This window comes from Leucopleurus acutus, assembly GCF_964270905.1.
Source record: "Leucopleurus acutus genome assembly, chromosome: 19".
In the NCBI taxonomy this organism is placed as follows: domain Eukaryota; kingdom Metazoa; phylum Chordata; class Mammalia; order Artiodactyla; family Delphinidae; genus Leucopleurus; species Leucopleurus acutus.
The window spans coordinates 56,527,821-56,671,999 of record NC_139161.1 but is presented as its reverse complement, the minus strand read 5'-3'; the positions used below and the strand labels follow the sequence as shown (position 1 = coordinate 56,671,999).

Below are 144,179 nucleotides of genomic sequence, written 5' to 3'. Positions count from 1 at the left end.
AAACTGGTGCTCAAACAAATGCATGTACATGAGTGTTCATAGCGACACAATTCACAATAGCCAAAAGATGGAAACAACACAAATGTCAGTCAAATGAAATAGAGTATATCCATACAATTACATAGTATTCATCCATTAAAAAGGAATAAATTATTGATAACCTGCTACAATGTAGGTGAACCTCTAACACCCTGTGCTGAGTGAACAAGGCAAGACACAAAGTATCACATGTATGATTCCATTTATAGGAAACATCCAGAGAAGGTTGCTTTGTAGAGACAGAATGAAGATTGGGGCTTGCAAGGGACTAGGGGAGGGGGAATGGGGAGTGACTGCCTCTGAGGTGTCCGGTTTCCTTCTGGGGAGAGAAGAATGTCTTGGAACTAGACAGAGGTGATGGCCGCACAACCTCAAACATGTATTAAATGCCGCTGAATCTGTACTCTTTAAAATGGTCAGTGGTTACATTTATGTTATGGAGATTGTACCTCAATTAAAACAGAAACAAAAAATGCTAGTCAGATGTCTCTAGGCAGAGTGGGCCTGAGACATTCCTGTGAGACCAAGGAGGACAGTAAACATTTTTGTGTCCTAAATGTGGCTCAGAACTGGCTGAGGGCAGGCCTTTGTGGTCAGGAAGAGAGAGACCTTCCTGGACTGGATTTCAGGATGAAGCGAGGAATGTGCTAGTTCAGCCATGGATGTGCAGGAGTAAGTAGCAGTAATCAAAGAGGAACGAGGGTTGGACGTCTCAGCAGAGGCCGGCTGATGAATGCTGATGACCGCGAGCTTGTCTCCCTTCTCACGCTCTGGAAGCCCTCAGAACTTAGATCATCGCCCCCGGGAAGAGTGGAGGCAGAGAGATCTCAATCGAGCATGTTAAATACAGAATTGACCACAGTTAATTCATAAAGTGACCTCACGTGGGGCTTCCCTGGTGGCACAGTGGTTAAGAATCCACCTGCCATTGCAGGGCACACGGATTCGAGCCCTGGTCCAGGAATACCCCACATGCCACAGAGCGACTGAGCCCTTGTGCCACAACTACTGAGCCTGTGCTCTGGAGCCTGCGAGCCACAACTACTGAGCCCGCAAGCCACAACTACTGAAGCCTGTGCTTGTAGAGCCCATGCTCCACAACAAGAGAAGCCACTGCAGTGAGAAGCCCGTGCACCGCAACCAAGAGTAGCCCCCGCTCGCCGCAACCAGAGAAGGCCCACGTGCAGCAACGAAGACCCAACACAGCCAAAAGAAAAAAAAAGTGACCTCACGTAGTTCCAGAAATGCCTTAGTTTCCTTGAAAATGGCTACCATAAATTGGCAGACTGGGCCGGGAATCACATGTCCAGTTGAATTATAGAAAACGAGTCACATTTTCGTGAACACTGAAGTCAGCCACGATGGCATGTGAATTTGCTGTAAATCTTCCAAGTGTGTTCACCTTTTAAGTATTTCCAACGGCATCTCAGAAGTCCAGGCCTCATCTGGCTGATGATAAACAATGCAGTGGGGCGCTCCTTTGTCCACAAAACAGGGTTTTATCAGAAATCTGTGCTTTGGGAGGTTAAAAGGAGAGGTTCTTGGGTCCCCAGGAGGATAGCTGAGGTTTTGAGTTTGGGAGGTGGTGGGAAATGAAGCCCACGATGACGCAGGACTTTGGCAGGCTTGCAGCCGGGGAGGTGGACTAGTACATGGAGAGCACCTGCTGCAGGAGGGCTGTCCCAGCCTGGAGGGCACACTCCACCCAAATCTACAGACCCCTCCTCGAGGTCAGCTGTTTTGCTGCCTTTGGTGCTCCCCCATTGATTGCTACCAGTCTGTGAGTAGGGGTTAAGCCCTCCAAGAACAGGCTGGACTTAGGGTAGAAAGAACCTGGACCTGGGAAGGGGGACAACCCCTGTTTACACCTGGGTAACCAGCCTTATCTCTTCCGACTCACTTTCCGTCTAAGTTTCTGCAACACAACTTCTTTCCATTCCTACACCATGGTGTTCCTTCTGCTTTGAATGTTCAGTCGTCACTCCAGTATCTTTATCTAATTTCTACCCATTCTGTAGATCCCAGGGGAGTTGCCACTTTCTCCGAGAAGTCTCCACTGATTTCTCAAACCTGTGTTACACACCTCTCTGTTGGACCTGGCAAACTACACATTTGCCCCACCCTAGCCCTTGTCATTTTGATTGTAATTCAATGATCTGACTTTCCCCATGGAAACTTTCTCTGTAAAAGACCAGATAGTAAACATTTTAGAGTTTGTGGGCCACTGGTGGTTTGGCATGCTCTTTTTCATTTTAACTCTTGTATTTTATTTTTCTTAGTTGTTTTTAACCTTTTAAAATAGGAAAACCCATTTTTAGTCCACTGGCAGTACAAAAACAGACCATTTGGCCCCGCTGGCTGTAGTCTGCTGACACTTGCTCTAGAGGGAAACTTCTTAAGGCTGGAGGTCATATCTTGTTTTGCTTTGCATCCCAGTGTAGGCACCTTCCCTGCAAGGATGCTCGAAATGTAGAACGCTGTTGGTTAAGGCTGACTTTTCCTAAATTATTCTGCTTCCTTGAATCTTTCTCACCTCCTATAACTTTTTGCCACTTTATATGTTTCACTTTGTTAAACTAATTCCTTCAAGTTCAGCTGCTCCTCTGTCAACATGATACCTTCAGTTCAAGGCTCTGCAGCAAAGTCAGTGAGGCTTTTCTCTTTTCTTTTTTTTTTTTTTTCCGAGAAAGATTATAGAAGCATGCACATGGCTGCCTGTTTTCAACATGGAAAATGTTATTTTGGCATGGCCCGTGCTCGTGAGCTAATGAGTGCTGAGAGGGATTTCTTTGTGAAGGCTCCCCCAACCCCAAGTTGTAAAACTTGGTTTCAGCCAGGAATCTGGTTCTTAAATGGATTAGACATTTCACTTCCTTCTCAGTTTTAAAAACATATTTGAATAGAGTTTTTAAAATGGAGATATACTGGATTTACCTCAGACATACAGTCCCTCTAGGACTCAAACACAACTACAGCTTTTGGGCTTAAAGACAACCATGCTCTCTCCTATTATCATTGCATCACCTCACATTTTTGGACACTTCCACATCACCTGAGAAGTAGCCACCTGTCACTTTGATGTGGTGAGAAGGGATAAACAGGAACACAGTCTCAGAACTATGGTCTCATTAAAACAGTATATGACTCCTAGCACAATATGGCCATACAAGGCCATGAAAATCCCTCATACCATTTTTACAAATACTCCACATCAGGCATAGAAACAAAGTAAGAAGCAACAACAAAATACACACCTATAAAAGCAGGCTGGGGCTTCCCTGGTGGCGCAGTGGTTGAGAGTCTGCCTGCCGATGCAGGGGACATGGGTTCGTGCCCCGGTCCGGGAAGATCCCACATGTCGCAGAGCGGCTGGGCCCGTGAGCCATGGCCGCTGAGCCTGCGCGTCCGGAGCCTGTGCTCCACAACGGGAGAGGCCACAGCAGTGAGAGGCCTCCGTACCGCCAAAAAAAAAAAAAAAAGCAGGCTGTGGGTGATGAGAGATGAGTCAGTAGGTAAGCCCACAGTGCAGCCAAAAACAAAAACACTTGCTGCCCTTCTTTGTAGCTGGTTGGAGACTCTTTCTTTCCGGCCCATCTGTACTGTTTTTCCAGCAGTCTTGCATACTTGGAGAGTGACAGCATGCTGCTTGTTGCTACAAACAGCTCCCATAAACGTTGGAGCCAAGTGTGTCTAAACACCACAGCATATTAAACACCTTTAAGCGTGATCCATAACCTTGTAATTGGTACCAACATAACAAGACTCGTGTTTTAAATGGGAATTTGACTCTGTGATGGCTGTTGTCAATCTGTTTGTTCCACGAGCATGCAGCTGGGAAGGTGGGTCAGGAGAAAAGAATGGATGTGACTGAGGCAAGGCACCTTGCATTCTTAGACTCTAAAGATCATCTGAGCTGATGCCCTTCTCTGATTGATGACGAAACCGAGGCCAAGAGGGCTCTCTGACTCTCTCAAGGATTCCCGACTCCCTCTGCCATGCTCTTTCCATTTAACAAAATACTTCTCTAAAAAGAGGAAAACTTTTCTTGGTATAAATAGTAATTGCACTCATTTGGAAATGACACAGGTTCATGGCAGTGTACCTCTGCTGGTACAGGAATAGGATCAATGAGATTTGGCTTTTGTCTTTGATGGGCAGCCCCCGAAACTTTTGTCTTTGCAAATACATCGTTCTGACTCTGCTCCAGGTCTCCACATCTTCACTATCAGAATCGTTTCTTTAATTGTGATCTCCACGAGCCTTGACTAGGATGAACTATGTTATTAAGAGGAATCGTGAGGTGTTAGAAAGAACACAGGCCCTAGAACTAGACATGGATGGTTTACCTTCCAGCCCCGGTGCCTGCTGGATGCGTGATTGTGAGTAAGTCACTAAGCCCACTCACACACGTTCATTCAAGCACTTATGTAGAGTCCACTCGGTACCAGTTTCCTTATTTGGAAATGAGAACAAACCCTAGCTATCGGAGCTGTGAGGGTTACATGAAATAACAGAGATATCACCTTAGTGTTGTCCACATAGCAGTTAACTCTTATGAGAAATATCAAGGGATGTAAACAGAGATGTGTTACAGTGTATCTAATTATCATGCATATAATTGAACTCTGCTGCTAATGGGGATGGCAACGCTGGCTCTGAATTCACCACCAAGGTTAAGCCCGAGACCCTTGGCTTAGACCTCTTCCTGACTGATGGAAATCAGGACACACGATGTTCCAATGCTGATATTTATTTGGGGGAGTCAGGTTCTGAATTACCAGTGTCTTGTGAAGGAGAATTGGTCATTGAAAGCCTTAATGTTTTTGTTTTGTTTTGCCTTTTAATCTCCATCCGGGCTTGTGATTGAAAAATGCTTTCAGGACCCTTGTTTTTCTGCAGCAAAAATTTAAGAAAATGATTTTCATGTGGGGAACATACAAGAAAAAAAATCAATGTGTTTTCTTCAACACCCGTTTTCATTAAATAAGGGGAAGGAAACGAAAGAATTCTTTAACGCTTATCAAGTAGGTGCAGAAGCATTACCTATTTATCCCATTGTACCTTTAAACTCAAAGAGGTAGATACTGTAGTCCCTGTTTGGGACATCTTCTCTACGATTTTAACTTTGACGAAATAAGATCTTCTCTTAGAATTAAACTTTTAATGAATAAATACAGGACTCAAGTAGAATTATGGAAAGTCACAAGAAAAAGGTAGACTAGTGTTTAGACCAGTGCAATATGAGTCGTGTTAGTGTTATTGACGTTCTTACTAAAGAACAGTGTCCTTGGATAGAGGTACAGATCAGCCATGGAAATCCAGAAAAAAGAGGGACACAGAGATAAACAAGAGCTGTCAGAGAAAGAGAAGAAACTCCATCAATGAATTTGGAGGAGGCTTGGTCCATCGCCAGGTTTTCCATTTTGTGGGGAGGTACACCTGAGGCTATATTAGCTTGATTCCATCAAACACCCAACCTGCTTCTCTTTTTCTGATTTCATGCTCAACAAACAAACCCCTAGTTGTAATTTGACTTCCATGTGGGTTTGCCTACAGGAAAGGAAAGTTGCTGGTCATGCAGCTATGAGGATTCTGGTCCAAGTCTTATTTATCTTCGGAAATTAATAAAATGGCTTTCTGATTTTACATGTTAGTCTTGTGATTGGTTAATACAAACAGATCATCCTGACATAATCAGGTTTCTGAATCTACCAGGAAGAGACCCACAACTTAGATGGGGGCATATTTATCAGGTAGTTCGTGCCAACCTATATGATCTCACTGGAATAAATACCCTACCTGCTCTGTTTAAGAACTATTTTATGGGACTGACCTCCCGCCAATAACAATGATAAATGTTGTACAAAATATAAGCATAAACTGTGTGAAAGGGTTCCAAAGATGGCAGAAACTGGAAGGGAAATGAAATGTTAAAGTGGAGAAGAAAACTAAGTGAGCTTATATCAAGATGCTCTTTCTCCTGAGGGCACTCTCCACTTTTCATCTGCACACAGAAATAGAATACAAGGAGAAAATGGTAATGTAACTGAACTGGAAAACAAACAAACATCAACAACAAAAAACAGAATCCAGAGCTCAGGGCTGGCACAGCTCTTGTAAACGGAAGGGAAAGTCTCTAAAGATGAGAGATCGAGAGCCAGGAGCCCTAACATTTGCATGAAAATTCCCCTCACCGAACAGGTATACAATGGAATAGTACTCAGCCATAAAAAGCAATGAAACGGGGTCATTTGTAGAGATGTGGATGGACCTAGAGTCTGTCATACAGAGTGAAGTAAGCCAGAAAGAGAAAGACAAATATCGTATATTAACGCATATGTGTGGAATCTAGAAAAATGGCACAGATGAACCGGCTTGCAAGGCAGAAATAGAGACACAGATGTAGAGAACAAACGTATGGACACCAAGGGAGGGGAGGTGGTGGGATGAATTGGGAGACTGGGGTTGACATATATACACTAGTATGTATAAAGTAGATAACTAATGAGAACCTGTTGTATAGCACAGGGAGCTCCACTTCACTGTACAGTAGAAACTCACACAACACTGTAAAACAACTATACCCCAATTAAAAAAAAAATTCCCCTCACCAACTTCTAAACTATTCCTATTCAGGACAGTAACCCCAAGGAACCCATCAGAGACTAGCAGTTAGAAAGCTAAATAAATAACTTGGTAGATATTTTAGCAACTGTCTGGTGTTGGAACTAGAGTTCGGAGTTGAATTCCTGCCAAGTAGAAGGAACTGGTAAATATGAGCTTTTTAGTGAAACTTGAAAAGGGCCACACGTTAGAAATAAGGATCATGAATTGGGAGATTGGGATTGACATATATACACTAATATGTATAAAATGGATAACTAATAAGAACCTGCTGTATAAAAAAATAAATAAAATAAGATTCAAAAAAAAAAGAAGGATCGTATCCCAAGATTAATGACTTTTGATATGAGTGAAATCTGTAAGACTAACGGCAAAATGAATTGTATGTTAGAACTGTACTCTAGTTGATAAAGTTACTCCTACAGCAGTATGAGTTAATGATTCTGAAAAGAATCGTGCATGAATCCTGGAATTGAACAAAGTAAATTGGTGGCTGATGGTGGCAGCCAAGTTTTCACTGCTGAAGTGGGAGATTACGTATGAACAAGGAGAGGAGATTGGAGTGATTAATGCGGTAATGGATTAGAGCTGGGGACGTCAGTTTTAACTCATGCTTAGCCTAACATTTTTCTCTCGGTAATAGAAGAGTAGCAGTAAAGGATATAGAAGAGTTGAACAGTACAGTTAACCAACATGGCCTCAATGATATCTACAGGCTGCTACTCCCTGTATTTTCATTATTTAGAGTATTTGTGTACTTGCAAACAACTACTTGATATAGATGGTTTTGTGGTTTGAAGAAACAGAAAATAAGCACTCTTTTGTTCACATCCATCTCTTCTGGGCATGATTGCCAGAAAGACAATGAAGAACTGCTATTGGAATAATGTCCAGCACCACCTCTATGGTGGGCCGAGGAATCTGTGCAGATTATGCTGCATTTAGGAAAAAAAAGGGCTTCATATTTTCTATACACTATATGTTCTATTAAAAAAATAGTGTTTGTGGGCTTCCCTGGTGGCGCAGTGGTTGCGAGTCCGCCTGCCGATGCAGGGGACACGGGTTCGTGCCCCGGTCTGGGAAGATCCCACATGCCGCGGAGCGGCTGGGCCCGTGAGCCATGGCCACTGAGCCTGCGCGTCCGGAGCCTGTGCTCCGCAACGGGAGAGGCCACAACAGTGAGAGGCCCGCATACCGCATAAAAAAAAAAAAAAAAAAAAAAATAGTGTTTGTTTATGTTGGAAGGTGTGTGTAAATCTTCGGTCTGATAGTTAAGAAAACTGTAGGAAGAATGGGGAAGGCTTGGGACTTCCCCGGAGGTCCAGTGGTTAAGACTCCACGCCTCCACTGCAGGGGACATGGGCTCAATCCCTGGTCGGGGGACTAAGATCCCACATGCTGCACGGCATGGCCAAAACAAAAAAAGAATGGGGAAGCTTACCTAGACCTCACGTGAGAGGAGAGGTTTGAATAAGAAGGGACTTAAAGGGTCAAAACTCACCCTGAACTTGTCTAATGTGTTTTGGAGACTCATAACTGAACTGCTCGGATGAAACAACCTGTGATGTGATTCTCTGCTTAGTGACTCAGACTTTTGGGAAATACACTGCTGTGGTTGGTATGACCTATGGTTTGCCCTGGAGGAGGAAGGTGATGAAATCTAAGCTACGATCAACCCTTGTGGGCTGCAGGTGTGGGTTCTGAAAGACAAGTAGAGGTTTGAAATAAGAATAAAAGAATGTACCTCTCTCAGAGGGAAGGCAGGCAGGCTCTGGAGGCAGAGAACAAGACTATGAACTGAGAGCTACTTCCTAAAGGATATGGCAAAGAGCTTCCTGTCATCATCCACCCACCCGTCCATCCACCCATCCATCTGTCTTCATTCACTGTCTTATTTGGGGCTCTGGACACAATCATAATTTCACATCCCGCTATGCATTATTGTTTCCTCTGTTGGATAGGAGTAGTTATCTTTAACTCTATAATATAATAACATCTGTTATAAACACAAAGAATCGGGAATTCCCTGGTGATCCGGTGGTTAGGACTCGGCGCTTTCACTACCGGGGCCTGGGTTCAATCCCTGGTCAGGGAACTAAGACCCTGCAAGCCTCGTGGCCAAAAAACAAAACAAAACAAAAACACAAACCCCACAAAGACATGTATGGTTGGGATGGAGGAATTAAGAGTTACAAGAGGGAAGGGAAGTACACTCCACATTTCCCAGTCCCCTGATGCCAGCACAGCAGCAGCAGAATCACCTGAAAGGATCACAGCGTCAGGGTTTCAGGCAGCGGCTCGCAGCGCAGGCAGCGCTGTCCAAGAGGCAACCCAGAGCAGCAGCAGGGAGGGTGCGGCCCAGAGGAGCAGCTGCCAGTGGGAGCAAGAAACAGTTTTAAGACAAATTCCCCGTTCCCAAAATACGGAGGAAGGTAAGCCTCGTATTTGGGTTACACATGGATTATGTCAGATAATATATATTCTGCACATAGCAAGCACTGGATATATGGTAGCTATTAAAATAATAATAATAAATCCAAACGAATTCCACCTGGAACTATTTATCTGTGGAGGAATCTGGAGAGAGGTATGGCAGATCCAGGGGCCTCTGGGAATGAAGTAACATTATTTAAAACATCAATAAATACTGAAAACATAGAGGCATTGAACGCTGGAGCTGGGAAACCTCAAGTGTTATTTTAGGTCAACACTCTCATTTTACAAATGTATAAACTGAGTCCCCAAAGAAGTCAAGTCACTGGCTCAAAATCCCCCCACATCTGTAGCAACAGAGCTGGACACACTGACTTCCAATTGACTGGGCTTTTTAAAAAAACATTTTTCAAGAAATCCTCCAAATCTAGTGTCCATAAATAAATTCAAGAAGATTCCAAATATTGGCTATTCTAGATCTAGCTTAGTGGGGAAATTACTGGCAGACGTCTTCCCAGAAAAACGGAACCATTCAGTGGGAAGAAAAGTGCGTTAGGGTTTCAGCAATAGACATTAATTCTTAAGGGAATGAAAATTCTTCCCCAGAAAACACTGTAAAGGATGCCCAGTTTTGTGGGTGTCCTGAAAACCTGGTTTTCTGTTCTCCATGTTCATACACTCAGGAAATCTTACTGAGATGATAACAAGGGTCTCTAAACTTCTCCACCCTACAGAGGTGGAGCCCTTTGGAAGTAGGAGCAAGGAAAAAGGACAGAAGCCGGTGTCATGAGGCTTGTGGCCGTGGGATAAGGAGGGAGCTCCAGCGCAGCAGGCCCTGAGGTCAGCTCCACGCAGAGAAGCTGGACTTGTGTGTTCGTCAAAATCCCTATCTCTAGTTGGAACCTTTCAACTAGGACTATCTTTTGTCAATAAACGTTCATCCCGGGAAACAACTTTACAAGTAAAGAAACACCGTCACTGTGGGGAAGTGATTGACCTCAAGTTTCAGAACCAGGACTAGAATCTAATAATATTTTATTCCTAGACCTTCCTGGAAGATCAAGATGTTATATCATCATTGTCAATTCCAAGTTCATGAAGATGTGTGATGCCCAAGGTAGTTGTTACGTCTGTGGTCCATCGGGATATTTGCCTTTTAGGTCTGGTTCACTAAGTCAACTCTTTCTATAGTAGCAGAGCTGGTTTAACATGTTCTCTCATTATTCCAAATGCTGGTCAACCTCCTAAGGAAGGAGTGACCCAAACTAGCCCATCTCCTAGAGCTTATTATCCTGATCTACACGGTACCCTTAGAAATGGTGTAGGTCTGAGCTCGTGCAGCCTCCATATGCAAGCCTTGTCTCCCGTGATCCCCTAGGTTTTCTTTCTATCACTGTCTTACCAGGTCCCGGCCCCTTGGCAGGGATCCTTGCTTTAAGTGCTGCCTGGAAACCACCAATTCATGCCAAAGGTTTTTGTTGGTGGTGGTTTTGCTTTGTTTTGTTTTGTTTTTTAAGGAAACTGCTTCTACAACATGAATGCGGGGTCGACACTTGGAATGCCTGGCCTTTTTTTTTTTTTTAATTTTATTGAAGTATAGTTGATTTACAAGCTTTTGTTAATTTCTGCTGTACAGAAAAGTGATTCAGATACATACATTCTTTTTCGTATTCTCTTTTCCACTGTGGTTTATCACAGGACGTTGAATATAGCTCCCTGTGCTCTACAGTAGGACCTTGTTGTTTATCCATCCTCTATTCACTAGTGTGCATCTGCTAATCCCAAACTCCTGATCTGTCCCTCTCCCTCCCCCCTCCCCCCTCCCCCCTTGGATGCCAAAGGTTTTATCTTCAGGATTTGAACAGCCCAAATTCCAGCAATAGGTGAAGGAACTAACAACAGAAACTAAGTCTGAAATGGCATGAGTGTTCAGGTCGAGATGGCAAGTGAGGACTAGAGAAAAGAAGAAGAACTGGAGAGAATTCCACTTTTTTTTTTTTTTTTTTTACCTCACAGAATAATTTAACTCTAAACAACTTCAAAATACATAAAAAATTTAAAATACAGCTCAAATTGCTTTCAAAGTCAAAGCCCTAATTCAGAAGTTTACATGTCCTGGGACTTCCCTGGTGGTCCAGTGGTTAAGACTCCACACTTCCAAAGCAGGGGGTATGGGTTCGATCCCTGGTCAGGGAACTAAGAGCCCACATGCCTTGCGGTGTAGCCAAAAAAAAAAAAGAAAAGTTTACATGTCCTGCAATTCCTATAGGAGGGCTCACTGTGACCTGTTCTCATTTGTGAGGAGGAAAGAGTAAGGTCCTCTGAGAACTGTACCACTTTTCCCGGGATCGGTAACTGCATTGTGCCTGGGCCCTACATCCTTATGTGTTCATCCAGACAAAAGTCTCCAGGGTTTTCTCCTTGCCGTGTCATTATCGCTATGAGACTAAGGAAAGGCTGTGCTTGCTTCCTTCTTAGGTGGCCACTGCCTCCTTCACACCCAGGATTGTCCAGAATTCAGAGAAATCCCCCCATACTTTGCCTGTGTCCCTTTACCTTCTTAAATCACACTTCAAGAAACTGCTCGCTCCACTATCAAAGGGACAGTCCCATCACGCGTCCAGGCCGAAGGTCTTCTCCTCCCTCAACTTCCCCCAGCCAGCTGCTCTCTGCAGGATCAGATTTGCATTATATGAGTTGTTTTGACATTGCCTCTTTTGGATCCTTTTTTTCCCCAAGAGGGAAGTTGAGTGTGGATGTTAGTATTGTATCGTCAGCAGCCAGATGGTCCAGAGACGGGGCGACGGTGACCCCCATGGTCTCTGACCTTCAGAAGGAAGTAAGTGCTCATTCTCATGGTGCCTGAAATGCCACAGGTATTGGCAGCATTAACAACAGCCTCAGTGCAAAGTGAAAGTGACACATTATAGAGCGTACTGTGTCCTGAGATGTGTGTATATTCATAAGCTAGCCAGCAGAGCTGTGGACAGAGAGTCCTGGAGCTGCAGTGGGGCCTCTGGTTTGAGCTCACACCCCCTCAGCTTACAGAGGAGAAGGAGCTAAGAAGCCCTCCCCGGGGACGTAAAGTAAGCTGCTGGCGGACGCAGGACTCGAGGACAGATCACTGATCTGCTGTAGTGCTCAGTTTTACCCACGCTCTGGACCTCTATAATCAAAACATAATGCATAATTATCTGGTGTGTATCTGGTATATCTTATAGTACAAATGAATATAAAATCGATGTAAAAAGGACATGAGAATACAAATAAGCAAGCATGAAAATGCAAAAATGGCTATATCACTGCAGTAATACATGGAAGAATGTCACTTTTATAAGAGAATCCAGGCTCTAAAAAATTATATGACCTCGGGAGGCATGTGTGTGGCATCCTCAGGCATTTTTAACGACTATAACAGCCATCCGTGTTATCCTCTGATTGACATCTAAGTTTGGTATGAGATCTGGTGCTAGGAAGGAATTCCCGACGTGGCAGATTTTATTGCTGCTTTAAGTGGCCAAGGATTCTGAGGTTACTGAGTGTGGAGGGGAGGCTAGGTGATGCCTTTCTTCCCATCCTCTCTCATTTGTTTATTCAGCAAATATGTGTTGAGCTCATAGCATGTGTGCGAGGACTTGAAAATGCAACATGGGGTCAGATAGTCTGGAATCCCCCCATAATGACACTCAGGAGAGTCTACAAGAGCATTTGAGGCAGGCCACAGAGCTTTAGAAAAAATAAAGTGATTCCTCATCAAAAAACATGTGGAAATCCAAGTGCAACTCATTCACCCATTAGGCATGCTGACATATTTGCTGAGGAGTCTAAAATTTTAGTTGTAAATAAAGAGGCTTTCACAATCTTGGAAAGTCTTGTGAAACCTGTCAACTGAAGTTTGCCGAGTACCTGGATCAAGGGAAACCATCCTAGGATATAAGAAGACATGGCTCGGTGGACCCAGATGGGAAAGAGGCCGTGCATGCGAAGGCCAGATTCAGAGAAGCGCCCCTTGGGAACTGCAGGGTCAAGGAAGCAGTCTGGGATGGCCTTGGGAGTCAGGTGAGATTTTAGGTGGGAATGAGCTAGTGGTAAGAACATTTTGAGCAGAGAAATCAGTGAGAATCAGCAGAGACCAGTTTTGGTCACGGGGTGAAGAAACCCTGAGTATATTTGCTTTGAACAGAAGGAGACTGCAGGGTCTAACCATGCCTCAAACACCGTGCTGGTTTTTTCTATATACGATCTCAGTTTTGGCTACAGTATTGCAAGATAGGGGCCCATGTGATAGACCTGAGGCTCAGAAAACTTAAGTCACTTGCAAAGGGTCACATAATTAGCAGCTTTCAGACCTCAAATACAAAGGTAGCTCCTTTCCAGGACACCCCACTGCTAATTAAGATTGGAATATTCCAGTAGTGGGCCAGGAGGGCTCCAGAGAGGGAAGGGTTGGATGGAGTCGCAGTGAGGCTCTACAGCTCAGATGCTCTGTAGAGCAAACCCTTTTATCCCCACTATTTCCGATAGTTCATTTGGGATGGCAGATTGGGTTGGTCCTCTGTAAGCAGTGAATGCTAAGAACTTTTTAAGCATCTGAACACAAATGAAAGCCTTCCCAAAACATATTAACCTACAGATTCAAAAAGTCTAGCAAACCACGTTCAGGATAAATACACACGTAGGCACATCATGGCCAAACTGCTAAGAAACAGAGAGGCAGACAGGCGCGCGCGCGCACGCGCGCGCACACACACACACACACACACACACACACACACACACACACACACACACACACACGGTGGGGGAAGCTTAAAAGCATCCAGAGAAAAATGGCACATTAGAAACAGGGTAAAACAATAAAATGTAATAGCTAACATTTCATCTGAGGAAGCAAAAAGCAAGTAAGTATCTTAGAATTTTTTGCCCAGAAAAAATATTCATCAAACATGGAGATGAAATACTCTTTCAGAAAATCTGAACCTGAGAAAATTTATCCCCAGCAGATCTGTACCACAAGAAACGCTAAAGGAAGAAAGAAAGGGAGAAAGAAAACACCATGAGATGGAAGCCTGAGTTGCTGGAAAAGAGACTTGAAAAGGGACCAGAGAGGGTAAGTATGTATGCAAATATGAAACGGCATTTAATAGTCATAGTTATGTAGTCCACATAAATAGTATATGTATATACTTTATTTAAAGTTATAGGGCTTCCCTGGTGGCGCAGTGGTTGAGAGTCCGCCTGCCGATGCAGGGGACACGGGTTCGTGCCCCGGTCTGGGGACGTCCCACATGCCGCAGAGCGGCTAGGCCCGTGAGCCATGGCCGCTGAGCCTGCGCGTCCGGAGCCTGTGCTCCGCAACGGGAGAGGCCACAACAGTGAGAGGCCCACGTACCACACACACACAAAAAAATGTTTAAAGTTATATATAAAGAGATATATGGGGCTTCCCTGGTGGTACAGTGGTTAAGAATCCGCCTGTCAATGCAGAGGACACGGGTTCAAGCCCTGCTCTGGGAAGATCCCACATGCCACGGAGCAACTAAGCCCGTGCGCCACAACTACTGAGCCTGCGCTCTAGAGCCCGCGAGCCACAACTACTGAAGCCCACGTCCCACAACTACTGAAGCCCGCGCACCTAGAGCCCGTGGTCCACGGCAGGAGAAGCCACTGCAATGAGAAGCCCGTGCACTGCGGCGAAGAGTAGCCGCCACTCGCTGCAGCTAGAGAAAGCCCGCGCGCAGCAGCAGAGACCCAACGCAGCCAATAAATTAAAAAATGAAAAAATTTAATAAAAGAGATATATGACTATCTAATGGCTAATGACTGTTTAAAGAAAAAATAATAAGAATAATAAAAGTGTATTATGAGATTTTACTCTGGCATCATTAGGAGGAATGCAAAATGGTGCAGCTGCTGTGGAAAACAGTACAGTGATTCCTCAAAAAATTAAACTTTAAATGACCATGTGATGCAGCAGTTCCACTTGAGGGTGTACTCAAAAGTAGTGAAGGCAGAGACACAGGTGCACCCATGTTCACAGCAGCACTGTTCACAACACCCAAAGGGTGGAAGCATCCCAAGTGTCCATCAACAATGGATGGATAAGCAAAATATGGTCCACACATACCACAGAATGTAATTCAGCCTTAAAAAGGAAAAAAATTCTGATACATGCTACGGCATGGATGAACCTCGAAAACCTTATGCTAAGTGAAATCAGCTAGTCACAAAAAGGTAAATACTGTATAATTGCATTTATATGAGATACCAAAGTAGCCAAATTAATAGAAATAGCAGAATAGAGATGACCAGGGGCTGGGGGATGGGAGAGTGGGGATTATGGTTTCATGGCTACTGTTTGGGCTGTTTCTGTTTGGGATGATGAAAAAGTTCCGGAGATGGAGGGTGGTGATGGTAAAACAATTCATGCCGCTGAATTAATTATACACTAAAAATGGTTAAAATGGTAAATTTTATGTTGTATATATTTTAATGCATGCACACAAAAATTAACTGCTTGAATTTAGCACCGGGTTCCTAGACATTTCATCCCTTTGCCTTCCTCCAGTCATGAGGTAAAATCCGAATGTCCTAAAGAGACAGGGTGATCCTCATTCCCCAGAAAGCCTCCGAAGCCTGCAGCGCAGGCCCTGTTATCTGTCCTCACTTGTCTGCTTTCTCTTCCAATTTACTGAAAGAAACTTCGTCTTCTCTTTTCTGAGGCTTTCAGAAATTGCCTTTGTTTAAAAAAAAATTCAGTTTTATTGTATTTCTCTAGGGACCAGCAGAAGCATTGATTACACAAATTTCTGTCTTGTGCTGTGTTTTGAACAAAGTATAACTTACAAATTCTTAGAAGTTTATTCACCATCAGTTTGGAACAACATCCTGAATAGTCAGTTCCTCAGTATGTGAGAGTTTACACGTGAAAACACATTTTAAATAACTCTGAATGCATTCCTTTCCATATACCTCAGTGTATTTTTTTTTACATCATGTTCAGTTTGGGCTTAAAATTGACATTATTAATTTGATGGGAGTAGTGTGGGCATTACTTCATTCATGCGATACAGGTTTAAGGGAAAAAAAACCTCATTGTTTATATTTTTGACAAGAGAATCATGCAAACAACCACCATGGAGAAGAGGTTTCCATAGAAAGCCTGCATGTTAGTATTTTAAAAGCTTTTCCTACCCAGATCATTTGTTAGTAGAAGGTGCTATGGACTGAATTGTGTCCTCCCACCAAATTCATATGTTAAAGTCTTAACCCCCCAGCATTATGGTGTTTTGAGCTAGGGCCTTTTTGAATTAATTAAGGTTAAAGAAGATCATAAGTGTAGGACCCTGATCTGATAGGGTTATTGTCTTTGTAAGAAGAGGAAGCAAGATTGGAGCTCTCCTTCTTTCTCCACACACTTGAACAGGTGAAGGGAAGGCCATTTGAGGACACAGCACGAAGGCAACCGTCTTCAAGCCAAGAAGAGAAGTTTCATCAGAAACTGAATCATGGTGGCACCTTGATCCCGGACTTCCAGCCTCCAGAACTGTAAGAAATTAACTTCTATTACTTAAGCCACCCGGTCGAAGGTATTTTTTTCATGGTAGCATAAGCTAAGACAGAAAGAATTTCAATAAATAAGAATTTCCAGTTTAAGGATAGTCAGTAACTGATAATAGTGATTCAGAAACCTATGCCTGCTTCATAAGGGCTGTAAGTCCAAATATACCATGCAGTACTGCTAACATGTTTATTTTTAACACATAATATTAATATATATTTCTATTTACATTTTTAAATGAACTGAGCATAAGGAAATAGCCTTTTCACATGCAGAATATATGAAACATTTTTTAAAAAGAAGGAATCATTTGTGTAACTAAATGATCGAGTTCTGTTGGTTAATTTTGGAATCATGGTTCTTTGGGGGGAAATTCTTTCATTTTGTGTTTTCTGCTTCACTTATCTAGACAAGATGTCTTGAGTGTCATCTTACGAGCTCTCCATAACAGAAATCATGCCAAATGGGTAGTAAAAACTGGTAGAAGGTAATAGGCTGGTTTGAACCATTCTTCTTTCTGACAGTTCACTGTGATACCTGCTCTGTGATGGTTATAAGTCACAGAGCTCTGGTCTGCTCATCAAAGCCCTCTGCATATACCTCTGGATGTGCTAATGGGCGCATCAATACCCACAAAGAGCAGCAGAACTGTAGCTGAAATTCGGCCTCTGTACACGGGTACCGAACTGAATCTTGGAGACAGAGTTTTGAGTGAAGTAGAAAAGAATAGCTTTATTGCTTTGCCAGGCAAGGGGGGGTCATGGTGCACTATTGCCCTCAAAACTGTGTGTCCCGACCTGGAGGGGGTAGTGAGGAGTTTTATAGTAACTGTTCAAAGAGGAGGGCGTGGTCAGCTCGTGGACATTCTTCTGATTGGTTGGTGGGGAGGTAAGTGGGAGTGAGCATCGTCAACCTTCTGGTTCCAGCCAGTCTGGGGTCTACTGCTTGTGGGCAGCACACAGTTAACTTCTCTCACCTGGTGGGGATTTCAGTATCTGCAAAACAGCTCAAATATACTGTTCTGTGTATCCCTTGAGGGGGAACCAGGACGCTGCCCCAAGGCTGCACCATCGTGTCTTGACCGCTCCTCCCTTGTCTGGGCATACCTTCCCTTCCCTGATTAGCAGCTGTTTGAACCTGCCCTTTGCAACTCAGGGAAGATCATGGAGGCTGAATGAAGCCTATTTCCTATAAACAAGAAAGGGGGGACACAGAAAGGCTTTTGTGCCCAGGAGCCCCACAGGGTCTTGCTTGGTTTCAGAAGCACAGGACAGAGGAGTAGGTGGCTGGGGTGCAATGGATGAAGGAGCCTCAGCTCCTATCCACATGGGCCCCTCCACGGGGCGGCTTGAGCATCTTCAGGGCGTGGCAACTAGTTACAAAAGAGTGAAGGCGGAAGTTGTCATGTCTGTGATGACTAGTCTCGGAAATGACTCCCTGTCCCTGCCACCTATCCTGTTGGCCACGTGGGGCATCTCTGAATCACACAACAGTATGGATGCCAGGAAGCATGTGTCATTAGGGGCCGCCTTGGAGCCTGGCTCCTGCGCGGGGCACAGCCTCGCGCCACTTCCTATCTGGGGTCCTGCGTGAGCTGCCCTACTATTCTCTCCTCGTCCTGCCCTGAGGCATCTCTTTTCAGGCTACTGCAGGACTTGTAGGAAGGGCTCCCATTTCCTGCTGCTTCTAACCAACATGATTGTCTATTGTGCCAGAATTCTTCCTCTTACTTACAATTACTCGAAATTCCCCTTAGGCATTGGTTTTCAGCGCTGGCTGTTAACGATAATTACCTGAAGACTGTGTGTGCACGCGCGTGTGTGTAATATTCCAGCAGCCATTTCTGCTCCATCAGAATTGATGCTTCACCCCATCCCCTTCCCGTAGGTTCTGGTTTGATCTGGAGAAGATCCAGCCAACAGTAATTTTTAAAAGTGTCCTTGAATGTGGGGCTTTAAAGCCACTTCTTATGTTTTTCAAACTCAAAAGCCAGAGAGACTTCTAGGTAAAGTGCATAAATCTTAACTGTATAGCTCAATAAACTTCTACACCTGTGTATTCACTGTCCAGATCAAAACAGTGCATTTACAACACAGAAGGCTCCCGTGTGTCCCTCCCAATCAATGACCCCTCTCAAAGGCAGTCCCTACTCTGACTTCTATCACTAAAGGTCAGTCTTGCTTGTTCTTTTTTTTCCAGTTTTATTGAGATATAATTGACGTATACTGTTTTTCCCCTACCTCTATGTTTCCCCTTCCCCTTTCCCTCTCCCCACTGGTAACCACTAGTTTGTTTTCTATATCTGTGAGTCTGCTTCTTTTTCGCTATATTCACTAGTTTATTGTATTCTTTAGATTCCACATGTATGTGATATCATACAGTATTTGTCTTCCTCTGTCTGACTTATTTCACTTAGCATAATGTCCTCCAAGTCCATCTATGTTGCTGCAAATGGCAAAATTTCCTTCTTTTTTTATGACTGAGTGGTATTCCATTGTATATATACACCACATCTTCTTTATCCATTCATCTGTTAATGGACACTTAGGTTGCTATGGACATTGGGATGCATGTAACTTTTCGAACTAGTGTTTTGTGTGGGGTTTTTTTCGGATATATACCCAGGAGTGGAATTGCTGGGTCATATGGTAGGTAGTTCTATTTTTAGTTTTTTGAGGAACCTCCATACTGTTTTCCACAGTAGCTGCACCAATTTATATCCCCACCAACAGTGCACTAGGATGCCCTTTTCTCCACACCCTCTCCAACGTTTGTTATTTGTGTTCTTTTTGATGATAGCTACCTGACAGGTGTGAGGTTGTGGTTTTGTTCTGTTCGAGTTCTGTTGGTTAAAGCCACTCATTGTGGTTTTGATTTGCATTTCCCTGGTGATTAGTGATGATAAGCATCTTTTCTTCTTTGGGAAAATGGCTATTCAGTTCTCTTGCCCATTTTTTAATCAGGTTGTTTGTTTTTTTGACATTCAGTTGTGTGAGCTGTTTATATATGTTGGATATGAAGCCCTTATTAATCATATCATATGCAAAAATCTTCTCCCATTCAGTAGGTTGTCTTTTCACTTTGTCAGTGGTTTCCTTTGCTGTTAGTTAAATGGAATGATACTGTATGAACTCTTTTGTGTGTTTTCTCTTTTTTTACACTCAAAAGTCTGTGAGATTCATCCATGTTGCTGCTTGCATCAGCAGTTCTTTCTTAATGCTATGTACTAGCCCATTGTTTGAATCAGCTATACTTTATTTATCCATCAGACTGTTTCCAATTTGGGGCTAACAGTAAAGTCACTATGGTAAGTTCTGTGTATGTCTTTGGGGACACAGGCACCCGTCTGTAATGGAGTAGAACTGCTTTTGGACCACCGTCGCAGGAGTAGAATTTCTGGAACATAGTTCAGGTGTGTGCTCAGCCTGAGAAGATCTTGCCAAACATCTTTCCACGGTGGTAGTACCGATTTACACACACACCCACAATGCATTAGAGTTCTGATTGTTAGGCATCCTCATCAGCACTTGATATTTTCAGTCTTCTCAGTTTTATTCATTCAGGTGGGCATATAGTAAGATCCCACTGTGGTTTCAGTTTGCATTCCCCTGATGGACGTGATGTAGAGCACATATTAATGTATTTATTGCCATTTGGGTAGTTCCGTTTGTGCAGTGCACATTTAAGTACCCTGCTCACTTTTCAAGTGGATTTTCTTTCTTTTTAAAACTACCTATCTATAGGAGTTGCTCACATATTTTGGATACAGGTCCTTAACTGGTTATGTGCATTGCAAATATTTTGTCCCAATGAAAGTACTTAAATTTAATGAAGTCCAATTTATCCATTTATAAATAATTTTAATTTATTTTTAGAAAATCTTCTTTTACCGTTATTTTTAATATCCTGTTTAAGAAACCTCTGCCTTCTCCAAGAATATGAAGACATTATCATTTTTTTTCTAGACTATTCTATTGAATCCTTTGCTAGTAGCAATAAAGGCAGAACCAGCTACTTACTTAACTTGGAGGAAGGGGAAAAAAGAAAATAAAGGAGAAAGTGTGCAAACATGGAATAATACCTCAAGATAGTATCTCACTGTAATTTTAGTTACGGGATTTTAGGCTTTTACTCATTCAACTGTGTGTTCTCCTCTTTGCACCCAGTCCAATACCAAGCTCAGCTGAATTCATTTTGTGCTCAAGTTCAGCCTCTGCCCTCCATCCAAAGAAAGAAAAGACAAGAAGAGCAAATATCGTAGATGATCATGCAGAACTGGGAGAAGCCTTGGACATCATAGCCCAACCAGAGTCTCCCCATGCCCGCTGAGGAAGCACATGAGGCTCACCTGGGGCACACACCTAGTTAGTGGCAGGGCCAGGATTTGATCCCAGGACTCCTGCCCTCCTGTTCACAGACCCTTCCCACATCTCACAGCTTCCTGGAAAACCCAAGGCCTATTTTTTTTTCTTCGTTTTCTTGTTTCATTGGAGTATAATTGCTTTACAATGTTGTGTTAGTTTCTGCTGTACCATGAAGTGAATCAGCCGTATGTATACCTATATCCCCTCCCTCTTGGACCTCCCTCCCACCTCGCCCCCATCCCACCCATCTAGGTCATCACGGAGCACCAAGCTGAGCTCCTTGTGCTATACAGCAGGTTCCCACTAGCTATCCATTTGACACATGGTAGTGTATATGTGTCAATCCTAATCTAAAGAACCCACAGGGGTTTCAGCCGTGAGACTGCTTTACTGTTGACTCGACAAGTAAGCAGAAGACTTATGTGTTTCTTATTCATTTCCTCTATTGAATTATGAACAGCCAACCAGCCAGACATTAAAACAACATAAGCTTGGTGGCAGGAGGGGAAGGGCAGGTGTGGAGAACAGAGGGGAAGAGAAAAAATATTGACATTAGGCGACACTTCAGGGCTTGCGGGTTTAGGACCAATTCTGAAAAGGGATTTAATTCCTTCCAAGCAGCCCGTGTTAGCTCCCCCTTGCTCCCCCTGTTTCCACTGGCTTCAGGCACCAGTAATGAGACTGTGAATATCAGCGAAGCCCTTGCTTCATCTTTTCTTCAGGCAAAAGCATTGATTTAGATCAGAGGTTTCAAACAGGAAGCCTGTGGGCTGGATGAGGCCCATAGATGGGATCGTAGGTATATGTGTTTAACAATTAAGCCAATTTAAAAGAAAAGTTTCACACTGAAAAAACCAGAGCTTCCAGGGTCTCCTGAAAAGTGAATATATATGGCAATACTGGGTGTGCATTGTGACTTGGCAACGACAGGCTTGAGTTGGATTAACTTGCTTTCTGTCCTCCACTGCTTCACTTGTTCACATCACTTGTCTCCTCCGTGGACAGTTGATTTGGGGGCCCTGATTTAAACAATGACACGAATTAGATAGTATTATTTTCTGTTTACAAATACAACATGCCCTGAAATATAAAACAACTTGCAAATTATATTTCTTCACTATCAGCTGATGCTGGTACTTGTTCCACTGGACCTGGCCACAGCAGAACTCATATAACACACACACACACGCACTACTGGTTAGATCCTTTCGGCCCCTCTTGATCTGCAGCTGGGGCGTCACAGATCCTGGGGTATTTCAGCTTCTAGTCCAGTGCTGGTTGGAATATAGGCATTAAATTCCTCATTGACATCTTCCTGCTACTTCTGAACGCTAAGTGCCTTCAAAAGGATTTAAAGTGATATGGGCATCACCCTTTCTCTAACGGAGCCAGTGGCTTCATCAGCGTCACTCTCAGTCTCTACTGGATCTGGCTTTCAGCTTTGACGTCAGCACCAATTTCCCAAAATGACTGAAAAGACTCTTGAAGGGGAACCATGCATGTCACAGCACCATCTCGACCTCAGTCGTGTCCACTTCCCTCTCTCTGGGCAGTGAGATTCACCAGGAAGGAGATGCACCTTGGGTAAAACAAACCACCCCAGCAATAAAGATCAGACACTATCACTACAATTTAAAACAAAAACAGTCCTCTACCGTAAAATCCGAAAGGTTCCAAAATTTCATTATTTGAAAACAAACAAATATGCTTTTCTTTTAAGAGAAAGGAATGGTGACCTGTTCACTCTCACCCTGAGGGAAAATATATTATTGGAAAGTTTTTACTTTTTTGAACTCGCTCCAGGGATGCGATGAACAAGACTCGATTCTGCGGCTGTTTTTCCTGAAGTGTCATTATCCTTCTGCCAGAACAACTAATGGATGGCTGGGAGGAAAGATACAATTTGGAGGCCATTAATTCTGCTTCAAGTCCCAATTCACCAATGCTAAATAGCACTTGAATCCCGGTTCAAGATTTAGAGGCCAGTGGAAGTCAGGCTGGGCTGCTCTTCTTTGGGGCTCACTCTGCAAGGCGGCTGCCTTTTGTTCCACCTCCTCTTGGTCCTGTGCTTGGGGGCAATTAGGTGGGTGCTGGGGCCTCCTTTGTTCAGCTGACTGGGGCCCTGGGCTGCTTTTTGCCCCGATCTCTGGTGCAGAGGGAGCCCCTGGTGATCTGCTGGTGGTCCTTGCTCCACTGAACTGGGCCACAGCAGGACTCATGCTGCCATCTGCTTGCAACACTGCAGCAAAAACACAACAAGAGCCTGGTTTTGTCTCCCTCACCGATGCTGCTTGGTCCACTCTGCACTGGAGATGGACCCAGCGAGCCAAAGAGGCTTCACATGAGCTCACCAGCATCATCCCAAACCCAAGGCAGAGCCAGGGACAAGCCCGCAGATAACCCTGCTGGGTTACAAACACATCAGCTTCCGCTTATGATTTATAAACAAGTGGAAATTGTTAATGAAACAACAGCTGCTGAGAGGTCAGCCTTCAGCCCACCCCTTGCCTTTCTCTTCTTCCAGGACAGAGGCGCTGCAAGCAGCCCTGGGGAGCAGGGACTCTGCTGGAAAACCAGCTCAAGGTCAAGTGGCCTCCCCTTCCATCACCACCTTCTAGAAAGTTTGCTCGGCAAAACCCCTGCTTGCCCTACCTCCAGGGTCTCACATCAGACTTGGCCACTTACTCACCACCACGGGCAACTTACTCAGCATCCTTGTGCCTCTGTTTCCTCATCCTCGCACTGCAGCTGTTGTATGCGCTATGAAGGATGTATTAAAGGGTACGCACACAGCAAAAGCAGGAAATGTTAGCTGTCATCAGCAGGCGGGGCGTCCACTCTGACCACAATGGGTGAGTCAGGCTGGAGGCAGGGGATCAAGCAGATAACAGGGGACAGAGCCCCAGAGTTGGGCTTAAAGCCAGTCCTTGTTTTCCAGGCCCCCACTGAAATCACTGCGAGGTGGATCTACTCCACGACAAGGGGACCTCGGCTAACACGTGGTGGCCCTCAGTGCTTGGTGTAGCTCCTGCGGCTCACATATATTGACTCCTTGCAGATGTCACCAGAAACCTAGGACGTTGTAACTGTTTGTATCGTTATCTCCATTTCTCTGAGGAGGCTAAGGCCTGTGGACATGCCTCCCCAAGGTCACATGGGATCCTAAGGCTGCCCGACTAGCTCGCAGCGTGTGGTCTTACCCCCAGCAGCCTCCACAAGTCAGAGCTAAGGAGGTGGAGAGTCCTAGGACTAGATGGTCTGTCCTGGGCTCACCCTTCTAGAGCTCCTTGCATCGAACGCCTTCATTTTGCAGAGGAGGAAACTGGGGGTGAAGAGGCGGGTTTGGAGGAGGCCGTGTAGTAGGGCAGCCCGAATCAGAGAGGCTTCCCAGAGTCCTGAGTGGGCTGCCAACCAGCCGGTGACGTCAGGCAGCTTAGTGATCTCCAGGTCGCAGCTGGGTATGATCCCACACCTGGGCCTTGCCTCCTGCTTGCCTCACGAGGTGCAGGGAAGACCACCCGGGAGGGCTGGGCCTGGTGAGTGCCCCCTGGATGGTGATGGGGCCACAGTTCTTGCCCAGGTGTATGCAGCCTGGAGGTCTGACCCAAAGGCCGACTGCAACTCCAGGATTCTTTTGCGGGCTGCTCACTGCCTGGAGAGCAGAAGCACAGAAACAAAACCCAACCAGAGGTCTGGTGAAGTCCAACCTGGACTCCACCTGACATGGTTCCCAGATCCTCAGAGCCCAGGAGGGCCACAGCAGTCGGGGCAGCAAGAAGCAGGCCTGCCTACGTAAGTCGGTGCAGCCACTGTGGGAAACGGCATGGAGGTGCCTGAAGAAGCTAAAGATGGAGCTACCATGTGATCCAGCAGTCCCACCCCTGGGCATAGATCCAGACAAAACTGTAGTTCGAAAGATCCACGCAGCCCTATGTTCAGAGCAGCCCTATTCACGACAGCGCAGACCTGGAAACACAGATGAAAGGGTAAAGGAGATGTGGTGCAGAGACACAATGGAATATTACTCGGCCATGAAAGAATGAAGTCATGCCATTTGCAGCCATGTGGATGGAACTAGAGATTATCATACTAAGTGAAGTAAGTCAGGGGCTTCCCTGGTGGCACAGTGGTTAAGAATCCACCTGCCAATGCAGGGGCACGGGTTCGAGCCCTGGTCCGGGAAGATCCCACATGCTTTGGAGCAACTAAGCCCGTGCGCCACAACTGCTGAGCCTGTGCTCTAGAGCCCCAGAGCCACAACTGCTGAGCCCGCGTGCCACAACTACTGAAGCCTGTGCACCTAGAACCTGTGCTCTGCAACAAGAGAAGCCACCGCAATGAGAAGACCGCGCACCGCAATGAAGAGAAGCCCCCGCTCGCCTCAACTAGAGGAAGTCAGCGCGCAGCAACGAAGACCCGACGCAGCCAAAAATAAATAAATTTAATTAATTAATTAAAAAAAAAAAGTAAGTCAGAAAGAGAAAGACAAATACCATATGATATTCCACTTATATGTGGAATCTAAAATATGACACAAAAACTTATCTATGAAACAGAAGTGGACTCACAGGCAGAGAGAACAGACTTGTGGTTGCCAAGGGGGAGGGGTGGGGGAGGGATGGATTGGGAGTATGGGGTTAGGAGATGAAAACTATTATATATAGAATGGATAAACAACAAGGTCGTACTGTATTCAATATACAGTATTGAACTATAGTCAGTACCCTGTGATAAACCATAATGGAAAAGAATATGAAAAAGAATGTATATATATGTATAACTGAATCACTTTGCTGTACAGCAGGAATTCATACAACATAGTAAATCAACTGTACTTCAATTAAAAAAAAAAAAAAAGAGGGCCTGCCTGTAGGAGGAGCATTCACAGGGGGCGAAGTCCTGAGTCCAAGCCCTGCCCCTCACCCCTTGGTGCCCAGGCTCTGCCCCAGAGAAATCAGTGAACCTATAGGCATTCTCCCACCTGCTTTTCCCAGATCCAGGGATTGGGGTTAAACTGGTCCTCATAGTTACCAGATGTCCATTCTCTAAGGCTCAGTTCATCTCAGTGTTCATTGCCAGGTGTTAGAGACACACAGATGCACACAGAGAACTTAGAGAGGAGAAGCCTGGAAGGTACCCAATGACCATGCATGGGGGGCGGGAGAAGTTTAAGAGAGCTATGTGGGAATTCCGAGAAGGGTTTGGTTAACACGATTTGGGGAAGGGGGGGTGACACCCAGCCAAGTGCTGAGCGCTTTGTGTATGAAAGCGCATTTCATCCTTAAAGCATTCTCAGAGACAGACACAGTTAGTCTCACACATAGAGCTTAAATGACTAAAGACACATACTCAAAAGGGTCAGAGTTAGAAGTTGGAAACTAAGTCTCTATTGAAGCAAAAATCCAAACCCTTGCTACTATATCACATTGCTCCTCGGCATTTAGGGAGCACCTGCTGTGTACCAGGTACCCTGCAAAGGATTTTATCACTTTATTTAATCCTCAAAGAACCCTTTGGAGACAGATGTTATTTGTCCAGATTTCTAGTAAAAGGAGGCTTAAGTAACTTGCCCAAGGTCCCATAATAAGTAAGTAAAAGGGCAAGGTTTGAACTCGACGTTGTTGAGCTCCAAAACCTATGCCCCTTTTACTGCACTTTAGTTTTTCCCTTTCTCGTTTTTTCTATAATTTTTAAATGAAACATTCCCAAATTTGATCAGGAGTTTAATAATGCGTTGCCATCTTTGCAAATGAGCATATTCCTCACCGTCACTACCAGACCTTTTCTTCTTATCTTAGGGACCAAATACTACCTCTCTGGCCCTGCACAGCTGCCGGATCACATCACTTCCTGTGGTGTAAGACTTCTACGTCAAGTAGCATGGCGGTGCTGTGACCTTTGCATACCTATCGCATAAGTACCCCCTCCAGTCCAGAGTGACCACGTGTAATCCTTCCTTCCGCCTGTGTCTGGCATCGCATCAGTTTACAGATCCCTGACTTTCAAAGGCAGCTCTTCCCTTTCCATATACGCTCTCAAGTGCAGGGAACTCTCTCAAATTCTATCTCTGGTTTAAATCTCACCTTTAACCTCGGGGCCCAGATACATGACTTCCTAAAGAGCAGCAGAGGAGATAAATCAGGATGAAATAGGACAGCATCCTAACTGAAATATATAGAATGTATAATGGGGAGTATAAAGAATTAACTGGTTTAATGATTTTTCTGCTAAGATTATGGAAGGGTGACCAAGAATATATACCCTGTCATCCTGAGTGCAGGAAGAAGCTTCCGAGCCTTCTCTCCAAAGGCGGCACTTCCTTGTCAAAGGAGACATTTTTCATACAAAACCCACGGCCTCTGCGTAGTCGCTGCCTTCCTCTCGTTGTTTTTCAGCCCTCTGTTGTTCTTGCATTATGAGAACTCTCTAATTGGCTGACGGCTCTCTCGCTAATCTCTTTTTCTTTGTCCCCTCCAACCCAGAAGGTGATGGAAAAGCAGGGCAGCAACAGACAGGTGGAAAGGAATGCAGGTCAGTCCAGGAATAATCAAACTGGCCCTGCTCCTCAGATAGGGTGACCAACTTGTCCCGGTTTTCCCGGGGACTTTCTCAGTTTTAGAATTGGAAGTCCCACTTCCTGGGAAACCCCACAGTCTCAGACAAATCAGGATGGTTGGTCACCCTATCTAAGATGAGAATAAAAACGGGTACGGGGGCTTCCCTGGTGGCGCAGTGGTTGAGAGTCCGCCTGCCGATGCAGGGGACACGGGTTCGTGCCCCGGTCCGGGAGGATCCCACATGCCGCGGAGCGGCTGGGCCCGTGAGCCATGGCCGCTGAGCCTGCGCATCCGGAGCCTGTGCTCCGCAACGGGAGAGGCCACGACAGTAAGAGGCCTGCGTACCGCAAAACAGACAAACAAACAAACAAAAAAACATGTACAGGTGTAAAATTACTGTAAAAAACGAAAAATTTTCCTAGAGTTTCTTTTCTTTGGAACTAAGGAGACTTTCTAGAGATGACAGTCCCCTGGCAGATGTCTTAAAAACACATTACTGAGCCCACCCCAGAGTTTCTGCTCAGGATGTCAGGGTGGAGCGGAGAATCTGCATTTCTGGCAAGTTCCCAGGTGATACTGATGATGCTGGTCCGGGGACCACACTTTGAGAACCACCGCTTTCCAGTTTATGGGCCTTCCCTCCAGGAAGTGCAGGATTCCTCTGACTGTGGTCACACTGGAACCATCTTGCCACTAGGCCTGACCCTGTACATGCCCCTTGAGCCATTTTATTCTTGCTAAAGTCTTTATTGTGCAGACAGAGAGAGTGAGTGCCAGACCAGCGACGTTGCCACCGTTGATTAATGAGTCCCCTGCAGCCCTTGAGCCTTCGGGGGACCCTGGCATGCAGCTTTTGCCCTCAGAGCCCTGCATTTGGGGGAGAGAAATAAGAGGTCTCTTTAGAAAGCCCCCGGGGTGAAGGCTTGGAGGGGCTGGGCGCAGCTACAGATCACTGGAGAAAGACCAACCTGACCCTCTCCAAACCCACAACAAAACCTTTTCTTGAGTGATTAGACCCAGAGAAAGGTGATTTGTTAAAGCCCTGGGTTCACTGCTTTTGTGTCCTGGGCCTAGGACATCTGGCAGGAGCCAGAGAGCCCTCTGATAGCGGGCTTGAGCCCCCATTCTCATCCACTGGACTGTGCATCATTGAAACACTGGCCACTCATTCTCATGCTAATCCGTGAACTCGGAGAGCAGATGTGAAACATTTGGTTCTGTTCTTGTTCACTTGTAAAGAACTAATGCAACTTTTTTAAAAGGGAAGGGCAGAGCTGGGCTGAGAGAGGGGTGAAGGCGAAGGGGGAGAGAGAAAAGGAGGGGACTGGGGTGAATTCCAGAAAGAAAGAAAAGTTTACTTGAATGACTTTCTCTCTTGGTGGGCAAAGCGCCGCAGCTTATGCAAACTCCAGCCAAATCGATATAAGACAGGAAATGCAAATTAATATTAAAGTGGTGGGACACCTCCAACTTGCAAAGTAGACAATATTTGTAGGATGCAAAGGCAGAAAGGCATAGAAGGTTCTTCCCAGTGAGCTCCCATGAGTCTTTTTCTCTCTGTCTTGTGCAAAAGCTTTATCTTCTGGGGCATGGAAACTTTATTCCAGCTCCTAAAGATGTGCTTGACAAACTTGTGGCGCACTTTATTTTATAGTTAGCATGCCGTTTGAAAATTGAGGTAAGTTTAAGGGGAAGCTGGTAGTTGTTCAAAGGAATATATCTGCATTTCTATATGCATTTCCTTTTATCTCTATTGATAGAAAAATACATATAGATTTATAGAGCGAGGGACAGATATATAACTTCTAAAGCTGTCAGGCATTTAATACTGTTATTCCTATGTGGTTCATTTGATTAAAGTGCCTATATTATTGATTACATTGTAAATCTGTTAATGACAGCATTGATTCAGTGGAATATCTAGATTTGTTTCCTACACTGTCATCAGGAAAATTCTTACGGAGGAAGACTTATGATACATTTGCTGATGGCGGACTGTCCCTCTTGCCCAGGATTTGTGGCCTATTTAATGCATGCCACAGGCACAGGCTGACATCGGCAAAGCGTGCCAACTCGAAGTTGTTCACAGCTGTCACCCAAATATCCTCTCCGTGCCACCAGCTAGCATCACTCACTTTAACAGTTCTGCCGTGTCAGTAGCCTCTATGTGCTAAGTGACCAGACTGCCACCTTCCACGTTTGCACCTTTCAAGAAGTCTCTGAAATTAGAGTTGTCCAGACTTCCTCAGTGGTGAGAATAACCCCTTCCCTCGGGGTAAATGCTTGTTATTCAAAGGACTTTCTGGGCCCTCCACTAGAGATCCTTACTTAGTAGTGAGGGCAGGCAGGGCTTCTCGCACGCCTAACAAGGGTCCCAGGGGAGTCTGGCCAGCAGAAAACTCTGGGTCACATTGCCCAAAAGAGTGTGTCTGTGACAGTTTTGGTGTGAGCTGGGGTCTCACATATAACCTGAGCTGCATGCCTTCTGCCCCTTCTCTGGTGATGCGGCCCACCTTTGCCGTTCAGGTGTTTCGGGGACCACTTTTGACCTTTAACACCTTGACATGCTTGTTTCACTTTACTGCCATTACCTGGAGTCCTTGGCTACTTGCCTCCTGGTACCTGGTACTAGGTTCTCTCTCCTGTAGGTGGCTCCCTGTGTAGGAGGACGGGCACAGGGACACTGGGTGATTAAGTCCCTTCAGATTCTGCTCACCTCCCGGAGAGCAGCTTGGGATCCTGGTGAAACAGCTCTTTTCAGTTTTGCCACCCAGAGAGACCCTGAGAAGGGTCTGATTTGATCACAACGTGACACTGATGTCAGGGCCACCACCTCGTGACTGCCCTGTCCCTGAGTTGTCATTCCTTCTGTCACTAACCGCCCTCTTTTCCATACCTGTAAACTAGATAACACACACACATGCACACGCACACCCTTTCCAAAATTCTCAAACATATTTGTAGTAGCCCTACCTATAGGTGAGGTCCAGTTATTTCTCGTAGGGCTGCTGGGCTCATCCAAATTAGAGGCTGTGAGGAGGCACCTGTTTAGGTGACCGGAAGCATCCACATAATAGATAAAGAGGCTCCTCTTTCCTGAGCGCGAGGAAGATCTCAAAGAACGTGTCGCAAACTGCCCCGGCTACTGCAGGCAACGCGGCCACGGCACCACGCGCCACACCTTTAAAAAGAGTCGTCATTTCTTCCCGGTTCGTTTCATCATCTCTGCCCATGTTTATTGCCACCTTGATGCTGTTACTTGTGCCGTTCCCCTTGCCTGGAAGTTTTCTGTCCTTCCACCTACCCAAACTGTAAGCATTAAAAAAAGGAATCCTCTCCTCAGGCTTCTGATTCTTCCAGCCTTCAGTGAGCAACTTCTTTTCTGAATTTCTAATCCTGCGTGATCTTTTTTTTTTTTTTTTTTTACAACATTTAAAGTGGGATTTATTTGATGAATTGCATGAAGCTTTCAGAACATTTGCTGCAACTCAAGTAGAAGGAGGCAAGTGTTCACATAATATGTTAACCTGTAGTCAAGAAAGACATTTCAGCTAAAGTATGTCAGTCCCCCAATCTGAAATCACTTAAACATTACTGATGTAGTATTTGGAAGAATTTCTGTATACAAGATTTTTCAGACTGACATATAGTACTCAGTGCTTCAAGGGCTAGGTAAAATTAATTCTCTTTTGTTCAACAGTGCCTCCTTTCCACTAGATAAAGTTTGGTCTCCAGTCCCACTATCCAGTGCCTGCCTTACATTGAGTCGTACTTCACTGGACCACATAAAGTGTTTACATTATAAAAGGCTTCTAGATCACTTGGTTCAAGTGTAATAGCTGCTTTCATTAATGTCGCAGGAGCAAGGGAACTCTCTCCAATAATTCTCAGGTTGATACGTTTGATTTTCCACAAAAGGGCAGTGGATGAGTCCAAAAATCTGTTCAAAAATGCCCCAACAGGTGTTCCCTCGGTGGACGGTCCCAGCAAACTCTAACCATAATGAGACCATGGGGAGAAGTGCATTTCAGTCCATGGGAATTTAGGTTGGGACTGAGAAAAAGTTATTCGTCATTCACTAGTGACAGCAGACGAAGTCTCACAATTTCTGCTCCATGGTAGTCTATCGCATTTTGTTTCAGATGTGTGGTAATAGAACGTAAGCTTGACATCATGCCAGAAGTGCTGTGGCCCCCATTCTTCTTGACGTGGTCCCAGAATAGCATTCTGAGAATTAAGAAGTTCAAAGCACCAGTGACAGAATTCTGCGCCTAATCGACGAAAATCACACTTTTCAGCTTTTTCGTCTTCTTTCTCCTGCTGTTCAGAGAGTCTCATGTCCTGTGTCTTAACTGGCCCTGCCACTTCCTTCAGTTTCAGTTGTGACTGCTCTTTCTAGTAATCCTTCGCATGCTGAATAAGGTTGTGTTTTTCAGTAGCTGGAGGTAGAATAACCCACTGTGTCGCCAAGTACTTAAATATGATTTCTCGGTGGACTGTTTTACGCCTCAAAAGTTCTTCTGCACCTTGACTGTACACTAATATTTCACGAATGGCATCTTGGTGGTCCTCAGGCTGCACCAGGCGGTTGGTGATGGTATCGCATAGGGCCACGATCTCGTCGTTGTCCAATAGGCCGAGCAGGTTACGACAGCCCTCCATCTCTGGGTAGCTGAGCCCCGACTTCTCAACCCCCAGAAAGGGGGGGAGAGGATGCCAATAACGTCGCCCCCTTAGGCCCACCAGGCTGGCACCTTGGCAACAGATCCCCTAATCCTGCGTGATCTTTATTGCACAGTTTGCATTTGACTGCATGTTGTTTGTATCTTTAAATATCATTTCCATTATACATTTTCATTAGATCCATGAACATTATAAATTCCATTTTGGCATTCCTTTGGCCAAATTCTCTTTCTTTGATGGGTACTTATTTTCTTCCTTTTATTGTTAATGAGCTTTTCTAGTGCCTGCCTTCTGTTCTAACTAGATGGTCAGTTAAGTATATCAGTCGGAAAAGACCTACCGCACACCCACCATGTGCTGGCGAAATGTGTTCAAGGCAGATTTATTTTCACTGTCATGGAGCTCACAATCTTGCAGTTTTCTCCAGCAAGAAACCCCTATTTCCTCAAAGAGAATTACATGTTTTAAAGTCCTTTATTCCTGCTGTGGAGATACCCTCGCAAACAAGATATAAAGCACCCATCCCATAAGTTTGGCTACAAGAGGTTCCCATTGTCATGTCTAAAAGTAAGTAAAAGGGAATAATAGCAATTACATATTTACCATTTTTTGAGCAATTTCTGTGAGTCAGGCACTCTATAAAGCCTTTCATATGCATTAACTCATTTATTGCTCACATCAACTCAGTCATGATAGACAATCACATTACTGTTATCTTCATGGCACAGAAAAGGAAACTGAAGCCAGGAGAGATTAGGTAACTTGTCCAAGATCAGGCAGCTGACAGATGGTGGAGTCAGGGTTAAACTCAGATATTTCAACTCCAGAACTCAGCACAATATAAATGTTAGTTACTCTTTCATATAATCCCTCAGTCCCTCGTCTGTGAAATGGGGATGTTAGGTTTGATCTGATGTATCCCAGTGTATTTCTGTAACGGGTGTATGATCAGAAATTCATCTGTGTATAAATTCCAAGGATCTTTTAATGATAAATTTTACTGAATTAAGAGTGTCTACACTTAGTGGTTGAGTATTAGATATGACTCCACCATGATTCAAATGTACATGAAGGTATGATTTATACCTATTTTCCTTCTGTCAGCAGTCCTTCATTATGTCAGTTTGGTGATGTGAATTTAATGGAGTTAAACTGCAGCTGCTCAAAATTGTGTGACTAATGACACTGCACTTCAGTTTTAATTGGTACTTGATCCAAGGATGCTAGAGGTACACCTGGCAAGGTTAGTTCTACAAAAGGACCAGCGGGGCTGGTGGCAAATGCTTGCTCTCCTGTGAAGTCATGTGTGTTGGCCAAATTGATAGAGAGCATGTGCTAACAAGCCTTCTGGGGCACACCGTTGGCCCCCAGATCACTGCAAGTGCAGTGGAGTGGAAAGATCGCAGCCAGGCAGATCTGCAATGCATCCCTACTGACACCTGTTCAGCTTTCTGAGCCTGGCCCAGCACCTAAGATCCTGTAGGAGAGCTGTAAGGTTTAGACTTGATACAGATAAAACATCTAGCATAAAGCTAGTATTTTGGACTTGCCAGCCTCTATGATCATATGAGCCAATTCCAATAAATAAATAAATAAGATACATGGAGAGAGATGCGTGTAGAGATGCATGTATGTGTATGTGTATTGGGTTGTGATAAAAAATGTATTTTTTACTCTAGGTCAAGGTCAAAAACTGTTTTAAAAGTACTGCCTTAGGTCTTATCATGACCAATAACTGCACTATCTCGAAAAGCCTTGTAACATCACATCTTATTTCTCCAGTCCCTCACCTCAGATCCACTGCTTTTACCATTTCTCACTGTTTGATACACACTCACACCTTCCCTTTTCTCCCACTCAGCTTAGGTTCTATGGTTTTCATACAGTCCCTCCCTTAACTCCCTTTTCTTCTTTGACTTCAGAGTATTTGTTTGACACACTCCACCTTGGTTCGTCCCTAATCTTGATGTATTTCAGCCCGGACACAGGCAACAAACTGCACATGACTCAAGAAAATACAACTGTGCTGATTTGTTGTACTTCAAGTTCATGGCCACAAGTGCCAGGTGGGCTGCTGTGCTACATTTCTGGATAAAGTCACTCTCCTGCTCTTAGGCAGTACAGTTTCACACCCTTGTGTTTGTTTTCAATCTCAGGCAAACTCTATCCACAAGGAGGCAAAGACACCTGTTTTCATTTTGTTATGTGGCTAAAGATTCCATGATAAAGAGTGTATTTTTCTTCTAAGACTTAGTAAAAGTCTCATGAAAGGTTTTAATTAACTGGGTTTGGGTCATTGGCCTGGTTGTGAACAAATCACTATGGCCAAGTTCTGGCTTTTGTGTCCACGCCTGTAAATCAGGCTGGATCCAGGCTTCCCAGGCCACATGGGCTAAGAATGAGGGAGTGCTCACTCCCCCAAAGAGCTGTTTTGGCTCGCCCGTGCAAAATGAGGCAGGAGTCTTGTGTATGAGGTTGTATGTGAGGTTCATAACACAATGCCCAACCCATAGCAAGTAAGCATTAGCTCGATACAGGCGGCACATAGAAAAGCTTGGGATGTGGACAAAGTTCTACTTAGATAAAATCTATAACCCTAAAAACTTCCATCACTGAACAACAAAGAAATGAAAATAAATAAAATATGATCTCTCTTCTTGCTCAAGATCCTAGAACAGAGCCACAAAATGCATCTAAGGAAAGAAGAAAAAAGGAAATAAACTTACAAGCAAAAATAAATGAATCAGAAAATAGAAAATGGTGGTTTTACTTCTCAGTTTTTTGTTTTTGAACAAAATAAATAAACGTACATAACTCTGGCAAGCTTAATTAAAAAAATAAAGGAGAGGCTAAAACACAAGTGTACTAAATAAGAATTAGAATCATGAAGTAAACAGATCCAGTATTTTAAAAATTATAATTGAGTACTATACACAATTTGAACACTGATGAATAGAATGATTTTAGCATGTTTTATGTTTATTAAGCAAATATTATACAAGTGAAACACGACCGTATTGTCATAGAAAGAAATCAAACAATTAAGTACAGCAAAACCAAGAAATCCCCTTTTCCGTATCTCTTGAACTCGTCTTCTTAAAGATAACCACCGTCAAGAGTTGAGTGTTCATTGTTTTCCCCCACTGAGGCCTATACATATGTGTGTATTTATGTCTTCGGTGTCATATGGGAAAATCTACATGTGAGATAATGTTATCCATGCTGCTCTGGAACTTCCTTTTTCACTTAAGCAAATGAGTTGATGGTAAATCTAGTGTTGACATGTGGATCTGCCTCATCCAATTTTACAGCTTCAGCGTGTTCCTTGGGAGGGTAGCCTTTTAAATTACTTAACCACGTCTCTGTTGATGGACATTTAGGATGTTAGAAACTTTGCTTTTATCAACAACATGGAAATTGAGCATCTCTGCATCTTTGGGCACAAGTACAAGCATTTCTTTAGCATAAATTCCTGGAAGAATTTATCATTTCTAGTTTGATAGAGGGTGGCAACTCACCTTCCTGAAAGTCAACACCAATATACTTTTCGCATTACTCTCTTAGATTTTTTTTTTTTTTGCTCATTCTTGAAAATCTTTTCTATCATCAGTGTTTTTACTCTGCCAATTGGATGAGGCCACCCAGCAATATATCTCATGCTTTCACTGCTCCCCAGCAGTAATTTCTATTACTTATTGATCAGAAGAGTCAAAAGATAAAGCTCCCTCCTCAGTTTTCATCTCTCCAGACTTGGGAATATTAGTAAGATTTCTCAGGTTTATGTCTCTTCACCAGAATGGTTTCTAGGGATTGAAACAGACGTAGGAGCAGAATCAAGTTTATCCCCAGCTCTGCTCAAATTGAATTAGGTCTCCTCTCTTTCTTTCCTTCCTCCCTCCCTCCCTCCCTCCCTTCTTTCCTGATACATTTTGTAATGGGAGAGAGGTAGCTTGTTTCTTAATTTTTACTCATTTCTTTAGGGATTGGCAAAGAGGTTTTCTGTGAAGAAATTTCAATCTTAAGGCAGAAGTCGAGCTGATTCTTTTCTATGAATGCAGTGGTCTCTTGCTCATCACTGACAATAGTAATTTTACTTATTGAAAAGCGTTTTTGCTGCTTCTCTTTGCAGTTTTACCTGTGGATATTGTTCCTTCTTTTAATGCAGTTAAGTATCGATCTTTCCTGGTGGTTCAAAGCAGGTTGACCAAATGTTATTACTGATGTTTGACTATTTTGTAACCTACAAAAACAGTGAATTCACATTTTGCAAGTCTCGTAAGACCCTCTGTTTCTCTGCCTATGCTTTTCTATGTTGTTTGGTCACCGATAGGGTTACCAGGTGGGGTGGGCTTGCCCCTTGTGAACCAGAACCTCTGAGGGCTTCCCACTGCCGAGCCACACTGCAAGCGGGAGGGGCAGAGGGCGGAGGTTGAGCACTGCTTCCCATTTCATCACCCTGAGGAACTGCTCCTCCACTTTTCATACCCACCTGCTGACTGTGGCATTGAGACTACACGGGACCACGCTCATCTCTGCGACAGCGTCTCCTACAGCAGGGGTCCCCAACCCCTGCCCTGGGCCGTGCAAATGAAGCTTCATCTGCCGCTCCCCATCGCTCCCATTACCGCCTGAACCCATCTCCTCCCAACCACCGCCCCCCCAGCCGCTCCCCTCCGCCCGACACCGCCCCCCACCCCCACCCCGGACGGTGGAAAAATTGTCTTCCACAAAACGGGTTCCTGGTGCCAAAAAGGTTGGGGACCGCTGCCCTACAGCATGTTGGGTAGCACTTGGTTCCCTGTATCTACTCTATTCTTCTGTCTTGCTTTCATGCATTCGGCAACATTTCTGGTCTACTTGTTACACTTTTTCCTTTATTTTCCTCCCCGTAAGGTAATGAGCATGCTCACTTTACTATATTGATCTAAATTCTCATGAATGATTTTAAGGAATAATTACTGACTCAAGAAATGTTAGAAAATCTGAATATAAAAACCGTGATTTTTTGAAATTGTTGATGAATATCCTTCCCCATTAGGGCTCCAGATCTGAATTGCTTTATGGATAATTTTTATATTACTCTCATATAAATTATTTATACTCTTGCAGAGCACGGAAAAAATGTAGAATTTCTCATGTCCTTTTAGAAAGCCAGATTAATCATAATAAAAACACCTGACCAAAATTGAATACAATAAAAGTTTAGCCTTTTGAATGAATACAGATACAAGCATCCCAAATAAAATCTTAGCAAAACACATACAATGGCAAAATAAAATAATAATAACAGTACAACATTACCAAGGAGGTGAATATGAGTACACTTCAACATTAACACAAATTGACGTAACATAAAATATTACATCACAGAAAACAAACCAAAAAGAACAGGTATCTCAGTATCTGTAAAAGGCCTTATACAGAATCTCATTTATAATTAAAGTGTATTTTTATATTAGAAATGAAGTTAGCTAATTCTTTAATAAGATGAAGACTCCATAGTGGAAAAAAGAACAAACGTCATACTTAAAGGTAAAATACAGAATTATTCCACAAACAGCATAAACAGAAGAAGGACATCTGATATTTTATCATCACTTTTGCATTATTTTTACAGTTCTAGCCAATGCAATGTGGCAAGAAAAATGAATGAGTTAGACTTTTTGGAAAGAGAATTTAAAATTTTTGTCAGCTAGAGATTAAATAATTGTCTAACTGAAAAACATTGAAACTAGTAAGAGTATCCATTATGGGTGCCAGTTATTGAATATATGTGGGAAAGGTAATAACTTGCTTATATGTCAAGGAAAAATCATGAAAAATATCTTGCGGAAAGATTCATTTACAAAACAATCATACATTTAACTCATACAGGAATAACCATAACAAAAGATGCAGGAATTTTATGAAGACAATGAAAAATTCTTCCTGTGGTCATGCAATATAATTCAATAGAACAGGCTAATGGTGATGATGTAGCATAAGGCATACCATGTTCTTGGAAGGGACTATATTGTATTATATTATATATACCTGAATTTCCCCTCAAGAAATCAGTAAATGAAATTAAAGTCCAGTAAAAATAGAAACAGCATATTTTGGGGGGTAATTGATCTAATAAACTTAAATTTCTAGGAAAATAAAGGTGTGAGAATAGTCAAGACACTTTGGAATGGTAGTTTAGGGTTTGGAGTCTCAAAGTGATAGTACGTAGTAAGTACTATCATGATAGTGTGGTCCTGAAAGTAACAGATGAATAGAACAAAATGAAATGTCCCAGGACAGATTCAAGTACGTATCAAGCTAAATATAAGAGAAACATGTCATTTCAAGTCAGCAAGGAAAGAATAGGTATTAGGAAAACTAGTTCATCATTTGGGGTGGGGGGGAAACATTGAATGGTTACCTTACAGCACATAGAGAAATTGTTTACGTAAGAAACGTACTCAGAATAACCCTTTCTTGGTAACTTTCCCTGGTGTCATTCATAATCTCTTGAGATGTTTAGTACACTGGATTGAATTCTCCTGTTTGTAAAGGAAAAAAAGAGACCTAATCATATACAAAGAAGGAACTTTTTTTTTTTCTTTTTTTTTTTTGTGGTACGTGGGCCTCTCACTGTTGTGGCCTCTCCCGTTGCGGAGCACAGGCTCCAGACACGCAGGCTCAGCCGCTCCGCAGCATGCGGGATCCTCCCGGACCTGGGCCCGAACCCGTGTCCCCTGCATTGGCAGGTGGACTCTCAACCACTGTGCCACCAGGGAAGCCCCGGAACTATTTTTTAAAATCAATATATATCCATGTCTAAAACCGTTATTTTTTTCCTGGGCAAATGGGTCTATAAAAATCACATTCCTATATAGTCTAGGATTTGAATTATTCCAAATCCTTTAAAAGAGCGAGAGCCGTGTCAGAGGCTAAGCTGTAAAAAGCTCGGAGGTGAGCTTGGGCTTTTAGTGTTTAATTAGTAAAGATAAGCATTATCCTTGCAGCCCCAGCTACTATTATGCCAGTAGTTGAAGGGCAGAATGCTAAAGAGAAGGGGCGATCAGATGGATAAAATGACCAAGTCAGTATGCAGGAAAATATCAGCAGTGATGAACCTTGCGGTCTTGCCCTCAGTTGCCTAATAATATATCTGGAAAAGGTATATGATTGTCGAGAAATAATAATCAGAACTAAAAAGGAAAGTAACAACCTTTGTTGAAAGAGGTGCTGTGCATGGGTGTGTCAAGGCATGCCTTATACGTTCTGGTGAGTTAACTAAGCCTGGGAGGTCTATGCCTACTTCAGAGAGTATATATAATGAGCACACAGATGTCCAACTGGAAATCAGGTGTGCACAAAGTAACCGTCTCCTGCTTCTGAAGCTGGGTTTCCATTTTTAGCGCCTGTTTTCACAGTAGCAGAAATGTAATCTCAGTGCATTCTGGGGACCCTCAGGGTCTCCCCCTCCCTCCCCCTGCCCCCAGTCCTGCTCTCACTCCATATCTCTGGTTTGGTCTTAGAGATGCCAAGATATCATAGGGAGTCTGGGTTTCGGCCGTTGTTACCCATCCACTGGGCATCTGATGAGCTGTACTTTGTCCTTCCTGTCCTTGGTCACCAGCCCACGCCTATCACGGTTGCGTCATGCCTTGTTCCTGATCCCCAGGCTTCTCCAGACCCTGCTCCGTCTCAGCTGACTGATTCTTCTTCCATGCCTCTGGAGTTTTGAGGGGCCCCTAGGGAGTTGTTGCTGGTGCTTTCTGAGGAATCCACAGCCCTTCTCCTCTTCTGCTCTCTCTCTTTGAGGCTTGCCGCTTCCCTGGGTGCTCCCTGGGGACCGAGGCACAAGGCTCCTTTGCTCTCAAATTCCCTTGGCTCATCTAGGGGGTCGATGTCTCTCCTCCAGCTCCTGCCTTGGGAGGGGGACAGATAGGAAGCACCAGGCTGTCGCTCTCCTACTTTCCCTCTGACTCATACCTCCTTCTCCTATAACATAAGGAAAGCTTAAAAATCTCTAGAGGTGGAGAACCAAGGAAACTCACTCTGACTCCCCTTATCCTTCAGGTCCATTATTTATGCCCCACATCCTTCTAAAGTTCACCTAAAATATAAACTCAATTTTGGCCTACTACCATAAAAAGTATGTGATATCTTTTAAATAAAAGAAATACCAGTATTATAATAAACCAAAGAAAAAATTATGGACTCAGCATCCTCTACTCTCAGAAGAGAAACTGAGAATAAATAAAAAATAACCGTATAGCCCTCCTTGAATCAACTTTTAGCTCTCTATTATTTATTTAAATAGGTCCTGCTTTTTAACTAACAGTTCTTATTTCTTCCTGCTTAACTTACATTGTAGCCTGGAGATTTTGAGAACTGAGTGGTCAGTCTACTGAAAATGTCCCTTGATCCTTTTGCGTGCTAATTCACTTCTTAATAAGGTGTATCTCAAAACCTGCACCCATTTCTTTCATATGTCACAGAATCTGAAAGAATTGACTCAGGACAGAAGCAAGACGCATGAGAAAATCTCTGTGTAATTATCAAGCTTTCCATTTATTTTTGGCTAAATCAATAATTCATGAAAATTACCATTTGTCAAGACCTTAGTTAAAGCCCTATCCCTCGGGGGGGGGGGGGGGGCGGGTCCCGGGAGAAATAATAGAACGAAGAAAAGTCCAGATACTTGGTGGAAGGCCCCCACCTGGTCTCAGAGGAAAACAAGCCCTCGCTATTTGTAGTTGAGGCCCCTGTGCGCTCAGAAAACATTTGTCCTTCGAGGTTCCTGACAACGGCAAGCCTTTGCCAAGTTTAGGGTTACATTGCTTGACACGTGTTCCTGAGAACAAGGAATATTACTGGATAGGGCATGGGTGGTGGGAGTCCGTGGTCCAAAAGCCTTGGAAAACATTGGATTAAGCAAAATGTAACTGGTATCTTTACTGAAAAGTCATTTCAGAGACTGTAACATGCTAATGTTTCTAAGGAATGCTCAAGAGAGGGTAGTCTTTCAAATTTATTCTATCACAGAATACTTTGCTACGGAACATTTCCCAGGATTAGGGCTGTATCTGGGGAAACTCTGGCCTCTTCCAGCATTAGAAATGGCAAGCAAAGACTTGAGCATCCACTCAGAGTGAGACCTAGTAGGAGCAGCTCCAGCACCCAGCACAGTGTCCGGCCTTCAGGGGATATCACTAGTCTCTCTCTCTCATCATCCTTTCTTGTCCAAACTACAAAGACTAATATTGATCACCGGCAGTGCTAAGAACACTTTTTAATATTGTCTTGTAATTCTGTTTATTTTGTTTCTCGGTCTGGAACTACCACCATGCTCGTCTCCATCTGCAAAACTCTTACTCCTTCTTCTACAAGGTCCTTCTTAAACTCCACTTACTTTGGGAATTCTTGGTGATCTATTTTATTGGAACTCTTAATGACTCACAGGATAGCCATTAATACATATTAATCAACATGTCACCTGAGATTGAGAAAACCATTTTGCCCCGCCCCCCCCACATGAGATGAGTAAGGATCATAATGATCAGAATAGTCACTGGGACCTCTTGTCAAGTCTGCTTCATCCTTTGGTGAGAACGGTCTTGTGTCCAGTGCTGTATCTTCAGTTCTGACGGTGACTTGATTCACCTTCAACTCCCACTTGGCCATTTGACTGCTACCTACTCAGCTCCGTTTCTCCAATCCTACTCGCGGGTCCCCGAGTCAATTTAGAGCATTGACCAGCATGCCCAACTGCAAAGATAGACGAAAAAAGCTGACTAGCACACACACGCCAGGCCAGCTGGAGAAGGACCCATTCAGTGGCGATACTTGGAATGGCTTCTGAGTATTCTTTCATCTGCGACATCTGCCCTGTCACAGACTTTATGTTTCTTTGTAAGATATTTTAGGTTTTCTCTATTTGTACCCTCTGCTAACGTTACAGTTTGGGATTTTATGATTTCATGGCTCACATCTAACTCTGGACTCTCCACTGGGTTGTCTGCATCCAAGCTTTTCTAACCAATCCAGCATTCAGCTCGCAGAGTAATTTTCTAAAATGTTACCTTCACTCTTCCTGGACTGAGCACAAGAAATCAGCCGCTCGAATTTGAAGTCTGAAGATCGCAGACCCTAACATCTTTGTCTCTTAAGTTAGAAGAGAGAGCACTGAAACACTTCCTTACGGCTGACATAAGTATAAATGAAGATTTGGTCACAGGGCATTACTCAACATTTATTGTCTGTGTCTTGCAGCAGACACCTTAGTGCTTATTCCTTGTGACCTAAAATATCATGTCCCCCCACCCCAGTCAATTCCTTAAGACCCATGTTGAAATCCAGCCCCTCCACCAAATCTCCCTCCTTATTTCTAGCTAATTATCAGGACTCCTGCTTTCTTCTCTAGTCTTGTTTTTGTGCTAATTCGAGTCCCCCCAGTGCCTTCCCCAGGCCAGCCCACACTTGGTTCACACTGAACACAAGCGGTTTACACTGCACGATGCTCCCTCCCATCTCCTGGCTTCTAGGTGGTGCTCTCTCAGACTGGGATGCCCAGCCCCCAATCCTCTAGGTTCATTAGTTCATCAGCAGATCTTCACCAGGCATCTCCTTGCACCAACTAATATGCTAGATGTTCCAGGTGTGCTACTGAGGAGTGGTTCCTGGCTCCTTGGAGTACTCAGCTTCTAACGGGGAAACGCAGACATAACCACACACCTGTAACATTGCAAACCCTCATCAAGTCTGTAAGGAAACTGCCGGGAACTTTGAGAATCTGTACCAGGAGACATGATCAAACCAGGGACAGGGGATGCAGAGGGAAGGCATCCTTAAAGATGTGTACAGCTGACATCTGAGGGATGAAGAGGGTGTACATTCTAGGTCGAAACACCATGTGCTTTGGGACAGGGCACATCCCGGAGCTGGATGTGAATCCGGTGAGTGGGCAGCACACCTGTGTTCAGTTGAACACAATGTGATTTTGCATTCTAAAGAGTGTGGGTACGTTTTGTCTCATTAAGATCATAAGCTCCTAAAACAAGGAATGGGGCAGTGGAGCGCCATAGCGTTGTTCCCGAGATATGTCAGTCTTCTGGGGGAAGGGTGGCAGTATGAAAGGTCCAGTGAAGCACCCAAAATTCTTTGAGGAGAACCATTCATAAATCCATGCACATCAACACCAGACACTCCTCTCACCAAAACCAACATCCTCATTCGTGCCGTCCAACGTGGGAGCCACTAGCTCTTGTGGTGACTGAACATTTGACATGTGGCCCGTCCCTATAAAGCAGTGCTGAAAGTGTAAAACACATACTGGATTTTGAAGACTTGGTGTGAAAAGAAAGAACATAATGACCTCAGTAGTTTTTATATTGACTACATGGTAAAATCAGTTTTAGGTATGTTGGCTGTAGTAGTAAAATTAATTTCACCTGCTTTCTACCGTTTTTAAGGTGGCTACTAGACATTTTAAATGACCTGTGAGGCTTGTGTTCATGGCTTCTATTTTATTTCTAATGTACAGAGCTGCCCTAGAGCTAGATATGGTGTGAGTGGTCCTTAGAACCCTGTCTCCTACATAGTGTGGGTGTTTAATACCCACATAAAGGAAATACCTGTGCTGGGAACGGGAAAGCAAAATGCATAATATCCTACCGTGTTGGAGCTAGAAGGGAACTTGGCGACCACCATTTTCCAGATGGGAAAACCCAAGCATGTTTGTCAACATTTATGGGATTGCGTATACTTTCAGAATAACTTTAAAACTGCCTTTTTTTTTTTTTTTTTGGTCTCACTTTTGCAAGTCAGACTGAAATACCAAGAGACAAACTAGAATATATTAAAGCTCAAGTTAGTATTAAACCTCAACGAGATTTCTGATGTCCAATTTTCGGACACAAAGAGGCCTTAAAGCTTGGCAGGACTTACTGTTCATCCTTGTACAAGGCCATTGCTCTGTGGCAGTGGAACCTAACAAGCTCTTCACTAGTTCACATAAAAGGCCATTGCTCTGCGGCAGTGGAACCTAACAAGCTCTTCACTAGTTCACATAAAAGGCCATTGCTCTGTGGCAGTGGAACCTAACAAGCTCTTCACTAGTTCACATAAAAGGCCGTTGCTCTACGGCAGTGGAACCTAACAAGCTCTTCACTAGTTTACAGAATAGGTTGGGACTGGCACTTCATAAACAGAAAATCACGTCCAGTCCTGGGTATTTATCCAACCGGCACAAACACAGCGATTCCACCCAGGCACCGAGTCAGAACCACCAGGTCCCCTTTGGAAGGTTAAAAAGGACTTCAATTCCACGTCAGATAGAGCACAGGAAGCAGAAGTTTCCCCTGTGAGTTTCCTGCATCCCTAGCTCTGCTGCCGCTGCCAGCCCTGGTCAGCATCCGCAGTGCGCCCCGAAAGCAGCCTGCGCAGCTTGCAGGGGTGGGTACGAGGAGGTCAGGCTATCGCCCACATTGCGGGGCGTCCTGCCGAGACGAGGAAGCCAAGAAATCAGGAACAAATCGGACTGGAATTAAAAACCACCTCATGCAGGTTCCACGGGCCACCTCCCTCCATTAAACAGCAAGGCGATTTGTATCCCTTCCTGACCTGCTCTCCGAGGAGGGCAGGGAGAGGATACAGGGTCGGGGGAGGCAAGAGAAAGAGGAAACCGCTTAGGAAAGGACATATAACTCCTTTAGCTTGGCGAGCGGGCGCGCTCACACACACACACACACACCAGTGTAAGCAACACTAAAAAAATCCCTCAAAAACTGGGCATATGGATTTGGAATTGTAGCTGATATAATTTTTTAAATCTTAATTTCTCCCCTTATTTATTGGCTCATTTCCTAAGAGGTTGCTCCTTTCCAGGTCCTGGGGAACTCTGATCATCCTAAACGAATACAAAGGAAAACAATCAAATGAAAAAACAAAAAACACCAAAAACTGCTGCGGGGAGAAAAGGCTTTGCTTCGGAGCCGGCAGTGGACAGCAGAGTAGGTGGAAGGCGAAGCTGCAGCGGAGGAATTCGGTTAGTCCAGGACAAATGGGGGCGTGGCGCGCGGCTCGGTCCCGGGAACCTCCGCCAACAAAACTTCTAAAGGTTCGCGGAGGCGGCGGGGGGCGGGGCAGAGCGGGGGAAGGATGTAGCGACTCCGGAGGGAGGGAACCGGGGCTCTCGGAGGGGTCAGGGCTGCGAAGGGCAGAGCGGCGTCGCAGAGGTTTGGGAACCCCTGATCCAGCGAGCGGCTGGCTGGGTGGAAGTCAGGGCCCCGGGGATCTGGCTGCCCTGGCTGTCAGACGCCCCAGGAGCCGCCGCAGACCCGGCAGCGCTCCGAGGGGGCGAGGCCGCCGGCTGTGGTTGGCGGGGAGGGGTGGGCGGAGTGGGGAAGGGGCGTCGCCCCTGTCGCCCCCGCCCTCTCCGATGTCATTGGGCGGCCGCCTCGGGGTCCGCGCCACCTTTTCGCCGTCGCACCCCGCCCTCCCCGCTGCGCTCGTTCGGGGGCCGGTCCGGCCCTGGCCGTTGACGTCACCTCCAAGTTTGCTGCCCTCGGAGTCCCACGTGTGGCTGCAGCGACGGCCCGGGAGGCGGCGAGCGCAGTGGCCACGGCTGCTGACAAGTCCCGCGCAGCCCGGCTCGTCCACGCCGCTCCCAGGTGGGGCCCGAGAGCCGCCGGAGCGGCTGGGCGCGCACCAAGAGGGTCGGACGGCTCGGCGCGGGTCCTCTGGCTCCCGCTCGGGTAGAGGGACTCGGGGGACCTCGCCCCGGGGCCGAGAGCGCGCGCCCAGGCGGGCCGGGGACCGAGGAAGCGGTGGCTGGGAGGCACAGTCCCCGCCGCGGTCTGCAGCGCACGGAGCTCAGCGGCCCGGGAGCCGCACGTCCCCTCACCGGGACCGAGCGAGGGATGCACGATCACTGAGCTGGGACTCCCGCCGAGAGGCCGTTTCGGCCCGGGTCTGAGACGCACGCCTTCGCCACCGCCGCCGACACCCGCATTCCGGCGACTCTCGGGGACCGGGGGCGCCGAGCGCGGCCCCGGGCTCAGGACTTGGGCGATTCTCAGACGATGGTTTCTTAAGCACGGCACCACGTCCCCCTTCCCGCCCCCTCGACCGGAGGCTGGGATCCAGCGCGGGGCTCTGGGGGCTCCGTCTCCCCTAGGAGCCTCGGCTGCCGCCGCCCGGGCAGCTCGCACGGCCGCAGGGGCGCAGGGCGATGTGGCCTCCGGCCAGCGCGCCGGCCCCCCCGGAGGATGCCACCGCACCTGGCGAAGTCCCGGCCTAGCATGGCCCGCGCGCTGCCCGACGTCGCCTCCGGCTAGGATGGCCCCTCCGGCCCCGGCCGGCTCCCACCCCACCTCGACCGAGCCGCTGTCCCGCAGCATCTTCCGGAAGTTCTTGCTGATGCTCTGCTCCCTGCTCACGTCCCTCTACGTCTTCTACTGCCTGGCCGAGCGCTGCCAGACCCTGTCGGGCCCCGTCGTGGGGCGGTCGGGCGGTGGCAAGGAGGCGGGGGCCCCGGGTCGCGGCGTCCTGGCGGGAGGCGCGGGGGAGCCGGTGGCGTGGCCCGCGGTCGCGCGAAGGAAGCGCCTCCTGCAAGTGCAGCCGTGGCCGAGGCGCCGGCCGCCCGCGCTGCGGGACGACGGCGAGGTGGCGGCCTGGGAAGAGGAGCCCCCTGGCCTGGCGGGGAGTCCCGGCGGCTCCGGGGCCGGGAGCAGCGTGGCCGAGACGCCGCCGGGGACCCTGGCCCTGCTGCTGGACGAAGGCAGCAAGCAGCTGCCGCAGGCCATCATCATCGGCGTGAAGAAGGGCGGCACGCGGGCGCTGCTCGAGTTCCTGCGCGTGCACCCCGACGTGCGCGCCGTGGGCGCCGAGCCCCACTTCTTCGACCGCAGCTACGACAAGGGCCTCGCCTGGTACCGGTGAGCTGGGGCCGGACAAGGCGGGCAGGCGGGGGCGGCCAGAGCCCGGGGTAGGGGCTTGAGGAGCCCGTGGTGACGCCCACCCAGTTCATCGCCCTCCCCGGTTTCATGCAGAGGGCAGAGGGTCATCGGTAGTTGTCCTTAAGATGAGGGGTCTCCTTCCCCACCCTGCCTTCTCCCGGGGAAGAGGGAGCGGGTCGGAGGGAAATTTTGGCCTTGCAGATTTTGTCTTTAGTTCTTGGAATTCCCTTTTCCCCAAATAGCCAATCTCATCATTTTCTCTTGCTTTGTGAAAGTTTCCCTGTGCATAGCTAAAGAGAGAGAAAAAAAGAAACATGTATCTTCCAAGTTGGAAACCTGTTCACCAATTACTAGATACGTGTCCTAGTGGATCCCTTTCCTAAGGAAGCCTGTTTTTATTTCTTCTTCATCTTCTGGGAGATTCCCTGCGGTTAACGGAGCCTTTGCCATCGTCTGTTTATTTATTTACCTTAACTCTTTGCCTAATTGTCCTAGGTAGTAAGTAATATAGACACTGAGTTAAAGTGTCAAGAACTAGACTCTAGGTTTTGGGGAGATGTATGTGAGAGCAGTGTGCTTTAAAGACGGCTTCGTTGGCAATAACTTTTGTTTGGGGCTAGGAATGACTTCATATAAAATGCTTTCTGTATTTGTAGGGAAGAGTACCTTTTGTCTCTGGACTGGCAGAAACTTTTCTAAGGATCTCCAAACAATTCCCTTTAAAAATGAGGTAGACAAAATTTTTTGAAAGGAAGAAACGTGGGGAAAAATAGAGATCCTGGTTACATTGTGAAAACCCCTCCTAATACAGTGTAGGAAACAAGTCTGATTTAGGTCTGAATCTTAAACTTACCAGTCTTCTCAAATTCAAACCACCTTTAATAATAGAATAAGCCAAACTCTAATAAATCTTAGTGTCACCTGGATTTTGTTTGCCATAAAATATTGGCCTTTTTTTCTTTCCTCTCAGTATATGGAAAAATAGGCCAGAATTTTCCATTTTATAAAGTTTTATCTTGTTCATTAAATTTGCAGTCTCCTTGTTATCTTGACTGAAATCATAGGACAAAAGTTACAATACCATTTAAATATATTTCAAAAGCCCACTCAATTAACCATTCATCCCCAAAAGAGAAATGGATGTGATTTGACAAGTTTATTTACTCGAGGGTCAAGCACAGGAAGCAAATTTACAGTAACCCAACTCATGAGAAAACATTTGGTCCTAAAAGTCGAACTAGAACATTAAACGTGTTTAAAACAGTAACTTTCCATTCGTTGGAGAGGAAGACAAACAACCTTCCCTTACTATAGAATATATATCATTTAAAATCATCAGCCACTTAAAAAATCCCCTTGTGTTTCTGTCATTTATGTTGTATCCTCTGGGAAGTTCTTATAAAAATGACCTGTTGAATCTGGAAACAACAGGTCCTTCTTCTTAGCACAAAGGCAGCTCTGTTTTTTCCATCAAGGACACAAGAAAGAAGTGATTAAAGACCCCTAAAACTCTTATCTATAGCAGTTTGCATTGTATGTGGCCTGGTACAGGGCTATAAGTGAACACATTTCAAGCCGACTGCCCAAAAACATCTAAGACAATGTTGGACTCTGAGGTGCTATTAAATATGGTGAAACATTTAGTACTAAAACCCTTTATTTTCATTTTGCTATATAGCCTTTATTTCCACAAAGTAGAACTGTTTCTTCCTCTTCCAGAAATGAGTATTTGGGGGCACAGTATATCCACAGAGCTGGATCTTATTTTCCGTTGACCTTTCTGAGCTTCTGTAAGAGAAGGAAGGTTTCAAGGTAACTAGAAACACAAGTATTAAAAAAAAAAGGAAAGGAAAAAAAGAAGAAAAAGTCATGAACTTTGAGGCTGCTGTCTCGTTGGGAAGCTGGAGGCATGCTGTAAAGTAAATATCTCCTTGGACTGTTTACTTCGGTAGAGGAGTTTTATAAAGCAGTTTATGGTGGTTACAAAAATAACTGCACAGTAGACTTCATGGTTTGGTGAGTTTAATTTTCTAAGTGTTGGAGCAGTGTCTTTGTTTTACCATTTGCAGTGGTCTTTTATTGAACGCATAAATTTAAGTTTAAATCAGTTACATGGAAAACTATTTAAGAAGTCCAACCTATGGGGCCTGGATTATGAGATCATTTAATGAAACTTTGCTACAGTTCTCTTTCATCTCGGCCCTGAACTTGGAGTTAGATGTTTGTGAAAAAGACTGAAGACTTACTTACCGATGACAAAAAAATCACACAGAATGCCATTTAACTATTAGGCACGTTTTAGCTGCTTGTGTTTAGCCAGTATTTTAGGTAAAGGGATTCGGTAAGACCTTCTTGAGTCAGCCCAAAAATTGTAATATAGGGTTTCTAACACACATTTATGACCAGACACACACACACACACACACACACACACACACACACGAACAGAAAGAAAACCCTAGTATTTGAACCCTGAAGTGAATTATAGAAGAGAAAAAAATTTGTACAATATTTTTTACATGCTCATTGACATGGGAGAATCATGATGTCTAGCCTTGTTTTTTCGCCCAGTGAAAATTCTCTCAATTTGCCGTAATAGTTTGTTGTGGCAGCGCCCCCTACCGTCCTGACAACGGGACAGATCTGTTGCTACTGCGAAGTTGGGAGAAAATCTCTTGGAAACTGAGTTTGAGAGTTAAAAACGCCTGTTGTTAGGATGTGTCAATAAATTTCTCTCTCTGGAAAAAAAATTAAAAGTACTTTATAAACTGCATCCCAAGAACAGTGTAATCAATGGTTTCTTCGTTTGGACAAATGTGTAGTAAAGGCCAAGAAAACGAATTTATTTAAAATCTCTAAAAAGGAAATTATTCTTATTGATTTAAAAATGTCCTAATATTACTCTAAAATAAATGAAATAAATGAACATTTTAATATGCCGGGAAATTTGTTGATGATAATTTAGGACGCTTCAGCGGACTTTTCCGGATATGAAACTCCGCTCTGATGGGGTTTAAAAAAACATTCCACATTACTGAATTTAGCTGACATGATATCAGGACAACAAATGTCTGTGGCTTGCGTGTCACAGGAAAGCAATCCTTCACTGTGAGCGGTCTCCATTTCCATCGGATGTGTGATGGGTTCCTCAAGAAAAGGGGGGAATTGTTTCATTACCTTCAGAACTTTGAGATCTTTTCTGGAAGTTAAGACCAAATGCGTGTGCTGTGGTTCAAGAGCAGGTGACCTTGGAATTCTAAAAGAAGCCCCCTCCCCTACTCTGCCTGTGTATCTGCACCAGCTGGAGGCCATGGTTATTTTTCTCCTAAGACAAAAGATAACTGTTTATAAAGTACTTAAAGATATGTGTGTGCTTATATATACTATGTACATATATATATATTTATATATGTATATGAATATAAACGTTTGGATTCTGTAACACTTCAGTCTTTTATTTGGGGACAAGATAGTAAGTGTTCGTCATCTAATCTCCTGTGCTAGCATGTATCTTTCCTATATTTGGGCTCCTTTTCTTTAGTGAGACTGGGTGATTTCCCCAGAGAAGAATGTCGCTAAACTTATTTTACTCTGTAGCATCCAGAAAGATCAAAGATTACTCAGCTTGGAGTTTAGGAGTTGGTCCTTTCTGTGGCTTCATCAGAATGTGGCGTTTCCTGGCCCTTCCTGATCACTGCCTTGTTTATCAAGTCCACGGGAGAGGCAGGCTGAGCAGAGGCACTTCCGGTTCCTATCGGGGGCAATCGGCATCTTGGAGCAGCTGGGAGCAGCTGCAGAGTACCTCCGTGCGTACTTTCCCACCCTCCTGAGCCACCAGCCCTTCTACATGAAGGGTTGGAAGTGAAATTCGAGCCAAGGGAGTCTGGCCACCCATGCAAGGTCCTGGGGACTGACATCCAAAGGGGTTCTGTGTCCTCAGAGGGAAGCCAAGGACCTTGGAAGGGATAAGAGGTGGGGGGGGGGGGGCGGAACGTGGAGAAGCAGCTTTGGGCCCTGAGTCTAGGGTACATGTCTGTGGTGGGGGGCGGGGAGGGCCCAATTTCTTTCATGCATTTGCTCCCTGGAGCCCTGAGTGACTGGACACTCTCCATCAACTGTGAGGTTGCAAAGAACCCCTTTGAGAAGCTACATGCTGCCATTTTGTTTGCCCCGGGTTCATCTCCCCAGTAGACCAACCCAGCAAGACCAGTCCAACAGTCTCATTTCTGTGTGTGTGTGTGGCGCACGAGGTTCACGCATGAACCCATACACACATGTATGCAAGAGCAGGTACCCAGTAGGCGGGGAAAGTGATGGAATTGATCACAGAAAAGTTATTTAGTGGTTGGGGAACTTCTGAGCAGCATCAGACACCCGGGGGAGCAAGGTCTAGGAGTATGGGGTCCAGGCATTAAAAACGACAGTAGCAAAACCATGTTTGGTGTAGCCTGGAATTGGAATGCCTTGTGTGAGCGATTATGCCCTTGTAGTGATGAGGTTTATCAGGTGCTGATGTAGTGTGTGTGGAATGCATGGCCAAGTCGGAGCGAAAGCCCTCCACAATATTGGAATCTTCTGCCTTCCTCTTAAAAAAAATCAAGAAACGCTCTGGCCAAAATATTTGTCTCACGGAATTTCTGTTGATTGGCCCAGAAAGAGTACGTGCCAAATCTGTATTCTGGAGGGGTCATGAGAACAAAATAAGCCTGTGCAATTAATGGCAACAGGGGCTGACCTTACACAGACCAGATGCTCACATCATAGTAGGAGAGTGTCACAGAGCGAACAGACTGACTTGGTATAAACAGCAAAGGCCTGCTATCTCTACGGGATGCATTTGAAGGACTGCACATCACGATTACCATCAGCCACATTGCTGCGCTGGGTTGGGAACTTGATAGACGTAGCGATTTCCCTCAGGGGCACGTCTTCCTCCCCCAAGGAACAGGAACTGGGCTGATAAAGAGCATCCTTTCTCCGTGTGCTTCCCAATGATATTAGACTCGAAGCTTTTAGAAAGTTTGTTTTTCCTTAAGTGATGAATCATAATTGTGGAAATGAGATTTCTTATTAAAACATATGCCTTTGATGTGTTACCAGAGGAAATTGCACCCAAGTAATATTTTAGCTCCCTAGTCTTTGCATTTTTAAGAATGTCTTAAAAATGTTCGGAAGCACTTTAAAATCTTTGCTCATTTGATACAGTTTAAAAAATCTATTTGGAGGGGGAATATTGATATAGTTAATAAATAAACTTGAGTGGAATAAACTTATGTGAAAGCAGAACGTAGAAACTGAGGAAATGCTGAGTTCAGAGAATTGAAACATCTTCCCAGCTGCTTGCCTCCAATGATGCAACTGCTGATTTTATATATCACTCATGTGGTCATGACCCTTACGCCTCTAACATTTACATTTATTCTGTGATTCCTTGAAAGCTGGATTCCAGAAGTTCAGATTTGCTCAGTTTCAGAAGCTGTCAGATGGCAGTAAATGTGAAAAAGAAAAGGGGAACTGCTTAGTAAGAAGGAAGTTTAGTACTTGCAGTTAGTTTAGTACTTGTGATATTCTCACAAAGTTTAAAAAAAGAAAATCCTCTTCCTGGTCTCTTTTGAGAGCAGCCCACTTTGAATGTGACCTGTAGCGCCACCTAGTGGGAGGGAGACTCAGCAAGGAACTCAAAAGGGTGGACTTTGAAAACCTCATCATGATCAGAGTATATTTGGTCTCACTTTAAAAAAAAAAAAAGTCATCCTGGGTAGCACTTACAGCCACTCTGCCTGAGCCGGCTCTTTCAGGCAGGGAGGTTATCCTTTGGAGAGAAATAGAAAAGAGCTGCCTTGACAATAAACCTGAAAAAGAAGAGAGAAGTGATTAGGAGATTTATATTAGGAATGTGCGTGCCTGAAAGGAGTGCCATATGCCCAGATTAGTCTTGTTAGTGTGTTTTGCCTCTGTTTCTGAAAGCCAGCTTCACATGAAAACACTCCCAGATGATTTTATTTCAACATCAGTAATGCAGTCTTATTTCTATCCCCGCGTGGTATAGGCTCCGGAAGAGGGTCCCAGGGTTCTTAACAGGCAGCACCCAGAAGCCTGTTTAACCTTAACACACCTGAGATACACTTTGGGAAGGTCCACCATGTGGGACAGTTTTATAGGAAGGTGTTTTCGGAGTTCCAACGGGAGACTGTTTCCTGTGACTTTGGTCCAGGGCCTGGCGAGGGGGGGTGAGCAGGTACACGCTACTATATATAGGATAGATCACCAGCAAGGACCTACTGTAGAGCACAGGGAACTCTACTCAATATTCTGTAATAACCTATAAGGGAGAAGAATCTGAAAAGATTAGATAGATATGTGTTTACATCTGAATCACTTTGCTGCACACCTGAAACTAATATAACATTGTAAATCAACTATAATTCAATTTAAAAAAAAAAGTAAGGAAGGGGGAAAGGGGAACATGGGAACGCTACGGACCCCGCTGAACCAAGTGCTGAGGGTGACGTTCCCTAGTTGCCGTGTTGAGATCTTGTATCCCCTGGTGTAAGGCAGGGAGGAGGGCTTCACCTGTGGGGTTTTCTTCCCCTAAACCCTTGACCCCCATCTAATCATGAGAAAACGTTAGACCAACATGAATGGACGGTACAGCCGCAGAATACCTGACCAGCATTCTTCACAAATGGCGAGATCATGAATAACAAAATAAGACCGATAAACTGTCACCCTGGGAGGGGAAAAAAGAGACTAACTGCTAATGCATAAATACAGTCTGGTACCGTCGACGGGATCCTGGAGCATAAAAAGGGCATTGGTGGAAAACTGAGGAAATGTGACTGACGTGTGTGGTTTAGTTCACGGTGTCACACCAAGGTTGATTTCTTGGTTTTGATCCTTTACCAGGGTTATGGAAGATGACAACCTCAGGGGAAACTGTCTGGCTGAAGGGGTCTCTGAGATTTTTCTGTACTGCTTTTTTTTTTAACAGTTTTCTTGTCTAGAATGATTCCAAAACCAAAGGGAAAAGAAGACCATTAACAAAGAAGGCAGAGAGTGTGAGGGGTCATCCCGAAACTCTCCACCCAGCCAGCCCTTGACTCCTCTCCTCCCCAAGGCCCCCAGCACCAGCCCGCTGGCTCCCTCCACGCCAGCACCTGTTGCTCCAGGCATGCTGATCTCCCCCTCAGCTTATTGCATAATAACATTGGCTCAGGGCCCCCCTCCTACTCTCTTGTCTCTGAAACACGGACAGAGACTGTTTCGTCTTTCTTTCTCTTCTTTGTGGTTGGCAAGTGTCAAGTCGAGAAGGTATAAAAAGTCACCCAGCCCTGACTGAATCCCTCTCTGCCTGGAGAGAAAAAACTCTGATGGCGGTGGCAAGGTTTTGAGAACACAGAGAGCTGAAGTAGGGGTCAGAGGAAAATCTGACGTGGGCATCTGGCTTTTTTGCCTCCAGTGTAGGAGGGGCAGTCGTCAGGGCTGGGAAGCTGGCGATGCGGTGACGCGATGGGGCCGTGCCTGGGGACACTCCTTACAGCTAAGATGACAACACAGTCTGGATCTTCTGGGTCAGCTTAAATGTTCTACCTGCTTACTTGCCCTCGTGCTTTAACCTCTGGTTTAGACCCTGGCTTACGGGATCTGCCACGGGAACGAAGCAGACCTGGAGCAATCACGGGGTTGAAGGAGGGGGTGGAAGGGAGAACATCCAACCTCCAGAGCACTGGAGCACAGGACCTGGGCATCCTGGTGGCTCTTCCTGCTGCAGCAGCTAGGCCTGGGACGCCAGCATTATCAGACTCAGAGTCCCCGTCCAGGTAGCGTGCTGGCATTTTCGGCTTCTGTTGTGCATCAGAGGCTCGGGTTTAATAGAGTAATGACAATCTGCCTCAAAACATTTCCTTTGATAGTTTTAAGAACTGTCAAAATTAAAATCAGGGCTTCCCTGGTGGCGCAGTGGTTGAGAGTCTGCCTGCCGATGCCAGGGACACGGGTTCGTGCCCCGGTCCGGGAAGATCCCACATGCCGTGGAGCGGCTGGGCCCGTGAGTCATGGCCACTGAGCCTGCGCGTCCGGAGCCTGCGCGCGTGCTCCGCAACGGGAGAGGCCACAACAGTGAGAGGCCCGCGTACCGCAAAAAAAAAAAAAAAAAAAAAAAAAAATTAAAATCTCATTTTTACTGAAGCAAAACAAAACAATACCTGGTACGTCTTGAGACTCAGAAGATAACAGTACTTCCTCTTAATCGTTGGCTCACTTACCTTGGTCGCATCTGTCTTATGAACCTGTATCGTGCAAAGGACAGGCTACTAAATGCTTATGTAGATAAAAATAATTTCCGTGATTTAATGCCATTCTGGGCTTGTTGTTTGACATTTTTCCATCTTAGTTGGTATAATGCTTTTCTTCATGCATGTTGAAACTTTTTAAAAATAGCAAAATATTTGAACCCTGCAAAGTACATTTGACGAAATCTGTCATTTTAGTTTCTGTTTCATTTATTTTCACTCTGATTTTTGTTATTGCTTTCCTTCTTCTAACTGTGGGCTTGGATTGCTCTTCTTTTTCTGGTTCCTTAAGGGGTAGAGTTAGGTTGCTTATTTGAGATTTTCTTTTTGCTTAATGTAGGCATTTGTCACTATGAACCTCCCTCTTAGAACTGCTTTTGCTGCATCCCATAAGTTTTGGTGTGTTCAGATTCCATTTTCGTTTGTCTCAAGATATTTTCTGATTTACTTTTTGATTTCTTCTTTGGCTCATTGGTTTTAAGTAGGATGTTGTTCAACATCCACATATATGTGAATTTTCCAGTTTTCGGCTTGTTACTGATTTCTAGCTTCATACCATTGTGTTCAGAAAAGATACTTGATATGATCTCCGTCTTCTTAAATGTGTTAAGACTAGATTTGTGGCCAAGCATATGATCCACCCTGGAGAACGTTCTGTGTGCATCCTGCTGCTGTTGTATGGAATGTTCTGTATATGTCTGTTAGGTCTATCCGGTCCTAACTATTGAACATATAGTTCAAATCCAATGTTTCCTCACTGGTTTCCTGTCTGAATGATCTATCTGTCATTTTAGATGTAAGGTAATAATAGCTGCATCTGTTGAGCCCACACTGGGTGTTGCTAGATTTTGCTGCATGACCTGCTGCATGTAGTCTGGATACTTTTTTAATATGACTAATATCATTAGGTAGGTCCTATTATTTACTACCTTTTATAGCTCAAGAAACCGGGGCTTAAAAAGATGAAGTAACTTGCCCAGGGTCATATAGTCAAGTAAATAGTAGAACTAGTGCTGAATCCAAGTCCACCCACCTTATGCCAATGCTTCACCGCTGGGAAGCATCATGTTCTCAGATGGAATTGCCCATGTGTGGTTCCTGCCTAGATATCCAGCCATCAGTGGCTCAAAGATGGTAGGGATTGAAAGCCTGTCCCATGTGATAGAAGGACTTGGACATGTTTGATTCTGGGCCTTAGACCTTTAGTTAAAAACTAGGCAGCATATCAACATAGAGTTGCCAAAGCGAATTTTTAGGTCTTTAAATATCCTTGTGAGTGTATTGGCCTATCTGGAATAACTAAAACCACCTCTACTTTTTGTGTAATTCTTTTTTTTTTTTTAAGAAATAATGTAATCTGATCACAGAGCTCATCTTATTGATCATATCAGAAATCCTGAGCCATTCAATTGATTTTTCACCCACCCATTGAAAAATAATCACCGTGAAAAAAACCCTCTTTGTTTAGTGGTCCAAATGAGCACGTTTCTTCCTTCTAAATGGCTGCATGGGGGAGCCAAAATACTGTCAGAGACATAGGAGAAGGTGGCTGGCTGCTCCCGGAAGTGGGGCAAGGTGAGTTGGTGGTTGTACCCATTCCCTGGTGTCTTCAACTTTGTAGGAAACCCCCAACCAGCCATGGCTGAGTCATGCCAAAGTCCATCTTTCTCACTCTTTTCTGTATTTGCCCTTTATTTTTTAACTTTATTTTATATTGGAGTATAGCCAGTTAACAATGTTGTGATAGTTTCAGGTGCACAGCAAAGTGACTCACTCATCCATATACATGTACTTGCACTTTCTGATAGACACTTTTTTTCCCTTAGAAATGTTAATATTCCCAATCAGGCCATAGCCCAATATTTAGCCCCAAGCACTCTTCTATCTTCATTATTATTGTTATTAATAATTTTTATCTAATTATCCTGCCAGCTGGTCATTAGTAGTGCCAAGCTCTTTACCGTACTGGTCGGATCATTGCCAAATAAGGCATGGTTGTTGATTTGAACTTTTCTGGCTCTAACCAGACAGAATCATAAACCGTAAAGGAAGTTGGAATTAGAAAGTATCTCAGAGATTGTCTTCTGCCTATGAGAAAACAGGGTGCCTTGCCCAAGGTTAAGCTGAAAGACAAGAGCTTAGAGCTTCCATTTTTCAGGGTAAAATTCTGGAGACTACAATTGGGAAACCATTGCATGCTCTAAATTACATAAATATCATTTTGGAGGATTTGTATCGATGGCAGAATTATTCCAGAGAATGGAACAATTGATAGCATTATTCTTTCTCCTCCCAGAACTGGTGAATTAAAGTATTGAATTGAATTTGGTCAGTGATCAATTCATCTTTAAATTTGTGGTTTCCATCTCAGATGTTTTCCCCAGTATTTTGATGCTTATGGACTTTGGAACCCAGCTAGCACGATTGGCCTGTGGATCCTTGTAAGTAATTTGTGTTTTACGGTTGTTACCTGATTGTAAAAGATTAGTGGGAGAAATCCAACTACAGACAGAAAAGAAGTTTGCTTTTTCTCTCTCGAGTGTTCAGAGTAGGAAGTAATCAGTCAAATTATGGGAATAAAATTCCTTTTCCCTTTTTCAGAGTTCTTACTTGGATTAGAGCTCTCCTTTCAATAGGAAATATCAAAGTTGCCAGGCTGGTTTGAATGACAAATTCAAAAGTGGTGTGTTTGTTACGGTCGTAAATCTTTGCAGATTCTCCTTAAGCTCAGGTATTTAAAAAGGGAACTGAATTAAGCCGCAACGAAAGTTACATTCCCAGAGCTAACTGCTGCGCCCCTGGTCACCTTTCTTAACTGAAGCCATGTTTGCTTGCCATCGATGTTTTGAAAAGTTCTGGCGGTAAGAAAAGGCTGCAGTGATGAAGTGATTTCGTTTTACAAACAAAGCTTTTGAGTAAACAAAAACTGGCATCTGGGTTTTTTCTTAATTTTCTGGTGGACTTTAATTATTGTAGTCTCTTTCATCAAATGTTGTGGGTTCTTCTTAAAGAAATAAAGGCCGCTTGTTTTTCTTTCTAATGAGGCCTTTCTGTTTCTTCTTGGTGTAGGAGGACTTGAGATTACAACAGTATCTGTTTAAAAGGCTTTCCCCAAAGCCAGAGGGTCTACTAGAATGCCTTGCTAGGGTTTAATGATGGAAAGAAAACACATTGGATCTGTTTTATATTTATATGGGGCGGGGGGAGTTCATGGGGAGCTAATGCTTGTGATGAAAATTCTTGGGATTTTCAGGTGCATTTGCCCTGTGGCAGAGGGTGGCAAGTTGGAAGCAGACATTGGAGAAACCACTTCTCAGCTCCAGCTGACAGTTACCAAGAAAGAAAGTAGACTCATGATTGCCCTGCCCTCTGATTTTTCTAAAGAATCTCGGGATACTGATTTTTTAAAAAACATATTGAGAAATAATTAACATTAAAAACCAAAACTAACACAAACCAAAATTCTGCATAGAGGGAGTAAATCAATTTCATCTGGAGGAGAGGGGCCGCTAGTTTATAACCTTTGGCTTAGAGTGAAGATCAGAGTTAGCAACAAAAAGCTGGTGTGTATTAAGAGATTTTCAAACTGTGAATCCCAAGACATTAGTGTATAATAAAACCAATTATTATTTTTTTAATGGAAGGGGCTATAACAGGATAAAATAAGAGAGTGAATCCCAGGTAGTAAGCTGGGCAAATATTATCTTGACAAGCTTGGTTCAGGTATGTACATACATAAATAGATCAGTATGTGCTGAAAGATTGGATGTAAACGTAATTGTTATTAGTGGATTTCAATAGAAAAAAGTTTGAAAAACACTGGCCAGTGTGAGCAGACGTCCTGTGTGAAGAGACTAAAGTGAACGTGCTTCAGGGTCCCTCGGGCAACTAACCTTGGTCTTTTTCAACTTTGTATCTCTGGGCCCTGGAACTGTACCTGTCACAGAAGAGATTCACTCTTTGTTTAATAAAAAAAAATGATGCCTTAGGCCATGGCTCAGTGATTTTTTTCTGGAAAGGGCCAATAGTAAATGTTTTAGGTTTCGTGGGTCATATGGTCTCCGTCACAGCTATGCAACTCTGCTTTTTAGCGGGAAAGCAGCCTTAGACAATATGTAAATGAATGGGTGTGGCTATGTTCCAATAAAAAACGTTGTTGACCAAAACAGGCCTTTGGCTCACTGGCCTGGTTTGCAGACTTCTAGGATAGGCTAAAAGCTTCAGATATGTCCCTGGACCTTCCCTTACTTTACTTAGCATGTGAGTATCCACCACGAACATTCATGGGAGGTGCTGAGGGTGTAGCTGAGGGACCCCCTATGCGAGGTGCCGCTCAGAAATAACAGCTCCTCGAGGCTGGATGAAGCTAGAAGTGTCCATCCCAGGCAGTGACCAGTGGGAACTTTTTGAAATATGCAGACTTGTTCAGCATGGTGGCATTCCATGTAAAGGTGATTCCTATGCTCAATGACAAACGTTCTACTTTGGAAGAGACGTCATATAAACACAAACCGGCAGTCTTTGGTCATTGTTTTTACGAAAGCTTAATAATGCATTTTGCGGATTCCTTGACTTTGTCTGAGTACCTGTTTAGTTTACGTAGCGCTTCCCCTGCTTCTCCGTTCTTCCGTCTGTCTTTCGGATGCCTGGGCATCCTGTGATGGGGTCACCTGACCTCTGTCCTGAGAAGCAATCCCACCCAGCAGTTTCAGTCAACAGTCTGAGTTTGCAGCTGAAGAGTGAGGTATCACGTTGGGATCAAAGTGTCAGAAAAGATTTTTGAGACCATTCAGTAACATGTTCAGGGAGTTTGGACTTTATTCTAGATCAGCGTTGTCCAAAAGAAATGTAACGGGAACCGCATATGTCCTTTTAAATGTTCTGGTAACTTCTTTAAAAAAGTAGGAATGGGGCTTCCCTGGTTGCGCAGTGGTTGGGAGTCCGCCTGCCGATGCAGGGGACACAGGTTCGTGCCCCGGTCCGGGAAGATCCCACATGCCGCGGAGCGGCTGGGCCCGTGAGCCATGGCCGCTGAGCCTGCGCGTCCGGAGCCTGTGCTCCGCAACGGGAGAGGCCACAGCAGTGAGAGGCCCGCGTACCGCAAAAAAAAAAAAAAAGTAGTAATGAAGAGGCAGTGTTCATTTTAATAATATTTTGACTGAAGCCAAGTTGTCTGAAATATTATAATTTCACCATGTAATCAACAATAAAACATTATCAACGAGACATTTTTCGTCCAAAATCTTCCAAATCTCATACGCATTTTGTTTTATTTTATTTTTTTAACACTTTATTTTATTTTATTTTTTGGCCGTGCCACACAGCATGTGGGATCTTAGTTCCCTGACCAGGGTTCGAACCTGTGCCCCCTGCCTTGGAAGCATGGAGTCTTAAGCACTGGATCGCCAGGGAAGTCCCTCATATGCATTTTACGCTTGCGGCATTTCTCAATTCCAAGTACCCACATTTCGAGTATTCAGTAGCTCCCTGAGACCAGTGGCTACCATATCGGGTAATTACGGCTCTTGAGGCAGGGCCAGGGGAGGGGTTTTGAAGGCTTTCCATAGAGAGCTGATTCCGTAGACGTCCTCTGATTCTGCCCAGGAAACCCAGTCCGAGGTGGCATGGGGAGGGCGGGGATGCACACCAAGCCCCTGGTTGTTGAGTCTCAAGGACAGAGATGGAGGCTTGAACTAGAACAGGGCCATGGCCGTGGGAAGTGGTGGGAAGGAGATTTGCTGGACGTTTTGGTGGAAGGAATCATAAAACTTTGTGTGGGATGCTAACAAGGAGGAAAGGGGGAGAAACTGGAGAAGACTGGAAGATTTCCAGCTCAGGGATATTTATGATTAACTGTGACTGTCATAGGGAGGGACACAGAAGGAGTTAACAGGTACCAAGGGGAACAGACAACTTTGTTTTGGCACATGAAGCGGATGGAGCCTCAAGGTGGGCTGGAGCACACAAATAAGGTCAGGCTTGGGACCACCATAGGCCTGGTGGCTGAGGCCGTGCCAGCGTCACTGTAGCCGAGATGTGAAACTGTGCAGCAAGGACACAGGGGAGGGAGGGAGGGGCAGGAGCAGGAAGACATGGTTATGTTCTTGCCCCAAAGAAGGACCGTTTCTACAGTTTATGCTGTGCACATGCAAGTGTTTAGAGGGAAAGGTACTGATGTTTGCTTTGAAACACATTCAGAAGGATGAGATGAATTGATGGATGGGTAGAGGGATGTGTAGATATGAATTGATGGATGGGTAGACGGATGTGTAGATATGTGTAGATATGTGTAGATAAGGACCGTTTCTACAGTTTATGCTGTGCACATGCGTTTAGAGGGAAAGGTACTGATGTTTGCTTTGAAACACATTCAGAAGGATGAGATGAATTGATGGATGGGTAGAGGGATGTGTAGATATGTGATAATAAAAGTGCAGAAAAATCCCTATTTAGAATCTAGTTGGTGGGTAGATGGGTGTTTGGTTGTACAATTCTTACCAATTTTTGCCACGTTTAAAATTTTCATAAGAAAATGTTGGCAGTAGCAGGGAGGAGACGTTTTCAAGGTCAGTGGTATGAAATGCTACAGAAGGTGTGAATAGAGGTCCGAGACCAAAGAATGTTTGTCTCGTCAACTAAGAAGTTATTGGTGACCCTGAGACCAGGTGGGCTATGGCGTGTGACAAAGCAGGCAGTGTGTTGATGGGTAAAAGAAAGCTACTCGGAAGAGGCAGAGAGTGTGATGAACTTCATCCATGTGTCTGCCTGATCTTTGCTGTCTCCCTCTTTTTCCTGGATTGAGTTGGCCAGTGGGGTCCTCCTGCTTGCTTTATGACCATTATGGCTGGTCATCCGTGTACATAAAACTTCCCTATATAGAAAGGAGGTTTTTACAGTGTGTTTAGTACGTTTCTGTCCTGGTTACCGCATTTGTGTGTCCTGTTTTCTGCGTGGATGTCGTTACTTAGGCCTGGTGGCTTGATCAGCAGTTCCTTTATCACAAGGTCTTAGGAAAAAGCCTTTTTTTTTAAATTGCAGACTGTGCTCTTTGGCTGGATGCTTAAAACTTCCTGCGTTAGTTACTGAGCACAAGTAGCATCTGATAGACCTGTTTAAGTTTCTTGAACATGCTGGTGAAAGTGTAGTGGCTAACTTTCAAGGTAGTGCTGTACCAGCCTATTCTAAACTCCATTGCAAGGCCGGGCAGCAAAAGAAACTTGCTTTAAGAATCTCCGTCTTTTTGAAAACTCACTTGAAAATTCCCTGAAAGAATGAGGACTTGTGAACGCTTTGTGTTTTCTCTCACCAACACTGAAATTTAAAGTTTCAACCGTGGATATTCTTTCACTGGTGACATCTTTTTTTTTTTTAAGATTGATTTTTATTTATTTGTTTATTTATTGAGGCTGCACCGGGTCTTAGTTGCGGCACGAGAGCTCTTAGTTACGGCATGTGTGCGGGATCTAGTTAGTTCCCCGACCAGGGATCGAAGCTGGGCCCCTGCACTGGGAGTGCGGAGTCCCACCCACTGGACCACCAGGGAAGTCCCCATTGGTGACATCTTATTTCTTCTCTAGGAATACCAAATTGAAGACATTCTTTGTAATGCTTCTAATATTTTCCTTTCTTTTCCCTGGAAATTTTGCTGCTGCTGAGAAAGCATTAAAAAAAAAAAAGAAAAAAAGGAAAAAGGAAAAACCTGAGAAAACCAAACCAACTTATTCCTACTGTCTGACTCACAGATCTGTTGCTTATGGGGGAAAAAAATTGTTTTTGTAGTGTTTGTTTCTCATTTAAGTCAATGGCAGTCATTTCTCTCTGATTCATAGAGGGTCTTAGGGAAAGGACGTGAAGGACATTTCAAGTTGAAAATTGCTTGAAATAAGGGGACTCGCGTACCTAAAGTTCAGAAACTATTTTCATGGCATCTCTCTAGGTTTAGTCTTGGAGTATTGCAAATAATTCATCTATTTCACCATGATGGTCCTTTCTAGTCCACTCAGAAATTGAGGGTGGACCTTTAAACAGCCTGGTGGTGAGATTTGGAAAGTATAAGGGAGGAGGGAGGGGGGGGGGGTGAGACGTCCAGAGAACCGAGGAACTCAAAAGCTCGAGGGTTTAAGTGTAAACAAATGACTGCATGAAATCTTCACTCATCTAATATCCTGATTAAAATGAAGCAGGCCACCGTGTCACCCTTTGCATTTGTGTGACAGAACTGGAGAACTTTTCATTGCGTGGCCAGAGGGCTGCATAATTGCAGCAGTGGAGAAAATAGAAAACTAGAAGGGGAAAAGAAAGAGAAGCACTGCTGAGCTAATGCTTCAGAGGCCACCAGTAAAGGGGCCCAGAGACCCACGAGGAGGGGCGTGGAGTGGGCAAGCGGGTTCAGACCTGGCTCGGATCTGGCGCTCTTGATGTTTTCGGTAGATACCTCTGGGGACTTTTGTGAGTCCTGAAATTCTCAGATGTGGAAATGTTCGCACCTGCCCCTCCTTGTGTGTCTCCCCGTCCACAATCCTTCCTGTGGCCATCGGTTTCCAGTAAAGGTCCTCATTATTCTGTCCACTTGATCTTTCTCGAAAAAGAGCATCTCCCCACATTTGCGGAGACTGAACGGCTATGTGCCTTCACAGGAATTCACATCATCTGCGCCTACAAAATTAACGCGTGTCTGAACCTTGTGAACTGTGCAGTCTGCTTACGTATCATCAGTGTGTCTGCTGGGGGTTACTATCTACGACAAACAAAGAGGATTTCAGAAAAATATGACAGTATTTCAAATATGGTTTCTTTAATAGATTATCGATTTCTTGGGGAGAGGAAACAGGAAAATCATGAGTCACATGATACAATGTATGAACAGGGGTATGCAGATGTAAAAGATGATTATTATGAAATACTTGGAAATCTGTTGGACGTGAAATGTCTCATTCCGTGGCCAATCCCCTGATGGTTCATCAAACTACATCAAGGGTTAGATGATTATATATATATATATATATATATATATATATATATATATATATATGGTTTTTTTATTGACATATAGTTGATTTACAATGTTGTGTTAGTTTCTGCTGCACAGCACAGTGACTCAGTTATACATATGTATACACTCTTTTTCCTATTCTTTTCCGTTATGGTTTATCCCAGGACATTGAATTTAGTTCCCTGTGCTCTACAGCAGGACCTCGTGTGTCCGTTCAGATAGATTATATTTTGACTCTCTTCTTTCAGGCATCGTTTCCCCTTCCTTCATAAAAGAAAGCAAATAAATAATAGTTTATTTAAACAGCTCCATTAGTACATTGGCTTGAACATGGGATGTATGTGTACCTATTGTCATGATCTGCAGCACAGTTTTAAAGGTTTGGGTGAAATCGTTGCCCTTCAAAACAGTAAGTTCTTGAAATTGCATAATAACTAAATATGTAAACAATTTCAATGTATTGATTTGGGCGTCTGATTTCTGAGTGCCTCTTATCAGAATTTTGTAGACTGCTAGCTCCGTTTTGAAAGCGTGGGCAAAATCGTTTTCCTTAAATAAAGAAAATTCTTTTCCTTACTCCCAAGGCCTTAAAAATCTGAACTGTTGAACCCAGCTTTGAGTAATGATGTGCTATACTTTGCCAAATGAGTCGTTTCCCCTTTTATCACATCCATCAGAAAAAGGAAGTGTTCTGTTGGACAAACTGTGTCCCAGGAAGGCCTTTTTGTGCGTGTGTTTGTTTGCTTAAGTCAAGGTAAGTTTAAAATCAGAGGAAAATTTCATATTGTTCTCAGGTGATATTTACAAGTTTGAGTCTGTGGGTTGTATTCTGTCGGCACAGAAATGCTAAGACAGTAGTTAAAGGAAAGAGGAATCTGTAATCAGAGGAAAGTAATGTAGACTGTTTAATAGTGTATGTTCACATAACAGTGATGGAAATAAGACAGATTTGCAGTTTTTTTAAGACACAGCCACAACAAAATGTAAAATGTATCATAAACAGTTTTTGAAAACTTGAACTATTTAGGCTCAGAACAGTGTGACCGTATTTACTTTTATGATATTCAATTCCTGTTTGAGTTTCACGGACTTTGTACTAAATCTCAATTCTCTCGGCACTGAACTTGCTTGTTCTCACCCCCAAATAAATTATCTAATTATTAAGAAATAAGTACACTATCATAAGATCTCATTATTAGCATTAGAAATGACCTCCAGGTCATCTGGCCCAATACTTATCTGACAGACCAAAGTATATTAAATGAGTCCCATAGCTGCTCTAGTCAACAAATAATCTTCTGATATGTCTTCAAACACTGACGTAACCTGACTTATTTGAAGGGTAAACTGTTTAGTCAGTTCTTGGCTTCTTTTGCTTACTTGTTGCCAAGCAGAATCTCATCTGTTTATTCTTTATTCACGTGACTAGTTGTTTTGAGAGAGTGTAGAGGGTGTAGACCACTTTAGAAAGAGGATTTTAGTAGCTCATATTCACGCTTATTTATTTATTAGAAAGATGATACAGCAGTTCTGCTAGAGTGATTGTTTCGAACACGTTGAGTTTGTTCCAGTGGAATTCATAGTTCAGGAAAGCGTTTGCGTATACTGCCAGTTTTAGATTTGTACGTTTGTAGCTCGTGTACGTTTTCATCAGCAAGAAACACTAGATGAATGCAGAAAACTGCACTCAGCTGAAGTGAGTCGTGTAAGAACACACACACGTGCACACATTTGCACACATGTGCCTCAACTGTCCACCAACCACCTCAGCTCATAGCCAGTTCTGAGTTACATTCATCTACATCTGGTGAACAGTCCCATTTTTGATAACCTGCTTTCCACCACTTCGCAATAACTCCCAAGCTGCAACCCTCCCAACGCGCAATTCCACTAGAAAACTTTAGGGCTTTCTCAAGGTCAAGTGTCAAGTGTTTATGAATCACTTAACCAGTTGAAGTGTGAAAACTGGGGTACTGTTATTATTGGTTCCTACCTTTCAAAAAATGTGCCACTGATAAATTTTGAGAGTGTTGTAGCTTAAGTCCCTTTTCCCCATAAGCTCTGCGGTTTTTATTGTGTGATTTTATGTAGTGGAGGGATTTTAGGAATGCATATGTTGGAGTTATAGCACAGCTGACTGGATACCATTACAGAAAATGTAGCAAATGCAGTACAGACAAGCCTTGTAACCAATGTGATGTATTTCCTCTCAGGCCTTTTACTATGTGTCACATATTTTTTAAATTTGTTAATCTAATTAGGCTCAGGGCACATGTACAATTTTTTTAGAAATTTTATCATTGAGGAGTATCATATAAACATTTTCTAACTATATTGTTAGACCTTTTATGAATATTGTAATGACTTCTAAATCCCCTTTTAAGAATGTATCATAATTTACTGATCATTTGGGCTTTAGGCACTTTTTAATTTGGGGCTCTTATTCACAGTGCTTTGATGCATATCTTTGTAACGCGTTTTTTTATGTTGAATGCAAGTTGTTTGGAATGCTCTGCCAGAAATAGAGTCACAAGGTCAGAGGCTGTGAATATTTGATACGTATTGCTGAATTGATTTCCAGAAGGCTTGTGTGAATTTCTACTCCCAGCAGTATTGTACAGGTAGAAGTGTGATCAAGTTTCTCTGTTTCTGGGGTTCTAAAACAACAGAGAGACAATTTCATTGGACTGGGAAAACGTGAGCCCTGTATCCACAGAATCAGCTGCTCTGCTGCTCACATGTTGCCTCTGCTGGCTCTTGCCTTGTCCTTAGCACCCTGGCTTCTTTTAAACCTCCTTCTAAAATGTCCAGATGTGTTGGTTTTCTAATCCTTTCAAGGAATGTCCACAATACAGAGGTCCAACTTTCCATCTCCTAGGAAGGAAAATGTCACAGTGTGATCTGGAAACTGGAGACGTACTCCTGAACCCGCCAGGTGATGACTTGATTTGGGACAAGTCTGTTCCCCTTGGTAGGACCTCAGTTTTGTTTTCTTAAAAACTGGGTTTGACTCAGTGTTTTCTGAACATATGTGGTCATCTTTAGAGATGTGTTCTCAAGGAATCGTAGAGGTGAGGAAGACACGGTGAGGGGGTGAGGTGAAGAGAGATAAAGGCGGGTGAAAAAAAATCTATCCAGCAGCATTCTGTTACTTAGGAGAACACTAATCTTCAAAACAGCATTCTGTTATGAGATATTTCAGTATATAGTAAAGTTGAAAGCCTTTTGCAGTAAACACCCATCTGCTCACTACCTCGAGTCTGTTCTTAGAATTTTATTGTGCTCATTTTATCACATAGTTTTCCATCGATGTGTCCTTTGTGCACTGTGGACTCTCTTCTGTTTGCACGGTCCCTTAGGGCATGGTGACTCTCCTCAGACACCACAGGGCCCTGGGAAGGTTGGGGTAAGTTGCCAGTTAGTCACTGAGACCACTGGAGTCGGCAGATTGGTACCCAGCGCCATCTTGGATGTCCTCTGAGGGAGAGTTTCTTCCTGCAGCTTCACAGAAAAGAGCTTTTGCTGAAATGATGCATCAACTGCACAATATAAAATACAAGAACAAGGAGACTGAATATAAAAAGGACAGGATCTGTAGATCCAGATGAGCAGAGTTCATCAAAGCAGTCTCCAGTGGAGGCTATATGCCTCCTTCAGTGTTGCCATCACCCAGAGTATTTGGGGGGATTTTTTCTTTTGGAATTCCCCTCAGGACTATACAGCTCATAAGAAAACTGGCTTTCTTGCTTGGAACAGACAGACGCAGGTTAGACTAGTGACGCTACTCCTCCAAGCCACCCTTCGTCCCCCCTTCTCCCTCTAATCCCAGCTGTGGCTACTGTTCTCAGCACCCGTGAGCTTGTGCGGGCTGAGTTCCCTGTGTCTGCAGACATCTAAGGAGAGAGCTTTCATGACAGCACGCTTCTCTTGTCTCTCTGTGACGCTGAGCAGCTCGCCACCACATAAACGCTTGTGCTTGTTTCTTTCTCTGTAAAATATGGCCAAGAATTTTCACCAGGCTCAAGTGGGAGGGTGGTTGTGATGAAAAAAAAAATGAGATACGTAGGAACCCCAAGCTCCTGTAAATACATGAAAAACACATGGGGTAAAATGATTTTAAGTATCATTTTATGATATTGAAATAAAAGTCATAAGGAAAAAAAAAGACTGAAAGGAGATCCAGTAAAATGCCAGCATGCTAGAATTAGGGACCAGCGATAATTTCCTCTTCCTGTTTTCCAAAATTGTTTATACGGTGGTACTCCCTTTATCATGAAAAAGTGTATTAGGACTAAGCATCTGTTGTTCTCATCATTTTAGGACAAAAAGCAAGAAATGATTTTTGTAGTAGGTAGTGGAAGAAGGAAGCAATCCGTCATTTGGGGGAGAAACTGAAATCTCGCAGAAATGAACCTTCTTTGCCTACGAGTAGTACTGACTGCTGATCTATACCTTCTGTAGCCTAAGAACATTTGTTTACTTTGCATCCCTGGATAACAGCTGGGGTCTCACAAATGTGTGGAGAAGATTTGACTGTCAATGATTCTAGAAGATTTTATCACTTGGAGCTGTGAGAAGACTTTGAGAGGTTAGATTAACCGTTGGCTAACCTGCGAACTCCTGTCTTCCGCACTGTGCCACTTTCCAGACGGGATTAGTGGCACCCGGAATAGAATTCCCAGGGCCCAGCTTCCGTGAGCAGGAAGGTGGGAGGAGCGAGGGACAGCTCAAGCCCCGTTTTAGGTTTTTAAGCAGAGAATGCGAACACCAGCGAGGTCGCGAGGGCAGGCGTCCTGGAAGTTCTTGGGTGCGCTCTTCAGAAGTTCTGTTTTGCCCTTTTCTTCCCCCCACTGTCTTTCCCAAGGGAAAGGGATTTGCATCAGAATTTTACTTCCAGTCTAGTTTCCTGCATTAAAATTTCAGAGGCTGCTAGTTGTGAGAAATGGACATCTTAAAAATCATGGCTGGTTGTGCAGAGAAAGAGGAACCGGAAGAGTTGGCAGGACGCGGCCTGGGAACAGGAGTGATGACTCATCGAATTCATTCTTGGGTCCTCTGTGAGCATCAGGCTTTGGGCAGGTGTTGCATTTCAGGGTCGTCTCCTTCGGAGGGCTCCTGTGCTGTATGCATCTGCCGTGTGTTCCTGCAATGCACGGAGATGCTGTACGCTTAGCCTCTCCGCTCGTGAGATGTGGGACTAATATAGCCTCACCATGAGAACCTTTATTTATCTCAGAAACACTTCCAGTGATGAGAAGGACTGAGCTGGGGAAAGATATGATCCCCTTCCCACCTCCCTCGGCCACTAACAATAAACACACAGGAATGTTGCAGAAAATATAACAACCACCACAACAAAAACAAGTACCCCCAGCCAGAGTCCAAAGGCAGGGAATTCTCCTGCCAGAGCAATGCAGGCCGAGACTGTGGTACCCACAGAGGATGCCCAGGAGGGAGGGCCCGCAGGCGGAAGGCCGGGGTTCTGGGATGCGGCCTGTGTTTGCCAGGAGAGACAAAACGGTGGCCCCTACATCTGCCAAATGCCATGACAAACGCCCTGCTCTCTGTCCTCGTGGCTCACCTGTCAAGCTCAGAAGAATGTGGCCAGGAGGCTTGCCTTCTCGATAGGTTTTTGGACAAAAGAAAAAAATCACCCACAAAAACTTAAAACCGCAGTTCTGTATGTTGGCATGTGGTCTGAGTTTATACTTCCTGTGAAGTATAAACTGAGAAGTATAAACTGTGATTTCACACACTGAGAAATCAACATAAAAACTGGTCTCAGGGCCATTGAAACCCCTGGTATCTTTGGCAGACAAAAAAAAAAAAAAAAAAAAAAAAACTGCTTTGGGTTTTTTATAACTTGGTTCCCAGGAGAATTCCCCAGAATGAGCAGCCGGGATGGAGGATGAGGCCACCATTAGCAATTTCAATCACTTGAGAAAAGAAATCAACCATGAGTGAGAAACAGGGGACTCAGCAAACCCCAGAAAGACCTCAGAGACACAGCACTCTGAAAGGTGTTTACAACTCGTTTTAAATTATTAGAGAAATTTTAAAATATATAAAAGTCACAATGAAAAATTACAACAGCATAAAAAAGATTTGGAAAAGAACCAAAGAGAATGTGAAAGGAACAGTAGAGTTGAAATTAAAAACTCAATGGATAGGCTAAGCTGCAGATTAAAATAGCAGAAACAAACTTAGTAATAACTAAGAGATCAGTCTGATAGGTTTACCAAACAGCAGAACCAAGCAGCTGGAAAATATTAATAACTAAAAGGTTTGATGAAATTACCAAAGAGATAAAGAGGCAGAGGACTAGAAGAGGGTGGTTTCTAGGCACAGAGCATAGACTAACTAGGTCCAAGGTACATTTAGTAAGACATCCAGAGAAGAGAACGTGGAGAACTTTCAGATAAATAAAGAGTTGACTACACACAGGCTTTCACTGAAACAACTACTAAATGATATACGTTAGCAAGAAAGACTGAATCCGTAAGGAAAGCATGTAGAGCCAAGAATTGGGTAAACATGCTCTAGTACATCTAAATGAGCAAGGACTATAAAATTAATAAAAGTCATAAATTCGTTGGATTATTAATGAGAATGAGGTGAAGGGTAGTGTTGATAGTGAGAAGGAGAGTGATATTCACTTTAGATTTTCTTAAGTTAACCATCATGCAAACCATTTGCATGTAGCCACTAAAAGAATAAAAATAACTTCAAACTGGAGTGATGGTAAAACAGTATAAATAAACTCAGTCAACCCAATAGAAGTCAACAAAGTAGCAAAAAAAAAAAAACCCCCATAGAATAGGAACAAGAAAACATAGGAATAGACGTAGAATCTAGAAAGCATCAAATAAGATGGCAGAAAAGAAGTCCAGATTTATAAGTAATCAAAATAAATGTAAGTGGATTAAACTCAGACATTGAAAGATTCTCGGATTGGATAATTTTCTCAGAAACATAAGTCTCTGTCAGAAAGAACCTGGATCTTTGGAGAAAATTTCTACTCCTTTCAAACTTCCGCAATACACCGCACTTCCAGTATCTTCTACACCAAGGCATTAAAATACATGTCGCTGTGCACAGGCTGAATAAAGATCAATGTGTAGAAAAAATACCATTAACACGTGTCCTGAGGTGCCGCTGATGGAAGAATGGCTTTTCTTGGATTAACATTAGAAGTTTCCTAAAATCAAACCTAAACTCTATAGTTTCCTACAGAGCAGTGGTAATGCAGCTTTTTGGTCAGGGCGACCCGTCCACATGTTTCATTGTGTACCAGTACATTGGGCCATGCATTCAACAGTAATTGAGAAAAACTCTACGCCCAGCACCAGTGCTAATAGTTGCAATTTTGTGATTTTTCACCTGCCCTCTCTCAGTTGATGAAAAGCATTTTAAGAGTTCAGAGACATCTGCTCAAGACAGGAAGGAGCTCCAGCCATGTTCTTTGGGGACACGTTTCCATAGCCAGAAAGAGAGAGGACAGAGCCTCGAGTCCGGCATGGGGAACCCGTGTCTTGGAGGAAGGTCATTTTGTGATGCTTTGCTGAGCCAAACGCCTTTGTATTGGTGATTCCTAGAGGTAGAGCTTGAAAGAACCTTCTGAGTTTCCAACCCGCCAAGCTGCTATAGACATGAACAAGCTAAATGCCCCCTGCGCTGGGATCGGCAGACGAGCTGGACATCTGTGCCATTCACAGTTTGCCCAGATTCTGACTTCTAGATTACCTACACAGATCCTCCTCCGGTTGCCCTGGTTCCAGCTGACGTAACGTCCTCCTGCATCGCAATCCGAACACGACACTGGTACCAGCACACAGACCCTTCAGGTGCCTCAGAGAGCAGAGAATTCGCCATCCTGTTTCAGTAGCGTCGGTGCCCTTCTAACCCCTCCACTTCCCTGGGCCCCACTGTTAGTGTCTTTCAGTACCATTGCCCCCCTGAACAGATGACCTGTGATCTCACTTTCCCCAGGGTTCTGGTGGCCCGTCCGAAAGTTTCATCACTTACTTGCCGAATGGGATCCATGCATCCCTGGAGGGAGGAGGGTCTGGTACTCGTTTGGGGAAGATGGGTTCCCCTTCCCCTGCCTTCCGTCTGCGCTGTACATCACAGGTTGTATCTTTCCCACTTCCAGTGCAGCCCTGAGGATCTCGGGGGTCTTGTCGTGGGTCGCATGGGGTTGATTTGACTCCTTTACCCCTACCAAGCGAGCAGCAACAGCGGGCCCGCTGAGCTTCGCAGGCTGTGTACCCACCCCTCATACACAATCCCCTTGCAGAAGAAGCTCAGGCCTTCCAGGCAGCCGAAGTTAGACAAAAATCACCTTTTCTGTGAGCTCAAACACAGTCGTGTCATAGTAAATCTAAGGTGGTTTGCGGTCGCAGGGCACGTCGGCTGGCTTCATAAAGCCTGGGTCCTGGAGCCCAGCTGGCTGCCTTGATGTTTGACTCTGGATGGAGTTTGGCCCATGGAAGCGTTGCCAGCAGTTTCCATCGATGTAGAAAAACAGGACTTACAGCCCATAAATTCTCTGCCTGGCCGGGGCTGGGGTGTAGGGCGGCGATGGAGGGGCCTGGGGGGAGGATGGTAAAGCACTTCCTTCGGGGTCATGTTTCTCCGGTTTTTGAATCTGTCTTTCACACTGGACATTTTTATAGGGCCATTTGATCCCAGGATGTAAGAGAGATCAGAGGGGGTGGCAGGGGGCGGCGATGTCAGGAATCGGATAGGGTTACGGTCCGTGAGTCCCCGGCCACCACACTGGTGACAGGATGTGCAGTGCTCACAGAAGGGCTTGGGGTGTCCGTCAGAGGCAGCTGGGTCTGTCCCTGCCTTCTGCAGAGGGAGTTACCCTGGACTCCTCTGGGCCAGGTCTGTGTCTGACTCATCTACTGGCACGCGGTACCCCTGCAGGCTGCTGGGCACCCCCTGTAACAGCGAAGAGCCCTCTTTCTTTCACTTTAACATTTGCTTCCCGTTGCTTTTGTTCACTGAAAGGTTACTGTCTCTATATACATAACGGCCTGCCTCGGGGCACCCTGTCCTGCCTGAATGTTAAACTAAAGTGCCTTTGTTCAGGGACACATCTGGACCCTGTCCACCTGTGGATGGCTGCAAGGAAGAAGAAATTAACCCATCCCCTCCCTGAGGCTGGCCATTCCAGGGGGTATTTGCAAAACGTATGGCCTTTTTACTTTACTTCCTCATCTCCTTCCCCTCTCTGTGCTATAAAAGAAACTGGCATTCAAACTCCCTGAAGGTCGTTTTTCGGAGACACTAGTCTGCCATCTTCTCTGTCTGCGGGCCAGTCACCTCACCTCCGATTCATTGGCCTGTCGTGTGGCCAGCAGAGCTGGAGACACAGCCAAAGACACTGCTGGTCTCAGCCACGCAGGACAGGGCTGGGAGGCCTCGGGTGGAGGGCAAGGGGGCGGAGTCCGATCCGTCGTCGGTTCCCATTTTTAGGTTTTTGGAGACAGGCTGAACAGACTGCTGGTTGGTCTCTGCTTGAGGAGCCAGCTGTCCATAAGGGTGGACCTTGCACCCTGCTTTGGCAAGTGTGGGGTCCTCCTGCCGCCGAGCTCGCCAGCGCAGCGAGAACCCCATCACGGCCAAAAGCTTATCCGAGGAGGCTGCCTTCAGCACAGACCAGCACACAGCGTTGCCACTTTGCTTCGGGAGCCTCCTCTTGTCAGCCCTGTGATGGGGACCTTCGCTCTTGCAAAATGCACAGCGTTCTGGGTGCTTGTGTGAGCGAAGGGCTGCTGCCTGCTGCTGGGCCCGCCTACTGGTGGGATTCCTCGGTGCCTCTAGCTCGCTGGGAGGTCTGTGGCCAGTGCGTTTAGGGATGCTTCTGGGCTGGCAGCATCTCAGGGAGAATGCCTGGGAGAGAGTCAGCAGCGGGGAGAGAAAAAATGCAGACTAGCATTACCTCCTAAGACGAGAAACTTCCCACTTGTGGGAAGTGGACAAAAGTGCCTGGCTGCAGCTAATGTCCAGGCTGCCGTTCCTCCAGGGCACTGGGTCCTGGGGCTGGCCACTTTCTAGAGCCCCCTGGGCAGCTGGTACTACTGATGCCCCGGCTCTCCGACCTAATTGGTCTGAGCTGGACGCCAAAGCATCTGGGCGTCCTGCAAATGGTCCCAGGATGATTGTAATGTGCGTGAAGGGTGGGGCTTCTGTTTGGATGTGTTAGTTACAGGAATGAGGGAGAGGGAAACGTGTGTTTCTGGTCTTCTGTCTTCTGCGACTCTTCTATAGCCACCTCCCCCCACAGGCTGAGCATTTAAGTTCTCTTGCTTTGCTGGATGACACGGCTGGAATTTGTCTGAATTTCACCAACCTTTTCTCAGCCGGTGAACTTGAGGAATGCCACTTTAATTTCCCAAACTTTGGTGTATTTATCACTTAAAAGAAGAAAACATTGAAAAGAGTTCTCTTGAAGTGCTGAGTACTTTAGTTCAAAATCAGTTTCTCTATTAGATACCTATATTGCAGTTTACTTTGAGTGAAATAGAGTTGTGGTATTGAATCATTTAGAGAGATTTATCCTTTGAGCAAGGGAGCTATATTGTATTGCCCTGGAAGAGGTCAGCTCACTTTAGCATAAGCATAATCAGCAAAGGTATCCAGACTAATGGAGACCTTATGTTCTAAACCAAAAATCGAGACACATGTTATGACCAAAAAAGAAAAAAAGAAAAAAAAAAAGCCTTAATGTTAAACGTCCTGAGCGTGGCAACTGTATTCTGATTATTTAGGAGAATGACTTTTGTTCTTAGGAGATATATGTGGAAGCATCTAGGGATGAGGTGTCACTATGCCTGCAGCTAACTCTGTTATAGTTCATCAAAAGAATATATACATTTGCACACACGGGAGCACATGTGGCAAAAAGCAGAAACAGTTGGTGATTCTAGGTGAAGAACTTAATGGGCAGTTCACTCGACTATTGTTGTAACTCTCCTAGAACTCTGACGTTTTTCAAAATAAAAGCTTATGGAATCAAAGAATTGACTAAAAATAAGTCGGTGGCCCAACTATAAATGAACTCCTTGAAAAATGAATATTGTTAATTGCACAACCTAAACAAAAAAAATCAAAATCCATATTTGCCTGTTGTTCATCAGTTTCCTCAGTTATCTTAAGGCTGGTGTGTGCTGACATTCTGTGCCTAGAACGTGTCTAAGGAAATGCTGGTCCCTGTCAGCTGTTCGTTGAAGCTATCTACTGTCACAGTGTGTTCATTTCCAGAATTTTATAAAGGGGAAGGATACCATAAACATAATAAATTGCTTAAAACCTTTCTGCATATACTGTAGCTATATAGAGATATGGATAATATATATGTTAATCTCTCTTTAGCTGTAAGTGTAGTCTAGAACTAAAGTTTGGATATACAGTTGTTTGAGTTCCTAGATATTTGGGGGAGGGACCGTCCACTAATATGAAATGACCTTCCCCAGCTTTGCTCGGTGCTGGTACCCAGCTGAGGGGCTGGGGTGCTGAAACAAAGATGCTCACGGCTGGTGATGCCACACTGAGCATCCTGACCCGGGGCTGCAGCACCCAAGGATGGGGCGCTTTTCCACATCTGCATCAAGGTGCCATATGGGCAACAAAGAGGTTTTGACTGTTACCATTATTCAGTGCATTTGCCCTTAAACTCTGATTTATTTGGTGTCGCTCTCCTACTTAATTTGTTTATTCATTGTTGCTTGTTCAAGTTCTTTGCCTTAATTTTACTTTCTAGAACCATCTGATGCCACCTTGTTTTAGGTATATCTCTTCAGAGCAAATCGTTGCTGGGTTTTTTACAATACGTGTAACAGTCTGATAGGCTGAACCCACTTTTGTTCATTGATGAACAAATGCATGAATGAACATTCATTCATGTATGTGTTCATATAAGCATATCGTATGTTTGGACAAACGATCATCCCATTTCATGCGTTTTGTTGTCATTGTTACTCATTTTTAAACTTTTCTTTTTCTACACAGACTGTTTTTTTTTTTTTTTTTTTTTAAAGAAGATGTTGGGGGTAGGAGTTTATTAATTAATTTATTTAATTTTGCTGTGTTGGGTCTTCGTTTCTGTGCGAGGGCTTTCTCCAGTTGTGGCAAGCGGGGGCCACTCATCATCGCCGTGCGCGGGCCTCTCACTATCGCGGCCTCTCTTGTTGCGGAGCACATGCTCCAGATGCGCAGGCTCAGTAGTTGTGGCTCACGACCCTTGTTGCTCCGCGGCATGTGGGATCCTCCCAGACCAGGGCTCGAACCCATGTCCCCTGCATTAGCAGGCAGATTCTCAACCACTGCGCCACCAGGGAAGCCCAGACTATGTTTTTTATTAACTTGGCTGAAGTTTATCGTATTCTTAATTCTGCTAATTTTATCATTAATTTTGTAAAAATTGAAACTATATTTCTCTTATAATGAGAATATGGAGAGAAAAAGTACCGATTTACTTTCTGAAAGATGAACTGATATTCTTGCTTTTATTTCCTGTAACACTTTTTCCACCCTGTCCCATTTTTTGTTTTAATAATACTGGTAATAGCTAATATTAATTCAGAATCCATATGTTCCAGGCTCTAGGATGAGAGATTTGTAATTGTTGTTTCACATAATTGTTACAGTTATCCTTGGAGGCAGGTATCACTGTGAACCTTGTAAGACAAAGGGAGAAACTGATTCAGAGAGGTGCTGCGATTTTCCTAAAGTCACACAGCCATTAGGTGCTGGAGTCAGGCTCGGAACACAGATCAGTGTTATCCCCGAACTCAGACCTCAAACTGCTAATATTATATCCCCTGGCATCTTCTTATTACTTTTCATTAACCTTGTCATTTTTTCAAGAGCTATTTTTGACCTTGGCATTCTATAAACTTCTTTAGGACAATTATTTAGACTTCTGTATTTAGCTTATTTGATGATAAAGCCTTTTATTCTCTGATCTCTCCTTTATTCAGTTATTTTTTAAAGGACATATACAATGTCAAGCATAGAAATAATACAGTTGATCTCTCATGTACCAGACCTGACCTTTTTCCATATTTGCTTCAGACATAGGTAGAGATGGATATAGATGTTTTTCAAAGATATAAACTGGTGTCGTTTCATGTCAGTTTCCTTGTGTCCCTGTTTGATTCCAGCCCCTATACTCTGTCCCTTGTGGTCATCTTTTTTTAAAATCATTCAGTTGTATATTTTTTATTTTTATTACTGACGCATACCATAAATAACTGCTCTCTTTTGTTTTTAAAATTTATGTAAGATATTTGAACATTTTATTTCCATTTATCCATGTATTCATTGTAGTACTTTAATATTTCAGCATTTCATTATGATTCTTTGCATGTCCAATATAAAAAAAAAATCTTATCTTAAATGAAATCTTGGTAAATGTTAGCTTTCCTGAGTCATAGATATTCCCCCCCCCCCAAATTCCGCAGAAGCTTATTTCTGGTTTTATGGTATTTCATGCTGTGAAAGAGATGCCTTAGGCAACTGTTGTCTTGCTTTTAGGTAACTTGTATGATTCTGTCTTTATTCTTAAAATTCAAACTGTTTACCCGGATACATCACATGTTTGTCCCTTTTCAGTAGTCCTCCTTGTCCATGGTAAACCCTTTCTGTCTCAAGATTCAGGGTCATGAGAGCTTCATCTGGAGCAGCCCATCCCCACATCGTGAAGCCCTGGTCTCTGTTTGCCCCTCCCCCTTTTCTGTCCTTTTCTCTCCACAACTTTTCTCTGCAGCCTAAGAGGACACAGAGTCACCTTTGGCCTCCATAGTGATGATGAACTTTTCTGCCTTTGTATTTTTCGTGTCTTTTAATGATTGTCCTGTTTCCCTTCCCACTTCTGTTACCTTTCAACCCACTCCTTTTTGTAACTTTTTTTTTTTTTACCGAAATATAGTTGATTTACAATGTTGTGTTTCTGCTGTACAGCAAAGTTCCATTATGGTTTATTATAGGAGATTGGATCTAGTTCCCTGTGCTCTGCAGTAGGACCTCGTTGTTTACCCATTCTATATATAATAGTTTGCATCTGCTGACACCAAACTCCCAATCCATCCCTCTCCCACCCTCTCCCCCTTGGCAACCACAAGTCTGTTCTGTACGTCTGTGAGTCTGTTTCTGTTTTGTAGGTAAGTTCATTTGTGTCATATTTTAGATTCCATATGTAAGTGATATCATATGGTATTTGTCTTTGTCTGACTTACTTCACTTAGTGTGATCATCTCCAGGTCCATCCGTGTTGCTGCAAATGGCATTATTTCATTCTTTTTTCTGGCTGAATAGTATTCCGTTGTATATGTGTACCACATCTTCCTTATCCATTCCTCTGTCGACGGACTTTTAGGTTGCTTGGCTATCGCGAGTAGCGCTGCTGTGGACGTAGGGGTGCACGTGTCTTTTTGAATTAGAGTTTTGTCCAGATCGATGCCGAGGAGTGGGATTGCCGGATTGTATGGCAACTCTTTTCATCCACTCGCTCTTTCTGAGCCTCTCTTTATCCTTACTATTTCACAATTTATCTCTGTTTCCATAAGGTCCATATTTCAGTTTTGTGGGCATATCGGGCTAATACCTCTTAAAATTTACTTCGGGTTTTGTTTATTTGTTGTAAATTTTTTTTTCTCTCCAAACTGTACCTTTGTAGTCCCTTTCTGTTTAGGGCTTTGTTCCTTTAACTTTGTGGCTTCTGTTTCTAGAACTGATGTCTGTTGTTATCTGTTGAGTCATACTTGAACGCTCAAGGTTTTATTCAGGCTTTTCATTTGCGTGAAAAATAGAGTGTGTGAATCACCCCAGATAAACAGGAGGGTCAGCTAATGAAAAATCCAGTCTCATTAAGTGATTCAGCAACTGTGAGCCGGAGGGAAGAGGTGGCGTCTCACAGGCCCTGCCAGGGAAACAGTTCCAGCCTGTCCCCCAGCCCCTGTTCACTTTGTGACCCTGCTGAGCTGCGTGGCTGCTTCTGACGTGGGCTCTGGCTTCTCGGGACCTTGCTGTTTTTGTCTGTTTTCAGCAGAAGCATGCTCACGCCGTTTGCCTACAAGGAGGCCACTTACGAGGACATCACTCAGTCCAGTTTACAGACGCGAAGGCGCGGAGGGCGGCCAGACGCTGGAGGGAGGCGGCGTCTGTTGCGGGGACAGCGTCTCTCCCCGCCTCAGCAGGTCTGGAAAACCTCGACGAACTTTTCCTCTTCCTGCTTGGAAAACAAAGCCTTTGCCTTCTCTCTCTTTCGGAAGAAGGCTGAGTGCGCTGCTAACTAGGTCGCCCTCATAGGGTTGGGTCATGACAGTTCCTGAATCACTGGCACTCAGCGCGGAAGGCTGTGCTCCGGTCAGGGCTGTGCAGTGACCCCCGAGCGCCCGGCGGGTGGCCGCATCCCCGGGACATCAGTGCCACGTGGGGCCTTGAGCAGTCAGATGGCGGCTCTGGTCACGGCTGTGTCTGGAAAAACTTCGCGGATTTGCCATTCCCCTTGGAGCACTTTTATTTCTCATTTTTATTTTTTAATAAGCCTGATGCATTGCTAATTTACTATTAAAATTGGAACCAGTAGAGCAATAACTGGCAATTACCGCTTTGAGAACTTCGAATTTCCCTGCTGCTTTGCTGCAGTCCGCGGAGGGCTCCAGACTGCTTCAGCTGCTGGACTTGGGCCGTGGGCTTTGCAGCTGGACCTGTGAAGCTCTGAGCCTCAGTCCTGCCTGGAGCACAGGCTGGCAACTCGGTAGAAGCTCTCAGAAACAAAGCAAAAGAAAACAAACAAGCAAGAAAGCCCCAAGGAGTAAACCTGCGATCTGCCGAATGGGTAGGATGCCTCGTTTATGTGGCAGGAAGTGTCCCCAACGCTGGTTAATTTACCGAGGAGGTTCTTTTTTGTTTGAATCTCTGATTTTCCTTGGGGTCTCCAGCCCCCATACTTGCTGGCGATCATATCAGAGGCTCCGTTTCCTTATCTCAGTGCCTACCTTCCGTTGTAGATTCCTGCCTGGAGTTTTCGTAGGAAAATTATTAGATCATCCCTTGCTCTGAAGTCTCTATCTGTAAGGGCTTCCAAAAGAGTAAGATTCCTCCTGGGTATCATTTTAAGGGAAATTTGATAAAGATGTGAGGGGTTAGGCCAAGATGGTTACAGTTTTAAAAGGAAGTACCTGAAAGGGTAAGGGGAGGAGGTTAGGGATGATGAACTTAAAAAGCATATATATTTTGGGAAATCAACACTATTTCATGTGCCTGGGAAAAACGCCAGAGCGTTCAGAAAGTAGTATATCAGCCGGCCAGGGGCACTTCAGGCGAAATACCCCTTTTTTAAAGCAAGGAGTGCTGTGGATGGCAACTTGATTGGTGAGGCATCATCTCAGAGATGTTTAGGGAGATCTGAACTGCTGTTTAGAATTTCAGTACCTGGATAGTTTCTTTAGAACGTCATCTGTTCTGGACAAGTCTTGAGGACCCTGAAGGAACCACAGGTAGAAAAGATCTTTGTTTTTTTCAATGAAGAGAGAAAACATAGTATCATCAGCAGAGAAATCCGTATCAGCGCACTCGGAACCTGCAGTGATGCCTCAGGACGGCTCCTGCCGTGAGAGCTGCTTCTTCCCACAGGCGGCTTCTCTTGCACGGGGTCCAGGAGGTGCTCTCCCGGGTTTCCACCCACCCGCTACACCTGCTCAGGCAGCATCCAGTTTCCCGTCGTGTGAACTCACAGCACCCCAACTCTCTCCTGTCTCCCCACCCCTGCACGCTTAGTGTCTACGTGCAGCTGGAGGGGGCACTGGCACCTGTCTCTACTCAGCCTTGAAGACACAAGCCAACCCCTTGTTCATAGGGCTCTGGATTTCGTGTGTGCCTTTGGGCCACAGTGATGCTTACTGAGTTGACTCTGCTCCGTGGGAAGAAAGAAAAAAGGAATTTAAATTAAATTGATCATAGATAGTTAGGGAGATTGGGATTGACATGTACACACTGCTATATTTAAAATGGATAACCAGGGGACTTCCCTAGTGCTGCAGTGGTTAAGAATCCACCTGCCAATGCAGGGGACACGGGTTCGAGCCCTGGTCGGGGAAAATCCCACATGCCGCAGAGCAACTAAGCCCGTGCGCTACAACTGCTGAGCCTGCGCTCTAGAGCCCGCAAGCCACAACTACTGAAGTCCGCGTGCCCAGACCCCGTGCTCCGCAATAAGGGAAACCACCGCAATGAGAAGCCCGCGCACCGCAACAAAGAGTAGCCCCTGCTCACCACAGCTAGAGAAAGCCGGAGCGCAGCAATGAAGACCCAATGCAGCCAAATAGAAATAAATAAATAAATTTATATATTAAAAAAAAAAAGGATAACCAACAAGGACCTACTGTATAGCACAGGGAACTCTGCTCAATATTATGTAACAACCTAAACGGAAAAAGAATTTGAAAAAGAACAGATACGTGTATATGTATAAATGAATCACTTTGCTGTACACCTGAAGCTATCACAACATTGTTAATCAGCAATACTCCCATATAAAATAAAAAGTTACTTAATCATGGAAAAAGCCAGCAAGCCTTAGTCCCAGGGGAACCAAATGTCCAAATGACACCAAAAGGCCACCTCTCTAAGCAATCGATTGCAATCCTCTCCCTGCTAAAGGGGAAGCAGTATTAGTCAGTAACCAGATAATCTGAACGGGGTTACTGAAGGTTCCGATTATTTGCTTTTGCTGCAGAAAGATTAGACGTGGGAAGCTCTTTACCCTACTCTGCAGCTTCCATTCCCCCTTCTCAAGTTCAGGGGTTGGAGAAGAGGCTGGAAGAGGGAATGTTTTATTTTTTATTTATTTATTTTTAAATTTTTATATATTTTTTAACATCTTTATTAGAGTATAATTGCTTTACCATGGTGTGTTAGTTTCTGCTTTATAACAAAGTGAATCAGTTATACATATACATATGTTCCCATATCTCTTCCCTCTTGCATCTCCCTCCCTCCCACCCTCCCTATCCCACCCCTCCAGGCAGTCACAAAGCACCGAGCTGATCTCCCTGTGCTATGCGGCTGCTTCCCACTAGCTATCTACCTTACGTTTGGTAGTGTATATATGTCCATGCCACTCTCTCACTTTGTCCCAGCTTACCCTTCCCCCTCCCCGTGTCCTCAAGTCCATTCTCCAGTAGGTCTGTGTCTTTATTCCTGTCTTACCCCTAGGTTCTTCATGACATTTTTTTTCTTCTGAAATTCCATATATATGTGTTAGCATACGGTATTTGTCTTTTTCTTTCTGACTTACTTCACTCTGTATGACAGACTCTAGGTCCATCCACCTCACTACAAATAACTCAATTTCGTTTCTTTTTATGGCTGAGTAATATTCCATTGTATATATGTGCCACATCTTCTTTATCCATTCGTCTGATGATGGAAACTTAGGTTGCTTCCATCTCCTGGCTGTTGTAAATAGAGCTGCAATGAACATTTTGGTACATGACTCTTTTTGAATTATGGTTTTCTCAGGATATATGCCCAGTAGTGGAATTGCTGGGTCGTATGGTAGTTTTATTTGTAGTTTTTTACCTTTCTTTGCCTTAATTTGCACTTGAAAAAGTCCCCCAGACCTGCCAGAAAAGTTACTAACGAATGCAGTACTGGATCATCATGATGCTGAAGGTCGATTGGGGCACTGCCTCTCCAGCCAGTGGGCAGAGTTTTGGAGACAAACACATTTCAGTACAGATGGGAACTCTTTGTACAAATAAAATTACAAATGAGGTGTCAGAGCCAAAGCCATCCACCTAAGAAGAGGCGGAAAGGACCCCCTTCCCACCCTCCCCACATCCCCTTTCCGTACACCCTTGAGGATGCTTTCACAGGGAGGCTGTATCGATCAGTGTCGCAATCGTATTTTGCCCTGACGTACCTTGGCACTTGGATTGTAAGTACCGTGGTCAGCCAAGGGAAAATTAAAGTGTTCAAAACCAAAACCAGCAGTTGCCGGTCAGACAGCCATAAACTCAGGCCTGAATCAAATCAGTTAAGTGCCTGTCAGTCGGATAAGACAGAACTTTCTTCACTTTCACAAAGCGTACAGCTTAGTTGAATAAAGTAGACTCAGTCCTACAAAGTTGAATAGTAATTCTTGGGTTAAATCATATACGAAAAACAGAAAAGGAAATGCAGGAGGCAAATAGGTCGTTATGAGAAAGTTGCACGAAGGAGATGATTGGATCTTAATGGAGAGGGTTTGGTAAAGAGTGAAAATTTAAGAATGGGAAAAAGTTTAAGCACAGCATCAAGACAGAAGTGAATAGTGAAGATAGGAGTGAAGTTTGTTTGTTTGTTTTTCAGAGACAGAAGTTCATCAAAGCGTGGAAAATAGTCGGAGCCTGAGAGCGAAGGGCGCTGGCTCGGGAGTTTACAGTTATCTGTGGTCCTCTGAACAGGGCAGGGTGAGGTCCAAGCTGTTCTTTAGGACAGTTCGTTGGTGCTGTGTGCATGGTAGAGGGTGGAAACCTATCAAATTAGGAGAGGACGCTGCTGGAGCAAATCAACGGTGATCCTGCCTTTATTTAAAAGGTTGCTCATTTGTTTGTGATCGATATTTTTTGCATCAGTTCTGATTTCTTAAAATATTGCATTAACATCTTATTTATCTTGATGACTGAATTTTTTGTGCCCCCTTAAATTGCATACCAGAGGAAGATCTCTCACTCATGTCACCCTAGTCCTGTCTTTGAATAAATCCCCCGATCTGAGCTTCTCTGTAAACAAAAGTTGAGAGTAAGGACCAGCTACCGTCAGACAAGGACCAATGGATGTGGTTCACTGTGAGGAATCAGTGTTAGGGGCATCCCCTGAGGCCATAAGATGGTTGGATGATGATTCATCTGGTACTTTTTAAGTTATTGGGCTGGATGCTCTGGGTGATGCAGACAGATCAGGAGACGGTCACGTCCAGGACCGGGGTCTCTTCCATGACCTCACGGACACGGTGATGCAGCTCCAGGTCCAGGATCCACATTCACGTTCATCCGTGTCCGGAGCACAGTTGGCTTATTTCAGAGGCCACGTGACCACGGAAATTGGGCCCATTGGAGTGGGATAGAAAACATGAAAACTTCTTTCGTGAGGAGAGATGCTTAGCCCCCAAGACTAGAAAGGAAAGAAAAGCTTTCTGGGGTGGTGATGGCAAACCAAGGGGAGAGGAAAATCCAGAAATGAAAGCCTGATGATAAGCAAACCCTGGGACGGGTTACTGGGGGAATTGCTCCCCGGAGCGAGCAGAGGGTCGATGTCTCCATGCCTTGTCCCCGCCCTCTCATGCCACTCTCGTTACCGGGACACTCTCTGGTGTCACTAAGATATCAGCATTACTTAGGCGTATCAGCATTGGCAGGTTAATGATGTCTGGGGAAGACGCAGTGTTTATTCACGGGTGATCTTGGGCAGTTGTCAGACTCCAGCCTGGAGATAAAAATGCGGGCCCTGAGGAAGGCTACCCCTCCTGGCTGCCACTTGACACACGCGAGCCGGCTATTACCAAACTGATTATTGCCATCATTAATAACCCATCCATCAGCCTCGTTTACCCGAGATGGCCACATGCATTCATGTCGTCATAAACAATTATCTGACAAGGGCACCGAGAATTGATGTTCTAGAGGGAATTGCCCGACTTGGTCCTCCACGAGATGCAGCAGGCTGCGCGCCCCCCCCCCCCCGCCCCCCGTTAACACTGTCCGTTCATTAATCAGATTAGAACAACAGCCCGCGGAGGGAGCATCATGTCAGAAAACAGTGTCCAGTCGGGGTCCCTTTGTGTTGCCCAGCTCCGAGGCTGCATTTCTTTTTTAGAGGATGAGGCTTTCAGGTCCCCTTGGAAAACCCCCGTCTTTGCTCCTCCAGCCACCCGCCCATTTATAATAATTACTCGTGTTCCGAGGAGCCGGGTGCACGGAGGGGCTGGGGTAGTGGAGGCGCCATCTGCTCCTTATCGCTCACCTGAGTCAGAGTCTCCTGACCTCTCTTCTCCACGGCAGCAGGAGCCAAGGGGAGCCAGGAAAGAGGCAGGGGCTGTGCCGGACATCCAGGGCCTGAGGAGTGATGGATGAAAGCATGGGAGACAGCAGATCTGCTCCCGGGCAGACGGCCCTTTCCTCCCATTACACCTGTTTTGGAAAACAGAACCCTCTGTCCAAGTTCACCTCTGCTTTTTCTTCCTCTTCTGATGTAATACAAAAGTTTAGGGTTTGGTTTGTAAAGGAGTCTAGATGATTGCCTTTTCAATAAACACTTTCAAAAATAAATGTTTATATTTTTAAAGCAAGCCCAGAGCAAAAAAAAAAAAAAAAAATCGTCATGGATACCAAATCCACAGATGCTGAAGTCCCATACCCAGCCCTGCTTATCCTCGTTTCCATGTCCATGGATTCAGCCAGCCGAGGATCAGGTAATACTTACTGAAAAAAATCTTCAAGAACCCCACAGTTCAAACCTGTGCTGTTCAAGGGCCAACTGTATATAGACGCAGGCAGGAGGCTGCAGATGAAGATTCATCTGATAGTTTTTAAGTGTTTGTGCTGGATGCTCTGGGTGAGGCCGACATGAGCATACCTCGGAAATACTGTGGGTTTGGTTCCAGACCATCACAATAAAGCGAGTATTGCAATAAAGCAAGTCGTGTGGATTTTTTGGCACATAAAAGTTACGTTTACATTGCACCGTGGTCTGTTAAGTGTGCAATAGCGTTATGTCTAAAAAGCAACGTACATACCTTACTTCAAAAATACTTTATTGCTAAAAATGCTAACCAGCATCTGAGCCTTCAGCAAATGATAATCTTTTTGCAACAGTAACATCAAAGATCACTGATCACGGAACACCCTAAAAATGTAATAATAATGAAAAAGTTTGAAATACTGTGGGGATTACAAAAGTGTAACACAGAGGCTTGAAGTGAGCAGATGCTCTTGGGAAAACGGCGCCGTTAGGCTTGCCTGAGGAAGAGTCGCCACAGACCTTCAACTTGTAAAAAGTGCAAATCTGTGAAGCACAGTAGAGCTTCGTAGATACAATAAAATGAGGTGTGCCTGATGGCCCGAAAAACGTGATGGTGATGGTGATGGTGATGAGTTTTTCCCATTCATATTGTGCTTCACTAATAGTCTTTTTTGATTCTCACAACAATGGTACTTGCTCTAAAAAAAGATCTTGGAAACTGAGATGAAGAGATGTTATGCAGCTTGCCAAGATCATGATCTGGTTAGCGGTCAACTTTGATGAGAGGTCTCCTTAGTCCTACTTATACCCCTTAAAGTCATCATAGACTCATAGTAGTCTGACATTCTACATGATGCTTCAGAATCCTGACAAATGATTATTTTGTGAAGGGATCTCATTTCTCTTTGTAAATAGCTCATTCTTCTTTTGAATAGCTTTAGCCACTAAAACTTCTTTTTTATAATTGAGCCCAAATCTTTAGCTTTATAATTCTAGCAGATTCTGGATTTCCTCCTAGGTACACAGAGAAAAAAAATAGATTCTCTGTGTAGCAGCCCCTCACATAAAGACAGTCCTAATGTCTCCTGGAAACTAATCTTTATGCTGATTTCCAGGTCTTGAGGTTATATGGTACTGTATTAGTCTGCTAGGACTGCCGTAATAAAATACCACAGGCTAGGTGGCTTAAATAAGAGAAATTAATTTTCTCACAGTTTGGGAGGCTGCAAGGCCAAGATCAAGGTATCAGCAGGGCTGGTTTCTCGTAAGACCTCTTTCCTGGCTGCAGATGGCCACCTTTTCTCTGTGTCCTCAAGGGGCCTTTCCTCTGCACGTGCATCCCTGTTGTCTCTGTCTCGTCTTATGAGGACACCAGTCCTTTTAGATTAAGGCTCACCCTTATGACTACATTTAACCTTATTTACTTCCTTAAAGGTCCTGTTTCTGAATGCAGTCACTTAGGGGTTAAAGCTTCAACACACAGACTTTAAGGAGACGCACTGAGCGCATAAACAGGTACAGTTAGGTCAAGGTTTTCATTTCTTCAGCATACTTTATTACATGTACCGAAAACAGAGAAAACCAGCACCATCCACAGATGGAAGAAGGCCTGCACCTCCCTCATTTGAACAGCCTTCGGAATTCGTGTGCACCGAACGAGTGCCGTGTCAACAGCCAACAGAGAGCCGTCTGGCCGTGATGCTCGAAGACTCAACCTAAATCAACGTTGAAAATAATCAAGCTTAGGATTCCGCTGAGAGAGGAGAGTTCTCCCGGAGCATGAGTCTCTTGGAACTGGCTGTTCTGTTATAGCACAGGATGCAAAATCGGAAGAATCAGCCTCTCAAATCTCAAAGAAACCGGACTCAGGCCTTGATTTCTTATAATATGTTTGGGAAGGTGGAGAGGGTAATTATACACACCGGCCCTTCCATTCCCAACATGTATACCAGGAGTGAGTGAGACAGTGATGAATTACCCAGGGTGAGGTTAGAATAATTTAATAAGAAGAGGTGGAAATGTGGTCTTTAATTCCTAACCTTTTGAGCTGTGGCTAAAATCCATTAATAGAACATGGATTAAGAAGTCCAGAGTGAGATCACTCAGCATCTCCCCCAACAGTGCCTCACACTGGCACTTGGGTCAGAATTAACATCTGAGAATTCTTTCAAACTCTATGGCTGGATCTTTGTTTTATTTTTATTTTCTCCTGGCGTGATTTCTTTTGTCGTCTTAGGCTCTTTAGCCCGGAGATAGGAAATGTTGGGCATCCGTTCAACACTCACTCAGACTACAGGGTAGAGCTATGAAGGAGGCCTTTGGGGATAGGCAGGGTCAGTCTGAATAGTTCATATCGTAGATTTCAGTAGAAAAAAGTTCTTTTGCAGCATCGGTAGGGAGAATTACATCACAATATTTAAGTAGATTTAGCAAGATGTACAAATCCACATGTGTTTCTTTAAGCAGTAGTTTTCAAATACTTGGTGACCTTAGAACTCTGGGTTCAGCCGAAAGTTTACACTGAGGTAAAATAGAACAGTACTGGTAAGAGCAAGGCGCTCTGCCTGAAGAAAGGGTGTGAAGTGGCAGAGGCCCAACGGAGACGAACGCCAAGGTCTTCCAAGAAGACAGATCGAATGCCTTTTCTCTGGGAGGTTCTCATTCTACAGTGAATTTCTCCTGGACCACAGAGCATGCGGGAGTGGAAGCTGATCGTTAAGTAGTAAATCACACCGCTCCTTAAGTTTTGAAAACTAATGATATGTGGTCTTCCAACATAAATGTAGAGGTTGAAAGAATCAGATTTTCCCCACAGCAGGAGCTTTTAAAACTCTTTGACTCTTTAAAGCAAACTGCTGAAACAAGGTATATTTTATCAATTGACCATGCATTTTTTAATCCATCAAATCTATAGTGTTGAAGATGGCAGGGACCCTAGAAATTGAAATCAAATGAGATAATGACATAAAAGTGCTTTGTAACCTGTAAAACACTTTGCAAGAATAAGTGTTGATGATGATGTTTACTCCTTTTCTTTAACATTCCTTTGATGACCAGCCACTGAACCCCTTAACTGGAGCTCAGAGAATGGAGAAATATCTTGCCCGATGTTGAGAAGCTAGTCGGTGACACAGATAACACTAGAACAGTATGGATTGTTGCCTGAGGACAGTTTGATCTATCAGAAAAGCTCGGTAATCAGAGGCAATCAGAAATTTAAAAGAAACCATTTACTTTCTTTGTACAAAATTGCATTTCATCTATACCGGAGATGTATCGCAAGGAGCTAATTTCTGCTGGAGCTCTAAAGATGGGTCTGTCAGTCTCACCGGCAAGGCTCAGATGTCTTCGTGGAGGGAATTTGGGTTTATTTACCTGAGCCCAGACTCGGGAGCAGGGCGGGTACCCTTTCTTTATAGCTCGTCTGTGGCAAGTTTGGAACGTGTAGAGTGGAATCTCATCTTACATGATTTGTGCTGCGCTCTTGATATCAGTGAGCTACAAAATCAAAATGGTGTCTGAGAATCCTTTAGACCCATGGAAGCCCAAAGACAAATCATGTATTATTTTTCTTCCTGGACATTTGGCTGAGATATTCTTTTTCCTGTGTTGTTGGAAGCCAAGGTCTCTTTTGAACTAAGCAGGGCAGCATGAATATATTATACATTTCGTTCTCTTTCTTTTTAAAATTTTATTGGAGTGTAGTTGATTTACAGTGTTGCGTTAGCTTCAGGTGTACAGCAGAGTGATTCAGTTATACGTATACATGTATCCATTCTTTTTTTTGTTTAAACCTCATCAGTCTGTTTATTCATAGCACCCTTACAAACTTGTCGTTTTATTTATATTTTTTTTGAATTTTATTTTATTTAGTGTTTTATACAGCAGGTTCTTATTAGTTATCCATTTTATACATATTATTGTATATATGTCAATCCCAATCTCCCAATTTCCCATTCTTTTTTAGAATGTTTCATTCTCTTTGAGAGTGATTAGTTGAGGATGTTGAGGAACTGCATGGGATCTGATTCCACTATACAAGTTTCCTACTTTATCCACAAGTTGACTCCTAGTGATAGGACTGATGTGTAACTCAAATAAACTTGAAGTGAGGATATAATAGCAAGTATGCAGTGTTGTTTAAGGGAAAAGGTGTTCTTTGGCAATGCTCTAACCCGTGAAGTGAAATCATAGAGAATGACCACAAATTCCCCCAACTGACCTTTAGTACCCTCCCCTAAGCTAGGACCTCGGACTAGAAGAACACTGGGGGTTGGTCTGGGGTTGTTTCCAACAATGGCCACAGACAGTTCCTCCCATCCATATTGGTTCATCCATTTCTCCCATCAAGAGGTGGAATCTAATTATTTCTTCTCCCCTTGCATCTGAGCCGGCCATGTGACTTGCAGGGGCCAGTAGAGGGAGGCAGAAGTGATGCCATGCCAGTTCCAGGCTTAGCCATGCAAGGAGCTGACAGCTTCTGCTTTTGCTCTCTTGGCGCCCTGAGCCGCCGTACAAGGAGTCCAACCCTGCTGGAGAAAGAGGCAAGCCAGCCCCCAGCTCTTCGGTCTCTGCAGCTGAGGACCCAGACGTGTGATGGAAGCTATGTTGGTCATTCTAGCCCCAGCTGAGCTCCAAGATGAATAAAGCTAAATGAGTCCAAATGACATCATGTAGAGCAGAAGAACCACTTAGCCAAGCTCTTCCTAAAACACAAGATGCTTTGCGTCACTCTAAGCATCGAGTGCTTTGTTAAGCAGCAGTAGCGAGCTGAGACAACTGGCCGGGAGATTGCTGATGGACTCTGGTTGATAGACGTTTCCCTTCCTCCTGATAGACTCTTCTGCTCTTTTGTCTTCTGATGCTGCCCAGACTCTAGGTGAAGAAAAGCGAAACAAAAACAAAACATCTGGGACTTCTCAGTGTTAGACCCTGCAGAACTTCCCTTCCACCCAAATGGGGCTGAAGGATGGGGCTGGAGGACCTGGCCCCAGTGTCCTGATGTGACTCCCAGCTTTGTAGGAGTGGTCACCAGTGCGGGTCACGGTTTTATGAATTTCACATTCCATGTTATTTTACTGGTGCTTGGTGTTCAATTCTCATGGCAAAGGAAGACAGTGACAGGTGACACACACTTTCTTAAGAATACAAACCCTCAGGGAGAAGGGGGTAGTGATAAGGACCAGAAATGGGAAATTAGACACTTATAAGGTAAGGTGGTGGGGGGATGAATTTCAAGGAAAAGAAAGTGCTACCATCAAAATATCAAGAGACAACTTCGGTGGACTCGGAAAATGGTGAGTCCATGTCTCCTGGGCTACTCAGTGGCCAATCCAGGTGGTTGGAGGTGAATCACTGAGCCATTTCAGGGAACAGTAAAAGAAGTTTGATAAACAACAAAAAAGGTGGAATCACCGTCTGTAAACACAAAGGGTGACTTAGCTATGCAGTACCACAGTGAGCTTCATTGCATGAAATTGTTGCTGGTTGTCTGACGATTAAGTGGTCAGACATGTCACTTCTGTTGGATAGAAAAACACTATAAAATTTATGTGTCACTTGAAATACACAAATGTAGCACTTACAGGCCAAACAGATATTTTTTGGTAGAAAACACTCTTTAAAACCTTGGCAGGGCAAAGCAATCTGCTAAAGAACGTTTATTGCATTTGTTGAAAACTCAGTTAAATTTGGCGATGTCACCTAAGTAAACACTGAAGTCCAGACTTTCATGTTACTGAAATATTGATGGCATAGAGCGGAGGCTGAAGAAATAGAGGATTCTTATTACTTTCAGTACCTCGGGATAACCTTCTACCTGTGAACCACAGGAGAATGCTTTCCCGCTGTCTCGTCTCCTCTCCCCTCCCCCCATCCCTGTCTGGTACAAGAGGCATCTCTACCCTCAGTTGACAAGTGTCTGGTGGAAGTTTTATAAGATTTTTCAGCGAGGCATAAGTCGTCTTTAATACTTGAAAGGGAATTGAAGGGAAGGATTCAATTACTCATGTGAAAAATGAACCTTCCACCCAAGGTTTGGCCACTGCTGGTGTGCTTGTTTTAAAGCTGAATTATAGGTGCAATACGTTTGCCAGAGACACGGGCATTAATTTTTCTCAAACCGTTCAAGATGCGGAGGACAGAAGCGGGGGGAGCAGAGAGAAAATGAGATAGTAAGAGTTTCACGCTGATTTATTCACCTTTGTGCAGAGTAATGGGGACAGGCAGGGGACCACTCCAGGAGCTGTGGAGGGAAGGATTGCAGGGCAGCCGGCCAAAAGGAAAGTCATGTATTGTTGTTCTTAGATGATATAACGTTGCTTTATTTCTCTAGCTGCTTTATAAAAATACATACGCATAAAATATGCCACCGATGCAGCCATATGAGGGCCGTGCTATTTATCCAGGAAACAATTGTATCCCTAACCTGCCTGTCTGTTAGCTCATTCTTTTAATCAAGTTAAACTGGGTCTGTGCAGAGCAGAGTGGAGGCTGTGATTCCAGTGCGTTCGAGTCGGGCAGTGCAGAGAGATTGGTTCACAGCCCGCCCTGGGCAGATGGATGGATGGGTGGATAGACGGATGGATGGATGGGTGGACAGATGAGTGAACGGATGGATGGATGGACAGATGAATGAACGGATGGATGGATGGGTTCTTGGGGCACAAAATTGATGCCACATGTCTGTGTAGGTGAGCTGTCCCATGGACCTCAGGTGTGGTGACTGTGTCCAGATGGGAGGAGCACTGGACCAGGGATCTGGGGAGTTCTCCCTCAGTCAGTAATGAGCTCCGTGCAGGACCAGGGTGAAAATGGAGGGGTCCTTGTTCAAAAGTTATTGCGAAGTTTTAGGTGCAGCAGCAGAGCACTGAGCAGGGAGTGGAGCCCTTCTGAGCGGGCACCCTGTGGGGTGGTGGGTCTGATGCCCGCAAAGCCCATCCCGACCCGGTGACGAGTCTGAGACGAGAAGCTTTTGCTCATCTTGAGGTTTCGGTTTTCATGCCTTGAATGGTTTGGACGTGACTGTCAGCTTTCACCTTGGCCGGGGGGAGCATCGGTGGGATCAGTTAGCAACACTATTATTAAGTAGGATCTTCTCTCGAAGAAGAGAAGAAATTCAAACCTTAAGTCCGAAGGGCCTCTCCCTATTCTGTTCTGCAAACCATGCATCTGTGCAGAGAGGTCTGTGGACCCTCGTGGGTACCCAGAAGGTGGGGAGCAGAAAGCTTGTGGCCGTTGTCTTGTAGAGCAAAGGAGAACTTAAGTTAAAAAAGAATGTATTTTCTCATATCTACAAAATGAAACCAAGTCCATTCAGTTGCATTAAAAATTAGCCTAAAAGTTAGCCTAAAAAATTAGTTTTTTTTTTTTAAAAACAACTTAAACCTCTTTTTTGGTCCCCAAGCAGAAGTTTTAAAAACTAGCATAAGCTGATTTATCTTGGAATAGACTTTGCAGCCGACTTTGGCAGGTTTATCTGTTTGAAAAGAGACCTTGAAACCCGAACGCCTTCTTTAAAGCTTGCGCTCTGAAGTTGAACTTCTGGGTTATTGACAAATGAGAATGGGATGAGGTATAACTTTTCTGGCTTGAACCATGAAAGGGTCACTGAACCTGAGCGTACAGGTTTGGTGTGTGAGCTCCGAGGAACAGCACTCTGCACGCCGCAGCCGCACAGTGGGTGACTCTGGGGTTCTCTGCGTTCTTTAGAGAAGGTTCTGGAGTCAGAAAAACATGCTGATATTTCCGTTTTTGGTCTTGATGAGAGAATCTAAAATAATTCTGTAGATCTGTTCTTTTCTCCCTTTTTATGCCCCAGAGAATAGATAGTGGGTCAGTACATTCATTTATTAGCATAGGGAAAGCAATTTGACATCAACGTGCCATTTCGTATGAATGAGTGTGTTTCTGACCTAAAGATGTTTTGCTTTTTTTTTTTTTTTTTTTTTTTTTTGGTAAGAGCAGAAAACCTAATTTGGAAGAAGCCCTGCAATGCAGTTGGTCTGCTTTTTACAGGTTTTTCATTTCACTTTCTATTCATCCACTTAATAAATACAGTGGACCTTTGTTATTCACAGATTTGTGTTTGTGAATTCGCCTACTTGCTAAAATTTATTTGCAATCCCCCAGTTTTCACTTGCAGCGCTTTCGGGGTCATTTTTGGACACGGGCAGAGCACAGAAAACTTAAGTCGCCCTGTGTGTGTGTTCCCACCTGAGATCACAAAAAAGCAACGCCTTGCCCTCCTGTTTCAGCTCAGACTGCGAACAGATGTCCTTCTGGGGATCTGTTTAGTGCCATGCTTTTCTCATTTTCGTGCTTTTTGTTGGTGATTTCACTCTTTAAAGTGGCCCCGAAGCGTAGAACTGAAGTGCTGTCCAGTGTTCCTGAGGCTGCGAGGTGCTCTGTGGAGAAAATCCGTGTGTTAGGTGAGCTTCGTTCAGGCCTGAGTTAGAGCATGGCTGGCTGCAAGCTCAACATTAATGAATCAACAGGATATATTAAGTGAGGTGTCTTTAAACAGAAACACACATAAGACAAGGTGATGTACTGATTGATTGATGAAAATGTTGCGACCAGAGGCTCATGGGAGCCTAACCCTGCGTTTCCCCTAGGAGCATGATTCAGTATTCTCTGAGTCAGTGTTTGCGGGACGTTGCAAAGTGCCTGGAATAAGGAGAATAGACTGTGTGGTTGAGAGCCCACCTGTTCAGGGGAAGGATGCAAAGTGCAGTAGAACACATCGCATCCTCAAGGAGTGTTTAATGACAGCACCGACCATTCGTGACTCCTCATTCCAAGTACCTTAAATATATCATCTTTAGATTCTCTCAGCAGCGCTGCAGATAGGGCATTAAAACATTTATAGGAGCAAAGACTCCGGCTGGCACAGCTACGAAGTGGCACTCACAGATGTCACTGAAAATAACCTGTTACGTCTCCTCCATTTTCATCATGAGTCAAAGCAAATACGCCACCCTATTGCTTACCAGTTGCAAGTATTTCTTGGGCATGTTCAACGCCATCACGGTTATAAGGCCACGGAATCTGCCTCCGGCATACGCTGCTTTTCGATGTTCTTATCCTCTGCTGCCCAGATGTCCCAAATCCCACACTTTTGTCCGAGGACCGCGGAGAATGGTGGTCTTTCCCCATCTTGAGTATCCCATCATCAGAGAGCCAAGAATCCCTTAATTCTCTCATGAAGTCTGGCTCTCCAGATTCCTTTTCTCCCTTGATCTCTACTTTGTTCCCCTTCTTTTCTGACCCCTCAGGCTTTGGATTCTCCCAGAAATCTCACTTTCGCACCATCTTGCCTCTGTCTCCTCGGTGCCAGGACTTCTCCTTGCTCCGGAAGTGTAGCCTTCTTGTCCTGATTTGGGGAGCTATGGCGTCTTCTTCTGGAACTTGCTTCTGACCCCCGACAGCCTCAGGACCATGCCTTTGCCAAGTTGAAGTCTGAACTTCTGAGCGCTCCGTTTGGTCTTTGTTTTGTTCCTCTGAGAACTACAAGAGTCCATGTTGGTCCCCCTGTTACAGGACAACCAGGTCTTTTGCAAATATGATCGTAAGTGAACACATGGGCAGGGAACACTTGAGCTTGCACGGAGATCTCTCGCACGCAGGAGCCCACCTTCGGCTGCCCCTACTCTGTCCTGGAGAGCAGTGGCCGGAGAAGTCAGTCGCTCACTGGTGAGCTGGGGCTCCTCCGCCACAGAGGGGGCTGTGTCAGCTCATCTGGCTGTACGGCTGATTGTGTTTGCAGAGAGGCTTTTCAACTCTAATTACAGCCACTAATTCAGGCCTGGCCTTCTGATCATTCATCTTTTAAGTGTTCAGCTTCTGAATCCCATTTGGTTCCCTGTCCCCCCCTTCCCCCCCCCCCCCCCCCCCGCTTTCCTCCCAGCTCCCCTTGATGTGGTCAGAATAGTTAACTCAGACAATTAGTAAGTGCTGAATCATTGAGTCAGTGAATGAAGCGAGTGTCTGTGTGAGGTATACAACTTCCTGAGTGGGTCTAACGGAAGCCTAAAGAGATTTTTCACAGATTCATGGGTTTTCAAAGGAGAAATTTGCATATTAATAAGAAGCTGTTCAGACTGATTCGCTTAATGTGTTTGAAGTAAGTATAATTAAATGTCAAGGGAGATATATCATGAAGTAATGGAGCTGAAGCCAATTTATCAAAAATAACGCCTAGGGAGAGACATTTCAAATAATAAACAGTTCTCCAACCTTCCTTTTTAAGGTGATTTGCTTAGTCTGGGCCAAGATTTACATGTTTTTTGAGACTCGAACAGAGTGGGGTGTGGGGAAGAAGAATGGACATTTTTTTCTCTTGAAGCTTATAACATTCAAGGCGGTCTCTCCTGCCTGAAACATTTTAAGGGAACAAAACCTATTTATTTTTTCGCTCCGATGTTGGGATGTGGGTAGGACCAACACCCCCACGCCGCCCTCACAGGAGCTGCCACTCGCAAACTCCTGTTCTGGTGAGAGGGGATGTCACACGCGGGGGTAGGTGATCACCCAGGAATTGCACTGATGACGAAAACTAGTTGAAAATGGAAAATGCAACCGTGGGTTCTAGATTTTGAAGGCGAGCTATTTACTAATGAGTGTGTCTAAGGAGTTGGCCATTCTTTGAACAAACTCAATCCATGCTTTGCTTTGAATGCACTTGGGAGAGAAGCCGTGATAAAATTACACAGCCGTCTTTTGGTGCTTTCCTCCCTAAGTGTTTGACTGAATGAGTCAAGACATCCAGGCTTGGGCAGTAGATGGATTCTCTCGAATTCTGGACGACACCAAGTTGACCTCGGGAAGAGCTGCCTGACTGGCTCAAGTGGAAACGGGTCTTGATTCTGTTTATCAGAATAGGTGGCCAGTGGGCTCGTTCCTGGGCAGGCTGGAATGAGCACACACTCACTGGCCCTCCTCAAAGAGATAGGGAAGAGAAGGCCTTGACTCAATGCTCTAAAACCACTGGGTGGAAGAGAGGAAGTGCCCGCCTCATCCTCGTCACATTTACAAAGCTTTAAATGCGTGTCCGCGTGCAATGACTGCACATTGTACCGAGCGTAGCGGCTGGCAAGTTCAAGCAGAGGAAGCCATGATTCAGGGATATAAGCTGTTTGAGCACCATTTAAATTTCGGTGGGTAGCAGTTGCCTCCAAGTTCCACAAAGCAAGCTCACCTTGAGGATCATTGAGAATAATCTGTTTTGTCCTATATCTGAACAGATGTGTTACTTAGGGTCTTTTAAAGTTGCTTAATGTGACCCACTGCCTTTGTAACAGCACTGCCGATCTTGGGTTCAAGTCCCAACACTCCTTCTTACTACCCCCAGGTAACTTGGGACAAGTTGTTGAATCTCTGCACACTTCAGTTCCGCCATCCGGGAAGGTGGAGATCATAGAGATAGTGTATGTGAACTATCTTGTTATTGTTGTTGTGATTTTTGTCATTTGACCCATGACCTCATGAAGCCATCATTTCTGGACCCATCATTTGTAAACATCCTTTGCACTTAAAGTGACTGGAGACGTTGGACCCGGCCATTTCCTCTTATTTTCAAAGCCGAAAATAAGAGCTGTATTTTAGGTGGGATTGTGGATATCTAACCAGGAGAATCCCCTGGGAACTTCATGTTGCATTTATTCAGAGCAATGAAGAGGAGGGCATTTCTTCCCCTGCCATCAAGCCCCTGGTCATGTCCCTTTTCCTAATGACAGATTTACCTTCCAGTGTGTGCGTGTTGATAGACAGATAGATTACAGTTCTGGTTTCAAATGTTTGTACAAACCTCCTGCCACCTCTTAGTCTATAGAAGAATCCGTGCTGACTGAATGAGGGAGGGTGGGTGTCCAGAACCCACCTGCTTGACCCACCCTCTCACCTAGTAGGGTGTCCCTAACACATTTCCAAGAAGCCTGGAGGTTTGTGTTCAGCCTAGTTTGAATGAACAGTTCATTGGCTTGCATTTTCTCTAGCTGTGTGGGACAGATTTGCATCATTTTTTAATAATGTGCAATTTTGATCACATCACCGAAACTTCAGGGGAACACAGGAATATTGCCCTGGGGTCACAAACCCTAAGACAACTCTATACAAACGTTCCTTAATTTTGCAGAATAGGAAGTTCATTCAGTAGATGATTGTTTGGCAGCTCAGCAAACCATAGGCCTGGAGCTTCTCGTTTATACCTTCAGTGTGTGCTTCCAGCTTAGAGCTTTTCTTTTGACCACAGAAACAGTAAATTTAATATTCCCCATCCCACCTTTCACTGGGCCTTCCACACCATGACCAGTTGGAAGGACCATCCACATACCTGGTTGGGAGTGAAACCCCTTTAACTTTACCTTGAGTCCTGAGGCACCAAGTTCAAGAATAAAAGATGGGATTTTGTGAAAGCGATGGTTTTGTTCACTACTGTCACGTTTCGATAGCAAATGCTTTTGAAATCCTCAAAGTCAGCCTGCAAAACGGACTCCCTATAATGTTACTTCTGTAGTGTCTGTGGGTGTCATGAGGGCAGGAAGATCTTGTGGTCAGATATGAATGGGAAATGGATTCAGCAGACTTAAATGGTGGTCTTTTAAGGGTTTTCTCATGGTGGACTTCTAAGAGCTGTGTTTCTAAGGTTCAATATGACAAGTAAATGGGATTTGTCATGCACAGTGTCTCCCTCATGACAGTGAAAACCCAAAGGACTGTGTGTTCCTTGGAACAAAGTTTGGGAAATCCTGTTTTGTTTTTGTTTTTATTACAGCAAATTGTGATTTATAAAATGAAAACTTTGTTAGGATGGATGAACTTCAGTGTCAGAATTTGATAACGGTCGTAAGGAAGTTATTTTGGGACCCAGAGGGCAGGTCCTTTCTTTCTCCTGAATAACTAAAAAGGGATCGGAGTATGAACTGCCCCTGAAAACACGGGCCTAGAGACTGAATTCTCCCTGATAGATCGGTGTTACGATATGATTGATTTTGCCGTAACGTGGGACAAGCAATTCATTTCCTCCCTGAAAAAGAGCTGGTGGTCTTCGTTCAAGGAAGCCACCTACACAGAGGTAAAATACCTTTTTTAGGGCTGTCGAAGGTGCCGTGCTATGGAGTTTCCCGTATTTTATTGCTTTGGGTAGCTCGTTCTTCTCCCAGGGTTCCCGGTTCCCTATGTCAGAGTCTACAAACCAGTGGCTGTATGTACGGGGCTTTTGTGACAGCTCTATATCTTGGGTCCCGTGTTTTCCAGCCTTACCTTTCCGGCCCACCCTCCGGCCGCCACCGCTGCACACACGGAATACTCCATTTCCAGGCACTGCCCGTGGTCCCACGTCCTATATATTTATATCGTTGTGCCTTTGTGCACGCATCCATCCCTCTGCTTTTGCAAGGCCGATTTTCCTCTTTTTCTACCCACTCATTCTTCAAAGGCGACCTTGAATGCCACTTCCTTCGTGACTGTGCTTTCCCCCATGGTTGGAATCATGGCATCCTTTCCTGAGTTTTATGCCATTTTGTTTACAGCTCATTCCCCATCACCCTTTGGGTTCTCCTTCTCCGGGAAGCAGATCCTGAGAAGGAGTTAGGTGTATAAAAGATGTCTTGGAGAGAGGCCACCTGCGGAGGAAAAGGGAAGGAATCTGGGTTGGGCAGACCCAGTGTAGACCTGACAGTCTGTGCCAGCCGCAGTGGGAGACCCGGAGCAAAGATCAGTCATCAGAGGCGTTCCAACTTGGGCAGACAGGGCTGAGCCCCCAGGCTGCCTCCTTGTCCAGGCTTTGACGGAGAGACCCCGGGCGCAGAGCCTGTGCTTCGCAGTAAGATGGACCCTAAGGGCTCAAACAAGCGGGACCTGGCAGCTGGTCACACAGCCAGGCTGCAAGTCCTTTCATGAAAGGGGATCAGAGGAGTTCATCTCTGTGTCTTCCATCTTGTTTGCTGCTAATCAGAGTTTTTACTCTTTGACCTACATATACCCAGAATATGAGAACCGGAAAGGGCCTTCAAGGATCGTGCACTGGAGCCCCCCGCATTTTACAGACGAGGAAGTGGAGACACCGTCTTATGATTTCCTTCATTCTAGGGTCCATTCTGAACTGCATCTCAATCAGAATCTACTAGATCAATCCACCCACTCCCATTCCTGTTCCTTCATTCCAGTGACATTCAAGCATCCATTTATCCGGCCGCCCCGGGAGGCACCGCCTTTTCCTGGGGGCCAAGGAAATGAATACTGCTGGATGTCAGGGAAGAAAATGAGGAAATTACTTGTGATATCGGCACTAGGCCCAGTGGTTCAGTTACACATTAAAAAACCAAAACAAAACTGTATTGACACTTCAAATATTAGGCTTTTGTGACTTGAAGTCCCCAAACAATTAGAGGTCATAAGGGGAGCTGAACCCACAAAGACACGTGAGCTGCAGCAAGAGCTGGGAGTCTGCGGGCAGATTTTTGTTTGTAAAAGGAGGAAGATCAGTGACAGAATGGGAGTCGATTGTGGCAGAGTCCCTTCCTCTTTGTCAGTTGCTCTTCCTAGAGGCTGCTGGGCTCCGAGGCCTTAGGTGCACTTGTGCTTGGGGGCTGGGGGCTGGGGGCTGTGCACTGGCGGTGGGCACGGCCCCACCTTCCCCTCCCAAGGGGTCTGTCCCACTCTTGGGTGACAATTGCGCCTTAATTACCAAGCCCAAAGCAGGTGATGTCTGTCTCCTTGGTCCTGAGGGCTCTTGATGACTGAACTCCCTCAAAGGAAACACTTTCCACATCAATAATTAAACAGAGCAATTAGGGGAGTTTAAAAAGTATAATTAGGCAGAATCCACTCTGTGTCTCTCGAGCATCCTCTCTCTTTATCGTGCCCCATTCCCTCCCTCCCTTCCCCTAAAGTGTCACTTTGTGGACACAGAAAGCCTTTGTTTCGTATTTTTTTTTAAAGCCCAGGCAGAAAAGGGGAAAAAAAAACCCAAGCAGCTGGAAAGGATGGACGTGAGCAGTGGTAGGTGAGGGCAGACCCAGACTGCCGGTCACAGCTCTCTCTTTACAGCTCCTGGGGCTTCAGGAGTGGAAACGGGCAGGTTGTTTGGGGTGGACACATGCGGAGGGGCAGGAAGTCCCTGGGGATGGGGCCCTGGTCCCCAGAACAGTGAAGCATCCAGCCAGAAGCCCAGTGTGGTGGAGGTTCCCCAAGGGGCCCCCGTAGGAAACCACCTCTGTCCGTGACCTTTACTTCACTCCCTTCTTGTCCGTCACGTGTCCTCCGGTGAAGGAAGTGAATGTGTTCAGGACACTTACCTTAGCCTGCAGTTGGGCAAAACCATCTAACTCAAAGCCTATTTGATAACAAAGTGATGAACGTCTCCTATAATGGGTTGAGGTGAAAAGCAGAACGGTTGTCTGGGTCCACGATGGCTGTTAAGCGTATGGGTTGTTCACCCTTGTGATCTCGGGGCTGGCTGGGAACTGTGGCTGCCCTGCCCAACATCGTGAGAGGGCATCGTACCTCCTGTCACTCCACTCCCTTGGGGAAAGATCCATATTCAAAATTCCAAGTACGGGGACCTCCCCGGCAGTGCAGTGGTTAGGACTCTGCACGTCTACTGCAGGGGAGCACAAGTTTGATCCCTGGTCGGGGAACTAAGAGCCTGCGTGCCACATGGTGTGGCCAAAAAAAAAAAAAAAAAAAAAATTCCGAGTACAGTTTCCACTGAATGTATATTGCTTTTGCAGGATCTAAAGTTGAAAAATCATAGGCTGAAGCATCATAAATCACAGACCATCTATATCCCTGAAATATATAATCTACTGAAAGACACAAGTCACCAAAACTGTCTGCAGGAAACACAAAGGACATCAGTTATTGAAAGGCAATCCAAAGTAAATTAAAAACAACCAAAGAAAAGCAGACAAAATCTTACTGAGAGAAAACTGTTAGAGGATTCTCCATGGAAAAGTACGCTCCTCTGTTATCATTATCCAAGGCACGGAAAATACCAGCCTCACCGTGGGGAGTTGTGGAGGGCGTACTTTCCTTGGGTAACAGAGGTACACCATGTTGTCCAGTCCACCAGCCCTCACCATCCTTACCCACATCTTTGCAGCATTTGATTTTTGACATTGTTGGTCAGGACTGCTTTTTAAAAGGTTTTCCTCCGTCCCCTGTTTCGTTTTTCATCGACACCACCCTCTTCCTCCCTTGCTTTGTCCCATCAATTGTTATATGCTTTGTTTCAGTCACCAGATCCTGTTTCCTTCTCAAGAAACTAACCAGATTCTTTTTGTCTTTTCCTTCTTTTACCCACTTTCTGCACAACTACACGGCCAGATCTTGACATCACTTTTTTCTAGAAAGGAACTAATGTCAGAGGAAAGTGGACAGAACTTCTCTTGATCTTCTGCTTGATTCTAGAGTCTCAGATGACTCTACAGTCTTCGATGCTTAACCCTTGAGATCTAGTTCCTCCTCTCTCCTTTATGAACCTGTTGGCTTGTATTATGTCTCACTTTTGACCTTACCTCTTGCCTCTGGTTCCTATCTTGACCCACTTCTGATTCATTTCCAAACACTCAGCATTTCTGCCTCATTCCAGATGTCTATTTCAGCTTGAGAACGTGCTCTACCACCGCCTACAAAACTTCACTTGTGTGTTCTATGGTGATGTGGCCCAAACTAAGAGTAATATGTTCTTCTGTGCTCACTGTTTCTGTTTTTGGTGAATCTATGAAGCTTGACTCATAACAGCTTTGGTTTGTGAAAGATTATTTTACCATTGTATACTTGTTTCAGTTCTTATGTGTTTACGTCAGGCATCCCTAAAGAGCAGATATCATTTCTTGTGTGACTTGATATTCACCGACTAACTCTGTGTGATCTGCCTGCAAAGGTAGACTTAAAGAAACATCGTTTAATACATGGTCTCCTAAAACAGATGATAAACCCTGAAATGGCAGCGTTTGGATTCACACATCTTCTTTCAGCCCATAGTCAAGACTCCCTAATCTGCTGGATGACCCACAATGTTTTGTTTTGATAATTTTCTAAATCTAGAGTAGAGGTAAATCAGCACAATTGTCTTAATAAGGCAGAAGACAGAGTGCCCATTTGTTGTTGAAATAAAGCCATGTTAAATTAAAAAGAACCCAGTAAAAAACATGCAATAAATTTTTGAAGAAAAATTAGAGATTTTTAAGTGGGAGACTAATACCCATCTCCTAGCAGAAGCACAGATAAGTAATTGTTTTTGTGAGGGTCAAGATACTCTATCAGTATTTTTCACTTTTTTTTTTTTTTTTTTTACCATGACCCACGTTATTTACGTGCATATACATACAAACAAAATGTGAAATACATGTTCAAGAAGGAATGCTTTTGGACTTCCCTGGCGGTCCAGCGATTAAGACTCTGCACTTCCAATGCAGGGGGCGCAGGTTCGATCCCTGGTCAGGGAACTAAGATCCCACGTGCCGCGCGGCACAGCCCCAAAATAAAAAATAAATAAATAAAAATAAAACAATAAAACAAGTGCTTTTCAAAAAAAAAAAAGAATTCTTATGTGATGCTGTCTGATAATCTCTATCCTGTCCTATTTTATTGAGGTCTGTTCTTTTGAATGCAGGTGGCAATCTTCGAAAGCAGTGCTTCTCAGCAGGGGGAGATTTCGCTCCCCCAGGGGATATTTGGCAATGGCGGGAGACATCTTTGTTTGTTGTCCTGCCGCAGGGGCTGGGGGGAGGGTGCTGCTGGCATCTCGTGGGTAGAGGCCAGGGGTGCTGCTCACGTGCTACACAACCCGGGTAGCCCACCACAGAGAATTATCCATCCTGAAATGTCAGTAGTGTCGAGGCTGAGAAGTGCTGATCTAAAGCTTTGTGCCCTCAGATCTAAAAACACTTCTCTGCTAGGGTTACCAAGAAGGGGGAACACTGCCCCTAATAACATGCCAAGGTTCTTCCAAGGGGAATAAGAAGTACAATTTTTGTCTTTAAGGGCACCCCACAGAATAGACCCATTTTTCCTTACTTTAGTGCGTGGCGTACTCTTTCTTCAAGTGTAGGTCAGCTAGTGAGACTTAGGTCTTCAAGGCCACACAGGGCACTTTGAGGTTAAAACACTAATGAATGCTTCTCTAAGCGTCCATGGAAGCTGATTCAGCACTCAGGGTGATTAGCAGGGTCGGGTTAGAGCTAATGAGCTTCGGGTGCCCGTAGTTGGTATTTGAGCTTAGTGGGGCATTAAGACCCAACAGCCCTCAACTTCTTTCTGACCTGCTTGGGCCTCTATTACTTCAAAACCCAAGAGGGAGAAAACTGCTGAAATGGCGGTTTCTTCCCCATCAGGCTAATTACTTCCTTTCCCAAGATGAAGACTATATTTGGAAGGGCTAAGACATCTGAAAGCAGAGGACATCCTGCCCACTGGGGCAAGGAAGCAAAGGCCCTTTTTGTGCCCCTCAAAAGAAACAGGCGCTTAGCAAAGAATCTGAAAGCAGAACCCAAAGTGGAGAGACTTGGAATGTAGTCTGTAGACCAGCCCGGCCAAGAAGCAGGTTGTGACTGAAACTCAGAAGCCTGGATTTGGGAAGGGTGCCTCTGCAGACAGCTGCTCCTGAGTAGGAAGAAAAGATGCCAGTGGGACCAGAGAAGTTCAGCAGGATGCGTGTGAAAGATGGAGAATTTGGAAGGAAGCTGATGAAGTTGCTTTGGGTGGAAGGTTTAGGGTGGTCTCACCAAGCCCTCGTCAAACTCAGCATACGGGATGCGGTTCTGGTTTTTCTATGAATAAGCGATGCCTTTTATTTATCTAGACGGAAATATGTTGCCTGTCCTTCAGCATTCTTAGCTATAATCACTGTGGATTGGCTCCACAGACGTGCACTGGTTAGGAAATATTCTAGAGGTTGCTCTGGCCTGCAGTCTTAGACTTCTGTTCCTATTTGGTTAGTAGAATGTTGGGCAAATTATTTTGCATCTCCCAGCCAGGCTTTTGTAATATTTAAATGTGTGGTTGGACTGCTGTCATCTATAAAGCTTTGTTTCCCCTTGAACTTACTATGGATTTAAGAGAATTGGATAATAATAGAACTGGTCTATTACGGCAGATTCTACGTATCTCCACCCAAGCAGAATTAGAAAATAAAAGCATACCACGGAAAGGGGAGTTAGTAACGAATTAAAACTTCCCGATTCTAAGAGTTATGGAGAGTGTCAGTAGCAGTGGTAGGTAAACCAGCTCTTCCTTCGTTGATCCTTTGCAGGCTTCTTACTGTTAGGAAGGCGGAAGTGGGGAGATGGTGGCAAATGACTGAGTTTGACTTTTACGGTGGGGCACTGACTGTTTCCATTAAGTGGAGGAAGAGACTGAGACAGAAAGTAAGACACTTACGGGTCACATAATTGTTAGGAAATGGAACCAGATGCTTCTGGTTTAGTCCCCAAACTTGACCCGTTTTTACACCGTTTCCCTATCTTACTACGTCTGCATTCTGTACTTCACACCAGGGGATGGTCCTCTGATATTTTGGATTTTACAGTTACTGTAAATGCCTTACAGGCAGTTAACAGTATTTGTTGAAGCTTAATGTGGGGAAGAAAAATCCAACCACATCATAAGAGTCTGTAGTGACTTTCTCTTCTTCTGGACTTGGTCACGTTTAAACAATAGCCGTATCGTCTCCCAGACAGGCGGCATGAAGGAATGAAACAACTATGCACACCAGTAGCCGGTATTTAAAAATATCTCGTTTATTTTCATCATCTGAAAGTCCAAACTAGATCAACCTCAAGGACTTTAAGAGATCATGTAGCAGGTGGCCATTCCTGTGGCGAAAAATAAACTCATTGCATCATCAGCTTCACCATACCGAGCACCTTCAGCTGGTTTGCTTGTGTGTAGAGCATCGTGGGTAGCTCAAACAGTGTCTCATCCTGGCTTTTCCCATTCCTGGGAGACACAACCATTATCTCGATGACCTCACCCCAAGCAGGAGCTACTTGCATGTTCACAAAAGAAAAACGGGCTAAAATAGAGGTTAAGTGGCTCCTTCACTGATGTTCGGACCATCAGTGTTGCAGGCAAGAACCAAAGATGACCATTCGAAACCTTTTGCAAACACAGCCGGTGCTGCAGCCATTTAGACTTCATCTTAAGGCTCCCAGGATTGGGCCTGTTTTCTTATCTACTCTGCTCTTGGCGCTTATAAGAATTAAGTTAAAGGAAAATGAATCAAATCAGAAGGTGCAACTCTATTTCTTAGAAGGTACAGCAGCACTTTCGGCGTTGGGAGGTATAAGCTGACCAACGATTCCATTCCCTAGAGGTCCCCACTGTTAGTAGTTTGGTGTGCGTCCATCCAGATTTTTGGTAAGCCAGTATTATACACAAATACATCACATCAGTTATTATGGCTAAAAGCATGTTTCGTAACATTACCGTGAAACCTCAGAGACATACAGTTGTTTATCTGACAAGGCTACGGGGCTCCTCTGATCCGGGCTGGCCTGAGGTCGCAGCTGGCCTTACTCATGTGTGTGTGGTCAGCTGTGAGTCAACCAGATGACTGTCCCGATCTCTCCTGGGTCTGCTCGCATGTCTGGGGAATTAGCTGGCCGAAGGCTGATCTCAGGTGGTCTTTGCTGAGATAACTTGGTCACTCAATGTTACTCCAGTTGTCTTCCATCCTCCAGAAGGCTCATCCAGACATGTCCTCACAGAGGTGGCCAGGCACGTGAGAGGAACATACAGGAGGTTTTTCAAGCTTCTTCTTGAGATAACTATACACTTGCTAATGCTCATTGACCTAAGCAAGACACATGGCAACTCAGTATCCAGGCATGGGAAGATAGATTCCACCTTCATGATGAAAAAGCTGCTAGGTTCATGGCAAAGGGCCAGGAGAGAGAGAGGAATGAAGAATTGGGGCCATCAACACACCCAGCCTAACAGTCAGTGAAACGTAATTAACACACGAGCAGTTTTTTAATTGCCTGTTTTTACAAATATGAGATAGTATTCTATCCTATCATTTTATGGCGTATACAATATTGAAGACCTTTCTTAATTTGAAACAGATATAATTCAATCTCGTTAACCTTGCAAAATGTTCCTTTATATGAATATACCAGAAGTTTTTATCTAGTTCCCTAATATTGAGCATGTAAGTTGTTTTCTGTTTTGGGAACTTTGGGATAGTGCTGCAGTGGACACGTTTGCATAACGGTTTGTGTACTGACACTGATATTCCAGTAAATTGAACCTGTGGGATCCTTCTTGTTTTATCTTCCAGCGAGACTGAGCAACTTGTAATCCCCTGAATGTGCCCCCATCTTCTACGCCCCCATGTTTTCATCAAACACTGTTGCCTCTAAAATCCTCCTCCCTCTTCCACTTGACCAATAAGCTACAGTGACACCCAGGAGAAAGTGAACCTGCGTATAGCATCACTGGTGATTGGCTGCCAGCCTCCCTACCAGCCGCCCCCTGCAGTATCTCAGGTTCACAGCGTTGGCAGTTGAATGTCATTCCAGTCTTCACTCAGGCACCGCTGTGCCTGTGAAGCCTTCTCTAAGCTCCTTGGGCAGACTGGTACCCCTTCTCTGAACATCTAAACACTCCCGTTACAGTCATTTTCCCAAACACGTTTGCTACTGCGTCTTTCTGTCAAGAGGGTAAAGCTCTCCGAGAGCAGGGATGTCGTCTTTTGAGCCTCATAGCTCCATTTCCTAATGGGGTGCTTGACCAAAGTAGGCGCTTGACAAAGGTTTGCGAAGTAAAAACCTTACACTTGGGGGTCAAAACTAATGGTAGCCATATCAAAATAATTTAATAGATACTTACTTGTTCAGTGATTCAGTAAATATTTATTGAATATGTGCAGTGAGTTGGATATACTTGAAATGAGAAGCTGGCAAGAATGTCAGTGTGGCTTCTTGACGTCGGACGGTGTTCTGAGAGTCTGATGAAATTTCAGACTTTTCCCTCAGAAAAATAGGTATATGTACTTGTTCCCATTTTTACATACACTTGCAGTGAGTTCTCTACTACCTGTATTCAGTCTTGGGACCTCGGTTGAGAACCTCTACCTCCAGTTGATAGGAACATGACCCCATGTCAGACTTAGCTCCACGAAGGACAGATTTGGGGGACTTGGGGTTAGAGCATCCGTCATGACCCTTCCCCCGTCATAGGCCTTAATTCTCACTTCATGACAAGTGTGCAAGTGGCCAGAATATGGAATTTTCATATCACTATCTTTATATTTTAGAGACCTTACCTACCCCTAAAATATTTTTGGAGACTCACAGATACATAAAAGGGAAACATCTACCACAGATAGGTCTCAAGTCTCATTTGACATTACTTAACCATAATTCTGTGTAAATACATAGATATGTTCTATTTCTCGGAGGAAAGAGAGTTCAGAAAATCACTGGATAAGAAATACGACTTCTGCATCTTAAAAAACACTTAAAAATAGTATTTTTAGATTAAATGAAACAGCAATATCCCATGCAAAAGAGTAGCCAGAATACAACCTTTTAGGAATAATGTCAATAAGACGTGTGCACGACTCGCCTGTACAGGTCTTCACTGAGGATTCATGAGCTGTGGCGAGGCAGCGCTCTTAGGATGCTAAGAGCGTAATTCATGAAACCAATGGATAAATCGAACTCCATCAAAATTAAAAACTTCGACTTAGCCAAAGACACTGCTAAAAGAAAGGCAAATACTTCATCGTATAACTCGTGTGCAATCTAAAAAAAAGTCAAAATCATAAAACATAGAGTAGAAAAGTGGTTACCAGGGGCTGGGGGGGTGGGAAAACAGAGAGAGGTTGGTTCAAACTCTCATTTTTAAGATGAATAAAGTCTGAGGATCTAACGTATGACTGTAGTTATATGGTGTGACTATAGTTGATAACAGTGTATTGTATAATTGAAATTTGCTAAAAGAGCAGAACTTAAATGTGTTCACCGAGAAAAAAGAAAAAGAAAACAATTGGAAAAAAAGAAGTTTTCAAATTTAATCTTTACTATTTAGTGCAGTAATCATGAAAAAAAAGACAAACTACAGACTTGGCAAATATTTCCAAATACTGTATCCAACAAAGGACTTCTAGCTAGAATATATAAAGGACTTATAAAATTTAATGGTAAGAAAATAAACAGCTGAATTTAAAAATGGGCAAAAGGCTTTAACAAACATTTCAAACAAGAGGCAATTAAGCAAATGAAAAGATGTTCAAAAAGATGTTCAGTATCATCAGCCTTTAGGGAGATGTAAATTAAAACCACTATGAGATAACGCTACGTAACTGTCAGAAAGACTAAACCAAAAAATTAAAAACCTGACAATACTAAGTGCTGACATACACTGGAGCAAATAGAACACTCATACGTTGCTTTGGGGATGCAAATTGGTATCGCTAATCTTTAAAACAGCCTGGCAGCTTCTTATAAAGTGAAATGTCTACTTATCAAATGCCCTGGCAATCCCACGCCTTGTTATTTAACCAAGAGAAAAACATATTCACACAAAAACCTGTGCCAAAGATCCACAGCAGTTCTGTTCATAATTGTTGAAAAGTGGAACCCACCCAACTATCTTCCAACACGTGGTTGGATAAGAAGCTGTGGTCCATCCATGCAATGGAAAACTACTCAGCAGTGAGAAGGTGCTAACTGTTGACACATGCAACACTTGAGTGGATCTCAAAGGCATTATGCTGTGTGAAAGAAGCCAGTCTCGAAATGTTGTATACTGCAGGATTCCATTGATAAGATAGTCTCAAAAAGACAAAATTGTCATGAAAGAAAACCATTCAGTGTTTGCCAGGAGTTAGGGGTGAAGAAAGGATACCTTACCCTACGAAGTGACAGCACAGTATTGAAGTGATCGAACTGTTTTACATTCCGATTGTCACCATGGTTACACAAATCTAGATATAACTGAATTTCATTGAATCGTACTTTGAAAATGTCAGTTTTACTATCTGTTAATTTAAATATAAAATAAAAGCTTTACTGAGGAGTATAAAAGAAAATCTGTATAAATGAAATCCATATCATCATCTTAGATTGACAGACTCAATATAGAAAAATGTCATGTCTTCCTAAATCAGTCCTTACATTTTGTGAAATCCCAATTCCAATGGAAATGAGGAGAAGAAGAGGACTTGATGAAAATATTTGATAATCCTTTAGTCCATTTGGAAGAAAACATTTAATAAAAAATATTCAAGAATAGGACAGGCAATTTCATGTTAGATTTAAGACGTTATCATAACATTACAATAATTAAAAGACTGCTTTACTAGTCCCAAAATAAACGTAGAAAAGAATATAAAAACTTAATACACAAAATGAAAGTTACACAGGAATTTGGTATATGAAGTAGGTGGCATATCAGTAATGGATAAAAATCTGTAATTTTTTATAAAGAAAAATATTTAGAAGTCAACCTCAACAATAAGTTAAAATGGATTCCAAAATGAATAAAATTAAAATCAAAGATGGATACTTATTTATTTAATATTTATTAAAGTAAGGACGACCTTAGAAAACATCATAAAGGAAAAGTCACAAAGAAAAAGATTGAGAGATTTAAAAACATTTAAAATATCAAAAACACTATAAACAAAAAGGAAATGAGAAAGGATAAACCAGAATATTTGCTGCATAAAAGAAAAGGTATAAATAAATTAATTATAAAGGAAACACTTAAAATCTAAGAGGCATCTCAGTAGAAAATAGTAGACAAAAATGCATAACCAGGTAGTGTTTTTAAAAGTAGCTTTTCTAATGAATGTCTGAGAAAATGCTCACTAGCTTAAAACGTAAATATTAAAATATTTAAAAATCATTTCCATATGTTTGTTGGAATTAATTATGCAATATCATAATACACAGTATAAATGAATGCATTAGAAGACATATTTTAACATACGGAAATAGAACTGAGATATCTAAAGTAACATATTCACATTCAAAGATAAAGTTTAAAAACCTTTATAGAAGTCCAGTTTGCAGTATGAGTCAAAAACTTTTAAAATATACACACCTTCCTTTATACGTCAAGGGAATAATTAAACATGAATGAAAATGTTTAACTTTGGAAACAACCTAAGTATCCAATAATAAGGGATTCACTAAACACTTTACGGTGATTCATATAGTGGGTTACTGCACAGTCGTTTAAAATGAAGTCGATGTGCATTAAGGTCAGGAATTTCCTGTTCCTCAGTGCAGAAAAGCAGTTCAGAATGGTTTACATACAAAACGATCTCATTTCACAAATGTTATAAAGAATTGCATAGAATAGCCTGGATGGATACACTTCAAGATACTACATCCGAGTGTAGAAGAATTTTGGGCTTCTATAAATTTTCTCATTTTTCTACAGTGTGCAGTTTGTGCAATTTTGTGCAATTCTTTTTAACTTGTGCAATTTGTAAATTTAAAAAATTTTTAATTAAAAAAAACTAGTCCTTCTGGAAAGCAGCTGTTTTTCTCCATGATTTCACCCTGCAGCCTATGGTGTTTTGTTTCCTTGAGCCGATAGGAGAGAGGTTCCTTCCTGGTCCATCACAGAGATGTAGTGACAGCACATCTGTGACATCTCTGCCATAGGAGAACCACCTGGTCCCTGTGAATTGCTTCGTTTCGAAAGCCCAGTTCCTGGAGGCCCTCAGGCTTGTTTGGAGCCAGAGCCTTGTCTGTCTGCCTTCTATTTCTCTGTGATTTCTTCTCCAAGCCCTGGTACGTCCTCTTCCGATCCACCCTTAACGGGTCCCTGGACAAAACTACTCATGGAAGCCCCACATCCCATATGCATCTAAACATTTCAAAAGTGATAAATCAAGCTAATAAACTGTTAAACATAATATATTCTATTTTGACAAATATTCCTTCATAACAACAAAACAGAAAAAAATGTGCTTCAATCTATTGTTTTTATATGTCTGAAAGTTTTGGCAGAATACCGGAGGGAACCCCATTTGACTGTTACTGCTCTGCTCGGTGCTCTGTGCATGGACCGGTGGCGTGTGGGTGAGCAGTAAAATGGAAACACACACACAGCATGAGCAGTTATCTCTTCTGCAGTACAATTCATTTCTCCTGCTTAATTTCAGCAAAATACTAAATATGTTACCATCAAGATTTTCATAATAATTTTGTTCTGGTGGCAATAATGATCTAAAGCAGGGGTTGGCAAACATTTTCTGAAAAGGCCATGGTCAGAAACATTTTAGAGTTTGCAGGCCATCTGGTCTCTGTCACAACTGCTTGGCCTGCTGTCCAAGTTCAGAAACAGCCATAGACAATAAGTAAGCAAACAGGCATGGCTGTGTGTCCATAAAACGTTACTGATAAAAAATAGTTGGATTTGACCCATAGGCCACCTGTGTCCCTGTTGCAGGGTTTTCCCCTTCTTGGTGGCACATCTGGCAGCCACGCCGATGGTGTGGGTCTGACGACCCTCACTGGTTGCTCTCCTGAAGTTTGTTTTGTCCGTTTGCCTCACTTCACGATGACGCCATAAATTTGGAGGTTTGTTTTGTGTCACCAGAGTGAGATAATTTTGGAAGTTCTGTTAGTGAGACAGGATGTGGGTCGTTTTCTATTGTTTAAACCCAGGGAGGCTGACGGCAGGGTCCTGATGGCAAACTTTAGAAAGAACGTCCAGGAAGACCAGGGCCCCAGACGCTGCGAAATAATAGCTTCACGTCACCTTTCCCGTTTTAAACTTGAAAGACCTATTGATGAGCACCCACTCTGTGTCCAGAACCTAACAACCAACCAACAGACAAAAAAACCAAGGAAACCAAAACAAAAAATGCACCATTGTCCAAATGTAACATTGTCTAAAATGGCAGGGTTTTCCTCATCATGCCCTCGGCCTGTCTCTCAGCTGCCTCAGTGTCCTTAGGTTGTGGATCTCGGGCCAGGAAAGCACGGTTCTTCCCTTATCTGCAGCGGCACGTATGCAAAAACCTGATGATTCCAGGCTGATGAGAGGGCCCCATCCACAGTGCCACAGAAGCTGCTAATAGCGCAGCTCTCAGACCAGTCGTTTATAAAAACCCCTGTCAGGAGCCAAGATGCGCTGAGCTGGGGGGGCGGGGGGGTGCGGGGTCGTGGCTGCAGAGCCGGGACAGCTGCCCGCCAGCCCCGACCCGGGCCCCGCCCACTCCGATGAGGAATTCCACATCCCCTCTGGATTGTTGATCTTAGAACGTGGTTAGAAGTACCGGATAGGATGAAGGACAATCAGTTCTCCCTTTAATTAGGGCTCGTATTTAATGCACCTTTCCTGCCTCCGAAGTACCACGAGGGAATTTCCCCTGCAGGGATGAACTTTATTTTTTAGGGAGTTGAAACTTCAAGGTGGTCAAACCCTGAGCATGCTGTATTTCTAGAACTGGAGCAGAATTCTGTATCATGGAAAGAACAGTGAACCAGGGCTCAGGAGACCAGAGTGAAGCCAAGCCTCGGGTCCAGCTGGCTGCATGTCTTTTCAGAACTTCCCGCCTTTGTGAAACCACGGGGCTGGGGCGGGGGCTTCTGAGACCCTCCCAGTTCTTGGTGATGCTGCCCCACGGGACAGCCCAGTCTGCCGGCTTCCTTTTCTCCAGCTCATTCTTTTTGTTTTTAGCTTTATTTTATATTGGAGTATAGCTGATTTACAATGTTGTGTTAGTTTCAGGTGTACAGCAAAGTGATTCATATATCTATTCTTTTTTCAAATTCCTTCCCCACATAGGTTATTACAGAGTATTGAGTAGAGTTCCCTGTGCTGTACAGTAGGTCCTTGTCGATTATCTATTTTATGTATAGTAGTGCATATATGTTCCTCCCAAATTCCTAATTTATCCCCCCACCATGTTTCCCCTTTGGTAACCGTAGGTTTGTTTTCTGTGTCTGAGTCTGTTTCTGCTTTGGAAATAACCTCATCTGTGTCATTGTTTCGGATCCCACATGTGAGTGACGCCATATGGTGTTTGCCTCTGTCTGTCTGACTGACTTTCTCCAGCTCATTCATTCTTGATCTCTTCTCTCTGTCTCTCTGTAATCAATCTCTCTCTCTCTCTGTCTCTCTCTCATACACACACACACACACACACACACACACACACTTCTAAGGGTTTCTAAATATTTTTCAGGCTGTAGATCCTGACTAATTTAATCACAGTTTATCTCTGTTTTCTATGGTCATTTTTTATAACTAGATTTGGAAACATTCTTTAAGACATTTCTATTCTAACTGAATTTAGATGTCCCCTCCGTTCCTTGAACATGTGAGCTTCTCATTTCTCTATCTGTGGTTCAGTTGAAATGAAATCTCAAGGTTGCACTTTTCTCAAGCTTGCCTAGATGCCAAGTGTTTGGAATCACTGCGTATCTGAAGATGGCATTTGGATACTACTTTCAATGAAGTAAAAACTGAGCTCAGTCGAAAGGTCTTGTTCTCTTTGATCTTCCGTAAGCTCTGGGCCCTCGTTACTGAAGTCAGGGCCCAGCTCCCCCTCCGTCACCTTCGTTCGTCAGCAGCCTAGTTATTATGCTCTTCTGTTCGCCTTTCTATGTGAACACCTGTGAAATACTTTCTTTATCCTCAGATTCTAAAGCATTTTGCTCATACATTTCAGAGTGTAGGTCTCTACCAGGACCAGAGCTGGGGTGAGGCATCGGTGGCACACAGGGTGCAGAAGTTGAGGAGATGCTTCCTCTCTGGGTAGTGCAGTGTTGAATTCTTCGCATCTGGGTAGAACAGTGATTGTCCCTTTCTAGCTTGAAGCATAAAGAACATCCGACATCCAGAGACAGACCCACCGTGGACAAGTGGCGACTTCCTATGTTTTTCTCAGGCTCCGATTTTCTTATAGATTCTGCCGTTATCATTAGCGGGTCTGTGCATTTTAGTGTTTAAGGGGGTGAGGGCTTTCCTTCTGGATGTTCTTTGATAGTTTGTTAGGACTTTGGGAGAAGCTCTCAGTTCCCAAGAGCCAGACACTATGTGAAAACAGAGTTTGGGACACTGTAAACAAGGTTAGAAATGATATTTTAAATCTTACGAATACATGAGTTTCCCAATGAAGTGAACTTAGAAGGAGAAAATCAGAGGGTGAAGCTATGAGCCTTGGAAGTTACTGGTCTATTTTTACACTTCCTAAGAGCCCACGAATGAGAAAAATTGTGGAATTGCTTGGGAAACTCTGAGGTCCCACACAAACATCAAGGATTCTTGCTTGAATTTATGATCCCAGATAACCCTTGCCCCTTCCCTTTCAGGGCTGCCCTTCTTTCTGACCTGAGAGATGTGTTTTCTGCCCTTTCACGGGTTACCCCAAATTATCAACCAAGAATTCTTGACTCTTCTCCTCTCAGTGCCAAGGAACATTGTGTTGCTTTCTTGAAATAAGCTTGTTTCCGCTGTCATTAAGCCTGGGGAGGGTGAGAACCACGCCTTTCTGTCCGTTTACTTGATTGTTCAGAGGTTGAGAAGGAACCTGCCGTCAAGGGCACTGGGAAACGTACCTGCCTTTAAGTTTGATGCTTGAATATCTTGACGACAGTTTGCTTATTAGATCTGCACATCCAGATTCGGTCAGTGTGGGAACCGGTTCAAAAACAATACGTCTTCCTCTCCCACAGAAGCCAACTCAAAAAACAATGGAAGGGAGTTTTCTTTCCAGCCTCACAAGGCACGTTTGGTGGGGGGGCGGGGGGAAGGGTCCCACATAACAGCAGCAGGAGAAGAAATATCGATGTGGCTGGTCCTTGGCCCCAGGGATGCAGGCCCGACAGCACCGGAGTTTGCTTTGCTTCCTCTGCTCCAAGCTCACGCCACCAGGGCCCCCCGGGAACCACCTTCATGCCGTGGCCGTGAAAAGAGCATGTTTCCCTTCGAATTTTCTGCTTTTGCTGGAGGCTTCCAAAAACAGACACATGGTTCTCTTTGGTTGCAGAGACTTTAAAAAAAAAGAAAACTGTATGTGTACACGGGCCAGATTGATTTATTTCTCAAGGTAAATTGCCTTTGCCTTACCACTCAGGTCCTTCTCTTACAGAAGAAAGCCTTTGAAAAACATGTCTGTTACCTGTTTGCAAGATTCCAATGATTTATACTCTGAGATGAATAGGGAAGTAGTGCACTTAACATTCCTATGTTTTGACAGAACGTCAAAGATGGCTATACCATCCACCCAGACACTCTTGCTCACGCTGCCTGGGTGTCTGGGACGGTGGAAGGAGCGTGTGCTTTAGAGCAGAACAGACCTGGATTTTCATCCTGTCCCTTTCACTCATCGCTGTGTGTCTTTGGACAACTCACGTTACCTCTCTGAGTCTACTATCTCATCTGAGAAATTATGCCAGTAATTCTAGCTTTTTGCTGTTGTGAGACACAGGAAAGGATATCTTGGCCTACGGTAAATGCTTAGTAAGTGCTCATTTGCTTCATCATGTTCTTCCTAAGACACTTGGACTTGAAATCCTGTCTGCCCTGTGTGTGTTATTGGTAACAGTGCCCTATCTGGGAACCTCACCTTCTAGCAGGGACATACATCTTCTTTTGATGTTTTGGGCACAGAGGACGCGTGGGACAGAGATGGGTCTCCTTCATCCCCGCCCTCTTAAAGGCAGTGACAGCACTCAGCTGGTGGACTTGCTGGACTTTCTGCTAGCTCCAGGCATGAGGGACGTGGCCAGTACAGCCTTCGTCTGAACCAGCCTGAGCACTTTCCCTAGGCATCTGTCATGGGAGCCGCGTTCTTTCCGACCTCATTGATTTTGAAATCAGTTCTGTTGATGCAGAACTGCCCTGCTTAATGATTTACACAGATCTTCTTTATTCGACTGGTGGAGTCACACTTCAGAACAGAGCAGCAAGTGTGACGCTGTGCAGAACTTTGACAAGTTACTAAGGAGTGAAAGCCCTGAATCTGCATGGGACCTGAGAGGTGGGATGGCCTTTGAGAGGTGGAGAACGGTGGTCTTATTTTGCTTATGAAGAAACCAAGGCCCAGAGAAGTGACGTGACCTGCTCAGGATCACACAGCTTTTAACAGCAGAATCAAGACTGAATCCACATTTCTCTTCCCAGTTTTGAGTGTCCCATAAGACTGTGGTTTCTTCGTGGAAATATGTGATCCATCTGAGCCGTATTTTGGGATAAAGCCAATCACGTGTCGTCTTTTGTCTCCATTAGAATTCTTAGGCAGAAATCTTAACTTAAAAAATTAGCCTCGGGCTTCCCTGGTGGCGCAGTGGTTAAGAATCCACCTGCCAGTGCAGGGGACACGGGTTCAAGCCCTGGTCCAGGAAGATCCCACATGCTGCAGAGAAACTAAGCCCGTGCGCCACAACTACTGAGCCTGCGCTCTAGAGCCTGCGTGCCACAACTACTGAAGTCCGCGTGCTTAGAGCCCGTGCTCCATAACAGAGAAGCCACCGCAATAAGAAGCCCGTGCACCACAACAAAGAGTAGCCCCCGCTCGCCGCAACTAGAGAAAGCCCGCGTGCAGCAACTTAGACCCAACGCAGGCAAAAATTTAAATAAATGTATAAAAAAAATTAGCCTCAACTCTACTGAAGGAGAAACTTACATTTCCCCCCCTTTTTTAAGAGGAAGGGGGCCCTACTTATTCCTTGAAAAGAACTGTTTTGGGTTTTTTTTTTAAAGTAAAATTTCTATCATTTGCCACCTCTAAAGCTTTGGGAACACGTTTGAAAACGTGTTCCGTCCATAAGTCAGCTGTGCAGCCTCCTCCGTTCTCCCATCAATGTTCCTCTCGTTCTCACCACCTTTTTCTCTCTCACCATCAGCCCCCAAACCCAGGGTCTTCGGCTCCTCAAGCCTGGATTACAGCGGAGGAGCCTTGCAAAATATCTCACTACCTGCACGGTCTTCCTGATCCGTCCGGACTTGTGCTCCGACTCGGAGTTAATCTATCACTGACTCTAATCACACCCTCACACTTGCAGCCTCATTTCATACAGTTCCCCTGTTTCAAACAAATTTCTTCATCTGTGTCCAATTCAGAGTCTGGGCCTTTCAGGCTCTTCACAGCTACCCTCTGGGTGAGTTTCACATGTCCTTGGGTTCTCCATCCGTCCAACTGGCTCCATCCAAGTCACCTCGGGCATACCCTTTTCCCATCCCTCTTGTCTGCTGACTTCCTCTCATCCGATGCAACAGAAATAACCTGGCCGTAGGCACTGGGAGGACTTCTGTCACCTTCCATATACTGACTGTGGGAACGTGGACCGGCAGCTTTCCCTCCCTGAATTTCAGCTTCTTCATCAGAAAAACGGGGGAGCATAATGCCTATCTTAAGGGAGAAAACCATTGATAAGATGTTTTGCAAGCGTAATATATTCTTCAGGTATCTCTGCTTGTGTCCACACCTTAGAGACACATCTTCCATGATAACGTGAACCCGGTAGTGCTTATAGCGCTGGGAGAACCTCGTTTGGGACGAAGGCCAGGCGGCTTATGTTCCGATGCTTACCGGGGGTGCGGGGCAAGAGGTCACTATGAGGACCACTGGTTCCTAGAAATGGGAGCTCAGTTCCTTTGCCTTTATGACCTAAACGTCCACAAACTGGAGATGTAGCTGGTTTAGCAAATGCCCTTGTTTGAAATCCATGTGTTCCTTGGAGAATTACGGAAAATTGGTCCATTTATTTTTTTAAAAGTGTCGTAAACTTTTTTTTAACATCTTTATTGGATTATAATTGCTTTACAATGGTGTGTTAGTTTCTGCTTTATAACAAAGTGAATCAGTTATACATATACGTATGTTCCCATATCTCTTCCCTCTTGCGTCTCCCTCCCTCCCACCCTCCCTATCCCACTCCTCCAGGCGGTCACAAAGCACCGAGCCGATATCCCTGTGCCATGCGGCTGCTTCCCACTAGCTATCTACCTTACGTTTGTTAGTGTGTATGTATATGTCCATGACTCTCTCTTGCCCTGTCACAGCTCACCCTTCCCCCTCCCCATATCCTCAAGTCCGTTCTCCAGTAGGTCTGTGTCTTTATTCCTGTCTTACCCCTAGGTTCTTCATGACATTTTTTTTTCTTCTTAAATTCCATATATATGTGTTAGCATACGGTATTTGTCTTTTTCTTTCTGACTTACATCACTCTGTATGACAGACTCTAGGTCTATCCACCTCATTACAAATAGCTCAATTTCGTTTCTTTTTATGGCTGAGTAATATTCCATTGTATATATGTGCCACATCTTCCCTATCCATTCGTCCGAACATGGGCACTTAGGTTGTTTCCATCTCCGGGCTATTGTAAATAGAGCTGCAATCAACATTTTGGTACACGACCCTTTTTGAATTTTGGTTTTCTCAGGGTATATGCCCAGTAGTGGGATTGCTGGGTCATATGGTAGTTCTATTTGTAGTTTTTTAAGGAACCTCCATACTGTTCTCCATAGTGGCTGAACCAATTCACATTCCCACCAGCAGTGCAAGAGGGTTCCCTTTTCTCCACACCCTCTCCAGCATTTATTGTTGCTAGATTTTTTGATGATGGCCATTCTGACTGGTGTGAGATGATATCTCATTGTAGTTTTTATTTGCATTTCTCTAATGATTAATGATGTTGAGCATTCTTTCATGTGTTTGTTGGCAGTCTGTATATCTTCTTTGGAGAAATGTCTATTTAGGTCTTCTGCCCATTTTTGGATTGGGTTGTTTGTTTTTTTGTTCTTGAGCTGCATGAGCTGCTTGTAAATTTTGGAGATTAATCCTTTGTCAGTTGCTTCATTTGCAAATATTTTCTCTCATTCTGAGGGTTGTCTTTTGGTCTTGTTTATGGTTTCCTTTGCTGTGCAAAAGCTTTGAAGTTTCATTAGGTCCCATTTGTTTATTTTTGTTTTTATTTCCATTCCTCTAGGAGGTGGGTCAGAAAGGATCTTGCTGTGATTTATGTCATAGAGTGTTCTGCCTATGTTTTCCTCTAAGAGTTTGATAGTTTCTGGCCTTACATTTAGGTCTTTATCCATTTTGAGCTTATTTTTGTGTATGGTGTTAGGGAGTGATCTAATCTCATACTTTTACATGTACCTGTCCAGTTTTCCCAGCACCACTTATTGAAGAGGCTGTCCTTTCTCCACTGTACATTCCTGCCTCCTTTATCAAAGATAAGGTGACCATACGTGCGTGGGTTTATCTCTGGGCTTTCTATCCTGTTCCACTGATCTATCTTTCTGTTTTTGTGCCAGTACCAAACTGCCTTGATTACTGTAGCTTTGTAGTATAGTCTGAAGTCAGGGAGCCTGATTCCTCCAGCTCCGTTTTCCATTCTCAAGATTGCTTTGGCTATTCGGGGTCTTTTGTGTTTCCATACAAATTGCGAAATTTTTTGTTCTAGTTCTGTGAAAAATGCCGGTGGTAGTTTGATAGGGATTGCATTCAATCTATAGATTGCTTTGGGTAGTAGAGTCATTTTCACAATGTTGATTCTTCCAATCCAAGAACATGGTATATCTCTCCATCTATTTGTATCATCTTTAATTTCTTCCTTCAGTGTCTTATAATTTTCTGCATACAGGTCTTTTGTCTCCTTAGGTAGGTTTATTCCTAGATATTTCATTCTTTCCGTTGCAATGGTAAATGGGAGTGTTTTCCTGATTTCACTTTCAGATTTTTCATCATTAGTGTATAGGAATGCCAGAGATTTCTCTGCATTAATTTTGTACCCTGCTACTTTACCAAATTCATCGATTAGCTCTAGTAGTTTTCTGGTAGCATCTTTAGGATTCTCTATGTGTAGTATCATGTCATTTGCAAACAGTGACAGCTTTACTTCTTCTTTTCCGATTTGGATTCCTTTTATTTCCTTTTCTTCTCTGATTGCTGTGGCTAAAACTTCCAAAACTATGTTGAATAAGAGTGGTGAGAGTGGGCAACCTTGTCTTGTTCCTGATCTTAGTGGAAATGCTTTCAGTTTTTCACCATTGAGGATGATGTTGGCTGTGGGCTGGTCATATATGGCCTTTATTATGTTGAGGAAAGTTCCCTCTATGCCTACTTTCTGCAGGGTTTTTATCATAAATGGGTGTTGAATTTTGTCAAAAGCTTTCTCTGCATCTATTGAGATGATCATATGGTTTTTCTCCTTCAATTTGTTAATATGGTGTATCACGTTGATTGATATGCGTATATTGAAGAATCCTTGCATTCCTGGAATAAACCCCACTTGATCATGGTGTATGATCCTTTTAATGTGCTGTTGGATTCTGTTTGCTAGTGTTTTGTTGAGGATTTTTGCATCTATGTTCATCAGTGATATTGGCCTGTAGTTTTCTTTCTTTGTGACATCCTTGTCTGGTTTTGGTATCCGGGTGATGGTGGCCTCGTAGAAGGAATTTGGGAGTGTTCCTCCCTCTGCTATATTTTGGAAGAGTTTGAGAAGGATAGGTGTTAGCTCTTCTCTAAATGTTTGATAGAATTCGCCTGTGAAGCCATCTGGTCCTGGGCTTTTGTTTGTTGGAAGATTTTTAATCAGAGTTTCAATTTCAGTGCTTGTGATTGGTCTGTTCATATTTTCTATTTCTTCCTGATTCAGTCTTGGCAGGTTGTGCCTTTCTAAGAATTTGTCCATTTCTTCCAGGTTGTCCATTTTATTGGCATAGAGTTGCTTGTAGTAATCTCTCATGATCTTTTGTATTTCTGCAGTGTCAGTTGTTACTTCTCCTTTTTCATTTCTAATTCTGTTGATTTGAGTCTTCTCCCTTTTTTTCTTGATGAGTCTGGCTAATGGTTTATCTAGTTTGTTTATCTTCTCAAAGAACCAGCTCTTAGTTTATTGATCTTTGCTATTGTTTCCTTCATTTCTTTTTCATTTATTTCTTATCTGATTTTTATGATTTCTTTCCTTCTGCTAGCTTTGGGGTTTTTTTGTTCTTCTTTCTCTAATTGCTTGAGGTGCAAGGTTAGGTTGTTTATTCGAGATGTTTCCTGCTTCTTAAGGTGGGCTTGTATTGCTATAAACTTCCCTCTTAGAATTGCTTTTGCTGCATCCCATAGGTTTTGGGTCATTGTGTCTCCATTGTCATTTCTTTCTAGGTATTTTTTTATTTCCTCTTTGATTTCTTCAGTGATCACTTCATTATTAAGTAGTGTATTGTTTAGCCTCCATGTGTTTGTATTTTTTACAGATCTTTTCCTGTAATTGATATCTAGTCTCATGGCGTTGTGGTTGGAAAAGATACTTGATACAATTTCAATTTTCTTAAATTTACCAAGGCTTGATTTGTGACCCAAGATATGCTCTATCCTGGAGAATGTTCCATGAGCACTTGAGAAAAATGTGTATTCTGTTGTTTTTGGATGGAGTGTCCTATAAATATCAATTAAGTCCATCTTGTATAATGTATCATTTAAAGCTTGGGTTTCCTTATTTATTTTCATTTTGGATGATCTGTCCATGGGTGAAACTGGGGTGTTAAAGTCCCCTACTATGATTGTGTTACTGTCGATTTCCCCTTTTATGGCTCTTAGTGTTTGCCTTATGTATTGAGGTGCTCCTATGTTGGGTGCATAAATATTTACAATTGTTATATCTTCTTCTTGGATCGATCCCTTGATCATTATGTAGTGTCCTTCTTTGTCTCTTCTAATAGTCTTTAAAGTCTATTTTGTCTGATATGAGAATTGCTACTCCAGCTTTCTTTTGGTTTCCGTTTGCATGGAATATCTTTTTCCATCCCCTTTCAGTCTGTATGTGTCTCTAGGTCTGAAGTGGGTCTCTTGTAGACAGCATATATAAGGGTCTTGGGTTTGTATCCATTCTGCTAATCTGTGTCTTTTGGTGGGAGCATTTAGTCCATTTACATTTGAGGTAATTATCGATATGTACGTTCCTATTCCCATTTTCTAAATTGTTTTGGGTTCGTTATTATAGGTCTTTTCCTTCTCTTGTGTTTCTTGCCTAGAGAAGATCCTTTAGCATTTGTTGTAAAGCTGGTTTGGTGGTGCTGAACTCTCAGCTTTTGCTTGTCTGTAAAGGTTTTAATTTCTCCATCAAATCTGAATGAGATCCTTGCTGGGTAGAGTAGTCTTGGTTGTAGGTTTTTCTCCTTTATCACTTTAAATATGTCCTGCCACTCCCTTCTGGCTTGTAGGGTTTCTGCTGAGAGATCAGCTGTTAACCTTATGGGGATTCCCTTAAGTGTTATTTGTTGTTTTTCCCTTGCTGCTTTTAATATGCTTTCTTTGCATTTAATTTTTGACAGTTTGATTAATATGTTTCTTGGCGTATTTCTCCTTGTATTTATCCTGTATGGGACTCTCTGTGCTTCCTGGACTTGATTAACTGTTTCCTTTCCCATATTAGGGAAGTTTTCAACTATAATCTCTTCAAATATTTTCTCAGTCCCTTTCTTTTTCTCTTCTTCTTCTGGAACCCCTATAATTCGAATGTTGGTGCATTTAATGTTGTCCCAGAGGTCTCTGAGACTGTCCTCAGTTCTTTTCATTCTTTTTTCTTTATTCTGCTCTGCAGTAGTTATTTCCACTATTTTATCTTCCAGGTCACTTATCCGTTCTTCTGCCTCAGTTATTCTGCTATTGATCCCATCTAGAGTCCTTTTAATTTCATTTATTGTGTTGTTCATCGTTGCTTGTTTCATCTTTATTTCTTCTAGGTCCTTGTTAACTGTTTCTTGCATTTTGTCCATTCTATTTCCAAGATTTCAGATCATCCTTACTATCATTATTCTGAATTCTTTTTCAGGTAGACTGCCTATTTCCTCTTCGTTAGGTCTGGTCCATTTTTATCTTGCTCCTTTATCTGCTGTGTGTTTTTCTGTCTTCTCATTTTGCTTATCTTACTGTGTTTGGGGTCTCCTTTTTGCAGACTGCAGGTTCGTAGTTCCCGCTGTTTTTGATGTCTCCAGTGGCTAAGGTTGGTTCAGTGGGCTGTGTAGGCTTCCTGGTGGAGGGGACTAGTGCCTGTGTTGTGGTGGATGAGGCTGGATCTTGTCTCTCTAGTGGGCAGGTTCACGTCTGGTGGTGTGTTTTGGGGTGTCTGTGGCCTTATTATGATTTTAGGCAGCCTCTCTGCTAATGGGTGGGGTTGTGTTCCTGTTTTGCTAGTTGTTTGGCATAGGTTGTCCAGCACTGTGGCTTGCTGGTCGTTGAGTGAAGCTGGGTGCTGGTGTTGAGATGGAGGTCTCTGGGAGATTTTCGCCGTTTGATATTATGTGGAGCTGGGAGGTCTCTTGTTGACCAGTGTCCTGAAGTTGGTTCTCCTACCTCAGAGACAGAGCCCTGACTCCGGGCTGGAGCACCAAGAGCCTTTCATCCACACGGCTCAGAATAAAAGGGAGAAAAAGTAGAGGGAAGTAGTAGAAGTATGAGGAAAGAAAGAAGGAAAGGAGGGAAGGAAGGAAGGAAGGAAGAAAAAAAGAAAGAAAGAAGCAAAGGTGGCAAGAAGGAAAGGAGGGAGGGAGGGAGGAAGGAAGGAGGGAAAGAAGGGAAAAAGACAGAAAGAAGATACAGTAAAAATAAAGTATAATAAAGTTATTGAATTAAAAAATTCTTATTTAGAAAAAAAAAAGGGACGGATAGAACCTTAGGACAGATATTGGAAGCAAAGCTATACAGACAAAATCGTACACAGAGGCGTACACATACACCCTCACTAAAAGAGGTAAACGGGGAAAAATCCTAAATCTCGCTGTCAGAGACCACCTCCTCAATCTGGGATGATTCGTTGTCTAAAGGAGGGAAGGAAGGACGGAAAGAAAGAAAGAAAGAACGAAGGTAAAGTATAATAACGTTATTAAAATTATGAAGAAAAAAATTTTTAAAAAAACCATGGACGGATAGAGCCCTAGGACAAATGGTGGAAGCAAGACTATACAGACAAGATCTCACACAGAAGCATACACGTACACACTCACAAAAAGAGGAAAAGGGAAAAAAATCATAGATCTTGCTCCCGAAGTCCACTTCCTTAATTTGGGATGATTGGTTGTCTATTCAGGTATTCCACAGATGCAGGTACATCAAGTTGATTGTGGAGCTTTAATCTGCTGCTTCTGAGGCTGCTGGGAGGGATTTCCCTTTCTCTTCTTTGTTCTCACAGCTCCCAGGGGCTCAGCTTTGGATTTGGCCCTGCCTCTGCGTGTAGGTCGCTGGAGAGCGTCTGTTTTTTGCTCAGACAGGACGGGGTTAAAGGAGCCGCTGATTCGGGGGCTCTGGCGCACTCAGGCCAGCGGGGAGGGAGGGGCACGGAGTGCGGGGCGGGCCTGCGGAGGCAAAGGCCGGCGTGACTTTGCACCAGCCTGAGGCCCGCCGTGCGTTCTCCCGGGGAAGTTGTCCCTGGATCCCGGGAACCTGGCAGTGGCGGGCTGCACAGGCTCCACGGAAGAGGGGTGTGGATGGTGACCTGTGAGGGCACACAGGCCCCTTGGTGGAGGCAGCAGCAGCCTTAGCGTCTCCCGCCCGTCTCTGGGGTCCGCGCTTTTCGCCGCGGTTCGCGCCTGTCTCTGGGGGCCGCGCTTTTAGCCGCGGCTCGCGCCCGTCTCTGGAGCTCCCTTAAGCAGCGCTCTTAAACCCCTCTCCTCGCGCACCAGGAAACGAGGGAAGAAAAAGTCTCTTGCCTCTTCGGCAGGTGCAGACTTTTCCCCAGACTCCCTCCCGGCTAGCCGTGGTGCACTAACCCCTTCAGGCTATGTTAAAGCCGCCAACCCCAGTCCTCTCCCTGCGCTCCGTCGGAAACCGAAACCCGAGCCTCAGAGCCTCAGCTCGCAGCCCCGCCCGCCCCGGCGGGTGAGCAGACAAGCCTCTCAGGCTGGTGAGTGCCGGTCGGCCCCGATCCTCTGTGCGGGAATCTCCCCGCTTTGCCCTCCGCACCCGTTGCTGTGCTCTTCTCCGCGGCTTCGAAGCTCCCCCCTTCCCCTCCCGCAGTCTCCGCCCGCGAAGGGGCTTCCTAGTGTGTGGAAACCTTTCCTCCTTCACACCTCCCTCCCACTGGTGCAGGTCCCGTCCCTATCCTTTTGTCTCTGTTTATTCTTTTTTCTCTTGCCCTACCCAGGTACGTGGGGAGTTTCTTGCCTTTTGGGAGGTCTGAGGTCTTCTGCCAGCCTTCAGTAGGTGTTCTGTAGGAGTTGTTCCACGTGTAGATGTATTTCTGGTGTATCTGTGGGGAGGAAGGTGATCTGCGTGTCTTAACTCTTCCGCCATCTTCAAGGTCCCCCCTCCCTTGCTGCTTTTAATATGCTTTCTTTGTATTTAATTTTTGACAGTTTGATTAATATGTGTCTTGGCGTGTTTCTCCTTGGATTTATCCTGTATGGGACTCTCTGTGCTTCCTGGACTTGATTAACTGTTTCCTTTCCCATATTAGGGAAGTTTTCAACTATAATCTCTTCAAATATTTTCTCAGTCCCTTTCTTTTTCTCTTCTTCTTCTGGAGCCCCTATAATTCGAATGTTGGTGCGTTTAATGTTGTCCCAGAGGTCTCTGAGACTGTCCTCAGTTCTTTTCATTCTTTTTTCTTTATTCTGCTCTGCAGTAGTTATTTCCACTATTTTATCTTCCAGGTCACTTATCCATTCTTCTGCCTCAGTTATTCTGCTATTGATCCCATCTAGAGTCTTTTTCATTTATTGTGTTGTTCATCATTGTTTGTTTCATATTTAGTTCTTCCAGGTCCTTGTTAAATGTTTCTTGCATTTTGTCCATTCTATTTCCAAGATTTCGGATCATCCTTACTATCATTATTCTGAATTCTCTTTCAGGTAGAGTGCCTATTTCCTCTTCATTTGTTTGGTCTGGTGGGTTTTTATCTTGCTCCTTCATCTGCTGTGTGTTTCTCTGTCTTCTCATTTTGCTTATCTTACTGTGTTTGGGGTCTCCTTTTTGCAGGCTGCAGGTTCGTAGTTCCCGTTGTTTGTGGTGTCTGTCTCCAGTGGCTAAGGTTGGTTCAGTGGGTTGTGTAGGCTTCCTGGTGAAGGGGACTAGTGCCTGTGTTCTGGTGGATGAGGCTGGATCTTGTCTTTCTGGTGGGCAGGTCCACGTCTGGTGGTGTGTTTTGGGGTGTCTGTGGACTTATTATGATTTTAGGCAGCCTCTCTGCTAATGGGTGGGGTTGTGTTCCTGTCTTGCTAGTAGTTTGGCATAGGATGTCCAGTTCTGTAGCTTGCTGGTCATAGAGTGAATCTGGGTGCTGGTGTTGAGATGGAGATCTCTCGGAGATTTTCGCCGTTTGATACTATGTGGAGCTGGGAGGTCTCTTGTGGACCAGTGTCCTGCAGTTGGCTCTCCCAACCTCAGAGGCACAGCACTGACTCCTGGCTGCAGCACCAAGAGCCTTTCATCGACACAGCTCAGAATAAAAGGGAGGAAAAGTAGAGAGAAAGAATTAGTAGAAGTAGGAAGAAAGAGAGAGAGAGAGAGAGAAAGAGAGGAAGAAAGAAAGAGAGAAAGAAAGAAAGAGGGAAAGGAAGGAAGGAAGGAAAGAAAGAGAGAAAGAAAGAGAAAGGAAGGAAGGAAGGAAAGGAAGCAGGAAAGAAAGGAGGGAGGGAGGAAGGAAGGAGGGAAGGAAGGAGAAAAGAAAGAAAGAAGATACAGTAAAATAAAATAAAGTATAATAAAGTTATTAAAAAATAATTATTTAGAAAAAAAAAGGGACGGATAGAACCTTAGAACAAATGGTGGAAGCAAAGCTATACCGACAGAAGCATACACATACACCCTCACAAAAAGAGGAAAAGGGGAAAAAATCCTAAATCTTGCTCCCGAAGTCCACCTCCTCAATTTGGGATGACTCGTTGTCTATTCATGTATTCCACAGATGCAGGTACATCAAGTTGGTTGTGGAGCTTTAATCCGCTGCTTCTGAGGCTGCTGGGAGAGATTTCCCTTTCTCTTCTTTGTTCTCACAGCTCCCGGGGCTCAGCTTTGGATTTGGCCCCGCCTCTGCGTGTAGGTCGCTGGAGGGCGTCTGTTTTTTGCTCAGACAGGACGGGGTTAAAGGAGCCGCTGATTCGGGGGCTCTGGCTCACTCAGGCCGGGGGGAGGGAGGGGCACGGAGTGCGGGGCGGGCCTGCGGCAGCAGAGGCCGGCGTGACGTTGCACCAGCCTGAGGCCCGCCGTGCGTTCTCCCGGGGAAGTTGTCCCTGGATCCCGGGAACCTGGCAATGGCGGGCTGCACAGGCTCCCCGGAAGGGGGGTGTGGAGAGTGACCTGTGCTGGCACACAGGCCCCTTGGTGGCGGCAGCAGCAGCCTTAGCGTCTCCCGCCCGTCTCTGGGGTCCGTGTTTTTAGCCGCGGCTCGCGCCCGTTTCTGGAGTTCCCTTAAGCAGCGTTCTTAAACCCCTCTCCTCGCACACCCGGAAATAAAGAGGGAAGAAAAAGTCTCTTGCCTCTTCGGCAGCTCCAGACCTTTTCCCGGACTCCCTCCCGGCCAGCCGTGGCGCACTAACCCCCTTCAGGCTGTGTTCACGCCACCAACCCCAGTCCTCTCCCTGCGCTCCGACCGAAGCCTGAGCCTCAGCTCCCAGCCCCGCCCGCCCCGGCGGGTGAGCAGACAAGCCTCTCGGGCTGGTGAGTGCCGGTCGGCCCCGATCCTCTGTGCGGGAATCTCCCCGCTTTGCCCTCCGCACCCCTGTTGCTGTGCTCGCCTCCGTGGCTCCGAAGCTACCCCCTCTGCCTCCCGAAGTCTCTGCCCGCGAAGGGGCTTCCTAGTGTGTGGAAACCTTTCCTCCTTCACGGCTCCCTCCCACTGGTGCAGGTCCCGTCCCTATCCTTTTGTCTCTGTTTATTCTTTTTTCTCTTGCCCTACCCAGGTACGTGGGGAGTTTCTTGCCTTTTGGGAGGTCTGAGGTCTTCTGCCAGCGTTCAGTAGGTGTTCTGTAGAAGTTGCTCCACATGTAGATGTATTTCTGGTGTATCTGTGGAGGAGAAGGTGATCTCCGCGTCTTACTCTTCCACCATCTTCTCCTCCGCCCTCTATAAGTGTCGTAAACTTTTTATTGAAGTATAGCACCATTCAGAAAAGGACGCAGATCCTGGCATACAACTCAGTGACTTTTCACAAGGTGGATACACTTGTGAAACCAGTACCCAGGTCCTGCACTGGGAGATTCCTGACTTTCCAGAAGCCCCCTGTGGCCCGTTTTGGTCACTAAGCGCCCCCCTCCACAAAGGCAACAGCTGTCCTGACATCTAACACTACAGGTGGGTTTTGCCCCTGAGAAGCCAAGTTCATCTCTCCCACCAGAACCAGCCAGCCTCTGTCCTTCCAGAGAATTCGGCTTTGCCAGCTCACAACTCGCACATCAGCCTCCTTACCATCCGGACGTCCTCAGCAGGAGGCCTCAAGCGAGCATGTGTGTGGACGTCCCAGGAGCACGCCCGGGGGTCTCTCATCTCCCCTGGACCCGAGTTATCTGGACGGAATGGGGTTCTCCCGACTGCTGGGAATTCTGCACACTGGGCGTCACTTTCTTAAGAGCAGTGCTTGGGTGTGTTCCTTGTGGAAATTGTCGTGCTGGCACTTCGTTACAATCCAGATTTCCCGAGCTCTTGGCTTGATTTTTTCTGGCGAGATTGGAAAGGTTATGAGTAGCACATGGTCACCCTGCTGGTAGTTAAAAAATCAGAAGCACTGTAAACAAAAAGGTAAACAAAAAGGAAATGAGAAATGACACAGGCCACAAACATTTCTGATCTCAGCTCCATAAAATCTCATCATTATATTCCCCTTTGGTCTTGCAAGAGGAAAGCAAGGCCACCATCTTCTTCAGGTACCTCATGCTAGTGTTTAATTACCTGCAAAGCCAAAAAGATTCATTTTTCTAATTCAAGTCTATCGATGCAATTTGAAGTCTTTGCCCTCTGGGTGAGTTCTCTTTTTAATCAATCAGGGTAAAACAGACATAATATTTACCATCTCAACCATTCTTACGTGTCCAGGTCAACAGCGGTAAGTACATTTACGGTGCTGAGCAGTCACTCTTCAGAACTCTTTTCATCTGGAAAAACTAAAACTCTGTCCCCATCAAATACGAACTCCTCGTCCCCCCACCCCCAGGCCCTGGCGATCACTATCTTACCTTCCGTCTCTGTGGATTCGACTCCTCTAGAGACCTCATACAAGTGGAATCACACAATCTGTGTCCTTCTGTGTCTGGCTTACTTCACTCAGCATAAAGTCCTCAAGGTTCATCCACGTTGCAGCAGGTGTCAGAATCCTGTTCCTTTTTTAGGGCTGAATACTACTCCACTGCGTGGAGAGATCACATTTGCCTGCCCATTCAGCCCTCTATGGATATTTGTGTTGCTTCTACTTTTCGGCTATGGAGAATTCCTTTTGTTCTTTGGGGACAAAGAACAAATGTGTGGGACACACCTGGTAATGATCCTTCATTTGCTTGTAAAACCCCTTCTTCTCCTTGTCATCTTCAGGAGAAAACAAGTAAGCGTCTCTAATTTTTCTTTATTATTCTAGTTTCTACCCATTTCTCCTCTCCTATACTTACTATAAATGTCTCCAAATTATTTTCACTATGGAGAAGTGAGTGGAAGAGCCAATACTGTTTGCCTGGAAATTAAGGCGTCCTAGGACCTCCCCTTCCCATTGTTCAGTGGAATTTCTCACCCTCCGCCCCAGCTTGTCCTGTCTTTAGACAAACCTCAAATGTCTTCTCATTGCGTACACCTTTCCGCTCCCCTCGCGTGCCTGGTGTTTCTGCAAAGCTCTCATCGTACTGGGATGGCTCTTTCATCGCCCATCCCAGGCCGAGCCCTTGCACAGAGCAGAGTCACAGTACATGCCTCACTCTGGTAAGGAAGGAAGATTTCTAAGTTTGCCTAAACACCTCGAAATACGATATTCCAAAGTACATGTGCATTTTGTTTTATGTGATAGAGGATCTCCTTTCTGAACGTTAAAATTCAAATTGCAGTAAGAAAATGAATGTAGAATTTAAAAGGGAGATTGCTCTTTAAAGAATTCTGTTGTGAATCCTTTTACCAAACAACTGTGCTCTACACTGTAAGCCTCATTGAGGATTTATTTACCCTTGCACGTCTTTGTTTTTGAGGAAAGTAGACTGCAGAGAGTTCATAGTTAACCCGACTCCCCATCCCGATGGGGATGCTAAACCCGTCAGCTTTCCTCATCCTGTAGATGACAGTAATTAATGTGTTTTTCCTCTGAAATCCTATTTTAGCTGTTTCCTCTTCAAACTCCTCCTATTTTGGATAGCTCTTTTTCCTACCCTACTGAGATAATTTAAAATATGGTTTCTTTTTTCAGAAATATTGGTAATAGTTCCTCTGGAATGGCACATTCTGCAGCTTTAATCTCTGCTGAAAGGCTACTGGGGAGTCTGTGCTTTTCCCCAGGGCCAGAGGGCAGGAAGGCTGAGATTACCAACCAGTAGCTCCCACGTGAAGTATGTTATCTCTGTTTTACTGGCCGAAATATGAGGTCGAGTGGTTAAAAGTCAGAGACGATAGGGAAGGAGGCAAGAATGCTGACTTTAAGAAAAATCACCAGATACTCCTTCTTGTAGTTTCAGTGATGCTTGATGTTTGCTTCCACAGTCCAAAACTTTTTCACACCTTTGAGCCAATTTTCTTCACTGAGATAGTCCAACAGTTTCTGGATAGATCTCCTGGCTCATCATATAAAAGTGTAACTAAACTTCCAAAGTAGGTTGGTCTAGCCTATTTCTCAATTCCGTGAAGGGAATGTATATATATATATATAGTGCGTATGTAGATGTATATACAGTGGTGAAATCTGTGAATTCATGTCACACAGTGGCTCCAGCATTGCGTCGGCAGTAAAGACAGTCTGTGTCTCCCTTGTGTCAACACTGACCTCCTCCCTGGTCTTTGCTTTATCCTACCCAGACCTTCAGGCATTTTTAAGAAATGGGGAATGGGCACACATTAAAAGTTCTTTTGAAAAAGGAATTGCAGATTTTTAAAACAACAAAGAAAAAAACAACAGAAATGAGATATCTAATTATCATTTCCCCCTCCAAAAAAAAGTAAAGATAACTTGACTGAAATATCAAAGAAGGCAAAAGTGTGAGAAAACCTGCGTCATTAAACTAACACAGCACCAGTGGCTTATGGCCACAACTGTTGAGGAATCTGTGCCGGGCGTAATGCAGATGGGCACCAGACTGTTTATGAACCAGTTGATATTACGTCTGAGATAAACTTCAAAATAATTCATTTAGAAAAATATTAATTGCCAAAATTGACACAAGATGAGGCAGAGTGTTACAAAAAACAATAACCACAGAAGAAACTGAAAAGATACTTGAAGATTCTAATCCCTTTCTTACCCTCTACCCCAAAAGTACCAGTATTAGGTGGCTTTGTAGAGGACCCATCAAATTTTGAAGGAATAGAAAATTATTTTGCTATTGAAACTTCTTTAGGATATAGAAAAATATGAAACATTTCTCACTTTATTTGTGGAATAATTCATGTTCTCAGAATTGATTAAGCTATTGATCAAAAGAAAAACTACAGGAACATCTCATTAATGCATGTGGATGACAAATCCAAAGCAAAATAATGATGAATCAAGTCTAGGACTATATTGAAAGAATAATATACCATGATCAAATAGGGTTTACTCCAGGAATAAAAGTGAATCTAATATTAGGGTACTTACCGGTTTGGATCAGTGGATCAAAGGACAATATACATTTTGTCATTGCAATAAATCTCCCAAATACATTTATCTAATATTGACTTGAACAATGTCTATTTCTTATAAAACTTGGAATTAGCAAGACAGTGCCTTAAAATTAGGAAAAAAAAATATGTATGTATTTCATATATATAATAAATAGTGGCTTTAATGGCAGTACACTTTTGGAAGGATAAATAGGTTTTGTCTCTCCTACTCACAGTTTTGGACTGGCTTCGAGACCCATCACTTCTCAGCAGGAACGCATGCTTGAGCTAGGTAGCAATCTCCGCTCCATCAAGACTCCAACAGGATTTCTTTTTTCCACAGGACAAAGTGATTCTAACATTCATCTGGAAGAATAAACAGACAAGAATCATTAACGTTTTGAACAACAGAGTCAGAATTTACTTTGATGTACATGAAAGTATACCATAATGTGATAACTGGGCCAATGGAAAGAGGAACCAAGATATTCAGACTACTGGAAGGATGGCATTTGAAATTATTAGATAAAAGATGGATTATTTCATGTCTTGTTTGTTACAGGAAAATTCAGGAATTATAGAGAAGTATTTTGTGTACTATGCAATGGTATTATGTTGACCGTAATTGCTTTGTTTGTTAGAAAACTACAGAAAGGGCTCAGGGTATTTTAACACCATCCCATAGTCATACAATTGTGTTTATTACACTATCCTAATTCACCTAAAGAATTAGATCAAGGTTATTTTCTTACAGCCTTGTGGGTTGATAATTATAAAAAATAAAAATTACACAGCACGTATTCTATGCCAGGCACTTTTCTAAGCTGTTGAGGTATATGAAGACGTTTAATCATCACAACAACCGTAGGAGATCGGTAGTGTTATTATTTCCCATTAAGTACATCCGCGAGGAACCAGGGGTGCACAGCCTTGCGTCTGTGCGACTTCTCCGCGATCACGGTCACACCTCTAGTAAGCGGAGCAGTTGGTACCTCAACTCAGCCTCCGGGTCTGTAAGACCCTCCCTCTGCTGGGAAGGAGCTCAGTTTTCAGGCCCTAACGTGCCTTTCTGCTCCGCGCAGGGACCTGATGCCGAGGACCCTGGAGGGGCAGATCACCATGGAGAAGACGCCCAGCTACTTCGTGACGCGGGAGGCGCCCGCGCGCATCTCGGCCATGTCCAAGGACACCAAGCTGCTGGTGGTGGTGCGGGACCCGGTGACCAGGGCCGTCTCGGACTACACGCAGACGCTGTCCAAGCGGCCCGACATCCCCAGCTTCGAGAGCCTGGCCTTCAGGAACCGGACGGCGGGCCTCGTGGACCGGGCGTGGAGCGCCATCCAGATCGGCCTGTACGCCGAGCACCTGGAGCGCTGGCTGCGCCACTTCCCCGCCCGCCAGCTGCTCTTCGTGAGCGGCGAGCGGCTGGTGCGCGACCCGGCCGGCGAGCTGGGCCGCGTGCAGGACTTCCTGGGCCTCAAGCGCATCATCTCCGACAAGCACTTCTACTTCAACCAGACCAAGGGCTTCCCCTGCCTCAAGAAGGCCGAGGGCAGCGGCCGCCCTCACTGCCTGGGCAAGACCAAGGGCAGACCCCACCCCGAGATCGACGGCCAGGTCCTGCGGCGGCTGCGCGACTTCTACCGGCCGTTCAACCGCAAGTTCTACCAGATGACGGGCCACGACTTCGGCTGGGACGGATAACCTTATAATTTAAAAAGAAAAAAAATATCAGAAGATAATATATTTTTTTACCAATCGGTAGAGAAGAGGCAGTTTAATATTTGCGCTGCTGATATTTCAGTATTTTTTTCCCATGAATGTTGTTAAAGAGATCGTTCTCGAGATTGTTCTCGCCTCCGCCCTCACCGTCATGTACAACTGCGCGCGCAAACACCTGGAGAAACAAAAAAGGAAACGTGCACGCATCTAACTAAATTCTCTCCATTTTCCATTTTCACTTCATGTTTTATAGGCACAGTTATGAAGTATGAGCATCAGCTGCCGTGAAAACTTTTAAGAAACTCCTGAGGGTACAGCTCGTGCTCTCTCTCCTTTTTTAACAAAGCCCGGATAAGATTGATGTCTACCCTTATGTTTTTCTCCCGTGCCACTTTTTCTTAACCCCTTTCCCAGTTAGTGATTCTGTATGTTTGCACATCACTTCCCAGTTACCACAGTGCTTTCAAATACAGTATCTTTCTTGATCCTTATACTCAGATGTGATATAATAACATAATACATGGAGATTATTACCCCCGTTTTACAGATAAGGAAACTGAGTCTCAGGAAGCTTAAGTGATGTGTCCTAAGGCCAGATGGCAGACTATGGACAAAACCTCATCTTCCACTTGTTCCCTATTTTGTGCCACTTTTTCCAGTGAGAATGGGAAAGGCACAGACAGCCTTCAGAAATGGTTAGCTAGTTTGGGGACCAACAGAGAGGGTTTCCTGTTGCTTTCTAAGTTCTAGGCTAGCCTCTATGGCACTCAGACACCTTACACAGTTGTACTCAAGGAGACCACTCTGTCTTGGACACAACATCTTTTAAGAGCCAATCTTGGGTTGTTAAAGCACCCTAAGACATGGATATCTCGACTCAATTGAAGTTCAGAGAAATTACTGGATCCTTGTATGGAGAACAAGATGGCCAGTCACACTAGGAGTACAAGGTGTGGTAGGAGAAGAATTTACCTATTCTTGTTTTGACTGTATTTTCCTTTTTTTCTTAAAGAAAAACCCACTTCAGTAAGAGCTTACAAATATGAATCTCATTTTACAAACCTCTTTTTTAACAAAGAAAATCTGCCTCTCTTTGTAATATCTTATTTCTAAACTTGCAGCTAGTACTAAAAAAAGGTCAATCAACATCTCATTTACAAGGCCCCAATTTTTCATGGGTGGAGGGAGGGCTGTCACTTTGTCACTTTATTTTTCCCCATTTCCTCTTTGTACCAGTTATAACCTCATATTCGTTAATATTTGGAAAATAAGAAGTGCAGATATGGGTAAAGTGATTTTTCCTCTTCTCCCATCTGTTTCTGCCTGTTCCCCATTTAGATAGCTCAAATAAAACAATAGTTTATTAAGAGTATTCCTTTCCTCTCTGAGTGGGCATTAACGAGATTAGCATTAATGGGAATTAAATTGGTTTAGAGAAGAGCACATATGCACAAACTATATAAAACATTCATAATTAGTCTGTCAGCAACATTTTTATTACAGGTTTAAACCCAAGAGGAGAATGTCTCCAATCTCATGGAAATTTTCCATATCTGCTAAAATGCAAAGGACCAGACACTCCAGTATTCTAAAAGAATATTCTTCTCCAGTGTTGTCAATCAAAAGAAACTAAAGTTGTTTTAAAATATGCAGTTTCATTGTGCATTTGACATAGATGCTGCATCGGGTGAAGTAAATATTTCTTGAGAAGTCTAACACGGGATTAAAATGAAGGAAAAAAATCTAAGTTTCTAGATAGTCTATCATTGCTCTAAATCTCTGGATTTATTAATTCTCTTTTACGGGGGTTAAGTAAACCCCCAATCCAGGTCCCCTTTCCCAGCCGACAGCCTTCCCTTCTAGGCCCTCAATTTCCCGATGCTACAGCCTGTTTTTTTGTTCTACTTGAATCATCACTACCAGCAACAAGAAACGCATTTTAAACTTTTCGTCTTTTCTCTTAACTCACGTTTGTGCTTCTGACTCCCTAATAAGCATGTGCCAGACCTTCTGCGAAGGTGGCTTTTGCACAAGGACACAAGTGCATCTAACAACTGTATTCAGCAACCTTCATCTTTTTGTGTTAAGAAATAATAAAAGAACAGAATTGAGTGCAAAGAACCTCTTCTTGCATGTAGATTTTTTGTTTGGTCATATGATTTTTAAAATGAATGACTACAGAGCATTCCAGGAAAGCCTTCTAACTTCTAAGATTTCATAAGAGTGGTAGAGGTTTTAGATCCCAGCCAAGTGTATAAAGATCTTGGGTCAGTGTTACCTCAGAACAGGAATTTTCCATTTCTGCCTTTATGTGGTACTTCCTCTTGTTGTACACGGACTTGGCCTCGGATTTCTTTCGTCCATTTGGCTACATCAGATCATAGGCTGTGCTCTTGATTTGAACATTGTAATCATCCTTCCTCCAAGCTCACTCCTCTTAGAGAACAACCAGAGGTCTACAGCTTCATTCTGAATCGTTTGCTTCTGAGGCCACACCTATAGTGTATAAATTCTTCCAGTAACTAAGAAATTTTAAGGGAAATTAATTTTGTCCTATGAACTATAGATTAATAAGCTTCCAGAGAACAGATATTTATTATTCCAGAAGTATTAATCCCACTGTAATTTTCTTATTTTCAAAAATCCTCAAAGTTAGAATAAACCTGAATGGTAATGCGGATTAAATCCCCATTTGGCACTTGAGTCCTTTCTTTAGCTGGTTATGCAGGGGTTTAAAACATTGATGTGTCTCTAAATTAACTCTTGATTTTACAGTTGTAAAGAGGATACGTTTCTTCTGAACACCTGCATCCTGTTCTGTCAGCTGAGACCTGCCAAATCTGTTACCCATGAAGATAACCAACATTTAATATGTGAATAAATGTGTCTATAAAGCGATAATAGCTTATATTAGTGTAGCAGATTACCCTAAGTACATCTTCCCCCCTTAAACCAACACCTACTCTCCACTTACATTCCACCGTACAGATGAAAAAACTAACACTTAAGACAGTGGCTCTCAACGAAAAGCAGTTTTTCATTCCAAGTGATGTCTGGAGATATTTGGGGGTCCCAAGCATGGTGGATTATAGATGCCATCTAATAATGTACATGAGAGCCTTCATAACAAAGTATTATCACACCCAAAATGTGTGATAATTCTTCGTTATCACACATAGATATCAGCACCTCAGTGGTGCTGAGGTTTCCAGTTGACGAAGAAGTACACCAGTTACAGCTAGTCTGTGTCCAAACCAGGTCTAAAAACCAGACTTTAATTAAGGTTTGGCTAGTAATTCTTTCACTCACCACTCTAGGTTTTCTCTTGAAAACCTTTCCTTCTCTAACTCTGTAAGTGACTCCACTATAGTAACTAGATCAGTGTTTAAGGGTGTGCTTTGTCAAGAGAAGTACTAAAGAGAAGCATCGCTGAGCTGGGCTTTTTACAACTGAGATACAGGAGCAGCTTGTAACAAATGGATCGCTGCATTTCTGGGAAGTGGAATCAGTCAGCTTCGGGTGGAAAAATGTCATTCTGATAAAACATTTCTGAAGTCTTTTTCAAGTTCAAGTCTTGCAGCTTCAGTTTGCCTCCATGAGAGTGCCATGACAGTATTTCTTGTCACCTGACACAAGCAAGTGTCGAGAAATACAAGTAAATGGCTCGACTTCTGTAAACCAGCTAAATCCAGATAGATGTGCTACGGTTTACAATTGGCCCTGAATGGCTGAATAATAGCAAAGGAAGATGAATTCTTACTGCCACATTTTCTAGAAACCCCAGGTCTTTGTATGGGCCCACCACAGAATCAAGGAAGAGACAATCGTATGGTTCCCCAAATTAAGAAAATATGGCTCACCGTCCAGTGAAAGTCTTAGTGTAGAAATAAAACACCCACCTGTTCTCCTGTTGCATCCTGTAATCACTGAGGAAGAAGGGGACTTTAAAAACCCAAACATCAAGAAACATCAGCGCTACTGTAGAATTTATGGTCTTTGAAATATCTTCATCGACGTGAAGACAGATTTGCATTCAGACCCTCAATTATATGGTGAAAACCATGGACAGGGAAAGTACAGACCTGTTTGTCACATCATGAAATTGTGGAATGGCAGGTCTTTCGTTTAAAGCTTAAAGAAATGAATTTTGGAAAATTACAAGGCAGTGCAACCTCAAATACAGAGTAATAAAATAATGGATTTTCGTTACGTCAGGAGGAAATAAAACTGAAAATAGAAATTGCTTCTAATATATGAATCTATTGTGGGACATTTAGAATATTTAGTTAGTATGTTTCAGGCTATAACCCTAATTATCTAGTTAAATTTCCAACAGTTGGTTGTGTTCTTTTAATAGCTATAGGCGCAACATCTTAATTCTCCTCTAATTTTACTGTCAAAATAAAAAGTAACAATACAGAGGGCTCCTACATTCTGCTGTGAGTCCTTTTCATCCCCCAATTCCTGGGTCTGATATTTTAGGTATATTCGAAGGATCACATATGATGAGAAATGGCATCCTTCGTTAGCTCCTCCTGGCTGGTACATGATGAGGCCAGATTCCTAGGCTGGCGCTAACTGATAACTCCTCCGGGGCATTCAGGTTACTGTCTGGTCTAGACATTGTCCAACTATGGTCCACGTACCCAAAGTCACTTTGTAGTAATCATAAAGTGTTTACCATCCTTGGGGGCTTGTTTTCATCACAAAGAGAAGTGATGTGACTTCTCTTTCCCCTCCTACCTCCTAGATCCCTGCTTCCTTCACTTTTCAAGTAACTTCTCCCCCCCATCCTGCCTGTGTCCACTGCTCCCTTGTGTCCTTATGGGCTTAACCCTACTGGTCTAAGTTCTACCCTCTCATCAGAAGCACCATACTTGATGGTGTCCACTTCACGCTTCAGATTCATGGGGAAAACCTTGTGGTCCACCTGGGGCAACTGCTCTGATCTTTAGCTCTACGGAAAGTAGTTTGTTTATCTGATGTAGACACCCAGACAGATGCAGGTCAGATGAGTTTCATTTTCCCAGAGAATACTTACATTAGGAAAACAGGGCCCAAAGGAAGATGGATGAAACAGAGGTGAAAGTTGTGGGCACATTTTTGACTGGAGCTGGAGGTGCTCTTGGAACCTCCCAGGTTCCCAGGGCCCTGCCCTTCATCCCTGACCTGAAGAACCAGGGTCAGCAGCTTGGCATTCCACTCCTGAAGGGCCGTCTGCCTCTGGTCTGGGCAGTGGCATTTTCCTCCCACCTGTTTTCCCACAAAGCCTTATCTAAGCTCAGATTTCTTTATTTCAAGCCTGCAACAGCTGGTCAACTAGGGAACAGTAGGAAGCAAGAAAATTTTGCAGTCATTTCACTGCAGTTTTTCAGAGGGAACAGAGTTCCTGATGAGTTACTATCAACTGATACCTTCAGAGCAAAACATAGTTCTTGTTTCAGACCACTTGATCTTACCCCTTAAGCCCCAGATCAGTTGTACTTCGTCATGAAAAGTCCAAGTAAATATTCTAGAATAATAATAACTTACCTTTATATAGAATGAGTCAAAGCACTTTTATACCGTATTTAGGCCTGAACAGTTTTTTTCTTCTTTTTCTTTCTAAATTAAAAAAAAAAAACAGTTTAGGCTATTACAGCTCTTCAGCTGTAATATTTCCAGCGAACTCCACATTTCCCCTCAACTGAATAAGTTACAAATATCTTGTCACCCCTTTTTTCCCACCCTTCTTACTTCCATATCATCTTTCTTCTAGGTGACCTTTTACCCTGCAATACTTTCTTGTATCAAAATCTTTATGCCAAACGTCATCTTGCATCTTTATTTTTTGGATTCCTGCCTTTCTTTTCAATGAGACTCTCAGTTGTCATTTTTCCCTTTTTGTAACCATCTGGCCCCAGAACGATACCTTGTTTTCATTTCCCAACTTGGCCTTGACTCTCCCTTCTTTGATCTACTTTACCTTTTCTTAGAGTGTGCCTTTTCATTTTCGGAAAAGTCCTCTTTAGAGAAAAATCCCCTTCCCACTAGCGTCTGAGCGTCTGGAATTGAGAACTTTCTTGGGGATGTAGCTTTCTGATCCCTTCTTACCCACTAAGATGCAAAAGCACCGAACGGCATTGGCTCCCAACTGTGAAATGATTGTGTTGAACACGTTTAGCTCTTCCTCCATCTAGCTGTAAATAATGAGCTCTTTTTCAGACTCTTTGGCCTCTGCTATTTGAGTAAAAAGTTCCGTATGAGCTGAATGATAAACTCCGCTAGCCTGAGCCATATATAATGAATACACGGAAAAATTGGAAGCAGATCTCTCTTGACCAGCATCATCCTGTGTCCTAAGTTAGGCTGCAAATCTCCCGTGTGATAACAATGCCCAGGGTCTGTTTCCCTCATCAGTCCTTCGATGTGTGTCTCTAGCTCTCTCGCCAGTCTGTTCCCTGCTTGTTCAGGCCCATTTATTCCTACGACATTTTCATTATCTAATTGACTCTGGCTCCAGTTTCTCTAGCCTGATCGTCATCCTTTTTACTGTCCTCTCCTTTATTTCTACTCTGGCCACTGTGATGTCTGCTATGTGTCTAGAACTGTGCTGAGTCTGCCTTTGCCTGACCCTTCCTAAGCAGCCCTTCTCATTTCCTACATTACTTAAATTTTTTTTCTCCACTCACTGTTTGAGGCCAGGGATAGAGCCGTAATGATAAACAATATGATTATGTAGTCATTAGATTTATCTCACACTTCAAAGTTAAATATGCCTTGAAAAGAATCCATGACCTGCCCACTCCATCCATTTTCTTAACCCTAGCTTCCTTTAAAAAAGAAAAAAAAAAAAAAAGATGTTTCATTTCATCAGCTTTTTCTGTGCCTTAAAGATGAAACCCCATGTCCTGTGGATTATTTTGTGAACAGTCTTGATTTGACCAGAAATGATGAACTCTTGCATGAATCATTCAGTACCACTAAACCTCAATTTTCTCATTTATTTTAAAAAATGCACAGGATAAACTGTACTGTCAAGCTCAGTCCAACTGAAATGTCTGGAAACATTTTATGGTTGGAGCTGTCACAATTATTTTTCTTCTGTCTCTTAAAATGCTTATCATTAAATCAATTGCTTTACCTATTTCCCATAGGCCACTAAAAACTGTGACCAAAATTTGCTTTTATTAATAAGAATCAGTGCTAGCTGGCCACCAAACCTTTCCTTCCTCTATCACTTAGCTGCATTTGTCAATGTCGGAGGAGTGATGACTGCCCTTGAATTGTGTGTTTCTTCCTATTTTCTCTGCAATCCTGGCATTCTCACTCCTTGACTGTAAGGCCGTTATCTTTTCTGGATTCTGAAAAAAAAAATTCTGTTTAAAAAAATGGTCCTAAATTACCAATGGTATTTTTTATGGAACTAGAGCAAAAAATCTTAAAATTTGTATGGAGACACAAAAGACCCCGAATAGCCAAAGCAGTCTTGAGGGAAAAAAACGGAGCTGGAGGAATCAGACTCCCTGACTTCAGTCTATCCTACAAAGCTACAGTAATCAAGACAATATGGTACTGGCACAAAAACAGAAACATAGATCCATGGAACAAGATAGAAAGCCCAGAGATAAACCCACGCACCTATGGTCAACTAATCTATGACAAAGGAGGCAAGGATATACAATGGAGAAAAGACAGTCTCTTCAATAAGTGGTGCTGGGAAAACTGGAGAGCTACATGTAAAAGAATGAAATTAGAACACTCCCTAACACCATACACAAAAGTAAACTCAAAATCGATTAGAGACCTAAATGTAAGACCAGACACTATAAAACTCTTAGAGGAAAACATAGGAAGAACACTCCTTGACATAAATCACAGCAAGATCTTTTTTGATCCACCTCCTAGAGTAAGGGAAATAAAAACAAAAATAAACAAATGGGACCTAATGAAACTTAAAAGCTTTTGCACCGCAAAGGAAACCATAAACAAGACGAAAAGACAACCCTCAGAACGGGAGAAAATATTTGCAAACGAATCAACGGACAAAGGATTAATCTCCAAAATATATAAACAGCATATGCAGCTCAATATTAAAAAAACAAACAACCCCATCCAAAAATGGGCAGAAGACCTAAATAGACATTTCTCCAAAGAAGACATACAGATGGCCAAGAGGCACATGAAAAGATGCTCAACATCACTAATTATTAGAGAAATGCAAATCAAAACTACAATAAGGTATCACCTCACACCAGTTAGAATGGGCATCATCAGAAAATCTACAAACAACAAATGCTGGAGAGGGTGTGGAGAAAAGGGAACCCTCCTACACTGTTGGTGGGAATGTAAATTGATAACAGCCACTATGGAGAACAGTATGGAGGTTCCTTAAAAAACTAAAAATAGAATTACCATATGACCCAGCAATCCCACTACTGGGCATATACCCAGAGAAAACCATAATTCAAAAAGACACATGCACCCCAATGTTCACTGCAGCACTATTTACAATAGCCAGGTCATGGAAGCAACCTAAATGTCCATTGACAGACGAATGGATAAAGAAGATGTGGTACATATATACAATGGGATATTACTCAGCCATAAAAAGGAACGATATTGGGTCATTTGTTGAGACGAGGATGGATCTAGAGACTGTCATACAGAGTGAAGTAAGTCAGAAAAACAAATACCGTATATTAACGCATATATGAGGAACCTAGAAAAATGTTACAGATGAACCGGTTTGCAGGGCAGAAATTGAGACACAGATGTAGAGAACAAACGTTATGGACACCAAGCGGGGAAAGCTGCGGGGGGAAGGAGGGGTGGGATGAATTGGGCGATTGGGATTGACATGTATACACTAATGTGTATTAAATTGATGACTAATAAGAATCTGCTGTATAAAAAACTAAATAAAATAAAATTTAAAAAAATTTTTAAAAAAAGGTCCTTAATAACAGTTTCTACTTTGGGACTATCTTCATCCATCCATTTTGGGTCTTTAATTTACAGACTACCCCCCACCTTGAACGATAAAATATAGCCATAAAGAAACTCATTCATGCTTGTGTTAACCATATCCTTCATCATCACTTTGATCTGGTCCAGACAGACCATGCTTTTCCTTTGACATATGCTATTTTCCGTGGATTTTTTATACTCTGGCTTTTCCCACCTCCTGCACCATTCATTCCCTGCTTGCAAAGGAAGAAGATAGAACCTCACTCTGTGAATCCTTTACTACTGAGAAAATGCACCATTGACAACCATTTGGAAATGGGGACCATACTTCTTGCCTCTTGATCAGCAATACAAATGCCTTCTGAGTCTAGGGTTTGCCCAAAGATTATCCTCAAGGGACCAGAAAAGGCACTATCCATTGTGCCTAAGGGCCTCATAATTAAATCCAATTGGCATGGATTTGTGGGAATTTACTTAGTTTCCAAGGATCTTTTGAACTCTTTTTAAAAGGGTCCTTAAAAAAATTTTTTTTTGGTAAAGTACACGTAAAATCTACCATCTTAACCATGCAGTATATAATCCGGTGGCGTTAAATACATTCACAATGTTGTCCTGTAACAATCACCACCAACCATCTCCAAAACTTCATCCTCCCAAACAGAAACTCTGTACCCATTAAACAGTAACTCCCCATCCCCTTCCGCCAGCCCAGGCTGTGTCTATCCTGTTTTCTGTCTCCGTAAATTTGACTCCCCTATACGTACCTCATGGTAGAATCATATAATATTTGTCCTTTTGTGTCTGGGCTGTTTCACTTACAGTGTCTCTAAGGATCCTTCC

The 144,179-nt window shown here is 44.0% G+C and overlaps 1 protein-coding gene and 1 pseudogene across 2 annotated transcripts; one reads left to right on the top strand and one right to left on the bottom strand.

The window, feature by feature from the left end:
• Nucleotides 1-31,239: 31,239 nt before the first annotated feature.
• Nucleotides 31,240-36,791, bottom strand: LOC309976158 (uncharacterized protein C3orf38 homolog; annotated as a pseudogene). The gene is made up of 3 exons: nt 36,751-36,791; nt 35,780-35,783; nt 31,240-32,261 (listed from the first exon to the last, which is right to left on the bottom strand). The product of its transcript is annotated as an uncharacterized protein C3orf38 homolog (transcript).
• A 9,783-nt stretch (nt 36,792-46,574) lies between these two features.
• Nucleotides 46,575-134,372, top strand: HS3ST3A1 (heparan sulfate-glucosamine 3-sulfotransferase 3A1; the record flags this gene model as incomplete). Its single annotated transcript, XM_082861214.1, has 2 exons — nt 46,575-47,173; nt 133,751-134,372. The coding sequence occupies 2 exons, from the start codon at nt 46,575-46,577 to the stop codon at nt 134,370-134,372; spliced, it is 1,221 nt and encodes a 406-aa protein (XP_082717340.1).
• Between the last annotated feature and the right edge of the window lie 9,807 nt (nt 134,373-144,179).